The sequence below is a fragment of the Melozone crissalis genome, unplaced genomic scaffold, assembly GCF_028551555.1.
Source record: "Melozone crissalis strain CALT ecotype California unplaced genomic scaffold, PUWL_Pcris_2 ptg000019l_1, whole genome shotgun sequence".
In the NCBI taxonomy this organism is placed as follows: domain Eukaryota; kingdom Metazoa; phylum Chordata; class Aves; order Passeriformes; family Passerellidae; genus Melozone; species Melozone crissalis.
In genome coordinates this window covers 8,573,430-8,717,608 of record NW_026535797.1, presented here as the reverse complement: position 1 = coordinate 8,717,608, position 144,179 = coordinate 8,573,430, and the positions used below count along the sequence as shown (strand labels likewise).

Sequence of the window (144,179 nt, the reverse complement as noted above, 5' to 3'; positions counted from 1 at the left end):
GAGTAGATATCTCCACTTTTCCATTCCTCCCGATGGCAAAGAGGGTCCTTCCCACCCAGGGTGTGCCTACAGTGGCAGTGTCCCTGCTGGAGACACTCATCTTGCAGACAGACCTGCCCAGGCTGCAGCTCAGAGGAGATGGAGGAATTCCCTGGCCGCCCTCAACACCCTCAAAACCCAGCATTGCACAGACAGGGGAAGGTGGGGGCCTGCAGCAGGATGGTTTAATAAGTAAAAGGCAGGGAAAGTCACAGGTGAGGGTGTTGTGATGACAAGCTATGGAGTTAAGTGTGTCAGGGGTTAATCTAACTCAGGTACTGATGCAGGCATTTAGATAGTGGGTAACTCATGCTGTCATTAACCTGTCAACATTACAGCAGGAAGATTATATCTTCACAAGTGTGTATTGATCTGGAAAGGGACGTGTTAGGCATGACCAAGCTTTTTATATACTGTCTTTTACCACCTGCTTTCCCCCTGATCAAAGATGCTTGAGGTGTGTGGTCAGTGCAAACACAGCCATGCTTTCCTCTAGGCTGGAGAGATGTTTCTCTTTGTCCCCTTCCCATTGTCTTGGGCGCAATCTAAATGTCTTGTTACTTGCACAGCCCCTTCCTTTTCATGCTGGTGGAGCAGAGGAGGTTGGGTTGGTGTCTCTGTAGGTCACCACAGCCTTTTGCAGAAGAAATTGGCACTTGCTGTGTGCACTATGAGCAGCTGAGCTCTGAACTGGAAGCTGGATGTGTAACACAGGGCTTTACTGGAGCTGGTAAGTCTGTTCTCAGCAGGTGACTTACTGGCTCAAGGTGATGAAGTAGATCCCCAGCCTTTGGAGTAGAATTGGTTACTCCAGGCATTCAGGCATTGGGAAGAGTTTGCCAAGGTGTGCTGCCTGGAGATGCATTCCAACATCTGTTTTCTTTCACAACACACCAGAAAATGAAAGTTTATGGCCTTCATTTGGGAGAGGCTGAGCAACACACAGAGAGGACATGGGTTACAGCCAAGGGTTACAGCCATAAATATCTTAATATGCACCAAAAAGCTAAAATTGAGGACCATTGCAGTGGCAATTCCACCTAGGGTAAATGGTCATTTATAGGAAACAGCATTCCTCTGATGACAGAGCACATCCATTCCCAACAGTTCCCAAACTGAAAGATGGGAACTAGAGATGCTCCCCAAACCCATGGCAGAGTCGTGTGTGCAGTGCTTTTGGGTGACTGCCCAAGGACAGGACCATGTGGGAATCCACAGGAAGGTTGGGCAGCTGGCAGATATGCAATGACTGAAAGTGCAGGAATGAGCCACCCTTACCAGCAGGATTGCATTTCCGTTACTGAGTGGCATCAGGATTTCTCACAGCATAGTGGCATCAACTAAAATTGGGATTTTTCCCCACCTTACGTTATGTGGATTATCTAACACCCCAAAGAAAAGTTTTGCAGTGTGAAATCAACAAAATTCCCTAGCATTGGTGTAAAAATGCTGATATTGGCATTTCTTACATTGGGTAAGAGTCTACATTTCTGCGAGCTGTGCTGAGGAAACTTTGAAAGGCAGGTAAGTTTTCTTTCATTCTCCTGGTTGCCTTGCTTTGGGGATGGAGACAAGAAGTTGGTTGAGTTCAAATAAATGTTCCTTGTTCATTGCTTATGTGAGAAAACAAAGGTAACTGATAGTGCAGATATTCTCTGGGGGCTGTGCATGGCCTGTTGCCCTCCAGACCTGCTCCTGTCAGGGACAAGTCACGGAAAGTCAGAGGAAGCAGTTGTGCTTCCTTTCCCTGTACTCACCCCAAAGCACCGTGTGAGATGTGAGCAGCTTTTAAACACTTTCCTCTTTCATTTTCCTGCAAGTATCCACTCAGCACAACCTTGTGCTTCCAGGGTCTGAACTGGAGACACCTGGGGAAGCATGAGAGGCCAAAGAGTCTCCCAAGAACTGTTCTAATTTGGCAACAAAATGTTGACAGTGTTTAGACAAATCCTTGCTCAAAGCCTCCTGAGAAGAATCTATCTTCAACGCTGCAGTGGAAACTGGCAGCTCTTGGATAGGAGGCAGGTGGAAGTTCAATGGATGTGTGGCTGGTCCTGAATCCTCCTGCCTCAGACTGGGAGTCTCCAGCATCTGTTGGCAGCTGGGTTCTGGAGAGCTGATGGGTGTGTGCAGGGCACTGAGCACACAGCACACTGGTGCACACGCTGCTCAAGTGCTCTCAGAAGGTGCCTGCATGTTATTTATTCAAGCTGAACCACTGTTCTGGGCAGATGACAAAATGGCTCTTCCTCTCCCGTTAAACACATCCACAAATTAGGACTTAACATTGAGAACAGAGCAAAAATTTCCCTGACTCTTGTGCCTGCACATGACACCCCTGGAGAAAGCTCCCCAGGCTCCCAGGCACCCAGCCCTTTGAGAGGAGGCAGCACTGCCTCACTGAGGCTTGTGCAGTCACGGCTATTCCTTGTGCTATCCCATGGCTATTCCTTGTGCTATCCCGTGGCTATTCGTTGCGCCATTCCATGGCTATTCCTTGTGCTATCCCGTGGCTATTCCTTGTGCTATCCCATGGCTATTCCTTGTGCTATCCCGTGGCTATTCCTTGTGCTATCCCATGGCTATTCCTTGTGCTATCCCGTGGCTATTCGTTGTGCCATTCCATGGCTATTCCTTGCGCTATTCCATGGCTATTCCTTGTGCTATCCCATGGCTATACCTTGTGCTATTCCATGGCTATTCCTTGTGCTGCTCCATGGCTATTCCTTGTTTGTGCTATCCCATAGCTAGTCCTTGTGCTATCCCATGGCTATTCCTTGTGCTATTCCATGGCTATTCCTTGTGCTATCCCATGGCTATTCCTTGTTTGTGCTATTCCATGGCTAGTCCTTGTGCATGGGCCACACAATGATATAACACAAAAAAAAAACAAACCATAAATGGAGAGAGGAAGAGAAACGAGCATCCTTATCAAAACCACGCTAAAGGCAAGGCTCTTTGTGATGTGCTGTTCGAGAGCAGGCGGGCACTGAGCTGTTGTTACCAGCCTCCATCATCTGAGGGCACCCCAGCCTTTGATGTTGGCTGCGGGAGAGGGGAGAGGTGCAGCACCATCCCCGGTCCTGGCAGGGCTGCCTTTCCCTGAAATGTTCTCTTCCCTGCAGCCCTGCAGGTCAGTGCTGCTGGGATTTGCTTCCTCACTGATGGCAGCAGCACACGCTGGGCTCGCAGGTCACCAGCCTTATTGGAGTGTGGGGGATTGGAGGTGAATTGCCTAAAGGAGGGATGCACCGGCATGCCAACACTGCTATTGATTAATGCTAATTATGATTTAATTTAACCTCCAATTAGTTTTAATCAATTGTCACATTCTCCCTGAGTATGATTGCAAGGATGATGCACAGTAAGGAGGATAATTGTCTTTTCCTTTTTTGCCAAATGACTATTTTCTATCCCTTTCTTTTGCTTTTAATGGAGCTGGGTGAATAATTTATTTACCAAATTTTTTGTTGTTGCTGTTGCTGCTGCTGCTTCTTGTCCTGTAGAACTATCTGTAAGCACAGTTTGAGCCTGATGCCTGGTCCAGAATTTCTCATCACAGATTATTGGTCCTTGGTCTGTGCAACACAATTCAGCCATTTGATGCTGAAAAATCAAGGAGGGTGGTTTCACTTTAATCAGGCATGTGGTGGAGTATCATGGCCCTGGCCATACTGTTGCTGTCAGTCATAACTCTGGGGATCCAGTTTTGCTTGAATTTTCTATAACTGTTTCTTTAAAAAGTGGTCACAGGAGTGTTTCTGTACCCAGAGTGCTTCCCTTCAAAGGGGGAAAGCAGGGAGAAGGAGCAGTCACATCTGTTCATCTGGATCATCCTCTCCAGGGCTTGAATGCAGGCTCTAGCAATAAGAGAATGGCGACTCAACTTCTTCTCCCAAGAGGCCAGCTCCTCTCTGTTACAGCACCAGCCCTCTTAACATTCTCCTCTGTGGTCTTCCCACTGAAGCTGGAGAGACTGGTTTTGTCTGAATATCGCCATGACAGCCTGGCCTTTCCATGTTGCATTTGAATGGACGGTCGCAGAATATATATAATCAGAGGCACTTGTCTAATGCTAATAATAGCTCTGTCTGTCCAAGAGAATTACAAAAAAAGTATCAATTCATTAATCACCCCCACTGTTTTTGTGTACATTACTGATAAAACATCAAGCAGTGTTCCCTGAAGGTCAATAAACTGGGGCAGTTATCCAAAATTACCTTCTGAGATCTCTCTGAAAGCTAAGGGAAAAGTGAGCAGAGCACAGTCCCATCTATTCTTGCCGAGGATCAAAAGCAGCTCAACAATACCTCAGGGCATCAAAGACAGCTGATAGATCTAACAATAACATCTTGGAGCCCTGATATTCATCTGTAACCTGGGCTGCCCGTGCAGTGCAGTCTCTGTGCTCCTCTCTGTCTGTACCCAGACCGACGCGGGTCAGGGAAGGCTGGAACTGTCAGGCACTCGGGGAATTCGCTTCCCTTCACAACTTCCTCATTAACCATGCCCACACTTGAAGAATAAACACAACACAGCCCCATGGCCAGCATTCAGCAACAGCTTGTTTGGGCACCTTCTCTGCGCCTTCCAGAGATGTCCTGCACCCGCCCTGTCGCGGTTTCAGGCGGGGCAGTTTCTTCCCCCAGCCCTGCCACCAGGTATCTGCAGAGCTGATCAAAAGCTGTGGTGGACAATGTGGGTTCATTTCAGCTGGTGGGCAGGTCACGTCCCTGCCACCGGTGCCACTGCTCCTCTTTGAGCCTCTGCTGTGACCTGAAGTGAGGCAGTGGCGGTGTGGGAAGGTGGATGTGGCCCCTCTGCTCTCTGCTGGTGAGACTTTCCACATGGGCATTGGCCTCCAGGGCATTCCCTCCCTTCTCTTCCCTGCAGAAGGCTGGCAGAACCTCATTGCTGGAGTACCCAGAACCTCCCCTGCAATAGAAATCCAAAAGAACTCGGGTGCTTTGTAAGAACCATCCAGTTCATCCCAGGAGGATGATTTGACTTGTTAATTTTTAATTTAGTTAATTTTTTTAGTTAATTTTTTTAGTTTTAAACTTAGAAAATTAATTTGTTGATTTTTTTTAGTTTTATTTTAGAAAATAAAAGGTCAGTTTATGTGTACAGCTGAGCCCACCTTCCTCCTACCCAGCCCATTCTGTCCCCAATGGATCAAATTATATGGGCTCACATGTCCCAGGCAGATAGTTATGTCTTGGTTCAACGTTATTTTATTATAACCATTTAAGTTACAGGAGAACTTCAGTGAAAAATAAAACTATGGTAAAGCAAATCCATTGCTCCATCGAAACTAAAGCTGACCCCTTGCTCGTCCTTGTGCATGGGCTGGATAACAAACCCATTGTAAGATTAAAATGAAAAAAGAAGAAAAGCCAAAGCTTGTTTTGTTCGGATAAATATGGGACTTTCCATTTATTTTTCACAGAGCTTTGCCTGAGCAACAGAAGAAATGTGAGATATCTCACAATGTTCCCTTGGCATAACATGGGGCTTTCAGTCTCATTATTATTGCATTATATGTAGCACATCTGTTACTGGTCAGGAGCCAAACTATTTAATTCTATTAGATACATCTATACAGCTAAGTGATAATCTACACCAGGTTTATGGAACAAGCACTTAATTCTTGGCAGGGAGCAGCTCAAGACTTGATACAAGAGCAACAGAATATATGCAGTGTAGTTGTAGATCAGTGTCAGAAACTGGCCAGAAATCATTTCTGCATTCTTCAGCATGCAGGCATTCCAGTGTGGGAAACTATTCATTCAATTTATTGTTCTAACATCTGTAAGTTATTGGGTGAGGGGGGGGGGGGGGAGAGGGAGGAGAGGAAAATGCTCAGAGGGTAAAACGTTTACCTAACAAAATACTAACTCTTTCAGGGGGTTGCATGTCAGCACTCTGTAAATAATAGGAGCCTTTTAATGCACATATGGTAGTATTTACTTTGTGGAGAGGTAACACAGAATCCTGCCTTGCTCAGAAAGTTTTGTGCCCTGGTGCTGCTCAGGCATATAGTTTTTGCTGAACATATTTTGTCTCAATCCATCTTTTATATTGCTGAACACATCTACCAAAAGCAAAGTCACGTTGCATCACCTCTTGCTTGCTTGCAAGCCCCCCTGGAGCAGGCTGAACATCAGGATGTGGGCTTGAAAGAAAGAGCTCAACTCCCCAGCACTGCCTCCCTCGCAGGGCACAAGGCAGCTCCAGCATTTGCTGGCTGGCAATCTGGATCCTGGTGCTTTTTCCCTCCCCTCTCTGCAAGACCCTTCCAAACTTTGAGAGGAGGAAGCCCCAAGCCATGTGTCCTTCCCAGAAACAAGGAAACATGGTTTTAAACCCATTTTGGAGGGGGGGAGGAAGGGCACTGGGAGGTGATGACTTGCTCAGGGTTGCACAGGATGTCTGCAGCAGAGTGGAACAGGGGCCAACTCTGAACTGTCAACAGTTCCTCTACCTTTATCCACCAGGCCATCCTTCCTTCCTCTATGCTGAAGAGTTGAAACAATTCTGAAAAAAAATAATTAAAAAGGGAAAAGGAAAAAAAAAATACAAGAAAGAAGAAAAAGACAGAGTCTCCACCTGCAGACATTTCTGACCTTCCACTGACAGGGCTTTTCCCTTCCTTTCCTCCTTCCCCCCATCCATTTTTTGGTCTCTCAGTGGAATTACTTGGATCTATTTCTCAAGGAAGTGATGTCAGGAGACCTGGGTGTTCCAGGAATAGTTATTTCCATATGATTTGAGCAGGTTCTTACATACTGTGACACATACATTGTAATTTAAACAGACCTGGTTCTTTGGGTTGAAGGCCATCTATAAGAGTCTCCAGCTGGAGAGGAATTCATTTACTCGTGGCCTTTGGGGACCAGCAGCATCCTTAACTCTCTGCTGTCTCCTCCAATACCTGCTGCCTGAAATTTCCCTGAACTGTCTTATCCTGAGCCTGACCCTACCCAGATAAGAAGAACACCTATTGATTTCAGAGGTCCTGCTCTTCTGTGGGTGAACTGAGCACCATTGCACATTGCAGACAGCAGACTCGTAATTCCAGCAAAAACATTCCTGGTCATCACTGGTAGTACTTGAGTTCTTATGAGAAAAAAAACAGCCCTTGCACCTGAATTTGCAAGCTGAATCCAAGAGGATAAAAACAAGGCTCCGAATGAAGGGAAAAGGCTCTAATGCTGAACTGTATTTAGGCTGGGAGCTTTGGGGACAAGTGCTGCATTTATTTTTCCCATGGAGTTGTACAGCATCTAATACAGTCGGATTCTGGTTCAGGACAGATGTCTGACATGCAGCTATAGTGCCAAAATAATATCATTACATACCAGTAATAACATCATGGGGTAATAAATAGCAGTAAAACCTTGGAGGGAGGCCAAGTAGAAGGGTCTTCAAAGGCTGTGCTGCCCCCTGCTACTCTTGGTTCTGAACTGTACGTGGTGTTCAACCCTAAATGAAGTGGAGACGTGTCAAAGAAACAAGGCTCTTGCTTGGTGAGTGGTCACAGCACCGGGGGATGGGATGAGGAGGAAGAAAGGTCTGTGCCTTGCTGAGCCCCTACACCTTCCCCTCCTGCCCAGCACAATGGCCTTCTGACCATCCAGAGCACTGCCAGGTCTTGTCACTGGTTTGGGGACTTCCAGAGGTCATTTTAAAATCATATCATCATTTAGCATTGTATTTGCATTTCCCAAGTGCTGCTCATGTTCAGGGATGCCAAAAGCAAAGCCAGTGACTGGCTGAGGCTTATTAGGTCTCAAACACAGCCCTGACTGTCTTCTCCCTTTAGCAGAAGGCCTTGGGCAGGGCCAGCAAGGAGGAACAGGTCACTGCTGACAACAGCAATTTGTACCACATTTGTCAACACATCCACTTGTAAAAGTTAATTTACCAGCACGTGGGTCTCTGTCCATTAAGCAAATATCCCACAGCCCCACATGGCCTGGACTGAAGGAAGGAGTCACTGCTGGCTGAACCTCTGCCTTCCAGCCAGGTTCTTCCAGGGGAGCTTTGATCTCTGTGGAGCAGGGAGCAGAGCAGACACATCCTTCGTACTGACCAGCCTGCTCCCACCACTGCTTCTCTGGCTCACTGTGGGGAGGGATTTATAAGCACCGCACATCCTTTCTTGAAAATGGGGAAATCAAAAAGACCAAATTCAAATGGTAAGAAAAGTCAAATGTGGTTTTTACTCTTTATTTGCCATTGGCTTTGATAATAGCTCCAGAGTGCTCTACCTTGTGACATTGTCCCCTGGGGTTCCTGCTGCCCATGCTGAACATATGTGCTGATATCCAGAGGTTTAGGGCAGCAGCTCTGGCATCACACAAATTAGCATTAGCAGCAAAACTTGTATTCAAAATTGAATACAAGTCATTGCCAGCTACCCCAGCAGAATCATTGTGCTTTTCACAGCACCATTTCTCTCTTTCCTCCTCAGAGTACTTCGATTATACCAATGAAGCATCCTGCCATTATGCTGCAAGATGGCTTTTTGCAGTTAGCAACTTTAAACTTTTCAAAATAAAGGACTTTTTAGTTGGTTTGTTTTGGTTTTGGTTGTATGGTTTTTTCCCCCCCGGATTGTGGGTTGGTTTGGTTTTTGTCCCTTTCATGAAACCTGATGAGATGCTGGTAGCACAGGCATTGCTTACTAAAGTGGGGTGATTTCTGCAGGCTGGGAAAATCTTACATTTATTATACAAATAACACCCTCTATGCCCTTGAAGTCTGTTCACCCTTTTAAAACTACCCATGTGACGATACCAATTCCTGATGCTGGCTATCAAAGAAAGAGCTCTCAGCCATCTTCTGTGCAATCTTCCTTTTGCATGTTATTTGCATATACACTTGATAGGCAACTGAAACCCCTACCAAAAAATTATTTTTTCTACTATTTTCTTGCCATGGTCCAGAGCAGAGGACGAGGGACATGATCTCAGAACACCATTGCAGAAAGATGCGTAACAGGCATTTAATTTCAAGGGCTGCTCATCGTGGCTATTTTTTCTTGCTCTCTTCCCAGGGGAGAGAAAATGGAAAACCTCAATGGGAGTAGTTTGCAGTGCTTTGGATGACACCTGGAAAATGGGTGGGGGTTCTAAGGTACAGGTGTTTCACCTGGCAGAGCACACCGTGGTCCTGGAGCAAGAGTTGGAAGAAGCCTTGGCTTTGTGGCCGTCACAAATCCATCTCTGGAGAAGGGAGGTGTTTCTGTCATCCTCTGCTGTCAGCTGCAATCCACTGGGACCATTTTTGGGACTATAGCAAACCCCTGTAAGAAACATTCATCTGCCCATCTACAAATAACAGGATTCAGTTCCCCTCTATAAAATCAGCATGAGACTGTGTAGGAAGCACCAGGACAGGAAAAGCCTGGCAGAACAGCCCCTGGGGCTGGTGCAGATCTGCTGACAGTTCACACTGCTTGCTGCTAGTGATAGCTCATTGGTCATGGTGTTGGACAAGGTCTTGAGAGGTCTGACTTCGTTTTCTGGTTTTCCATAATATTTTTGTGCCCTAATTCCTCGCTTCTGAAAGCAAAGTTGGTAGGGGAATGCACATCCCTCTTGAATGTTGTGAGGGGTATGACCCTATAAATCCCACACAGTTATAGCCTCAGTCACACTGCACTGTTTTTAGAGCCTCCAAGTTCTCCACAGGCAGTGTAAAATAACCATTAAATCATCTGTAATGAAGCCAACTTAACTGTAATTCTATAAGGCATGGATTGAGGACATGTAACTAACAGATCTGGTTAGAAAATGTGGGAAACTTTTCAAGGGAGAATTAAAAATAACCTTTGCACTTATTTTTATCCAAATTTACTTGTTTGCTTTTAGTTAAATGAACTTTTTCTTCCTCCTTTAAGCAGCCTTAATTCTCTCATTCTTTTGTGTTATTTTTTCATTGTGAAGTGAAGGAAAGAAGGGGATGAAAGTCAATAGGGAAGAGTGAAAACCTGAAATCCTCAAACCTTGCTGGTTATTTTTTTGAGGTCACTGGGCTGGTTTTTTTGTTTGTCTCAAAAATGGATATTTATGTAAATGCCAGAAAAATCTGCTTCATCAAATGGGTTGTTTGTCACTGGAAAGTGTGGCTGAATTGAAGAGGGCCAGGCCTGATCTTCCTCACTACAGTTGGGGAACCTGAAGTGAAGCACCAGAATGATAACCCTGAGGCCATGTGATGGGGGTCAGTATGAGAAAAGATATTTAGACCAGAGGGATCCCTGGCTCGTCTCCCAGATCTGGGCCATCACTGCTCACAGGGCAGCTACACGAGGTCTTCTCCTCTCAGGTGTCTGTATTTGAGATGACCCCTGAGTTATTAGAAAGTCTTTTCTTTCCCAGCCCCACGACCAAAGAAGAAGAGATTCTTCGGTTTTGCTTTTCAAGGTTGTTTATATTTTCTTATCTATAACATTCATTCTCTGGCCTGCTGAGATCCGTCCATGTCGGTTCATGGACACCATTTGGGGTGGTGTGAGCTTTTTATACTAAGTAGTACATATACTTTATTTACAATACTTTTCCAATACCTACCACCTATGTTAGACAGTCTGTCTATACTCTAAACCAATCCAAAAGTGCCACCACCACAGCAGAAGATGGAGGACAAGAAGAAGAAAGACAGAGCATGCCCAGATTCCTCCATCTTGCTTCTTGAACTCCCATTCTAAAACCCCAAAATTCTACATTTCCACCCTGTAACAAATTAACTATCATTCCACTCAACTCTTGTAGCTTGTAACTCTTCACACTAAGTTGGTAATTTTTTCCATGGACTAAAATCGAAGGCACAGGTGTTTTTGACTCTGTGCCAAGGTCTCTGAGCTTCTTGCCAGGGTCTCAGATCACCCAGGGCAGCCAGAGGAATGTCCTGGGTCCTGACATTGGAGCAACACAACCACGCTGAGCACAAGGAAAGCCTGGAGGGCTTCCCTCCTCCCCCCCTCACAAAAAAGTGTCCCTACACCTCAAGATTCTTTTTGAGGCCCCTTCTGCAGCAGTGTGATGATGGAGCACTCCAGCATGGGTGTTGGTGATGGGTGCAGGAGGCAGAATGCTGGTGCTGGGGACAGGTGGCAGGTGTGGGGACAGGGAACAGGGCTGTGGGGCACAGCCAGAAACGTGGCAAAGCACTGCGCACACACCACTACAGATGCCTGAATTAATTGCCTGCTGTTTACAGCTTGGGTTTATTGCTCAGCTTTTAATTAACTGTTTCCGGATTTAATCTCACAAATGTTCTGTCTTGGTCCTTGTTTAATCCGGCAGCCTAATGGCAGGCTGATTTATGCAGATCAATACTGTTTACAAACATGAAAGCCGCCGGTGGCTGTTTGAACTTTCGGTGTGATGGCATTGGTTATCAATAGCTGAAGCAGCCTCAGCAGGTGGCCTGTCAATATGCAGCCAGTCAATATGCACGGAGCAGCCAAGATTAAAACTTTTTTTTTAGCAGAAGTGGGAGGGAGCTGCCTAAACTCCTCATCATATTCATATATGGAGGATTTACTACCCGCTCCTGCCCCTGCTTTCTTTTATTCGTTTGCAGCCATCTGAATGCAGTGCTAACGAGAATAATCAGGTTATTTCAGAACATAGGTGGTGGTGGGGGAAGTTACTGTTCCCACAATCTGTTTCAGACTCTCTTTCTCCCTGAGCTAGCTCACCTGCAAAGGTGTTTCCCCTCTATTAAAACTATTTTAAGTAGCAGCACAGGAGACCTGGCTTGGTCTTTGCACCTAGTTTGCTGTTGATTTAAATTGAAATTACTGAAGGTATTGGATTATTTTCAATTTACTCTATTGACCTCAATAGGCATGGAAGAACCATTCAGCAAATGCTTCCGTGAAAACAAAGAATGAAAACCCAGTGGCTGGGAAGTTTGGTGAGAGGATGTGTGGATAGAGCAGCTGTTGATGTGAACCTGCTTGAGCAGTCTTGTATCTCCTTGGACCTGTTCTTCTGCTTGTACCTTGGGCAGTTGTTGGAATAATGGTAAAGGGGGAAAAGGGTGTTTTCCTGCTGAGTTGCATTGGTTTGAATAGCACAGAGTTTGAGCCCCTAAAGGACTGATGCATGCTTATTTTATTGCTCTCATCTCTGTTAAAGTCAGTGGCCCTGTTTTTAACAGGCCAGGTTAATCATGTGCAAACCTCTGAAAAAGCAGAGCTGAAGTTAATCACTAGTCAGGGCTAGTTAAAGCTTTCCTTGGGAAGGTTTGTAGGCCTAAACATGGAACACAGAGCCTCAGCCTGAATTTATCTGATATAACCTTAACCTACCAAGGCAAATGAGATAAGGCTTGCCTGTGCCTTCCCTTTATTTGTGCAGTACTCTCAACACCAGCTGCATTCAGGGGCCAAGGCCCTGCTGTGCTGGGGTTGGTACAAGCAAAGCTAATTGCATGTTGGCTAAAAACACAGCTCTTACACAGTTGTTACACCTTTCATAAATACATTTCTAATAATCAGCAGACAATAGCACGGGCAAGCCAGAAGCATAACACAAAGCATAAGAATAAATTGCATTTAATTACAAGGAGAATCTAATTAAGCCTGATTTTCTTAGGCCACTGTTAGACTAGAAGTAACTTCATACACATTAATAGACTTGTTACAAATGTGACCCGTGGTATAATGACAATGACTACTCAGGGGTGGATTGTCAGATTGATGCACGGCATGACACGAACACCATCCCTTAATTTCAAAGGTGCAGAGTGGATCATTTTTATGCAGAGCACAAGGGCTCCGATCCCCTCGTTACCTTTGAGCCTTGGCTTTATGCTTTTGGCCATTTGCAGCATTTTCCAACATTTTCCAGTCTGTTTGTTCTAGCATTCATTGTCAATTAAGTAGCCAGGAACAAGACTCTCGGGGCAGCAGCCGCGGTGCTTGCGCTGGGGTCCTGTGGCTGCCTCAGATCGAACACCCTCCACAGCCTCCCAGGAGGGGGGCATTTTGTTCTCTGGGTTCAGAGGCAATGCCATGATGGTTTAATCCGGACTCTTCCCGGATGACTCACAAAAGGGGGAAAATAGGACATGGGGAAGTGGGAAACGTGGGGACATTGTGGGAACGCCGGGCTGGCCAGGCTCTGCAGAGCCAAGCTGGATTTCAAAGTGACGCACCCTTGTGTACAGGCGAGCTGGTTAGAAGCTGCTGATCTGTTCTCTAGCAACTTGTGGCACACCGCAGGCTTTGTGAGGCTGGCAAAGTCGGAGCAGCTAATCAATTCTGCTTTATTCTCCTCACCACAGACCTTCGCCTGCAAAGCACAGCGCCGGTTTTAATAGTGACATCTTGAGCGCCTTTCAGAGTCTGCTTGAAAGCAAATATAGGCCTTTTAATAGGTTATTTTAATGCATTAAACTATGGAGAGGAGGAAGAGAAGGGAGAAAAAAAAATCCCTGGCACATACATCTCTGCAAAAGTTTCAGAGTCTGGAAGAATCTGATCCAGAAACAAAAGCCCTTTGAATCTCTCCCCTTCCCTGTTCCCCCATGCCTGGCTCCCCCTCCCCTTCCTTCCTTCACTTCTCCCTCCTCCTGCTGAGCAGTAACAGTGCCAACTTATCAGATACTTTTAGCTGCCAGCTTCCCAGATACTTTCCTTTGAATGTGACCTGGCAGCAGCTCGCTGCAACTTTTGAACTGCTATGTATGTCATATGCTAAGAAGAAGAAGAAGAAGGAGCTGAAGTATAATGACTACTGGAATACGCGATTCAAGACAAAGTCAAAATGCTTTCAGTGGGGAGCGTGAGGCAATTTATTTTAACTCGTGAGGCAACTTTGCTATCCGACAGGTAGGGGGGTGGGGAGGCGAGCAGGATAATCGCCGTGTTTTATCTTCACCCGAGGGCTGCGAGTCCATTGCCAGCATCCACAAATTGCCCCTCCTGAGAGCCCCAAGGTGCCCGTGGGAGTCTGGGGTGAGGAGGGAGAGCAGAGTAAGGGCATGTGCCTGGCTGGGCAAGGAGGCACCTGGGGGCACCATCCATTTCCCCTGGGGAAAGGGGAAACTGAGGCAAGCTGACTCCTGCTGCTGCGACAAGGCTGCGCAGGGAATAGCGCCAGGGATCAAGCACCTGGGTTCCCATTTTCTGAGTCCCTCTGTTATTTGAAGGAAAAAGAATACCCAGAAATCTAAAATACACATGGAAATAGGCTAACAGCTAGGTTCCCCACGTCAGCACTGGCTCAGGAAAAGGCTGTTGTAGGAGCAATCATCATGTTCAATGATAATTACATCTTTTTTCCTTTTCTGAAGAAAAGCATGGATTTTGACATGTTGCTTTAAATCCGTTATAGAGGGAAGCATCTGATTAAAAACAAAGCAAATTCCATGAACAGCAATACCCTCATTTCAATCATGCAGAAGATATAGCTTTGATTTTTGAAACAAAATAAATTTTCTTTTGTCAAGGTGGGAAGGAACAGAGAAGTTTTCAAGGCTGAGACATGATGCAAAGTGATGCCATTTATGAAAAGATGTTTCAAGTGATTGGGCATTAGTTTTTCAACTTTTGCCTGGAAGGAAATGGTTGAATTACCAAGATTTTTTGTTTCAGAACAGAGTGGATGTGGTGTTCATGGTCTGTGGGGTATTCTGCACAGAGGAGAAGCCAGTTCCTGAACAGTTCTGGTGTTAATACTTTTAATACCCTCAATGCCAGGGATCTCAGTGCCTGTAGCTGCCAGTTGAGGCTGTTAATAAAGAAGGAGTGGGAATGCTGAGACTGGAGGAAGATGGTTCAAGATGCTCCCTCCAGCCCTAGGTTGTATTGCTCCAGGAAGCCCCCAAGTGCTCCGTGAGCCTCTGCTTAACCCTCACTGAAACAGGTAAACTAGTAATTATTTCCTATAAAGTTTATTAGTGTCCTTGGCACATTTCAGCAGACGCAGATTAAGACCACCTTGGCCCCAAGGAGTTTGCTGGTACACTGCCACCCTCACCGGGGCTTGGCAGGAGACTTAATACAATAATTTCACAAAGCGCTTTGAGATCAGGGGATGAAAGCTGCTACAGAAGTGCAAAATATAATGATTAATTGCCTTTTCTTGGTGGGAAGTTGCTATCATCTCTTCACTTTCTATGGCTGGCAAACCGGAGGGAGTATTTAACTTTTAAAAAAACCAACATCTTTACAAAGTAACAAATTAAGATGCAAATCTGGAGGGGTTTTTTCCCCTCTTCTTTTTTTTTTTTTCCCTCTCTCTCTCTTTTTCTTTTTGCTAATTGGCAGAAAATTAATGACTGTGTTTCTGACTGAGCAGATGCTCTCGTCAAAAAAGGCAGATTTGGAATTTCTCTAACCCTCCTTTTAAAAACACATCAAGAAGGCAGTAGCATGTGGCAGGTCAGAAATTAAGCTAAGGTAACTGTACAGATTGTAAAGAACACAAAGGAGGTTTTGTGTGTGCATGTGAGTGAGTGAGTGACTGAGTGGGGGGTGTTATTTCCCCCCCCCCCATCTCTCCCTTTTGTTTTAACTTCCTTGCATTGGATTTTATGGGGGTTTTTGTTTTTTTGTTGTTGTGGCATTTTTTTTTTAAACCCATATTCCACTGCAGCTCACAATTAGCAGCCAGGCCTCTGGGACCTAATTAACCAATTCAATTAACAAAAAAAGCATACAAGTCACCCTGACATTTGTCAGCCATTAGGAGGGATGTCAGGCTGGTAGGTTCTACCGACACATTAATGATGATTAGCTCATTTGCAGCTCACTTTTACCCCAGGTGTCCACCTGGAGAGACTGGCACGAAACACTCTGCAGACAGGGAGAGGAGCTGGGGCTGGGGAGAGCTTTACTGAAACTGTGGTGACCCTCAAAGGGAGTTTTGACCTTTTATTGAACGTATAATCAATAAGATTTTTGCCTCAGTTAAGAGAAGCTGCTGTCCCCTCATCTGGCTCCTGTGCTAGCTAACCTTCAGAGGAGTGCTTGCCCAAAGAGCCAGGGGACCAGTGCCTGCCCCAGGGGCTGAAAACCCTTGTTTTTCAACTCCTTCAGTGGGAGAGAAGTCTTTATAAACATTTTCCTTGTCGATAGCGCTGTTTGCTTGCTTACCACAGCAGGGCTCCTTCACTTGGCCGGGGCTGTTCCTTGGTTCAAGCCAAGCCCTTTGTTCTCAGGATTGATTAACTACAGTTCTCTATATAATATAGGCAGATATTTATATAGACGTCGCTTCCGTTCCTGCCTCTGATCTCCCTTAATTTAACTCCATTTCCCCAGCAGCATTGATTTAATAATAAGTGGCTGATTATTACGGAAATGAAACCGAGAGAAACGCCGGCAAAGATCACTTCCAGGATGGAGAGATGTTTCACCCTTTGGGGATTTTCCTTCTTTCTTCTCAGCACCTGAGTGCAACTTTCCTGCCTAGGGTTGCCTCTGGGTCACCTGAGGCTGCATCTGGCTCTTGCCATCCAGGGGTGAGACAGATGTGGCTCCCTTACCTGGATGGAGAAAAGGCGTTGCTGAGGTTTGCTTCTGAAGGGACATTCATGGGGCTGGCTAGGGTTTACAGGCAATTCCCTTGCCCTGTGGAGGCTGTGAGGGTATTTCAGGTGAGTGAAGAAGGGCACAGTTGTGGGAACACACCTCCAGCATTGTGCAGGAATCAGTGACCCCATGAGGGACACAGTGGGATGGTGCCAGCATCCTCCTTCATCCCACCCAGCCCTCCTGCCTTCACCATCCTTCTCCAACCCAGGCATCCAGTCCCAGCTGGGTGCTCATGGTGCTGTGTAACATAAAATGAGAACAAAACTACATGCACAGGAGTCGCCACAAGTATCACTGGGGGTTCTTGAAGCTTCCCTCTCATTCAGATCTGTCTGACAGTGCTTTTCCTGGAGGAGCAGAGCATATCAGTTTCTTTCTCCTTGCCTCTTCCTCCTGTCCATAGCACTGCTGGCCAGCCCTAGCCAAGAACAAACTACAAACTGCTATCAAGGAATATATTTCTTCCTTGATTTTGGCATTTTGCAAGTTTCTTGCCCTCAGGGTGAACTCCTCACGTGCAAAGGCAGTGACAGCAGAGTGTGGAACCCAGGCACACTATCTCCGAGCAGGGGAGAAAGCCCAGAGAGCAGTTCAAAGGCAATCAGGTGCTTTCCTTAATTTCAATTAAATCCTAACTGCCCCTTCACATCACCTAATCACTGAGGGGCTGATTCAGCTCCTTCTGCAAAACAGGACATGTATCAATAGCCAGAGCCAAACACTCCTTCCTGGAAATCTGCAGTGCACAATAGTAAATACAGAGAACCAGGACTATTCATGTGTTAACAATGCAGCGGCAGCAGCCCTTTATTGTCACACACATTGTTAAACCCACAAAGAGCAACTGGTAGGTTAAATCTATTTTAGCTGGGAAAGCTTGACAAAAATCCTTGCCACCAAGCATTTGATACTGATCACAGTGTCACATCAGGGAACAGCGAGCTCAAAAGAACAAGTCATTTTTTTTTTATTTCTGAACTTTAGAGGCAACGGCCTCTCCTCTTCGCTGGCTCCCCAGGTCTTAGTCCTCTTAGTAGGAGGTGGTCTTTTTTTTTTATTTTTATTTTTCTTCATGCCACTCAATGAGAGCAAATTCGCAGGGGTGGGGAGGGGTGGGGAGGGTGGAAAAAAGCAGGAAACATAGAATGCTGTATTGAGGCAGCACAGGTGGATGGGAATGTGAACAGAAGCCTCTTTCTCAAGGGAAATCAAATCCAAACCTCGGGATGGCAGCAAAGGGTGTGGCTTGCGAGGCAGCAGGACTGCTGGTGGCAAACAATCACGGCTTAAATCAGCTGTCTCATACAGAGACAGCCTACCTAGAGCATCTCTCTGAAATAAACACCTTGGTATGAGCACAAAAGGTTCGACTTGCATGGGTCTGTCTGAGCTGCAAACATTACTGTAACCTATTCATTTTTCCTAGGAATTTTCTAGGCAATGGGACCAGATTTCCCCCACTCCATAACACATTCCCATCTGAAATGATGCTAATTATCGCAGGCAGTGTCCACAAAGGTCTCTTAAAAAACAAAAAAAAAAAAAAAGAAAAAGAACATACAAACTCTGGGTCTGCAAAAAGGACAGAAATTTCTTATACAGCACCATTTGTCCCCATTGCAGGGATCACTGAATCCTGCCAGGAAGGTCTGGTGTGACAAGGGGACATTAGTGTTATCCAGCTGCTGGAGTCTGTCTGTTGCCTAGTGGAATATTCTTATTTAGATTTGGCAATGAGTGACTCCTTAAAAAGATAATTCAAAGCTTCCAAAGTAGGATTCCCACACTGATTTCATAACTCATGTGTTGGTTTTATAGGGGCATTGAAGATAGCTCTGTAATTGTGGATGCCTTTCTTATTAAGGTGTTCCTCTAAAATTTTACAAGTGGATTTTTAACATTCATAGAAATAACAACTCACGGGAGGATAAAGCCCAGGGCTCTCACCACAAAACACCATTTTTTATAACTCCCATGCCTCAGAGTAGCAGGATCACTAGAGGGATAAGAAATTGCATATGCTGTGTTTTCTGGGAAGTGTGTATCACATTGGTCCCTGAAAATCCTTCTGTGTATATATGGGTGAAGAGACGAGTCTGGATTCAGGGCTTTGGATGCAAAAGGAACTTGGAAAACGCCAATAGACAGGATTTTGAACTACCCACCAGAGGACATCGTGACTGGTGTGTCATGCAGGGAAGCCTGGGATTAAGGAATTTACCAGCTAAAACAAACTTCACATTTCAGAACACTCTAAAAGAATTTTTCAAGGAGAGGAAAAAAAAAAATCTGGTTCAAAACCAGGTCTGTATTAAACTCAGTGATCCCCATAAGCATCATCACTTCAGCCTGGGCAGCCAGGTGCCTTTCAGCTTCCCCAGGGACAAGGGTGAACTGCAACTGCACCCTGATCCCACTGTCAGAGGCTGATGTGGCTCCTGCACCAAGTTTCTTTGTCGTACTGCCACTCTGCTGAGAACCTTATGGCTCAATTTTATGGATGAATTTTATGCCATTGAAAGTCAGCCAGGCAGTGTGGAGAAGCTGTTTGCTCAGCCATAGCAGGAGTATCTGAAAACACTGACATCTTGTGACAGTTTGGAGTGAGATGACAGCAGAAAAGAGCTGGAGAGCTGGCAGGGTGTCCGTGCCTCTGCAAGGACTGGAGATCTTAAGGAGGCTTTTACATTTATTGCCATTTTTCACATTCCTTCTGCACCACAGCTCATTTGGAGGCCCTGCTGCTGCCAGTGTGGGCAGGTTCACATGGCATTGAAGGAGTTTCAGCCCTGAGTTTCTGTTCACCTTGCTGCGGTTACCCTTCAAACAGGTTTGACAGCCTGAATTTTGTGATAGCATCTGTAGCCCTGATGTGGGGACAGTCCCACCACCACCCTCTCCTGCAACCTACAGCCTCTCCTGTCTCCCACAGCCCCCTTCCCATGCAGTGATGGCTCCCAGGACTTTGTGGGCACGCCCTGCTCTGCCCCCCACACACCTGCACACCTACAGGACCCCCTGCCCAAATGCTGCATCAAGAATGCCAGCAGCCCCACTTCAATACAACATTTTGTGTCCCTGAAAACTGGCTTTGGCTTCTTTAAGACTACAGTGAGAAAACATCTGGCTGGTGCTGCCAGTGGTGCAGAAATGGGGCAGGGCTGTGGTGTGCGTTGCTGCATCCTTGCCCAAATTGTCATCATGGCTCAAAGGGCCAGCTGAGTGCTGCCCTCCAAACCAAACCAAACCAAATCAAACCAGAGAGAAATGTGCTGTCAGAGAAGCCACACCAAGTCCCTGGTCTGGACAAAGCCATCAGATTCTCCAAGGTTTCATCTTGTGTTCAGGTCTTTGGTTTAGATTGTTTATTTATGAAAAATAGGTATTTTTAGGCCTATTCCGTTAAACTGAGGTGGCCTTTTCCAGCCCAGACAGATTTTCCTTCCCCATGGGAGAAGGCAAGTCTCAATAGACCTGGTGACTGCCAACCTCAAATGTTTAAATTCCAGAATCAGGAGATTTGCCTTAAAATTATAAGATGAAAAAGGAATTGGAGGTGCTTCTTTACTTAGTTCTTTGCTTAGGTCTTTTAAGGGGTGAGTATCATGTTTTAAAACTTTGCTGGCAACCACTGTGAAAGATGTTTTATTTTTTAAAGAAATTGCAAGATTTCCATATATTCATATGACTCCTGGAGCTGGCAATTTAGGGAAAAATTATCAGGACTCAAGGTAAAACTGTGAAAGCTGGTATTGTTGGGACTCAAATTGAAAATTATTTTGTAACTTAGCTACAGAGTAGAAAAACAATAAAAATAATGTGGTTATAGGACATTATTTATTCCATGTCTAACAGCTATATAAATACTATTAAATGTAGGAATCTTGCCTAATTAGTTCAATTCCTTTTCATTTGCAGGAATATGTTATAAGGAGTATCAAATAAATAAATGTTGACAATTATGACAAACAACATAAAAGTCTTGCTGTGAAAATTTAAAGCAAAATTTGTTATAGTTTGAAAAGAAATAGCTGGTTGAGAAGCCAGTCAGCGCTTTCCAACTTCTTTTATTAAAGAGAAACTAGACTGTTTTTAAATTTCTTTCTTTGAAAGATCCCGAGGTGTTAGGAATAGTCTGCTAAGCAGAGTCCAGGTAAGGCTGATGAACTGCTTTAACCAGCTTCTGTTTCCAAAATTAAAGTTCTGTGGGCAGAAGAGGTCGTCAGGGTGGCTTGCTTTTTCCTTATTGAAGTCGTGTTTGGGCTTCACAGATTTTAAAGCCAGAAGGGACTATTATGATTCTCTTGCCTGACCTCCTGCATAACACAGACTGCAGAACCTCACCCAATAATTTTCGCATCAAACCCATAACTTCTGTTTGATCCAGAGCATATCTTTTACATCAAGACTGGATATCTTCTTAAAGACTTCAAAAGTGATGGGGAATCTACCAAGTTCCTAGATAAGATAGTTTGAATTTGTCTAACTTCAGCTTTCAATCACTGGATCTCATTATGCCTTTTTCTGCTAGATTAAAGACTCTTCTTCCATCAGAAACCTCTTCCCATGTAGGTACTTGAAGACCTGGAGAGGGTGATAAGAGAGGATGATATTTCTTGAATGGTTGAAGAGAATGTGTCACCTTAACAAAGATAAAAACTTATCTGTGGATATTCTTTATTTTCCCCCCAGTTTAGTGCTGGTAAAAGGTGAAACCAGTAGTCTGCTCTGGTGAGCAAAGATTACTGCCAAGCATAAGGGCTACAGCATCAAACTCTGACTGACTCATTGTAAGGTATATTATTGTTTGAAATATTATATATATATTGTTCAAAATAACTCTGACTGACTCATTGTAAGGTATATTATTGATTTGAAAATGTCTGTCAATTAAATTGCCCTTCCTTTTTCCAGGTAGAGACGTTATTATATAGTAGGATGCAGCATCTGCCCATATGATTGGAGACTGTGCTTTTAACAGGCATTTACAGTTTTAATTCACTCAGGAATGATCCATTTCACAATTTTTTTATCCTTTCCTTTTTAAACACAAGCACAAGAATAGCGTCACCTCAGGCTACGTCTGTTTTAAAAATGTTTACTACAGTCCCAGGAAAAAGTCTATTTTTTGTGTGTGTGAATCTACATGAAGGGCTAATTTTTGCTGTAGGCTAATTGTGAAGCTACATACACTTTAAAAAAAAATAAAAACAACCAACCAAACAGGCAAAAAAATACCCACAAACCGAAATGCAGCACCTCCATTCCCAAACAACTCCTTTCCTGCCCATCTAAAACAGTCTTATTGTTATAAAATAGGAGAGGACAAAGGAAGTACAAGAAAGAAATATTTGCATGGAGGTCAGTGGCTGCTGATTCTCTCAATGAACGACCTTTTCCTCTCTCTTCAGACCACTGACAAGAATCCCAGGGATTATTTGGCCTAGGAGTTTACAGGAGCACTACACTGTATATTGTTTATCCAAGGTGGATAGTGCCATAAAGTGAATTCAGCTGGAATGCTCCATACCTTTGTGTGAAGGAACAAAGGAGATTATTAATGAACAGTGGTGAACCACATGGTGCTGGATTCATGTTACAAACTCTGTCCTGCATCCTTTTTGACGAGACACAGCACCCACTTCCCCACACACTGCCTGACTCGAACAGAGCAACATTTCCAGCCCCGCACTGGAGCTCCCAAGCTCATATCTGGTGCCTTTCCAGGGCCAAGTCTTTCCAAAGGGAATGTCTAACTGTATATTATCAATGGCTTTCGGGTTAAGGAAAAATTGGGATTATTTTTTCCCCATTTCATTATGTAATTCTTGACAGTCTGAGGTGGAGCCAGGAGATCTGCAGGATCAAGTCCTCAAAGCAGAAGATGGATATGACCACAAGAATGATTTTTTTCCCAGAGAAATTATTTTCTTACATCTGAAAAAAGCCCAAACCCTTTTTTAACACCATGTTTCACTTTTTCCATTGTGCAAACATTAGGGATAAGGATGGAAATAGCTAATGGTATTTTTGGCCCAGCTCAGTGATGTTTTGGATAAAGATAAAATTCTGGGTGTTTCAGCAGAATTGGCTTTATCCACACCGTGAGGTGCTCCAGCCTCTCCTGTGGGTTTATCCACGTGCTGGTTGGGCAACAGAGGTCTGGCACTTGGCCAGTGTCATCCAAGGAGCTGAAAGGGCCTGAAGAAGCTGGGAGAGTTACGTGCATACAGACAGGTCTGTTTCATTAAAACAGGCAGGGCACACAGTTTACCTTCCGGAGCCAGCATCTGCCAATGCAAACTAAACTTTCCAGGGTTCAGTTGGGAATTAGCCCACAGAACCCAGCTTGAAAAGCAGTGCTGGATGTGGAACTAGCATATCCCTGTTCAGCCCCAGCCTGCAGGCCTGCAGCTGAAAAGATCACTGTCTTTGGTGACACCCAGCCACTCTTGAGCAAGGAATGCTAAACCAACAGTGGTAAATAAATTTTTTAAGTAAAGACTCTTTTAAAGGCCACTTGTTATCCCAAGACACCTCATCAGCTCCCCATGGAAATGGCAACCTGTCTCTCCACAGACAGGTGACAGCCTGGCAGCCCCGCTGCCATTCTCTGGCTCCCTGGGCTCCCCTGCCCATGCACAGAGCAGCCTGTGTGGATGAAAGCAGCTGCTCTGCAGGTGTCTGCCCCAGCAGAATCCAGCAGGCTGCTGGTGTTGGGTCAGGCACAGCCTGCCCTGCAGCCCTTGGGCACCCTGGCTCAGCCCCATGGCCTCCTCAGGGGTGGCTGGTGGCACTTTCCTTATCTTTCCCCTGCGGTCCCCATGCAGATCAACCCAAACCTGCCCCACTGCACCCCTGTGGGGGATTCACAGCTGCAGAGATGGGTGGAGAGGCAGCAATGAACAGCACTGGTTTAATTTGTTCCCACTGGCACAGTCGCACCTTGAGCACAGGTAGGGTGATGGCACTGGGGGAATGTTTTCCAAAAAACCCCCCTGTAAAGGGCTGGGCTCCTCACCATGTCCTGGTGTCCCCCTTGGAGGCACACAAAGCTGTTGCTCAGCTTGGTTTTCCTCTCACTGAAATGCAGTGAGCAGAAGTAGCAGCCCCCTTCACAGGCCTGCTGTGAGACCTCCTTAATGAATGTGCATGAAGGACGCAGGGATGATAAATGCAAAATAACAAATAAAGAAAACCATGGAGTCTCAGAGCTCTGCTAAAGGAAGTCAAGCATGTGATGAAAAGAGGTTTTAATAGATCCTGACCAAACCTCCCTGTGCTGCAGGCCCGTGAGCAAAATGCAGTTTGCCTCATGCCACGTGTGAGGAGACTTAGAAAGCCAATTAAAACTGTAAGTAAAGTCTGGAAATTTTAACTTCCTTTTTTTTTTCAGCGTGAGATTTTTAGGCTGTCTAATCCCAGGCACATCTGAGCTGTAAAGCACCTGTGCTGTGCTGTGGTTTGGTGATCTAGTGCTGATATCCTGGGCAGTAGCATAAAATATTCACAAAGACAAATGTGAACTGAAGCTGTACAAGCTCCCTCTACAAGCTGTGGGGACCTAAAAAAAAAAAACAAAGAAAAACAAATCACCCCAGAAAAACCCCCAAAAACCCAAAACAAAAACAACAACAAAAAACCCCTCAAAAAACAAAAAAGAAAAACGAAAAAATATTCCACCCAGTTAAAGGAAATGTAGCAAGGAATCAGAAGTGTCTCCATATACCTGAGTTAGTCTGTGTGCTTTAAAAGCCAAATTATCAGGGTTTTGTGAATCATGTTCTCTTGACAAGTCAGGTGAATTTTATTCCTTGCTTTCAGCTGCTCCAGTGAATTTTATGCAGCTCTCTAGAGAGGCTCAAACTTACAGCACTTCTTCCAAAAATGTCATCTTTTCTGACTTTGTTGCATCCCTCTCCTTGTCAAACTTCCACTGCTCCAGTCCCCAACTCTTTTAAATGGGCCTTTCCTGCTCATTTTTGTGCTCTAATGGCTGCACATAGCCAAAAGTTTTTCTTCCTGTCAGACCTGAAACACCCATGAAGTCAAACTTCTTCCCTTTGACAAAAGGAGAGGGGCATGGAGACTTGGAAATCTCCTGGAAGGAGAGAATAAACAGTCAGGATGGGTCTGGGAGAGGCTGGTACCATGGGTGTCCATGGGTTAAGGTGTTCCTCCTTCACAATGCCTCTGAGGGATGTGCCACGAGTTCCTAGAACATGTAAGGTTTGGACAACACTGGAAGAACAAGTAGTAGAGAAGAGAAAGTGTGGGATTTGGGGGATTTTTTGTTAGTTTTGATCCCATAATAGATAGGATTTGAGGCCCAAAGTAGAGGCTGAAGGAGCAGAAGCCCTTCCAGGCACTGCTGGATGTGTCTCCTTGACAAAGGCAGGCATTGCAGGGGCTCAGACTGCTCTGTCCAAAGCCACCCTTCAGGGCAGGTCTGTTCACCACTGCTCTCTCCTGGCTTCTCCAGAGAACCATGGCATTCTTTAATGCCACGAGGAATGCTGGGGACACCTGCCCCTGCTCCAGTGACCCTGCAGGGGCAGGAGGTGGTGGCTCCAGCCTGGGAGGACTCGGATGACCGACCCAGGAGCAAACATCCAGTATCCTGTTACTAACCCAACATCCAGCCAGACCCCCAACTCTCCCCTCATTTTATTTGTTTTTCCTTTAAAGGGCATTTGCTGCACCAGCTGCCAGAAGATCTCAATTGCATCATGTCAGCAGATCCATCTCAGGCTGGTGTTCCATTCCAGGGTAGGCTGGGCCCAACTCTTCCGTTGAACAATTAAATCCATGCGCGCCAAACTCGAACCAGGCTCTGCTGGAGGAGAACAATAAATATTGGTGACTTGAGGCAAGTCTGGCTTTTGTGACGTTTGATGACAACTGGTATCACTTACAAAAACTGCATCATAAAGAAAAAGCAATGAAATTGCATGTCATCAGGCATCACTAAATGTCAGAAGAAATATGTTTATCCTTTGTTTTCAGATCCAAATTCAGTTTTAACATTTAAATGAAATCTAGGGCCATTTTGATATTTATCAGGCACCGTTACAAAAAGTCCTGGGGTATTTTTGTTTGCTAACTTGCTCATTGCCAAGGGTGGTGTGTTGTTTATGTTCCTGTTCTTTCAAGCCAATTTATGCTCAGTAGAGCATCCTCTGAATTGAAACATCCCCTTCCTTTTTACCCCACCCACTTATTTTTGTCTGTTCTCATCCTCTGGAGGATTCATAGGCTGGCAGCTTGTTGAAAACCTCAGTGTAATCAATGGCAATACTGGGCCAGGAGTGAGATTCACAGAGGTCTGGTATTAGCAATAATCCATGGGTTTATTGAGATACTTGGAGATGTAAACACTTTGTCTCCAGTTTATTTGTAAGCTAAATAAAATTAGGACTGTCTGCACCATTGCACCACAGCTCTGTGGTTCAAACAAAACAAACCCTCCCTCTGGACATGAACCTCAAGATCCTATATATAACCACGGATGTTAAAATAAATGCTATTATTTAGCAACATTAGAATTTTCAGCTATTCTGGGCGCTTTAATATCTATTGCTATACACATTAAAAAAAACACAAACCAAACAAAAAACAAAAACAAAATAAGAAAAACCAACAAAAACACACAGAGAAACCTTAAAATGCATGTCTTAGCATTGAGGTCCTTTTGCTGGTCAAATTCTAAACATTCTTTCTTGTCTTTGCACGAAGTGGTAGATCACATGAGAAGCCTGGCCTGGGGTTCATTACTGTGTTTGTCAAGTTTCTCTTTTGATAATTGAAACAAATGTAAAAAGTTACAGTTCAGGGAGGAATAGGTAGAAGAAAGCAGAAATGGCACTCAGCAAGCATCTGGGAGGGTACAAATGTCATTTCTCTTTGAAACAGCACACAACAGCATTCAGCACCTTTTACAGCAACCTGCATCTCCATGGTGTCTGAAGCCAGCGAGCTCTTTGAGCAGAAGAGCTTTGCCATTGCTTTCATTGCTAACAATGTCCCCTGATGTCTAATGCAGGGGGAAAAAAATATGCTCAAGTTTTTTTGCCTCAGCCATGGCAGATGAATGTGCTCCCACCCTCCTGCAGCCCGTACACAAAAGGTGCTGTGGAAGGTGCTGAGTGCTGTTGTGCGCTGCCCCACGCGCATCTCCGGGGCAAACTGCGCACACAGCTTCAGGGTCTGCTCGCACATCAGCCACAACTTTACATCTCAGCACTTGGAATATTGGGTAAAGCCTGCCCTGTACCTTTATCATAAGTTAAACCCCCTGACGATTTTAGTATTTTTCATTTAGAAAGCTGCTAGGAGGGGTCGGGGGAGTTGCTTTTGACTCTGGGGGATCTAAACCCAATTAAACTATGCAAAAAGTACATTTCTGGAACAATTTTGCTGTAGAAGTTTCAGTCAAGTTTTGCTTGTTGAGTTTTTGGCTCATCCCTAAAGAGCCAAAAAAGGGGGAAATGTATTATTTTTTTTTGACTCCTGGATGGTGCACAGGCTGCCAGTTCATGCAAACTGAATAATCATTGCTGGGTGTTAGGTCTCAGATTTTTCAGATGATTTTAAAGCAAGGCAGGGGCAGCTGCAGTTGTTTTACACTGAGGAATTTCAAAGAATCATCATATGCTTTTTCTTGTAGTTGAAATGCTTAAAATATTCCTGTTCCTAAAGTAAGCTGAATTTACACACATTTATATGTATATATAAACAAACACATACTAAGGCTCTAAGTCTGCTGGGAAAAAAAAAAAGTAGCAGTTGAAGCAGGAATACATCTAAGTTATTCTGGGAGACTATGAAAGCATCAAAAAATAAATAAAACCTATAAAAAACCCCAAACCACACACAAAAAAAAAAAAAAAAAAAAAAGAAGAAGAAGAAAAGGAATAAAAGAAAATATAAAAATCAAGCATTCTTAAGGAGAGGAAGATATTTCATTGGCTTTGCTCATTTGCATGTCAATGCCACAATGCCATGCCAGCTTGGAGCTGCTTCATAGCAGCACTGGTGTCTGAGCCCAAGGGAACAATGTGAGAGGTCAGGGCAGCACATTTGTAGGTTCACTGATTTCTTTTCAGCGTGCTCAGGAAAACAAAACAGAAGTGGAGAGACAGGATCCGTATCCCACGTGGTGATTTGTCACTGACCTTTCAGCTCTCCAGCACAAGCATGGTGGCTGGTTTTCCTTTACACTGCACAACGTGGGGCAATGAAAAACCCTGGAATTCCACTGTGGGCTCTGCAGCATCTTCACAGTCAGCACAGCACCCGCCTAGGGATGCTCTGACTGTCAGCTTTTCTGTGCCTGAGCTGAAGGTCAGGGTGTCTTCAGCTGAAACAGGAGCAGTCAGATTCAATTATTACTGTCCACTTCTCTAAAGCCTTGTATCTCAATGTTCCAGGGCATTTTTTGGATGTTAAGGGATAAATTTGGCTCTGTTACACATACAGAGCTTTCTTAAAGGCTGTTGTATTTGTGTCTCTGATTTGGAACAATTAATGAAATTTCATACTATCACATCAGCAAGAGTTCTTAGGAGGAGCCTCCAGCTCCTGTGTGACATGGAAAGAAACTATACTGATATGTGGGGTAAGAATAGGAAAAATACTGAGTCTGAAGATGGGTATGGTAAGCAAGCCTGGTAAGAAACTGCTTCAGCAGTTCACAGGTGAAATATTCTTCTGAAATTCTGGCTGCACCTTATTGATATCACACAGGACTCCCTTATCTTTCCTTAGCACTTGCCACTGGTTCGTGATCTCAGCCCTGAATTTTGTGTTTCACACTTTCAGGTGGTTATGGCTCCCTTCAGGCTTGACTCTGGACTGCTGCCTTCATGAGATGGTTAAGAACTTAGAAGCTGCAGGTCCAGGACTCAATTTTCTCTGTGGAGCCAGCTCCAAGTTTTCTCACCATGCTTAAGATGACTGCTTAAACAAGTCCAGCTGTTGCCACATGATAAACACAAACAGCTACTCTGGATTAGACCTCCTGCTACAGCTACAACTGGTCTATTTTTTATTTTCTTAAATGCCTGGGAACTTCTTATGCCACCATGCTGTAGTACCAAAGCAAGAAAAAGAGACCTGTGGAGGAATCCAAAATCTCTAAACAAACTGAAAATAAATTCTGCAGCTGGAGGATACCAAGAGGAAATGGAAGAGCTGCCAATGCATGCAGCATTTTTCAGCCTATCATTATGTGCCAATTTTAGCTTGTCAACCATTACTGGCAGTGGCCAGAGAATGTGAGTGATTTTCATTAATTACCATTTCCCTGCCAAAGTAGATAACCAGAACTTTCTTCCACCTCATTGATGTGCAATTTGACTTTTCTTTTTTTCTCAGTTACAAAACTTCCAATTATCTCTGGAAACAGGAACTTTCACCAGGCCTTAAGCCTGCAGATTTTTTCCTGGATTGAAGTTGTGTCTCATTGATTTAAGTTCTGTTTTACACTTGCTTGCACCTTCTCAGACACTGAATGCTGATCAGCTTTTCTGTAGTTTCAGCTGTTTTTAGATGATGGTAAAACCTTCTCTTCTCTGCACTGGATTTTTTTTTTTTTTCAAAAGACAATAAAAAAACCCCAAAATTTCTTTGCTTTGTCTTGGCCATGGGATAGGTGCACAGAAAGCTGGTTTGAAAGGGAGCAAAAATATCCATTAGGGGAAGATCACATTGTGTTAATAATGAGGTGGAGTTTGTGAAAGTAAACCAGCTAGAAAGCTGGTGAAAGCTGAAATACTGGTGTTAATCTATCTCCTGTTTTGTCATCACCTGTACAAATGGTGAATTTTACCTTCCATGCTGTAGCCACAATTATCAAAGTGTATGTAAGCAAGGGCTACAAGGAGAGGCAAAGCTATTTGACTTTATATAAGGTAATTTCTCCCTTACTGCTTCTGTCTTGCTTGTATTTTTAGACTAGCAGGACCACAATGGTGTTGATCCTTTGTCATTGGCACGACTTTAATTATTTTGTTCATGAACTAGCAAGTGATTTTGAAGGCTACAGGGTTTTAGCTCAGATTTTGCTCCAGTATTCAGTGGTTAATTTTTTTCTCCCTGCATGGAATATTTAGTCATGGTTGAACAAATAACAGATGAGCAAGTTTGAGAAAAGTGAAAGCTAATTTAAACCATTGATTCAAGACTGCTGGTATATTCAGAACATTTTTTCTAATGTTTCTGTTAACAATTGTATCTACAGCACAAAAGGCAAAAATGCTGGAGTTTTCCATAGCAAAGTTCTCAGCCACTTCATCACTTTCTGTGAGGCCAAGTTAATAGTTTTCCTCTCTTTAAAGGATAACACCTGTTCTGCCCACAAACTTAAGGCTCACTTTCTGAAATAATCCCTGCAGTTCTGTCTTAGCCTCTGACTTAAAATACTCAATTCACTTTGTGTGTTAGCACAGAAGATCAGCCTGTGTTTCACACCTTTTCGCAACCTGCCACTGAAATCAGAAAAGTGTTTAGAACCAAACAGGTCTATCTCAATGGTGGGTAGAGAGTGTTTAGAGAAAAGGGTTTTGATGGGAAAAGAATGTTATTATCCAGCTTTCCATCAGTTATTCTAAACATACCTCGATTTTTCATAAGTTCTAGAGAGTACCAGTGGTCTAGTTTGATTTCTTATCCTGATCACCTGGGCACTAACATTTATGAAAAAATCTTTAAGATTTTTAGTAGAAATAAAATTTTTAAAAGTAGTAACTTTGGCATGTTTCTCTCATGTCTCCTTTATGATATTCAAGGCAGTTTTTCAGCTTTGATTTGGTTTACCTGCAGCTTTATCTTTCTAGTTTCTTATTAAATAAAATCTGATTCAGTCAGGAAGCATTTATATCCAAGTCATGACACCATGAAACATAAATGTAAGCTTCTGATTAAGTTCCTGCCTGAGGAGATGCCCAGACTGACCATTTTGTACCTGTTGAGATCCAAAATACTATTTCCATTCTCCTGTTTCTGAATGAGAATCTGACCACTCCTTCAGGTCATTTTTGTAGGCAGATTGAATCTTTGCTCTTATCCCTCCATCCTGAGGGACCTGAATCTTTGCTAATTCTACCAAAAGCACTTTGTTTTTTCTGTCCTTCAGGCTGTACCACAAAGAAAATGAGCTAGGCTTGATCTTTTAACTCACTGTCAACATTTCTGAAAATCTGTGAAGAACTCAGCTAATTGTGCTTATGTGTTTGCATACCCATGATCATGTTCAGCTGTTTAGCTGAACTCCAGGAGCAGTCAAGCCTCATTAACTAATCATATCTTTGGTGAAAAAATTGGGTCTGACATCTTCATGGACATAAATGCCCTCTAGTGACTGGAGATCACTGTAAAGAGCTGTGCTTTGGATACAGCCTCTGTATTCCTTGATAAATATCTTGTATGTCTGCCTTGAAGGATTACTTAGCTGGACTGTTGGCCACTTATGGTACTGGTCTGTTGTGGGAAAATTCATTGAAGTTTGGGGTTTTTTGAGAAAAACTCACTCTATTCTTTAACTCCATGCTTAGACTGAAGGTATTATATGTGAGAAACGCCTCACAAAAGCTGGGCATTGTGTTTGCTCAGCTTTTCCTTCTCTCCTCTTTTTCAGATAACATGAGCAGATGATAGCTGTCACATTCTCTGACAATCCTCAGTGCCTTGTTTTCCCCCAGTATGGAACAGCACATCTGCAACCAGTATTACTGGGTCTAACTGTGCTTCTAGCTGTGTTTTTCCACAACTGGAATAACTTAATTCTCCTTAATGAGCAGGAGAACTGGGAACAGGAGGCTTGGGACTGCTTGCTTCTGTTCCCAGCTCTTACTGTGAGAGAACTTGTACAAGTAAAGCTTTTTTTTTTTTTTTTTTTTTTTGTTTTAAAGCTCTTGGATCCCTAATTCCTGGTTTCTCCTTCTGTTAGCTGGGGTTCAGAGATCCAAGGAGCACTCTTGCAGAGAAAGTACAAGATGCCCAATGCCTTTGCTTTTTAGCAAGACAGTGCCAACCCCTCAGGAGAAGGCCCTACCACTGCTGCTCATTGGACGGATGGGTCTGCTCCCAGTCCAAGCTTTCACCAGTGGAGACAAAGCCCTTTGAAGCTGCACCTAACCAGAGCCTTGACTCTAGACCTCATCCAAGCTGTCATCAGACCAAGAGATGTCTCTCATCCACTTGACTGGGAGAAGTGGCCCACTGGCCCCAGATGTGACAGCCACGATTTCCACACTGGAGCCAGGCACCCTGGCCATGCCGTGCTGGCCATCCTCTACAGCCTCTGACCGCCCAGCTTGGACCTGCTGTGCCTCCTGCAAACCCCCTGGTGTGTTCTGAGGTGGATTCATGGAATTCCTCCTTCCCTGCTCCCAGCCCATCCTTATCCTGCAGTGTGTGCAGGCTGCTGCAGCCCCGCCGTGCCCATGCTGCGCTGCTGTGCTGCTCGGCATGCCAGCCCATCACTGCCAACCAGCTGCTGCTGCTGGGCTGCATGCACCCACCCTGCACGCTTTGGTTGGGGTTGTGTTCCTTTTAATGCTGATAATCCCCAAATCTTATGTAGGACGAATGCAGGACAGCTAAAGAATGGTTCTTTTTTTGGCGTGAGAGCCTTGCAAAGCTCTGCAGTCAGCATGTGAGTGCTGTCTGGGGAGCTGATCTTGGCTGTGTCTCAGGGTGTCTGGAGGTTTCACATTAGTCTGGGCTGATTTGTTTGGAGCTCTTTTTGCACTAGGGTGCTTGCAATATCTGCTATACAAACATATTCTGTGTGCTTTCATGCACGTGTGTTATTTTCCATGTTGCTCTTAAAAGGATTTGCCATTGCTATTCATACTCCTGTCCCTTTTGGGTGTCATTACCTTCTGCCATGATAATTAAACCAAAAAGGGGGAGCGGGAAAATAACCATACAAATAAAAACTACAGCCTAGTCATATTTGACAAAGGCATCAATGTAAAAACAGAGGTTTTCGATACCATGACTGCTTCCTTGTTATGCCTAGCTAAGGGAAAATGCAACTGATGTTGTGTTTTTTAGTGATTAAGTGGTTAATGATTTAATGAACTAAAAAAAATCTCATTTGTTGCATCCCTTGGACTCAGAAAAAACCTCAAAGAGCTGATTTTCTGTGTACCTCAGTCCAATATTGCTACCTGCTGGGATATGAACACAATCTCTAAATAAATTGCAAGTGGCCTTGGGCAAATGGAAGAGTTTCGCTTTGATCTTGCTAGAGAGAATGAACTCAAATGTTCAATCAATCAAATTCATAACTTCTAGCTACAATCGGCCTGACAACAGCCTATTATTTATTTTTAAAATCATATATTTCATTATTGCAAAACACACAGTCTCTCGTGGGGGGAAAAGCCTAAATTATTGATAAGCCTTGTATGTGACTGAGTTTGTTGGTTTTGACATGCTTGTCACTAACTATTGTCAGGAAGAATTTACTAAGATGTTTAGTCTGAAAAGTTGGCCAGGAATGTGTGTTGTGCCACATTTAAACTGGGTAGAGAAAACTTTAATAGCTGCTTTCTTCTTGAATTCCTAGTTGGTAAAGACAGCTGAAGGCAGACTGGGCTTTCTAGTGTGAAAACAATGCCTTAGAACAAGCACCCTTTGTTTTAATTGCTGCAAACCAGATGATTCAGGCTCTGAAATTATCCATGAGCTGGGGATATGAAACTTTTACTTGATTTGTGTATTTCTGGAAACAGCAATTCTCAGTCTGCAGAATATTTATGTGCACAGAAAAAGGAGAACAATTAACCCCACACCTCAAGAGTCTGTTTTCACTAGTGTTTGCCAAAAGCATCTGAGGAGTGGGTAAGGGAAGAGTGTATGAGGGAAGTCTGTAGGGAGAGTCATCCTATTTTACAAAAGCATTTATAGAGCTGTTGTAATGAGTGGTTTCTCCAGCCCAGCTGGAGTTTGTGTCTGTGCAAACACCTGGATTCAGCTCCCACATCCCACAGGGACCCCATGCCTGACCTGTCACTGTGTGCCTGGTACTGGGTAGGGCTTTGTAGGAGAGCCACCACCTCTTCACTCCCCACTGCTATTTATGTGACCCTTATGGGCCTTACATGTCTGTAAATAACTACCAACACTTCCTTCTTGCTGATGCAACTCTGGAGCAGATCAAGGGACGCCTCTGATCCATAATATAACCAAAAATCTGCAGAACTAGTTAAAATCTAAAGTGTCACACAGTCGTAGGTCTTGACAGAGAATTCTGAGGATAATTTTAATGGGACGGTGATCATATTACAAAATCAAAGTGATTGAAATAAAACTTGCTTTTCTTCTGAATTCTGGCTCTCTCTGCAGAGTCTAAATAAGTCATTTTATTTCAGCTTAGTATAACACTGATCTTTTTCTTTTTGGTTTTGGCATGGCTTGATTCAAAATGAAATATTTCAGGTCACCAAAAGAAGAAAAACTAACTGTTGTCATAATCCCCAGAGTGTTCTTTTAGTAAGATATTGAAATTATCATTTTAGTACTTCTGGCTGTTCTTGCTCCCAAACAACTTGTTCCATGAACTTTCGGATGATATTTCATCATTTTCTGTTGACTTCACAACAGTGGAGTATCCCATGGGTTACAAGTTCCATGAGAAGGTAGTGGAAAAGCTGAGCAGGAGGACTGATTGAACCAAACTTTAACAATCTGAAAGCTGTGAATCTCACCCAAGGCTTTCCAGGGTGCCTCTGCAGACCCTGCAAAGAGGGGCCCTTCCAGGGGATGGTTTGCCTTGTGCTTGAGCATGGACAACCATTCTCCACATTACTTTTATAAGTTCTATTTGCATTTTTGACAGCTTTCCTTGTTTCCTTGTTTTAGCTGCTGCCACTGTTTCATGGTTTGTCAGAAGCACCAGTGCAAAAAATCTCCAAACCTTTCCAGGTGCCTCTGTTCAGATGTGTCAGAAACAGCACCAGAGGAGCAACAGGCAGCTCCAATAAATCGTGGGGGCTTTGGGAGCTTCCCTTCCTGGTGCCTGCTTAGCAGCTCTGAGCATGAACTCACACCATTTGCCTGCTCTGTGTCACATATGGCAGCCCTATTTGCACCCAGGCTTGGGTCCAGGCTGTGGATGCCTTTTGAGCCCCACACCAATTCACACTTGTTGCAAAGCCTGGAAAATTAAGCCTTTCTTTAGGCTTTACTCCCGTGGCATCATTGCACCATGTAATTATAGAGACTGTAATGTTATTTTATTATGAAGGTTTAGCAAGATGAGCAGTTTGGGACACACTTAATGCCTAACATACAGTTCAGCTTGGCTTTGATTTCCGTTATGAGATTTATTATCACAGGGAATACACACTTCACTTAACTCTGCTGTGTGCCTGTCTAAGCTGCTACAGCAGACTTTTTAAAACTAGAAAGATTCATTTGTTCTTTTTAATGTCTGGGACTAAACTTTTGCATGGAAGGAATGTGTTGCCTAAATATAATGTGATCCTTCCAGGTATATAGTGGGATAGAATAATTTGCTTTATATCTGTTTTTGTCTGAGAAGTATTTCAAAGATCTTTCCTGCCCAGGTTTCCATAGGGCTCTAAGCGACTGTTGTCTGTTTTCAGAAGTTCACAGGTCTATCAAAATGTACAAATCGTATCTCTTCCCTCTTAGCACACACAGAGGCTCAGATGATTGTGGGGAGACAGTGCCAGCGTTGTGTACTTTGCCAGATGCTTGGCTGCTGTGATAATGAGGGTTATTAAGGGAACAGGGATATTAGCTTCTGCAATCCATGATAGTGGGGGACTGTGCCTGATGACTCAGAAAGCCTCCTCAGCTGCTGTGTTCTTGTGTTTAAGGAAGGTGGTGTTTGTTACCTGCCAAGCAGCCTCTGATTTACAATCTCAAAGCACTGTGAAGTGTCAACACCAAATTAATTTCTTTGTGTGTCGGTTGTGATCTCAGACAGTCCCTTCTGATACGTGGTGGTTATGGAAGAGTGGCAAATTCAACTCTGAGGTTGTTTTGGTTTTTTGGCTCAAGTGAACATCAGAGGAAATCCTTCCCTTTTTACTCAACTGTGCTATTGAGAAGAGCGGAGCAATGGCTCAGCTATGCAGCTGGAGTCAGTTGGAAGTGTTTTCAAAGGAAAAACAGCACTTGAAAACTGGATTGTCCTGTGATTTCTCTTAACCAGGTACATTTTGCTGTTAACTATAATAATGTAATCCCAAGCAAGCCACACACCATCTGTTTATCAACTTATCCACTTGGAAATGAGCACGCAGCAGGCAATTCTGCTGCTGTAGGTGGCTCAGCCATGGCACCTCTGGGGACAATAATTATCAATCACTTCTGTCTGAATTAAGATACCCTCTGCACCAGCTCACAACAAGAGCAGATGTTGGAAGTTAAGCACACATGCCTGCACAGGGGACCAGTGGAACAGGTTTGTCACACAGGACAGGATCCTGTTGCCATTTTGTGTGTCAGAAATTATTCATTGACTTCAGCAGCCACAGAGTTTCGGCCATGGCTTGGAGTGCACGTAGCAAGGGTTTGTTTATGAGGAGTTTTGATAGCACAGCAACACCTACTGCCTCCAGGTTTGGGGCATGAGACAGCTGGACATTTTTCTAGGGAACCTGTGCGTGGTGCTGCCTCAGCCTGCGTTGGTTTTCTTTCCCAGTCCCGTAATTCATCACAGCATTTCATGACTTTGAAACCTGGAGTTCAAGGACACCTTTTTGCCCAGGTGTATAAAGCAATGATGTGCTTTATACATACACCATTTGTGGGCACTTCTGAAGGAACCAAAAGTGACCTCTGATTGTTTGCTTCTGGATTTTGCATGTGAGGCTCTCCATTTGCATAGTGGCCTGTTAATATACCAAAAATAAAAACCTTTTCTACAGAAAGTAGAAACCATATAGACAACCTGATGCTTTCTCCAAGTGAAAAGTGGAAGTAAACAAATCAGGCAGCATAGGATGGTTCAGTTCCTTGCCCTTGCTGTGAAAAACTTTCTAATTTCCTCAGGTTCTTGGGATGCTGCTCACCTGCATCACATGCTTTATCAACATTTAATTATAGGCAATTATCTGTTTCCTCAAAGACATAATTATTGAGGCATTTAATATCCACCCTTAGCCTGGCCACAATAAACTAGAGAAATAGAGCTTTATGCCTAAAGAGAAGCTGATTTATTCTAGCAGTGTAGTTGTAATGGGACTCTGTGAAATAACAAAGGGACAAAAATGAAGCAAGAGGATGATAATCATTACACACAGGCTGGAAGAATCAAGTACCAGGCTTGGATGGCAGCTGGCCCAGGCTGGCATGAAGCAGAGGGAGATTGAGGGTGCCCGGGTTCCCAGCAGAGCTCCATCCACCCTGCTCTGACTGCATGGGCAGTGCTGAGCTCCAGACTCCACCTGCTCAGAGCATTTCCAGCTCTTGTCCTTGTCCTGGTTTTTGATACAGACAAGAATTCAGGTGTGATATCTCAAGCTGGTCCATGAAGCTCCCCAGGAAATCTCACTGTGCAGCACCATTGCTGATGCTGGTGGGCTTCCCCCTGTTAAATGGAACACCCTGGGTTTTGCCATGCTGTGGTGTTGTTTGGAGGTGTCCTGCTCCCAGGGAGAGCAGCCTCTGGGCACAGAACCACTCATCAATGTCCATCCTGATCCTGGCACTCAGCTTACTGTCTATCCACCAGCTTTAGATTCACTGTATTTGTGGGGGGCTTGATTTCAGTGCAAAAGATTTGACTCCATGACTGACTTTCCTAGAATGACGCTGACAATGGTTGATGGCCAATTTCTGTTGGTCTCATTGTGTTATTTTAGTTGAACTTCTTAAACCATAAAGTGCTTATATTCCCATTTTTATCCCCGTAGTAGCACAAACTGCAACTCATCTTCTGGATATAAGATGTGGTTATCTCTAAATGCATGGGAGAGAGTAGATTATGCAAATATGCTTATTACTCTGCTATGATGCTTTTGGTGGTTTGTTTGTGCTTTTTTTGTCTTTGGTTTATTTTTAATTCGAGCTCATTAACACTTGAGGCAACGTGCATTTTCCCTGCAATCTGAAGACAAAATCACAGGAAAAAAGATTGTTGCCACCTCTATTATGCCTGGGCTGAGACATTAAAAACAAAGATGCTGCACATTGTTGACCAAGCCTCTCTTAAATCTCCCCAGCTCCCCCTATGTCAGTCCTTGTTTTCTCATGAGCTGAAAGTATCAACCAGGAGCAAACATACAATGTTTTTGTAGTTGTTTCTTTAGAAATTGGGCAGTTCTGCTACACCTTAATTGCATATGTGGCAGATCCTGTCATAAGTCGTTCCGACAAAAAGGCCAGGGAATGTTAATATTTTTGTTTACAGTATGTTAAACAGATGTTTTTTTCAGTGTAGAGATAAGACTACATTAAATATGATTTTATAAATAGAGGCTCTCACAGCTCAGCTCCTCTCGGGACTGCTCTGATTTACTTGCTGGATGATTATAATGGGTTTTTAATTACACCTGTTAGCCAAGGTGTATATCAGAACGAAATTACAAAGCACCTTACAGTCAAGATTTTTCCAGTGTACAATGGGCTGAAAAACACTTTTTGTCCATAAGGACAAAGAAATTATTTTTCACATTATCAAAATTACAGAAGCTTTCTGGGCAAACATAGTGATAACACAGTAGATTAAGAAAGACAAACTTTTTCTTTATTTTTCTTATTTGTTTATTTTGGAAGGTGCTTAGTAATTACTCCCAGCAAGTTTAACTCCTTATGAGCAGCTAGCTAAGCCTCTGGTGGTTTTCGTACTTGGTGAAGTTTGCAGCAGGTTATTTTGTCTTGATTTTTTTTTCTAATTTTTTTTTTTCATAAGAATGAAGAAGGCCAACTGTGGCATTAAAAAAAAAAAACAAACAAATACCCTACAAACAAAAAAAATCCTACCCAAAACGAAAAGACTTTTGTTTAGAAGAGTGAGGACAAATGATTTTCATCCTTAAAAGAAAAATATTTTGAATAGTTCAATGTTTAGTGAGTCATCTGCAGCTGTCACTTAGGCTGAGAGGTACCTCTAGCTGCCATGAGGAGTTTGACAGCTGGAATCACAAAGGAGTGGCTATTTTGGTCATTTATGAATGCTCAGTGAAGTTACAGGAGCACGATAATTCCATATAAACAATGACTGAGGTAATATTTAGAACAGGCTCGCTTAGTGCAGGCTCTCAAATACATTATTTCAAACATAAATGTCAGGCTGATCCAGGTCCTGCTGAGGGCAGAGGAAATAGACCCAGTTTCAAAGTTTTGGTTATGATGATGACCACATCCAATATCTTTTGAATTTACCTGAAACACTGGGTGAAGTTTCTGAAAGCACTGATGTGAATTAAGCTGCCAGCTGCAGAAGTTGATTGAAACATTTTTGGACATTTCATCGGTGTTCAGGTGTGCTTTTAGCCAGGAGTTGTTGTGTGTTGTTGTGCATTTCTTTTTAGCAGGAGTTGTTGTGTGTTTCCTTCCATTGAAGCACACAATGGCTTGAACCTCAGAAGATCTGGGAAGGCCAGAAGGGATGTGCTTTGCAGGGCTGCCCCTTCTGGGTCTGTGCACAGGGGGAGGTTGATGGATTTGCTGGGATACCCAATTGTTTATGCCTTAACCCAGCAAAAGGTGACTGGCCAACATGCATCTTTGTTTTAGAGCATGGCATCCGTTGAATTCCAGACTTGCACAAGGAGAGCCCACCAGTGGTGTCTCAGGGACATCCAGATGTGTTTGAAAAAGCCCTGTGTGCAATGAGGGATTTGAGTGTTGGATGATTATAAGATGCCTGTTGTTTATCCTTTTTTAAAATAATTTTTTCCAGTATCAAGGAAGTCACCATGCACCTCCCATATTTGTTTTTCACCTTCTGGGTGTGCCAGCATGCAGGGACACTGCTGGTCCTGGGAATGGCACAAGCTGTGGTGCCTGGCAGCCCAGTGCACAGCTCCAAGAACTGTTTAAAGAGTGTGAAATGGAGTTCAGCTAACCTGTCTTGACTCGTGATGTGTGTCAGGAAGAGCCATTTCACTGTGCAAGTGAGTCTTTTGCTCTGTCTTTCAGAATAATTGTTTTGACTTATTGGTGGTTTTAGGGAACTGATTACAATAACTATGTAGGTCTGAACTTCTCTGAAAAGCACAAGAGCAGGTGCTTCCATAGTTTGTCTCTTAAATGCAGAAGGCTGCTCAGAAAATATGCTTGTCTCAGAGTGTAAAAAAGACATTTTTTGGTTGTTACAACCTGGGTAATGCTGACCCCAACTGTTTGCCCCTTTAGCAGCTCAGCACTGCCTAGTGAAAATAATAAGAAATTTCTTTTTCCCACGTGTTTTGAGAAGGGGAGGGGTTGCTTCTTTATAAAGTGTTGGGAAACTAAAAACTCTTCTGTAAAGAAAAAAGGGTGGATGTGCAAGGAAGGACTGGTGAAATAGTCACCTGCAGATATCATTGCTGAAAAGCTGTGCAGTCCAAGGACATTAGTCAGGCATAGGAAAGGAAAAAGTGCAAAAAGCAAAGCTGATTGCCATATTTACCCTGCCTTGGTGAACTTACCCACAGGGCAGCCTTCCCTGCTGGGTTTATTGCCCATAAATGTGCACATGTACTGAGGAGGCAGCATCTCTATTCTTGCCTCATATATCTTTCAGAGAGAATGAACTTGCTGTGTTTCTGAAGGTATTGCTTGATGGCCAAGGGGTAAATGGACCACTTGAGATAAGCCATATTTGAAGGAGCCTCTAGGCATGTTGTTCATGAACTTTAATTTTTCCCTGAGTGGAACTGGAAGACAATAAGCTGAATGTTGAAAGGTGGTGATGGAAAAGTAACACAAAAAGAAGAGGTAGGAGGAAATGCAGCACATAACAAAGTAAGAAGAGATGAGTATATGGGAAAATGGAAGAAATGGAAATGAAGAAAGACATTAGTGAGGCAGCTGGTACTAAGTGATTGGTCCTAAGATGAACCTCCAGAGAAGATTTTATTAGCTCATTTTATTATTCTCAGGCAGAGAGAAATTGACTGTAGTATGTTGGCTTGGACTCTGTTTTCGGACACTGTTTTCAGCCAATACAAGTGTTAATGCTGGTTTGAATGAAGCATTTTAGGGTATCATAGAGAAAAATGGAATATGATCCCCCTAGGCTCTGATCTGATGGTGAACAGTAGTGTTGTCCATTGTGCTGATTCCAGTTCCAGTGAAATTCAGAGGGTTCACTCATACAGGGTGTCATCAAACTTCAGAGGAGCTCCTGTTAGCACCAGGTCAAAGGCTGACAAAAAAAGAGGCTAACTATACTTCCTTCTCTTTTGGAAATGCCAAAATAGTGGCTGAATGTTGTTTTGGTTTAGATGTGGCACATTTGAGCTGGCGTGGTTGCAAATGTCAGTCTAATTGATTTGGGGAGTAATAGTTATTATTATACACAGGTCCTGGTAGGACCATGAGCACAGGGTATAGAAGGCCAGATCTGGCATGAATTTTCTACACAAAAATCTCTTCTGTTCCATTTAACCAAGCAGTTCTTTTGCTTGTTAAGTGTCTGCCATTTCTTGCTGGATGTTGACAGTCAGGACTCTTCCCAAATGCTCTCCTCATTGCTCTGCTGGCTTTGGCCAGGGTGGGGTGGCTGGCACAGCCCCTCCTAAGTGAGCACAGCAGGACTGCCAGTTTCTGACTTTTCTTGTTTTCACAGGGGAAGCAACAGTGCAATAACTGTATAACTTCCCTGATGTTGCTGACTTGAAACGAACCCAGGTAGCATGTTTATCACAGATCACAGCTCTCTTTCAGAAATCAAATTACCTTTGATCTCCAAATCCTCCATTTATTATCATTCAAGACCAGAAAGCCTGATTCATAAAAATGAAGGTAGAACCATGTTGAAGAAGCTGGGTCTGACCTCTGTTGTTCTTCCTTTCCTGAGGTGTTGGAGCCCACATGAGGGGACTCACATGCTTTGAGGCCCCCAAACGACAGAAGAGTGCACTGGCAGTAAAAAAAGACACACTGTAGGGTTGTGGCAACTGGAGCACACAGCGTTATAACAAGTAGCTCTCCAGTTGCTGTCAGCCTTGACAAGCACCCCATTGAAATGCAGAGGCCTCCTCCTTGCACCCAATGCAGCAAATGGTTCAGCCAGAGTATGTTCCTCTGGCTCTAATGAGAAAGAGGAGAGAGGATGAGCTTTTGATAATACCTAATCATCTCGGCTGGTCTGTGCCTCAGGGTAGGGCAGTATCATGCAGGTGCTCTGTGCATCATCCTTTAATGAAATTTAATATTTGGCCTGTCCTACCCACAGCCCAGCCAGGAAGATGCTGTGGTATCTGAGGATTTGTTCCCTATTTTATGACTTTGCGGCAGTAAGTAAGTGGGAATGACCTCAACCTTGACAGAAGATGTAATTTTATAAACATTTACCTACAGGTGGATATTAATAAATATTTCTTGCATTCCAATATCCTTCCACTTAAACATTATTAGTAAAATCTCCCTTCTTCCTTTAATCACCGGAGCTAGACATTTCTGAGCTTTTGAAAAGAGACAAACACGCAACAAATCACGCTTGACTAATTTTGTTAAATTCTACAGAAAAGCAAATGTGAAGTCAAGTCTCTAGAGGTCGAGTCTTTGGCAAGAGGAATTTATAAGCGGAGTACTATTTGTTCTCTGATTATTTGCTCCGCTGACAGTAGATGAAGAAAAGACGAAGCAGAAGATTTGTGCTAATTTAGAAAAATGTTTGAAAATGTTTGCCTTGCAAATCCAAATATATTAGCTAAATGTTATTGAATAATAATGAGAATGGGCGTTTATTGACTGAAGGACTTTGGAACTATGCAAAATTAATTTGTATTTATTTAACACTGCCTTTCAATGGATCTTTGTTCATGTTTCTGCAGCTTGGATTTCCTTGCAAGAGCTGATCTCTTTTTATAGCACTTCTTTATTTTAGTAACCAGCCTAAGTGCCTTGGTTCCCTAACAAAGCTTGAAGAAGAAACGAAGTAAATATACAAAGCAAGGGCTTGCTTCTCAGAGGTGCTATTGTTTGTACAATGGTAAAGAGCCGGCATCTCTGCTGAGGCCTGGGCCACCTCTTGCTGGATGTGTAGTAACCCCAAATCTTCCCAGACAAATGGCTGAAAGAAAAGAGCTCTGTTATCTTTGACTTGCAGGCAGAGAGCTGAAGTGGGGAGCAAGCAGGAGACCCATCCCAGTCCCTGGTAGCAGTGATCTGGGCTTCCCCAAGCCACAACCCCTTACCCCAAGCACCATTCCCTCCTCTCATCCTCAACTAAACTCTCCACCTGATGCCTTTTTCTTACACAAAGAGAAATGTTTCATCAGATTAAAATGAAGAAGGATGAGAGTCGTGGGTAAGGAGATCTGAGAAGGACTTACTAGCAAAGAGCAGCTGTTAAAAGTGAAAAATCAAGATCATGCCAATCTTTCATACAAAGATGACTTTGTCCAGCCCATGCCCACAAACACCATGTGGGAGGTGAAATTAGTTGAATGCATTCTCTTCCTCAATCTTCCAGCACCCTGGGTGCCTCCCTGGTGTTTATGCATCCCCTTCTGCTGTTCCCTGAAGCACAGCAGCACTCAGTCCTGTGTGGTCAGCTCTCTGCTGAATGCCATTCCCCCGTGGAGCATGGCCAGGTGTTGGTTGACAGACTGGGGCTGCAAAGACCCCCATCTTTCCTGCTGCACCCCATATAAAGGGCAGCTGGGCTCATTTCATCCCTGTACATCCTTTGTGGTGCAGCCCCAGGAGCCTGTTTAATCCTTCTTCCTCACTGAGATGGGACTCAGCAACCCCTAAATCCTTTCTGGTGTCTTCCCCAACTGCTCCATCGAGGGCACACTACAGCTTTCTGCTGCTCCAGGGGGCTGGTGGCCCAGACTCAGCATATCTTTATGTCTCTGTGGAGCACAGAGGGTTGGTTATTCAATCTCCTCTCATAACAGCCATTCACATGTCAAAGATTTTGCCCTCTCTGCCTTTTTCTTTAGTTCTAGACTAACCAAACCCATGGGGCTTTTGTCTCTGGTGTGGGTGGGGATTCTCAGAGCTCAAGTGCTTCCACATGCCACCTCTCCATCACTACAGAGCCCATGCCCCATGTGTGCCCTTCCTGTATCTCCCAAAGAGGCTAGGATCCCCCCGCCCTTCCCATTTTGGAAATGCCACCAAGGATTTGTGGAGAGGCCAGTGATAATGTTACACAGTTTGGAAAAACAGTGAATAAACAGCATTTTTCAATAGGAACAAAAGCAGAATGTGGTGTTCCTTTTCTCTGTGGGTGTGGAAGTGTTAAAGGCTGTTAAACTCTGCTGAGGACGAGGTAAAAGGAGTCCCCAGCACGTCTGTAGCAGTTGCACCGATGCCTGCAGGTACATGTGTTATCTGTAGCAACACAATACTTCTGCAGAGGGCTTTGGGAAGTGTGAGAATGAAACAGACTCTTTTTAATCTCATTTATTTCCTCAGGCCATCTGGATTTAGTAAACACTCAAGACGACTGACAGGAAAAAGTTGAACCTTAGCACTAACAGGTTCATATGTGCATTAAAAGCCAGGACTTTCTGCACTCCAAGCATTGGCTGGATCATTGGCTTGCTATGAAGCCTTAATAGCTTTTCTGCAGTTTATATGTCTTAAAGTAGGCCCAGCTCTGACTCCTTCCCTCATGGGGTGTTGGGAATGTTTATTACTTATTGCTGAGAGTGGACAGCATTACTGAAAAAGCTCTCCATCTTATCCAAGGCTCATTAAACCCTTGCAAATTTGGCTTGTGCAAAGTCATTCTCAGGAGTTACCTGTTGATGTTGCTTTACACCTTGTGTGAGAATGGCAGAGCTGAGCCTTTCAAATGGTTTCCAAATGAATCTGCTCTCAATGTGGTCAAGAGAATCTTAAACTGGCTTCAGTGGAAGCATGGGATGTGGTCCAAAGTAAAAGAATCGGCGCTCTGGGAGTTTGAATGAAAACTAGTAACTAATAAATGAAAAGTACTTTTGTTTATCCATGCTGGCAGGCAGCCTGTCTGTAGTGGGAACACCAGTGCCCAAGTATGTTCTTTATCCCTTTGGATTTATACGATGCTAAAATGGGAGCCTGGCCAAGGCAGGAGGTGCCCCTGCCACAAAAAGCAAGCTTAGCTCTGAGAGCCATTTATGAAATCTGTGTGAAACAGAGCTCCCAACTCCATGAAATCTCCCTCTTTGCCTGCTCCTGTTTGTGTCTGTCTAGCACAGACTTCCATTAAAGAGGCTGCTACGTCGCTGACCTCGGTGCAATGCTGAGTATGGTGGGAGTATTTGGATGTAAATTGTGCAAAACATCAGCTAGAGGCCTGAATGCTTTTTGGTCTCATAGTCCTTAAAGTTCCTTCACTGGGAGGATTCTCAGATGGTTGACTCAGCTTGGCTCTTTTACTGCCTTGAAGTAGCACTAGGTGTCCAACCCACCAACTTATGTGTGACCCTGTACCTACCCCTCTACTTGCTGGTGTCAGAAAGGGGATGAGTAAACCATAGGTTCACTTGTGCTCTCTGGGGTTTAAAAGTAAACTTGTAAACCTTGATTTATTTTGATGTGAAGGCAGCAGAAAGAAAGTTGAAGTGGTATTTTTCCTATATTGTCACCTATCTGATGCTTATCTATCGTCTTGTGTAGTTTTATTGAAATTTGTTATGGTAAGTGTTATGAGAAGGGAGATTTTCCTATTTGTGGTTCCTGATCCAGAAAACTGAGGATGCAAATATTCTACTTAGACTTCAACGTGTATTTTAACATTAGGAGTGTATTAAGATTAGGAGAAAGAGCTATTTAATGCCTTTTCTTGGGGTTTACACTCAAGATACTGGGTTAAATGATAAAATTGGGTGTAATTATTGTATGAATGAAAAGCTGCTGGAGGGAGTTTTGAGGAATCATTCACCTGAGCGACACCTTAAATATGTTCCTGATTTTTGTGCCTGAGCACACTAATTACAAAACCCCCCACAGCTGAAACTTGTGTAGGACATTTTATTCAAGCCAGGCATATATTAATAGCTGCTACAGCATGATACAATGCAATGATGAAACAATCTTTAGCTGCAGCATCATGGAGGGGCTTTTTAAATTGCAGACAAAAAGCTCCCACCTATTGCAAGGCATCTTGGCCAGCTGCTTCATGTCTTCCACTGGAGGTGGTTTCATGCAGGCTGGTGAATCTGAACCCTGGTTTGACACCACCTCAGTCTGAGGTTGAGCCATTTGAATTTCACGGGTATGCAAAGTGATTGGGATGGAAGGTGTGGGGGGAAGAGGCTTTCAGCTAGTTAGAGCCTTACACTGCTCTTGGTATGATGCCTCCTGATGGGAAGCAGTCTAATAAAGCTTCCATTTTCAAGTTGAGATAAAAGCATTACCTATCCAATAGATCTGTGTGTAGAGACTAATGCCTCTGCGCTTTGTTTTCACGTATTATATGTACAACTGGCATTAATTGTTACATTTTCCTTATGTTTTTCCAGTATGTTTTTAATCTCTGCAGGCTGTATTGATTTTTTTCCTGTGTTGCTTCTACACTTGCCACCAGGACCTCCTTGTAGATAAGGTGTTTCAATTCAGCGTGTGATATTTCTTGGGAAAACACTCTAAAACACTTTTTTTTCTTTTTAAATGTGTTTTTTTTCTTCTCTCCCCCCTTTTGCGATGTATTAAAAGGAAGATGTTGGAAAAGAATTCAGAGCACAAAGCAGGGACTTGGAATGCCCTTTCTCTTTCAGCAAACCCTTTTATTCTACTGTGAGGAATGAAACGCTCCTGTTACAGCAAACACAGACTTGTGTTTTACAGCAAAAGCTGTTTAAAAGGTTATACACAGACTGTACACAGAGTTGAGCTTGGTAACAAGAGCATTTCTGTGTTGCTAATATTGAGAAGAGAGCACTTATTCTGAAGTCACAGTTGTTACTGAAGGAACCTTCCTTTTAGTGCTTCTGTCATCTCTTTAATTCAGAGCTGAGGGGGTTCTGGTTGGAGAGCTAGGAGTTAAGGCAACATATTAGGATGTCACAGAATTTGGCTTGGGGGCTACAAAAAGGGTGTCCTTGCTCCTCTTGCTTGATGGATGATGATGGGGCATAAAGTTTGACGTGGGGTGGGTAAATCTGATGGTCCCAGATAGAGGAATCACAATATTTTGTAGGTTGTTATGTTTGTGATGCATTCTTTAAAAAAAATTAATTAAAATTCATCATTACCTCAGCGCATACAAACAGCAGACGTGAAACAGTCTGAAAATACTGTGGAGGTGGACTCAGCTGCCATCTCCAGGCAAACAGAGCTGCCAGAGATGGCTTGTGGTGAATTGTGATCACCAGTGCTGTGCAGATGTGATTTACGTCCCTGTCACGCATCTCCCACCCTCCCAGCATCCCAGGCAATCCGAGTGGCTCTGCCAGGAGGCAGCTTTTCCCTCAGGCAGGCTGCCCTCAGCTGCCCAGTCACAAACTGAGTTGTTGGAGCTTGGTACGAGCACAATCCACCTCGGCACAGCACATCTAAAACCATGTGTCCCAAAGTCCAGCCAGAGGCACCCTGTGAAGGCCCCACCCTGCTTTCTCAGCCAGCTGCTGTGGCAGCCCTGCTCCAGGGGAATGGGAATCCCATCTTTCAGTGACAAGTCCTGGGCCATCCAAATCACTGCTGAGCCCTCCTCAGTTATAAATGCAGTGGTTTCATTTGTCTGGGGAGGCAGAACCTTGTTCTGCCCCATGCACTCCCCTAGACACATGGTTGCTGCCCTCTCTCTTTCCGGGTGTGGACTGTGTGAGCCTGCTGCCCTGTCTGCTGCCTGGACAGCATCCTGCTGGTTTCTGGATATGTTATAAACAGGCTAACCCACATTTAGCAGTTAGGAAACTGTGCTTGGAGCATCATGCTGTGCACTTCCGACAGCCTGTATGATGTGCAAGCCAGCAGCCTTGTCTGCCTCAGCCATGCATCATTATCTGGGCCCTTCAGATCCACTGCTGCTCATTAGGTCTCTTTCTTTAGCACAACAGGGTCCACATGTGCACCCCCAGAATGTCAGGGACCCTCCTGGCTGATGCTGCCAGGGTGATCACACACACACACAAAACCAGGGCTCACCAGAGATGATTTTGGTGGACCACTGGAGCTAGTTCAGCTCCAGTCTGATGCTGCTCTGGGGAGTGGAGGACAGGGAAATGCAGGCTACTCTTGTTACCAGGTGCAGTAAAGACTCAAACCTGTTTCTCTCCTATTTATTTATGCCCTGTGTTTGGGTGTGTTTGGCTGCTTATGGGCCCCCCACAAAGTGTGCTGGGAGTGACTGCACTGCATCCACTGCTTTTGCCAGCACTTATTTGGTGATCTCACTGTTCTGGCTCAGTTCTCAGTGCAAGACAGAGCAGAAGAAACTCCCCTTCAAAGCTCAGGGTTCAAAATCAGACCAGTATCTCCCACAGCACTTTATTGCCTGGGGAGCCTATCCCAGATGTGCCTCCTCTACCATCAGCCTGAGATGCTCCAGCATCCAGCCTCCCACAAGCAGGAGAGGGAGAGGAGTTGAACTTCCCACCAAGCACCAAGACAAGGGAAAGAGCAGCAGCCTGAGCCTCTCCCAGCGATGCTCCTTCTTTCATGCACAGTGAAAGAAATTGCCACGAGTAGGTCAAAGAGCTGTGCTCTGTTGTCATGGGCTGTACCTCGGGCAAAACACAGCTGAAGGAAAAATCAGACACCTTCCAACCCAGTCAGCTTGGATCCTAAGCAGAGTGAGCAATGTTAGAGCAGAACTGCATTTCCATCTGATGTCCCTAAATACAAGTGATCAATTTAGAAAATAATTTAATAATAAAAAATTCAGCCACCTTAATCAGAAATAAGCCCTGATTCAACACAGATGTACAAAAAAAGTGTTTTGAATTTTTAAGTCTACACCCCAACCCCAGAGAGCTAAACACTGAATCGTCACCGCTCTGAAATGCATGTTGGCTCCTGGAAAGTTCTCCAAAAGGTGAAATGTGCTGTGGTTTGTTTTGCTTCCAGACTGATCTAACTAACTGTTCGAACTTTCAAAGAAACTGTGTAGGAGTCTGACATTTAAAAGAGTGGGGAAGAAGAAAAAAAAAAAGAAGGTGGGGGAGGAAGTTGAATTTGAAAATACATTTTTCTGCCCCCCTCCCCGAAGGAGAGAGTGTCTGGAGCACTGCAGGGTTGGCTGTTACCCCTCTGCTGTATGCAGAATTTCCATGCATGCATACACATGCAGATATATAATAGAACCATATAGAATATATACTATGATATATGCAATAGAATGTAGAATATAAGCTTATATATGAATACATGAGCTTATATAAGAATATATGAATATAGAATATAAGCTATGATATATGCAAGTGTTTTCCCCATCTGTTTAAGCATTTCTTCTATATTTTGAGACACATCGTGGATGCGAATCAGTTGTTTGAAAGCACAATAAAAAATTTGCCAGAGCCTATGAAAAGGTGTCCCTAGGAACAAGCTTTCTGAAATTTAGCACAAGAGAGGAAAACCTGCTTTTTCCTCAGGAAATCATCACCAGGCAATACATATTCTTAGAGAAAGTTGGTTTTATTTTGCCTTTCCATACTGGCATAGACACACTCACATAAATTATCTGGATTTAGATAAAAACTCCAGAGGTCTGAATGTTGGCATACAAATGGCAAAGTTCCCTGTAATGTTGTTGAGCAGGTGACCATGGGTTGCTCAGCACAGCTTCACTCCCAGGGCCCTTGCAGCTCCCAATGGAAGGTGCAGGTCCACACTGAGTGCCACAATGATGCTGTTATGGCTGGCAAGAATTCAGCTCTCAGAAACTGCAATAAATGCCTCGTTCAGGAGGAATCTGGTGGATGTTGCTGAGGCTCGTGGCTGTGAGGTGTGGAAACAAACCATTAGGTTAAGTCCTCTCCCTTGTCAGCACTGGATGTGGGCTGCTGTCCTCCAAAACTGGACTCACACTAATTCTTCTCACTTATGTCATGCTTCCCATTGAAGTAAAATCAAACTCCAACGCTGTTCCTTTCTCTGAGCTTCGCTCTGCCTCCTGTCTCTTTTGTTCCCAACAGAGGTTGGGAATGCAGGCTGCTCAGGATCGCAGCTTTCAGCACCAAGGCTTAAACTGAAAATAGTGCCTTACTGGTGAGGTGAGAGACAAAAAATATCAAATAGAGGTTAGAAAATGCATTTTCAGTGGCTTCAATAAAAAAATTCAATCCTCAGAGGGTATTAACGGATACAACTATCTGCAGAATTTTTTAAAACTAAGTTAATATTTGGATTTATTGGAGAAATACAAATCAAGATCTCTTTTCCTTAAATAATTTCAATTTTAACATTTTTCTTTCATACAAGAAACCTGTAAATCTCCTAGTTTTATTTTTCCTTTTTTTCCCTCACAGTAAGATGAGCTAAGAATGCTCAACAAAAATTGAAAAAGAAACTTAACATACATGAAGTAAAATAACAAATGTGTAAAACCAGGACAGTTACAGGCTCTCTTTTCATTCCTTTTTTGATTTTTGGTTGTCTTCTGGAAATTTTGGGGGTATATTTTGCTAAAATTATTTCACGACTTACATCTTGCATATTCCAGTTATATTTTAAAATATTTAATATTATCTTAGTGGCATATTTTCTGTTATCAAGAATGACAGTCATTCACTTCTGCATGTTTTTAATGCTGGGGTTTCTTACATCTGGTTTATAGCTAACAAAAAGTGTGAACTGATTTGCACCAAATTCCCTCATAACAGCAAGAGTTTATAATAAAAAATGATTGTGAAAGTGAGGGAAGCATTAAATATAATGGCAGAACAATCCTTTTGATCACTCAGAATAGGATAAGCATGAAATGCAGCTATAATATGAATGATAATCTGAAGGAGGAAGTAGCAGCTGAAAGACTGAAAGAATTTCAATTAAAACATACTAAGCTTAACTGATGGTGCAGATAAAGCCCAGAGATACAGCAATGACGGGCACTCCGTACATGCCAGTGCAGATTCCCCGAGCACACCGAACAGTTCAATTAAAAATGAATTTCGATACAATTGCTATTTTACCCTGACAAACAACCGCAACAGAAAGCCTCATTTCACCTTCCGAGCTCCCGGCGCACAAAGCGTTTCCCTGTCGGGTATTTAGGGCATTTACCCGCCCCGGTTTTGTTCCAGAGCCGGTAAGGGGCCCTCGGAACGCGCCGCAACGAGCGCATCCCCGCGCTGCTCCTTTGTTCTGGAATTTTATCCCGAGCTGTCACGGGAGGGAAGGCGGCGGCACAGCCGGAGCCGCGCTCGGCGCAGGAGTGCTCCGTCCGTCCATCCATCCACCCATCCATCCATCCATCCATCCATCCATCCATCCATCCCTTCGGCTGTGTGTCACTGCCCTCTCGTGGCTCCCGCGTCGCGGGGACACGGGGGACAGCCGGCCCCAAGAGGGGACACGGGGACAGCCGGCCGCACGCGGGGACACGGGGGACAGCCGGCCCCACGCGGGGACAGCCGGCCCCACGCGGGGACACGGGCACAGCCGGCCCCACGCGGGGACACGGGGGACAGCCGGCCCCAAGAGGGGACACGGGGACAGCCGGCCGCACGCGGGGACACGGGCACAGCCGGCCCCACGCGGGGACACGGGGGACAGCCGGCCCCAAGAGGGGACACGGGGACAGCCGGCCTCATGCGGGGACACGGGGACAGCCGGCCCCAAGAGGGGACACGGGGACAGCCGGCTCCACGCGGGGACACGGGGACAGCCGGCCCCACGCGGGGACACGGGGAAAGCCGGCCCCAAGAGGGGACACGGGGACAGCCGGCCCCAAGAGGGGACACGGGGACAGCCGGCTCCACGCGGGGACACGGGGACAGCCGGCTCCACGCGGGGACACTGCCACCGCGCATGGCTCCGCACCCCACCGCGCCTTTGGGCTGTTCCTGCACCCTCCGGCAGCCCTGGGGACACCGTCGTCACCCCCGCAGGTCCGTGTGGCGCGGGTGACACCCTGCGGAGCGGGGACAATCCCGGCCGGGGAGCGGCGCAGCCCCAGCCCGCAGCCGGCGGGATGAGCGGCGCTGACCCCGCTCCGGTCCCTCGCCGCGGTGCCTCACGCTCCTGCCGCCTACCCGCGCATCAAAGGATGCTGCAGCCCTGCCTGCATGGGGCTCCTGCAACAGTCAGGGGTTATGGGCTGTGTGATGGCTACTTCAATACCTAATCGAGCATTTCAAAGTTCCCCTGTGATCTATACATACGTGGCATCTAAAACATCTTTCATGTCTGTTTTGTTCTCATAATATTTTGGTTTTTCCCCCACCAGCAGCTTCTTCGTGCCCCTTGCTCTGCCCCCAAACCGAGCAGTGCCTCTCTCAAGCTGCAACACTCGGCTCAGGAGCAGCCAGGTCATGGGCAGCTGCCCAGGGAGCATCCCACACACTTCACAACTTTCTCTCAGAAATTAAGTTTCTTCTTTTCTCCTAGTCCCAAGTGTGCTGCCAGTCACACTGATTTGTACCAAACTGTGCAGTACACGTGCTCTGATACAGAAAATTGTGCCTAATTCTGAATCTCAGTCACTTATCTAAGACTGCTGAGGAGTCAAGCTGTGACCATTACATTCAGATCACTTATGACATAACTTGATTTAAACACGTATCTCAAGAAGCATAAACCTGTGTCTTCTGACTTTACTACAGTTCTAGATGATGGTAAAAGTCAAAACCACCACTGTAATTACCCATCTATTTCTCATTGTGTTTTCTGTAGTGCCCATCACTGTAAAACCTAGGATATGATGTTTGAAAGTTAAATAAATGATGTGGAACTTAGATCTTTGTTTCAGCCAGGCAATTTTTACAGCATCAGAGCTTGAGTGCAGACTAAGCCTTGTCTGTGCACCATGTCTTTTATTGCTTCCTTGCTTGTACAGTGCAGCTTGGGGATTTTAAGGCAGAGGAGGGTGTATGAATTGCACAGCTCTGTACCACAGATGGAACAGATCCCTGATGTAATTCTGCTGAAGTAGGAGAGCTGTAAATGAGAAGGGGTTTTGCTCAATGTTTAGTATATCCATTTCACCAAGCAGTGCTCTGCCCAGCCCCTGAAGCCTCGTGCTGAGAAAGACACAGCTGGTGGGAGAGCACTTGTAGGTTTTAAAAAAATTTAACTGAGCAAGAGTCATATTTCCTTCTTCTATTTTTTGTGTCTCTGCAAGACTATGTAGACATCATTTTTTATTTTCAGGGACATAGCAAATCAAAGCCATAGCAGATCTGAGTTTTTCCTCTGATGCCCTCCAAAGGTGTGGGAGTCTTCCACTAAGATGTTGTTGAATCACTGGTTTTATCTTCTGCTGATGCTGAACTGATGTTCCAAGTGTAGGGAAGTTTCTTATAAAGATGTTTTTCCAAAATAAAAACAAAATAAAAAAGGAGGAGAAGAGGCACCATGACTCTATGTTTCTGTGGGGTTCTTACTGGTTGGAAATTATGTGTCAGTGGAATTGAGGCAGCTCATGGAGGTAGCTGCTACTTCTGCCTACTTTCCCAACTTTTCCAGCCATGTTAAGAAGAAATGTATCTGGTCTTGGAAAAGGGTGGAGGGAAGCAGATGGATCACAGGAGCCAGCAAAACTTCTACTGGGACCATCCAACACATCTGGTCAGGCAGCTCTGCTACATTATTAACATAAAAGTGTGCACACACAGTTCTCAGTCTTGTATTTTGTGAATCATTGAATGGTACCTTTCAATACAAACTAGGATACCTCATTTTCAGTCTTCAGTATTTCAAGTGCCTCTAGCATTGAGTATAAAGGTGTGGAGAGAGGAGTTACTCGTCTGCTTTGTGACTAAAATCCCGAAGGACCAAGGGCTAAGGGATATTGAGCACCCATTTCAGTCGGTGTTCCCATTGTGGACCACAGAAAGCTGCAGCTGCTGCCATAGAGATGTCAGGTGCGTGTCCAGTGGTGGGAAAAACTGAGGGACTTTGTGTCTGCAGCCCCTTGCTGTGACTGTGAGTTGAAATGCAGCTCCCTTTGCACAGAAAAGGCAGTGAGAGGGACTTTCTTTATTTGCCTAGACTGGGGTAAATTCTGTGTTGCCACAATTTTGCTTTTCTGTGATTCCTGTCGTACTGAACCCTATCTTGCTGCTCACTGACATTTTCTTGAATACAACTGTTACAGTCAGAACAAAAGGTGAATACTCAGAGATGTTTTTGGAAGCTGGTTGCAAAGGCCAGGTTAATGGTTACTTGTGTGCTAACACAGACTCTGACCCAAATGGTGCAGCCAGAGCAGTGCAGAGCACGGCTGTCATCTGCTCACACAGCACAGGATGGCACAGCACAGAGACGACCTGGAGTAGTGCTGTCTCCTCACTGCCTCATCTCTCATTAGCAGCAGCCTCTACAGCCAGAGATGCTTCTTTGGAAACTTAAAAAGTGAGCGTGAATGCTGTTCAAAAGCCTGCTTGTTAGAAGACTAGAAATGAGTGGCAGCCTGAGCCAGAGAGATATAGAAGACTTTAAATGCATATATATGAATCATATATGCCAGCCTATAAGCCAGGGTGTATAGAAACTGACCTTTCTCTTTCATCACTGCAGAGTAAACAAACTGCAGAATTTGCTCCATCCCTGTGTACTTGTCCCCTCTGTGCTGTCTGTCCCAATGTCACACGCTGCAGCTGCATTTGGCAGCTTGACTCCCTCCTCCCTCTACTCCTTCTGTCCTCTGTCAGCCAGCACAGCAGGGTACCCATTCCTCTATCCTCCCTGTTTCTTCACCAAAAATATGATCCAATTCATCCAGGTGCAGGGGTGAGTCCTGATCAGTTGGGCAGGGGCAGGGTAGATCAAAAGGCGTAGGAACACCTTGTAGGAGAGCTGCCAAGGCAGTCCCAGTTTTACTGGGACAGACAGTACATCTGTCTCAGATACAGAGGTTTAGGTGGCTGGATGCTTATCTGGAAAGGCAGAGATCCTGCTCTTGGTGGAAGAAAAAAAGTTATGGCCAAGGAGAGAGAGAAAAATGTAAAGGTCTACCATTAAAAAAGGCACATGAATGGAGCACTTAGTCCTGCTCTAATTCATGTTCAGGTATCAAGATTTGAGGTCACACTCAATGTCAATACATTTTCACAGTCTTTTTGAGGATATATCTGCTCCAGCTTGAAGAAATTCCTCAGGAATTTCTTGACCAAATTTCAAATGATTTTCCATTTGGATTCCCCAATGTTGGGGCAATTTCAGATTCAGCTGGAAAGAGTGCTGGGGCATGTTGTCTAGACTGTGCTTTTGCCAAGCAATATTGGACAAGGCCCTTAATGTCCCCTTCCATCATGGCATTTATGATTCCATGATTTTGTGATTTGTTAGCTAAATTGCACAAAAAGTTAATGTTCTTAAGGCTGAAGATCTACATTTAGTTTTTCCTTGAGGTAAGCAATCTCCACCCGAAAATATATGGTTTTCACTCACAGAAGCAAACAAACATTCTACATGAAACTGATGCATAAAATAAGCAAAGAAAGCACCCTCCTGTGAGTACAGCAGCCTGCTAGAAGTCCTGAGTAAGCAGCATTAAAAATCTATTACTTCATGGAGGCTGGAAATGGTTTCCTTAATATTTTTAGCCCAGTTGATAGTTTTGCTAACCTCTCTCCCTTTAGAACATTTTTCATGTAAATATTTTTCAACAGTAAGTATAGAGAAGCAGAGTGGTGAAGTAGCAGGGAAATGTAAGAGGAGCACATGAAACTGGCAGTGCAGGAGCTGAGACCTGTGAAACACCAACTCTGCAGCCTGATCTCCACCTGCTCTCTAGTGGATGCCTGCACAGGGAAACTTCAAAATTCCCCTGCCTACAAATAAACCTGATCTCCTCTGGGCTGCACACACATGCTCCATACACACTGCCAGAACAGCCCACCTCAGTGCATCCAGCTGGAGCCCTGGCCTCCCAACACAGCACTCTGACCCCTAAACATGAATAAGAGGAGCCCACGTGTTGCAGACAGGCTCCTCAGTGGTGCCTCTGAGCACCAGATCCATGGTGCCTCTTGTGCCCAACTCCAAAAGACCCAGGTGCCACTCAGGATAACTGGCTTCATTTCAGTGTAACACTGGGATCTAGTCATGAAATAGGAGTGTGAGCTCTTTGTTTGTTCTTGACTGCTGATTTCAGGCATTGACTGAGGAATAACCATCCCAGAAGATGACAGGCAGTTATTTAATCAGCCTTTTTCTCGTTGCTCCAAAAGAGATTTTTTTCCTATAAGTTTCCAGATAAAGGTGAAACCATGGCCACTGAGAATTACAGATCACAGAAAGGTCAGGCTGCAGGAACACTCCCACCTGCATGCCCTGAATCCTACACAAAGTATTTCCTGAGCCTAAAAAGCAGGAAGAATGGTAAAGACTCACTGTAATGGAAATTCTGAACATGCACTAAACCACCAGGCATTAAGGGAGGTTTAGGTGATGGGGCTGGGGAAAAGCATTATCTGTGAGGAAGTGATGTCATAACTGGAGAAACCATCCCTTTCCTTTGTGCTGAGGAGCAGCCTTGCAGGAGATCAGTGCTGGAAGGGGCTGTGCCAGGAGGCTGCAATGCCTCTGCTGTGAAACATCTCTGAGATCCTGCTAGAGAACATTCCAGCTAGGACAAGAGACAGACTGATGAAAATCACGTGAAGTTGTGTGATATTTGCTGTTTTCTGGCAGATGGGGTTGCTGGATGATTCAGCTATGTGCAAACCTCTGTCTCCTCCCTGCTGTAACATCAAATTACCTTCACTTCTCCTCTCTCCCTTCCTGTGCTGCTTATTTGGATGGAGGTTGATGACCTGGCATCCTTTATTCATGAAAGGAGCCCTGTAATATATGTACATTTGTTCTATGTTCATGGGGTTAATTTATTTTTGGCAGAAAGTGCAGAGAAGCTGCCCTGAAGATAGAAATCCTGTATTTTCCTCCCCAGAAACAGTGTTGCCCATGCTGCAGTGGTTGTCCTGCAGAATTTCTCCTGCCTCATCTTGAACTCCACAGAGAATTTCAGCTGCTTGTACAGTCCTTGGCCTTGCTGAGATCAGGATAACAGCACCAGCCTGTTATGCTAGCCTGGTAGGTTTTACAGCTTCCCCCTACCTCCTCCAGGCTATAAATTAGATTGGGGGAACCAATTTTTTTTCCCTGGGGAACCTCTGAGAATCACAGCTGGTGACTGATGTCATCCCCTTCTCACTACCCAGCTGTAACTCATGGGCACATGATTTGTTGTCTTCAGCAATTAAATGGTGCTTTAAAAACTGGTTGTCTATCCCTCTTATAACAGGAGGTGTCTCTTTAATTGTGAAACTTAACACCATCAGAAAACTCCTGTTTGTCCCACATGAGCTATTATGGAAGTTTTGAGAAAGAAGCTGCATTTGTCACTGGGGAATAATAACTCTTATTTATAGAGTAGCCCATGCATGAAATCCTCTGGGCAACTAACAAAATACAGTCTGGCTTTAAAAAAAAACAACAAGTAAAGTCTGAAAAAATATCTCCATGTAGTCCAATAAATGCCAAGAGGGGTGAAACAGTTTCTTAATGTTTTTAGACCAAACATGGTCAGCAGTAAATGAGTGTCAAATGGATTTTTAACAGACATTTTCTGGAGTTGCTTGGCTATCCTCTTCCAGACAGTTGGTAGCAGTGTGGGATGATCAGAAAACGAAGAGAGAATACAGCTGAAGAGGTGATGATGTCTTGACCTTCAGCTCATCAGAGCACCCCTTCCACCTCTCAGCAACTTTCATCTAAAACTACTGGAAAAAACTTATACAGGGATGGCTCTGCTGAGCACCAAGTGACATTAATTTTACCCTCAGATGTGGCAAATTAGGAGAAAAGGCCACCTATTTAAAATATTTCCGGGTGAAGTCTTGAGATCCTATCCCAAGGGAGGAAAGTTGGGGTTTTCCCTTCAGTTCATGTGAGCAGGGCAGGGCCCATTCTCTGAAGGGGCTGAAGTCATGATGGGATCTGAGGATCTGCTGGTCCACCCTTGAGGATCTGCTGGTCCCCAGTGTCAGGGGTGGGTGTCACTGAGCCTTACACAGAGAGAGCACTGGGGAAAAAGTGTGCGAAAGGACAATAAGTGTGAGAAAGGACAATAACATCCAATATTCCTTTTTATCCCTGGCTGGAATACATGTGAAGATCCAGATCTGGGGACCAGAGCCAGAGGTGCTCTCCATGTCAAAGTTCTCATCTCTACTTGATTTTTAAGGAGAATAAGAATGAATTCAGGATGCTATCAAAAACCAGATGGTAATTTATGCAGGTACAATGCATCTCTTAATATCTTCCTTCCAACCACATTTCCTGTATGTTGCAGCTTTTATTTTAATTATTGCATTCCAAATGACTTGCCTTTCAGTCAGCAAGACCGAAAGATCTTGAAAGACCCCAGAAGTAATTTATGAGCAATTATCTGATTTTCATTTTTAGCAGCCTGTACTGTTTCAGTTTCTGTCACCTTGGAATATTCTTCTCTGCAGTGTAGATAATTTAACTAATAGGAGGGACACCCATTTAAAAGGGGGCTTTCTAATGACAGGCCCTGCTGAGCCTGCTGACACTGGTGCTGGTAGTTGGAATTATTATGGTGATTCTCAGCATTTTCATTAATCTCTTCTGCATTCTCTGGGGTTTTTGAGTTGAAATTTGCCAGGCAAGGTCTTAGCAAAGTAACAACTTTTATTCTCTTTCCTTAGGGCCTTTTTTTCCTATTGTGGGAATCTATTAAATAAGTTAAAAGTAGTTCACAAAACTACAAATGAAGATGGTGACAACAGGCTGAAGGCATATATAGGGAGAGCAATGCCTGTCTGCTGGAGCAGTGAATTCCCCCTTTCTCAGACTCTTGTCCTGGGTGGAGGAGGGTGATGGAGTGGCAGGAATGAAATGCATGCAAAGGGCCCTGTGAGGGCTGTCAGATGGGTGTCCCCCACCTGGCAGGACACGCACAGTTGGATGCAGAACACTCACCTTCCCTCTCTGCTTGTCCTCCAGCAAGTTTTGGGGGGTGAGGCAAGGTTATCAGTGGGGCAGCGCAGTCACATCCATTGTTCATGCTCTCTGTCCACCAAGTGGCCACTAAGTGCAGGAAATTGTCTGGTCTGACAGTGTTGACCAGCCCTGTGAGGACAGGGAGCTCATGGAAGAGCTGGTGAGACCAAAGCTCTTGAATTCCTGAAGCACAAGGGCTCCAAAGGGTTCCCCCCTGGACAGAGAGCCCCACAAAGGTGGTGGAACCCTCATATCTCTTGTCATCACGTCACCAGCTGGGCAGAGGGTGCCCACAGCTCTTACAAACCAAGTTAACCAAAGATGCCCTGGCAAAATGAGCATTTACTCATGCTGGTCACTGACAGAAATAATCTGTTTTCATCCTCCTTGTGTTAAATTTGCTTATTGAGACTCCTGGTGATTCAGAAGACAAGAAAATCCCACTTTTTGCCTGTACAGCACTGACTGCAGGAGGTCCCATTTTTGTGTGGAGCATTTGGGCGCTACCACAATCCAAATCACAAATAACATTTTTGTGTTTATCTTGTCTTCCCTTTGATCTTTCCCACACTGTGATTGCTGATAGATTCAGCTAGCTTAGAAGCAAATATTTGTTGCAGCTATGCTCTTCCATAAATAGAAATTGTATACTTTTAATTTTATTTTTTTAAAGTGTGTATCTGGAAGCAAAAGGGAAGGAAATCACAAGCATTTAGAAGGGCACAGGATGTAGGCATGTGTCCCATGTCTGCACTAGTGCCAAGCTGAGCACAAATACCACTGCTGTTCTCAGCAAACATCAGAGCCTTTAGACATTTAAACATTCAGCATGCAGAGGAAGAAAAGGCATGGCAGCTACAGCTAACTGGGAGGTTTTGTTTTATTTCTCTCTCTTTTCCTCTTGAACGCACTTAGAGGGGATGGCTCAGAGGATTCAAACTTCCTTGCTTGCTTGTAGGGGAAAAAAAAATCATCCCTGCTTTGGGAACCCAACTTCTCTACCCAAGTAGGAAGTCACAGATGTAACACATCAGTAGGTAAGAGGAATGCTCACCTTGCCCCCACCCTGGCACATCAGAAGTGAAACCTAGGTCAAATCTTTTCATGTGTTGCTCATAGTTTCTTTAAAATAGTGTTTCCACTGATGCACACCAACGTGATGAAGATTTTTTCATGTATTATTAATGCATTTCTTTGTACCATGTTCCAAAAAAAAAAAAAAAAGTTTTGATTTATTCTACACCTTAAACCCAATGTGACAAACTAGTGAGATGGCAGCAGGCTGCCTCTTTCTTTCTCCAAGATTTGAAAACTGAACTTAAAAGTCTGGAATTATACTCAGATGCATTCCACTCTTGTAATATTAACATTTTTTTTATTACCTGAACTATTTTCCCTGTCTCCCTTGACTCCCACAGCAGGGACTCTCATATTATTTCCTGCAGTGTTCCACCCCCACTTTCAGAGACCTGGATTTGAGGAGCTGCCCTACCGTTTATCAAAGCTTTTCCCTTGGTCATCAGAGAGAGTCTTGTCTGGTTTGGGCTCTATGAAATTGTCTGCTTCTACTTTTTTCCTTGCTTTTTCTTCCTCTTCTTTGTATCGAGTTATCTGTTCACAGCTGAGTAATCTCAGTAGAACTGCGGGGATGGAGATCTTCTTGCCTCACGTCAAAGATACAGAACCTTTTTCAGCTGAGCCAGGCATTGGCAATACAGACAGGTATTTATAAGTGCTCACACAAAGTAGGCATGAGGTGTCCTCTGTGGCAATTCCTGTGCAATATTGTATTGATCATATATACCTCTGACCTCCTCTCCTGCCCTCTAACCCTGCAGTTCACCTCCAGCAAGACTAACTGCTTTCTGTCTTCTTTACTGCTCAGTGCCTCTCAAGCAGCAACCATCTTTCAGGGAAAAACAAAAGAAAAGAAAATAAAACTCAAACAACACTCTCAAATCAGAAAAAAAAAAACGTCTTTGTTTCTTTTCTTCAAGATGTAGGATTTTCTCCCAAACCAGGGCTGTAAAATATATAATATCCATTCCTAGCTGAGCTGATATATTTAAATCTCAGTGGATTGTAAAACACATTAAATCATCACTATATTTATCCCACATAGATTTGGAAAACATTTGTTTGACAAAAGAGAAAAAAAATATTAAGATTTAGGTAGGTTGTCAGATAATAGATTAAAAATTGCCAGTATTGTTGTACAGAGAAAAATCACAGATAATTTCTCAGTGAAACCAATGCTACTAAATTTATAGACGGTGTCCATCATCAGTAAATATTTTAAGGATATGATATTAGTTTAAGTGATCCAACTGCAGAGTGGTGTGATATGACTCTAAGCAAACATTTTTGTTAAACTTGCTTGGGGGCTAAATTCTTTGTGAGCTTCCAGCTCTCCTGTTGGTGATCTTTTCTTCACAAAGCAAAGCCCCTTCCCTGCCTGTGCTTTACTTCTGAAGCTCTTTAAAACCATTTCTCCCTGCAAGCCTTTCTGTGGTGCAGGGATGGATTTCACACAGGTGGAAATTTTCGGTTGTCCCTAATCTCTGTCCATTTGTGTGACAGTCCCCTGTGTGGGAGCTTCTCAGAATAGAAATGAGTCTCTCCTTCCTGAGAGCTTGGAAATCATCTAGCCCAAATCAGCACCTGTGATAAAGATGCTGACACCAGTGTTGCAGATGGCTATTATTTATTTATGTTCTTGTAACAGGGTAATGGAGTGACTTCACCTAATATTAATAGAAATATCTTTTGACAGCAACTATATATATATAAGAGTACACATAATGGGAACACTACAAACTTCACTAATTAGGTCCTCTAATATTTTCCTGAACAGAAATCAAAATCTCCTTTATCTCTTTGTTTTTCAGCTATTTGGGAAAAGAAAATATTTTTTCCCCCAAATATAATTGTCACATTTACTTTAAAAAAAAAAAAGAGGAAAAGACCCCTCTTCTGCTGTGTTTTTATGTTGCAGCCCTTTCCGAGCCTGGGCCCTTGTGGGGAAGCTAACCACTTTCTGTGGCTACTCGAGGTCACAACTGCAATCACAAAACACTGATGTTTGCTTGAGATCCTGAGATACAGGCAAAAGCAAATTTGGAATGCTAAGTGGAATGCAAGGAGACAAAATCTCATTCTAAGAGCAACACTCGATCTGCTAACCTGACACTGAAAAGGAAACTCATGTGAGCTGTATATACCAAACCAAGATTTACCAGCATGGCTCTCTTACCAGAGAGTTGAAGGAAAGTGTTTTGCTCATGGTTACAGAATACAAAATCTGCAAGGTATTAGAGTACATTTTGTAAACATAAAAAGTGGACAAATCTATAGAATAATTAATACATACTTTTCCCCCCCTTCTTTTTTCTGACAGCATAACTCTGCCCATACTGTGCTGAAAAAAAGGGTTTTCACAGATTTGTGATGTTAACTGTTGAATCTATATTTATGAGTTTCCATGATGTTTCTGTAATAATAAGATTATTAACATCCCTTTTACTTAGTATGAGGCACCAAGGCAATCAATGCATGAAGCTCACCTGCCTGTAACAGTGGCTGGTTCATTAGCCAGGGACTGCTGTAAAGACTGGGATGAACATTATGGAATCTGCATTTATTTTTAGCAGGGACTCGATATTCTGTGCAAATCCAGCATGAGAAAGGGGAGTGGATTTCTCCTTGGCAAAGAATCCTTTCCAGAATGGCCTCATTCAAACACTTTATATCTATTCTTTCTAGTCCTACAGCCTAAGGTGCTGGTGAAAAAGAATGAAAAGCACAGAGAGGGTTTTTTGGTGAAACTGATCCTCTGTTTTGAGTGATGTCCGTGGAGTGTGGTTCTACCAACAGCTCTGCCCATTGAATGCTTTGTCTGGTTCCCATTTTTGGCAATTAGCTCACCAGAACATCATGTTGGGTTCTTTCAAAAGCCTCACATAATCTTCAGACTTACCTTGCTCGTGTTGAATTCTGCTCTGTCTTTAGTATCTCCTTTCCTTTCAAGTGAGACCAGGTTAGATGGGGAGGCAGCTCCCAAATCCTGGATCTCACACCCTTTTGAGAATCCCCCAACCTTGGTGGCACCCAGATCCCTTGGTGGGCATTGTGTGATCTCACCATCAATGTGTGGTCACAAGGGCCCTGATTCAGCACTGGAATCCCACCCAGTCACTGTGTGGGGCAGCCCCACACCAATGGCACAGTGCTGAAATCGTCGCTTTGACAGAAACAGGTTGTGAACATTTTCAGTTCTTAAGCTTTAATTAATCAGATTGGAAGTCCACTTGATCAACTGAGGAGCTTGCAACAGCGTGTGAAAGTGACAGCTATGGAAAATGCCATTATTAGGAGCATTTCCATAGTGTCTGTGGCTCTCCATCAGCAGGCAGACATCCCAAAGCAATGCACACAGTATTTTCAAATTAATATAAAGTGTATATGAGCGGCCTTTGTAAGTTTGCTGTATATTCAGGGGAAGCTCAAACTGAGGCTCTGACCTGAATTTGGAATTGAGTGCTCCTTTCAGTTAAGTAAAAGCTCATTTTTCATGACTAGAATCCATTTATTAGGTGAACCAAAAACCCCATAAGCAGACAGTTTTAGGATTTCAAAGTGCCTTCATACAGGTTCTAGGAAACAACTTGCAAAACATGCAGGAATTTATACAGAGATGTTTAATAAATCAAAGAGACACTTACAACAATGAACATCACTCAGTTTAGGTGATTAGTTCTTTACAGTCATTAGGATTGGAGACCAGAGTGTGTGGACTAGTCTCTTTTTATAGATGATTGATGGGATGAGAGAGATCAGAAACAATATTGTAGACAACAGATGAACAGAGAATATTAAAAAAGCAATGGGGGGAGGATTGAAGCCCTGCTGAAAGATTAAAGAATAGAAAGAAGTACAAATGAGCAAATCAATTATTGTGTGAAGATTTCTAGGATGCTGTTTAATTCATATTGGCCTGTTCTATATTTAGTTTCCTCACAGTTTCTTTTTTTATTGATGTTTCTTTTAGTTCCCTCTCTGGAATCTGATTCTAAGATGCATCATTGAATCATCCTTTGAGGGGAAATGTTACAAAATGAGACCCAATCTAGCAAACATTTTCTGAGATGAGCTGTCTTGCCTTAACTAAGCAAAATTCAATGGTGCTGTTTCAGAGTATGAAAATCACTCAAAGAAAAAAGTTTGGAAATATGGGCCATGGAGGGGGGTACATTTTTTTTGGGAGGGAAGGGCAGAGAAGGAAAGGGAAGGGGTAACTTCAGGCATACTTTTTCCTTCCTCTAGAATTTAGTAGAGTAGCCAGTATATGGGGCAGGATCCTGGAAGGATGGACCCCAAATGTCCAGAGTAAAGTGGATTTATGTGCAGCATCTGTCTGTCAGATCCCCTTGCTGGATGCAATGCCAGGAGCTGGGCAGCTCCCCCATGGGAACGTCTGTTCAGGACCAGCTTCAGGGGACAGGGAAAATGGGGTTTCCAGCTTCTTCTCCTGCCTGAAACCTTCATTTCCAAAGTATCCTGTACATGGTGTGAAAGATCCTTCCCTCAAGGAGGGTGTTTGCTGTGGTTTTTTGGGGTCCCACTCACGTGCACAAATGAGGATGTCAGAGAGGAGAAACATTTGTGCTAGGGAGGCACCATGGAAAAGAGAAAAGTGAAAATAAACACAGGTTTTAAAAATTATATACTGTTATAACAGACCACAGACTTTAAAATAATGTAACCATATCGCTTTGCTGTCTTCAACATGTCACTAAAGAGCTGAGATCAGGTTGTTCAGGAATCAGTTCCACTTTGGAGCACATTTGCATTAGTTTTAACAATAAATTATTCAGTTTTTCAATGCCTGGCTTAGGAATTATAACATCACTGTAATTACTTTTAATGTAAACACTGATACATGCTGCCACCCATACCAGCACCTCCACATTCCAAATTTGCAGTGAAAGCTTAGGGGCCATCTAAACCTACTGTATGAGAAGGGCTGCTTTACACACAAAACACAAACTTTTTCTCAGAAGGTTCTGTTTAACAACAGCCAAAAGAATTCACTGATATCCTTCTTGTGAAGTATTTCATAGGAACATAGTGACTCTTGACTCTTTTCTTCTTGCTGGAAGACTATGATGCTTTACAGGGAGATTGTCAATCAGGATGTTCATGTTATTACCAAGGGTTAGGAAAGGAGGAACTTGACAGCTCCTATCATGAAACATTCTCATGGTAGGTTCATATAAAAATTTCTCAACCTTAAAAATGCTGAACTTTTGAGCCTTTGAGGAGTCTGGAGTGAGAAAACCACAGTGACTTTCCAGTGAGCTGATACAGCTGTTGGCTGTTGACAAGAGAAGGCTCACTGGACACTGTCTGCATTTCCCTTTATGAACTCCAAACTGATTTTTCATGGTGCTGGGTCTGTCCATTCCCAGTTTTTCCCTTTGAAGTTTGTGCTGGTGGTGTGGGCACAGAGACCCACTGGGCTGCAAACACCTTGCTTCCATCACTTCCACCAGGTCTGGCTCTTCGTACCTTGCATCACTGTATCTTTAAAGCCAGCAAGGTTTGATTGCAATGGGAACAGAAATTGGAGATTGGAAAAGGTAAAAAAAAAAGATATTTGGTAGCTGCTTGGCCAAAAAAAGGCTGGTTAAAGAGGACCAGAGGGAAGAAGGCAAACTGTGCTGAATGCAGTGAACTAGGGGGAAGAACAAGTTGAAACTTTCAGAGTAAGGTAAAGATAAATTAAGTGGAAACAGGACACAAAATCCCTTAGGATCTGCTCACAATTCCAGTGACCAACTTACACATTACTACCCCTGTGGTTATTGATCTGCTGCTCACATTTGCATTGCTGCTCAAGAGACAACTTTATCATCTGAGACAGTCTGATGAAAGCCATGATCAGTTTTATTTGTGGTTGCCACTGCTATATGAAGAAAAGTGCAAACTATACTGTGTTGTTTCTGTTACAAGTTTCAGAATCTTAAATTACAAAAAAAAACCCCAACTTATTTGACTCCAACTATGTTAAAAATGAGCTTGAATGCTGACTCGGTGTCTGCAGAAAAAATAGCTTTTCAGAAAGAAAATACAGGTCAAGTATAGATCTGAGATGAGGGAACAAAAAGAGAAATTGTAACCTGGGGAATCTGAGCTTGAAATTAATCAACATCTTTATGCTCAACCAAATTGGCCCTGCTTATCACACCAGGCTGGCCAAGTTGAACATGAAGCCAAGATAAGTACTACATAAGGCTACTCATGTCACACCTCCACAAGGAGAACAAGAAGCTAAGGCAGGGTCTGCCACCATGTACAGTCTTCCAGCTGGCCATTCAGAGGAATATTTCTGTCTATATGCACTAATGACCATTAGACAAGATATGAAAATTTAAAATCTGATTTATATACTTCTTTAGTGTGCTGCAGAAAGAAATAGAAACATTTTAGGAGAATGAAATATTTGTATAGCTCTTACTGAAAATTCTTTGGCTCTGTCAGAACTGCATAGCTGTGCTCATGACATTTGTGCATCTTTGCACCTGAAGTTACTTTTCTCGGTTATTTCAGTCATTCAGACAATTCATTGAACAACATATTTAATTATTCTGCTGAAGGATTCATGGATATTTAGTATGTGTATTACTGTATGAACCTGTTGGATTCCTTTCCTAAAAAAATGATGACTTGATGAAAACTTTGAGAGTCCTTTTTAAAGTAATAACACTACAGCAAATGGGAAGAAAAAGAATTTTTAAAATTGCAGTTATCATTTAATCATGTATTTTGGAGGTGTGCCTTGGGGGTTTTTTTAAGCTCAGGTGTTTTCTAATTTGTGATTGCCTCTAATGCATGCAAAATGGCATGGGGGTCATATTTTATCACATCTTTACTTGTATGAGTTCCCTCAGATTAATGTTCCTGCTCTCCCCTTTGTCTGGAGAATCACCAATAGGGCCTATGGAGGAGGTGTTTGGTAACTGGAGCAGAGAGACTATATTAACTCTACCTTTGCAGTCTAAAAATATCTCTGTTTTAGGATGGTTGGAGAGAATTTGGCCCTTGGGATTTATAGCCTAGGCAGGTTAAGTGAGTGCTGTTCACATTAAATGCAGACTTTGAGGTAGGCCATCGCATCTTTCCTAAAATGATGTTACCCTACGGTCAGATTTTTGTTTGTTTTTAATACTCTGTAAATTTACTACAGGGGCTTTGATGCATGTTTTTCAGCTTGAAAGCAAAACTGTCTTCCTTCATCCACCACTTTACAATTTTAATGCTTTTAGCAGGCAGCTCCAAGACACAGAAATGGGCTCAGAAAGCAGCACAGCTAACAAGAATATCTGGAGCTCTTCTAGGGAATATTTAAAAGAGAACCCAAGAGGCCAGAAGAGGACAGAAAATGTTTTAGCTGGGCACCTGTCAATCTTTGAGCACATGGACAAAGCTCCACCATGGCAGGTTGTTCTTCAAGGTGGTGTTTATGCACCTTCAGAGGAAGAGTTTGGTACCAAATCAATGCCAAATAGAGGCTGCTGGTCCTGGTGTGCATCCCTGGGGTGGGATTGCCTCTCTCTCCAACCAGCTCAGCTTTTTGCAGCAGCTTTGACCAAGCATAAAGCCTTTAATGGGTTACTTCTGGCTTACAGCAGGATGGACAAGGGAAGAGCCCTCTTACACATCCAACAGAACTTTCTGCTGCCTGCACTCATTCTGTTTTTTGCTTGTTTGATTGTCTTGAAATTTTTAACTGTGCTTTTGATCTGAACCCAAGAATTGAAACCATCACTGGGAATGTGCTGCTAGAGAGAATTATGAAGCAATATGCAACCACAACACTTTAAATGTTGATTTAAGGGATGTCTAGACCTCACGCTGGCTTTCTGCACCAAGATGAATTTCTCATAGAGAATACCCCTCCTCCACTTCCCAGATTTTATATTAAAAGTCAATTCCCTATACTCTCTCTCAACTCTAGTCCTTCTGTGGAAAGAGGAATAATAGGGCTTCTGCTTTCTTATTTTCATTTGCAGTTTGGAAAGGGCTTGTATTTAATGGAAGTGGAGGGAACACTAAAGAGGAAGCATGAACATGTGTAGGGCTTTTGAGTTACTAGGTTAATTAAAGAAAACCGCAAAACAGTAGCAGTGTAAAAGACCAAAGTCAAAGCATCCATATTCCATGGCATTGCTGTTGACTCTGAAGAAAGATGTTCTTACCCTTGAGGAGTGTGGCTTGTGCTCCTGTGGGCTGATGCCAGCAAGAATTTCTAGAACTTGTGCTTTTGTTAGATTCACATAGTAGATGTTTTCATCTTGCTTTTATCTTTGGAATTTTCTTTCTTCTCTCACAGCTGTGGTGATTTGTTTATTTTGGTGTTAATAACTAGATCTGCAGTTAGTGTGTCTAACAGCATAATAATCCACATGCACCAGACACACAGAGGTAGATTCAGCACAGAATATTCATTTGTGTTGGAGGATGGAGAGCAGTTCTCAGCCAGGAAGGGTTTGAAATACTTTCCATGATCAGAATTCAAGTGATATGTACAGTGGCAGAAAAATATCCAAGAGTAATATTTTTCAGTGGAAATTCCCATTTTAAGGGGAAAAGAAGAAGGACAAAGTAATGTTTCTGCTGTTTATGCTGGCAACCAAAGTTGCTCAAGCATTATAGACTATAATATTCAGTAGTAATTCCAAATAAATCATTTGAGACTGCAGTCTTTTATGCTGGTTATTTTTTCCTTCTTTTATACTAGACATCACAGCTAGGACAGGGTATGTCTTTTGCCTGGAGCTGCTCATTAACACAGGAAAAAATAGTGAGCCAGAAGAGTTTATTATCTAAGCAGACAGGACATAGTGAAAGTAGAGAAGTTACTAGCCACACTCTTATGATGCGAATGAGGGAGTATTTAGAGAAATTATTTGTTCAAGGCGATATCAACAGTGATGCAGAAAAGCCCCAGCCCACCATAGTCCTGATCCTGTACTTCAAACTTTTGTTCTCATCTATTTATTCTCAATTTAAAAGGATTTGATGGTTTTTATCTTTTTTTTCCCTCCATGTTTATTGTTGGAAGACATCTAAATTGTCAGAGAGAAATGCTTCATGTCTGATGTGCAAGCCATGATCACTAGGATGGGCTTGGAGATGGAATAGTCAATTCCCCCAAGAAAAAAGAACACCTGTACCTGAGTCCTGCACCACCCTTGAAGCCTTTTGCCATGCACAGCAATACACTTTATGCATTCCCATGCTCAGAGGGGGTGGCCATATCCTGATGGACAAGGAAAGCAAGACGTGCATGTGGGCTCACAACTTTGAAGTGTCAGAATGGTTCCAAAGCCTCTTTTCAGTTTCTTGAGCTCCCTACTGAAAATATTTCTGTATATAGGAAAGTGAAAGAAGGATTTCCACTTGTTTAAACTTATTGTATGAACTTCAGTACATCTCCTAAAACCAGAAGGAGTTGCAGGGAGGTTTGCCTTCCCATTGGGTCTGACATGAGGACCACTTTGGCACTGTCAGGGGGCAGAATAAAAATGGATCCACTGAACATTCTCACTGGTCAAAATCCTCCTGGAAACACAGAGAGAGCAGCAACCCTGTGTCTTGCACCTTATTGTGTAGATTTATGTGGTATTAAAGGACCATGAGCATTGTGCTAGCCCTCTGCACATGGAGAATTTCACTCAGCAGCTTGAGAAGGTCAATTAAGTATTAAATAGCACCCAGGATAACAGGGTAAGATCACTAAGTGCCATGCAACATTTTTTTACATATCATGAGCTGTGCACAAGGGCATATCTAAATAAAATGCATAGGAAATAGCATCACACAAATATGATCTACATTTTTTCTTGATCAAAGAGGCTGAGGAAAAAAATAATTAAAAAGTAAAAGCCTTATGCAATGAGATTTAAAAGAAAACTTCGGGGGCTGATAAGACGCATCTGGCACAACTTCAAAGTCCATCAAAGTACATATAATCAATGTTTGTCAATAGCAGTTTTGCATCCTTTAATTTATCTTTCATGGATATAAAGCATGATGCTATTAGGATCCAGTCCATACCTTAATTCTGTTTGAGATTTGATGAATCAGGGCTCTATTAAAATTCAGTGCAAATCAGCTTACTCAAGGACACATTACATAAAGTCATGTGTTATCTAACTCCTTTTATCTTGCTGTCTTTCTAACTAGTTAAAGAATCTGGAATTTCATAAACTTCTATTTGTGGCTGGCCACCAACATACTGACTCAAACACATTGCTTGTAGGCACCTGCTTAAGGTATGCACATGTGGCATAGTCAGGATACCAAATTTCTTTGTGTATTCTTTTGGTGTATGAAATCTCCTTTAGGAATGTTCATGCTCCAGAGCAAGGAATCATCAGAAACAAAGTTCTCTGGCATCCAAATTTCAGCACCTGCCACTGTAATCAAGCACTCACAACTGTTTCTTTCACCACAAAATCACATTCAGGATGGGAAATTTTTAAGCCCTTGGGATTTCACTGTTCTCTTCCTTATATTTCAACATGTGAACACTATTTTTATCACTTTCTTCCTTTTCAAGTTCTAAACTGTCATGGGGAAAGAATGGTCACTTCATTTGTTTTTGTGACATGCAGTGCAAACAATATCTGATCAGCAAAAGTTTGTCCGCATTTCTGCTACAGGGGGTTGTTAATTCTTGCAGAAATTCTCTGATTTCCTGAGTTGCTACTGTTGTTACAAATGCTTCAGCCTCAGGAGAATAAAGGTTACTCAAGAATTTAGATTTTTTTAATTAAAAAAAAATCCTGGTTCTCACATTAGTGGAATAAAGCTTGAGGACATGAACTCTGATTCACATCTGAAATTTAGAAAATAATCAAATAACACACTTTGATGCTCTTAAAAATCATATATTATGTAACAAGATCTCAATGTTTTTCAGGTGAGAGAGAAGTATGATTCATACTTTTTTCCAATTTAAAATAATAGATGAAAGATAATTCTAATACAAGGTAAATGCTTGTTTTTATTGTTAATTTAAACTGTTCCCGTCCTTGTTACTTACTGATTTGAAACATTTGCCAGTGGTCAATACAGTGATTATCTGGACAGGATGCAATTATTTGATCAGGGCAATCTGTTGAACATTAAACAATATTTGAAGCACGGTTAATTATTTGCACTGAATTAGTTTGTCCTCAAAAGACTGTGACTCGTCTGAAAAATCATAAGCAAGAAGAAAAAGCTAATTTCAAGAAAAAAACAAGGATGGCTAACAGTGCTTTGACACTTCAGGTTCTTCCACTAGTTATTCTCCTAGGGACCACATGTTTGGGCGTGAGTATGTTTTTATTCTCCTTTTCTTTCTGTGTGGTAGCTCTGCTGTATCTGCATTTCAGGCCACTGAGGTGACCAAGTTAATGCATCATAAGAGGGGAGCCCCATGGGTTTTTTTGAAGCAGACATCTAACAGTGTCAAGGAATGGCTCTCCTGAGTTCACCAAGTGGCCACACCACTCCGAGTGGTCTGCGGTGGGGAGCATGGTCCCTCTCCTGTCCTGGGCACTAAGAAATGCTCCAAAACCCTGGACTGCAACATGGGCAACTCATCTTAAAATCATAGAATGTTTTGGGTAAGAAGGCACCTTAAAGATCATCTTGTTCCAACCTCCTTGCCATGGACAGGGACATCTTCCTCTAGAGCAGGTTGCTCAGAGCTCCATCCTGCCCTTGGGTATTTCCATGGATGGGGCATCCACCATCTCCCTGGGCAACCTGTGCCACTGACTCACCTCCCTCACTGTAAGAACTTTCTTCCTTATTTCAGGTCTTCATTCTGGAGGGCCTAAATGCCTGGTTAAACACGTCAGGTAGGCCCTGCCTTGGCAGTTTTGCAAACTCTTCTGTAAAAGGTAGAATTTCCCTCAGCCATATGTTTTGAATGACTGAGTTATCGTTGCTGCTAACGTAGGAGGAAGGTTAATGGCAAAATATTCAACACAGCTAGGGGTGACCAGAGCTCTGCTCTGGCAGAGCTTGATATTCTTTCCTACATCTATTCATCTCCTCTTTAAAGAAGACTGGAAGAATGACTTGTAATCAAAGGAAAGTTAAAAGTCAGTTTTAAAAAAATTTCTTTTGTTCTTCCAAGCAATCAAGTAGATTTTCTCATGAAGGAATCTGAGGTTCTTTAAAACATCTGCTTTCTTTGTGGCTTTTCCTATGTGTGCAGGTTCATATTTACTGAAATACTTTGCAAAAATTCAGATGTTGATGTGTTTAAATTTAATTCTTTGGGGAAAATATATAGTGAGGCTGTTTAGTGGGGCATAGATATTTTTAAGAAGTCTGGAATTTGAGATCAGTGATTTTCACAACTCAGTAGAGTAATTAATAATTAGTGTATTACCAGGACCCATGCGTCACTTGGTCCAGTATGAATGTAGGATCTTACTGAGGGGATCAGCTCTAGGGTACTTAAATGCCAGTTTTACAGACTTTGTGGAAACCCCATCTAGTACCAATGAGCCCATCGTGAATTTGGCAGTGGTTATTCATGCTCAGTTAGGAAGATATGGGGCCAGTCTTAGACAACATGAAGTTTTGCCCAGATTTTTTCTAATGAGTCCTGAGTGTTAGATTGAGTCAATGCTTTGACAGTTCGAATCTGACTTTGCTTTAAAAATCGCTATGGAAAATGTAGAGTATATCTCCCCCTGCCCCTGAAAATTCATTAACGTTGCTAAAATGCAAAAGCAATTCTGCTGTCACTGAAAAGCAGCACGACAGAATATTCAGCAGGCTAGTTTTTAATAAAACATGCTTTTTCTTCATAATTAATATAACAAGGTTTTCTGGCTTAGCACTTGGCATGGATCCCAGAAAAAAAAAAAAAGAGGGACTGAGTTGCCATGATGTGACCATTGCATGACAAACAAGTTATGAGAGGATATTTTTGTCTTAATGATTTATCCTGAAGAAAAAGTTTCACTGAAATAGCTTGAATGAAAAGATAATAGATAGATGCACTTTTCTGAAACCACCCTTAAATTCATATTTTCATCCTTTTCTAGAACTAACTATCATTTTTATTTTAATCTGGTTTTAGAAGTAATAAGATGATTAACAAATATTATTGGTGAAATATAGCAGAAGTCAAACATGGGTTTAAGCAGTAGTCCATGCTGAGTCAGCCAGAATAGAACAAGAAAATACTTGGACATGCATGGATCTGACAGGTTTGGAGCAGAATCCGAAAACAAAAATTTTCATTCCGTTCTTTATACTACCTGAAAAGAAACTGGTTCCATCTGCATGAATGCGTACTATTTCCATAAAAGGCATAAAGCTGCATGGTGAGCACTGAATTTCATCCTTTACTTTAGCATCTGTGTTGCAACTGCACCAAAGATTGTCTTCAGACATGGCAGGTCTTCTTGGGTTGGGTTTTTTACCCCTGCTTTTCATTCCACTTCTGCTCAGCAAGATACTGTAGTAGAAATGTGCCTGCCATCAAGGTACTGTGTTGTTAAGTATTCCTTAATTAGTTTATTAATTCAAAGAGAAAGCCAAAGAACTCTGCTGCAACCGAGTGTATCCTCAGTTATCCAGACTTGTACTGAAGCAACTTTTCTGGAAAGCACTCAGATTTGAATGCCATGCTTAAATGTTGTGCTGAGTTGGGCTAGAGAAATCTGGAACAGGACAATAGGAAGTTGGATCCCACAACACTCCAGTGACAGCTCTTCCCTCACACCAGTGCTCTAAAGTGATTCAGCACATGTTTGCAAGAAAAAAAACCTATTTTTAAATCTACAGGTTTTCAGATCAGGCCTTTTCCTTGTATCAGATATCCCTGCAAATTCACCATCCCTGGAAGCAGGGAGGAAGCCTTGCAAGGGTCAGAGTAGCAGAGGTGGCTCTTCATTGAATATTTTGGGACTTCAAAAAATTGATGTCCACTTAGTTGTGATGGAAAGTGTTTTGAAATCACAAGCCTTGCCCAATCCAATAACCAAGTGCACTTAGTAGTGGAAAGGGAAGGATAAAAGTATCACATTAAGATCAAACAATTGTAAAAAAGAAACCCTTATCACAAGGGCCTTTGGAGAGCTCTTGGCCCACAGAAAGAGGATGCTGTTGCCAGCAGTGCAGATCTTTCCTTGCTTCAGGTGCTTGGAGACCAACATTTTAGGGCGTTCCAAAGTCAAGTCTGTCTGACATCTTTTTCTGACCCCCAAGGGATCCATTCCTGTTGTAAACTCCCACTGCTGCTTCCCTCACCCTCACTGCAGGGCTGCACCACGCACACAGGGCTTCACTCTCTGCTGTGCTGATCACTGTGAAGAGAAGCTATTGCTGCCAAGCCCTCCTGGATTTGTGGCCCATCAGGTGTAATGCCCTTCTGCAGTGCTCTCCTAAATTTGCCTGATGCAGCAGGAAAGCAACAAAGCCCTGGGAGCGCCCCCAGCTAATTTTGCACGGTGCTCTCAGAGAGGCAAGCGTTCCTCGCTGACCCCCCAAGGCAATCAGCTTATGCCCTGCAGCGTGCAGGTTGATATCCCGTGTAACTAAAGGGACTTAATGACTTTGCATAAGCTTTAAGTCTAGCAGTATAACCTGCATTCCCCGGACTGGCTGCAGGAGTGTTTGATAGCACAGGCACTCCGATAGTGTGACTAGCTGGCTGCTGCAGCCCCCTGAAACACATTTTGTAGCTTCCCTGTGCTGTGGCATCCGAGGCTGACCCCATTTTTCACCTGGGAGCAGGAGTGCACTTCAATCACCAGTGAGCTTTGAAAACATCCAGCTGCTACCAGGCCACCACTCACAGAGCAAAGATTAATTTGGAAACTTTGATCTCTTGGAAAACGGGAGCAGGTAACTCCTGAGCAGAGGACCAAGCTGGTTTCAGCGGTGCCTCTGAAGGGCCTTGCTTTTTTTTTGGATCCCTGTGGGTTTTGTATGAGTAGCTACCATGGGAAACGTTCATCACTAAATAATCAGCAAAATAAAGATTTTAAGTGTGAATTTCTCTGGGTACTCTGGGATTGGTTGATAAGGAACACACCATTTAGTCTGATGTACAAATTATAGTACACTGTGGAGGCAGGAGATGTCTTGTTAGAAGTGAAGAACTCAGAGGTTTTGGTGGAATCCTTTCAGAGAATGGTTTCCCAGGCTAAAAACACAACATGTGTTGCATGTGTGCTCCAGATGAAAATATGGCCTGCTTTCATTATCCTGCAGCCATGGCCTTGGCTGAGAAATACAATGTCATTGCTGGAAAAGCCACTTTCCCTTGAAGTTCAAAGACTGTCACTACCCAAGATGGTTGCAGGCAAAAATCTGGCCGATTGTAAGAGCATCAGAACTGTCGATTCCCTCCTCCTTTGGCAAGCAGCCCAGACAAAGGTTCCTACTGAGAGCTGTCAGCAGGATCAAGGGGTTCACTACGAGAAGGCAGTAGCTGTGTCTGCCCTCGTGGCTCCTTCATGGCTTGTGTCACTTGTGGATGGAAGTTGATCAAATATCCATCTTCATTCTCCAGTTCAACTCCATCCCACCTCCTTCTTGGCTGCAAAGCTGTGACTACACAGATGAACAAATGAAAGCATAATCTTTGTTTTTCTGTCATAGAGGCCAGTTCATGACAAGTTGCAGGAGAATTTGCAGGCCTTAATGCAATTGAGTGAATAAGCCAATTTCTACCAATGCAGTTTCATACTGGAATTCCTGTAGTGCTTCGTTGCAGTGTCTGTGTATGTATAGAGCTAATTTTTGTCTCTCTTGCTACTCTGTCATGCAAGCTTGAGCGATTTCACTGTTTTCTCTGGAAGTCTATTTTGCACACATGTAAACTCACAGCATAACCCTCGGTTGTTACCTTTTTGCTCTCCTTTTCCACCTGCTTTTGTGTTTTAGTGATTCATTTTTAGTGCAATAAGAGGTAGCAATGTACCCAAGACACAATAAACAGTTCAATTGCAGAATGGCCCTGGCAGCCATAAATAACTTCCCTTGAATTTGGGGCCAAATCTTCCTGGGTTTGTTCAGAAAGAATTGCTAGAGATTAACTGGACATTTTTGTCTGAGAAAGAGCCATAGGATTCCATCCTGAGATAAAGAAAGCTCATGGTTCTGTCATTCCTATTTGAATCTATTACATTTCATTGGTCTCCCTTTCTTTAGGAGTTGAAATGGAAACATTGCATGTATCATGTATGTGCAATGTAATTAGTACAAAATCTATTTAACAAAACTTTGACGTTTCTTTTTGAAGAAATGAACTTTTAGTGAAGTGCTAATCTTTACAGTGACAAAATACAACAAAGGCCAGGTGAAATTAGGATATTTTGAATTTCACGATTTTTTTCTAGGAGACCTATAAACGTAGTTGGCTCCATAGTCAGCAGTGCACTGTGCCTATGTAAAATGTCCTTTCTTTTTTTTTTTCTTTTTACTGTTTGGGGGTTTTTGGGGTTTTTTGGTTTTGTTTTTTTTTTTTTTTCGGTAGGGTTTCTTTTTTATGAGCCTGAAGTAGTAAAATTTAAAATTGCTCTCTGCAAATTCTTCCAGCTCTGTCCCTCATCACTGCAGAACTGCTATGAACAGAATCCAGTGATTTTATTCCCTCTGAGAGAGCACACGAAGTATCGGTGTTGAGCTGCAGCAAGGAGACCGTTTGGTGAAACCAGCCCACGGTCCAATTTCTTCTCCCCCCGCCCCCCTTCCTTTTGTTCAAATCCTGCTCCTCCTTGGGCTCAGTGTTGCACCTCGTCGGAAGGACAAGATCCTCCTCTGCTGGCCACGAGCAATACGGCACTGCAGGCAGGAGGCCCTGCCTGCTCTGCCCCTGCCTGCTTCCCTCCTGCAGCCCCCTCCTGAACCCCCACCCTGTGCACCCCTTCTTCTTCTGTATCCATCTCTAACATCCTGCATCCCCATCCTGCATCCCCCATCCTGCATCCCACATCCTGCATCCCCCATCCTGAATCCCACATCCTCTCCTGGAGGGGATGAAGGGGAGAGCTCCAGCACACAGGAGGGAAGGAGTGAGCTCTTCCTCCTCCTCTGCTGCACACCACCATGGCAAGCTTCAGGCCATGAGTCAAAAAGTGAAAATTTGGCCCTCTCCTGGCTAGCAGGGGTGAAATTGCTTCAAAACCAGTGTGGGCTGGTGAGTGGTCCAGGGGACCCCAGGACAGAGGAGAGAACTCTCCGTGCTGAGAAGTCAGCTCTGCCAGAGGTTTTGTCCCCTGTGGCTCTGCTGCTGCAGCTTGTGACAGGCACACGAGGAGGGAGAGCTGCAGCACAAAAGGAGATGCAGGAGGAAGTAAATATTGTATTTGACTCCTGGACTCTATGCTGAGTGCTCCAGAAGCCTTTGTTCCCAGTAATATTTATATTGTGGCAGCAGAGTGCTTTCATCCAAAAGCAGGAATCAAAATCTGAGACTCAGTCACCAGCCACCAGGCCGTTGCCTGCTCTGAAGGGTGATAGCGTAAACCTGCACATTGATGAGGGCACCACTTTATTGTGAGAAAGAGTTTAGGGTACCTGCCTTTCTGTAGTCAGCTCTACCCATGTTTAGACAGAGCAGCAGATGAATACCCTAGGAAAGAAAGTAGTGTAGCACAATGCTGCATCATCTCTCATCTTTCCTATTTCCTCGGGGTATGAGCATTGTGAAAGTGATCTCCACCCTATAGCTGGGGAAACTGAGGCACAGAACAGCCTGGTGCACCTCACTTAGCCTGGGCTGAAACCCTCCAGCATTTCCTGGAATGCCAAGGGCTGCCCCCAGTGCAGGGACAAGCTCACTCAGTCAAACCTTTCAGAGCCAAACCCTTTCCAACCCCATAAGGCAAACATGACAGCAGGGCAGCACAGAGAGCTGGAGAGTGAGATGAAATGTTTCTTGCATCATCCTGCTCCCAGTGCTGCTTCCTTGTTCTTTGTTTCATCTGTTCCTCCAAAAGAGAAGAATACACTTGCAGAGTTTGTTTTGGTCTGTGTTTATGGATGAATGCTATCACTAATTGTAAATGGAGCAATTAGACCTTTGCTTTATGTGGTCTCCATTGGGTTCTGGCAAAGGATCTAACGAATGCTGTACCTGCCCTCAAAAAACATATACACCAAGGACAGAGCTTTTACAGCCTTCTCATTTACCATCATCTCTACACTCATTCAGGAGGGGCAATTGTGTGAGGATGTGTGTCCTTCCAGCTGCAAAGGATTTAGTTCTGTATGTGTGTGGCTCACTCAAATGCACCTGGGAAGGGGCTCTGCTGAGGGGTTCAGGGGACATTGCTCTCATTAAAGTCAGTGGGGAAGGGGAGAATGGGAGTTTCTGTTCTCCCTGGCTCAAACACAAGAGGGATGCAAAGGTGCCTGAAGCAAAAGTTCATTTATATATTCCAGAAAACATTCACAAATGTGAATTCTGAGCTTTTTATTTTGTTCTGTTTCTTATTCATTGCTTCTGATTAATTTGTTCTTAGTCTTAACCAGCATTATCTGAGAATGTCTTTCTTCAATGTATAATGCGCAAGTAAACAGGGCATATATTTACAACTAATTGTATCTGTAGCAATATATAGTTGCACATAATAGTTGCAAGTGTATGCTGTCTTTGCTATGTGTGTTAAATTGTTTGGAAATGCATTTTACTCCCTAAAATTATGTGAGGGATGAAGAATAGCACTTCAAATCTCCTTCACACCCACTGTTAGGATGTGTATCCTCACTGCAGGCAGGTAATCCTGTCCTCAGTTGGGATTTAGAGCAAGAGGAAAAGCAAACGGAAATTGTCACACCGCTGGGGATGCGTCCTGGTGTAAAGTCAGTGCCTTTCCTTTCAGACAAACCTCACTCACACTCTTCAAAGGCTAAGAGCTGTTTTCCTTCTTCTACTGTTCCCTTTTGTTGCTTGCCCTTGATCATGAGCCAAACAGGAAAGGCTGGAGCCCCACGTTGGAGGTGGGACACACGGCATTTCCTCCTGGAGAGTGCCAGAAATATTCTCCTACATCCAAAGATTGTTAACAGCCTTCCAGCTCGGGGGTCCAGGTCCCACTGGGTGCACCAGGTGTAAGGTCCTGGGCCGTGCTGCACTGCCCAGCATCCACTCTGCCATGCCCAGGCACCTCCCAGCCTCCAGCTTTGGCAGCCAGCTGGAGTGTGGCCTCTGTCAGCATCTCAGAGAAGTTGGACAAATAATCAGTGTGCCACCACCTCATAAGCAAAGAGAAAACTTAACCCATTCAGATCATGTTTGCCCCAAATCAGACCAGCCCAGCAGCTTAAGTGGTATTCTTGGAAAAGCCAGACCTCTCTCGTGGGTTATTGACATTTTGTTACCCTTTAGGAAGAGCTCTAAAAATCTAGGTCAGTTAGCTCCAAAGTGTGGGGGGGAACAGCCTTATCTGGATGTCCAACATTAGGGGCAAACAGAACTTTGTACTGTAAGCAAAGCTCTGTGCTGGCTTCTGTTTTAACCAGAAAATGACTCTCTGATCTTTATTATCTCATGCAGGCTATCCATTCTTCCCTCTGGGCCAACACAATGGAAGGTAAGTGGTTTCAGTTTCATCATTTCAACTTCTGCCTGCCACAAAACTGAGAGGCTGGCAACCTGGTTCATCAAGACCCTTTCCTAGTGCCCAGTGCTGAATTATTTTAACTTCATGGAGAGCCTTGCTGTGCTTAAAATATGGTCTGTGATCAAGTAGAAAGTCTGTTTGACTTTGGACAAGTAATATGGTGAGTGCTTTCAGACCTCCACGTGTGCTGCAGGAGACAAGAGTGCAACATGTCCCAGCCAGGAGTGTGTCTGACACACTGCAAACAAAAACAGAGGTACAGCAGCGGTACCAACATACAGCTGATCCCCAGGGTTCTCCAGGACCACACCTGCAATTCTCAATTCTGTCCCAAACCATGACTTTTCTGCCACTCTCTGCCTTCCTGTGCTTTGGGGACCAGTAGGTGACAGTGGCCCATGGTCTGGAGGAGAGGTCATGGTGCTGGGCTGCAAACCTCACAGAAGGATGAACAGAGACCATAGTTGGGGATCAAAACTGGAGGTCAAATAAATGAAGGCTGACTTTCCCCTGCAGCGCAACTAACTGTGGAACTTATCTCTGCAAGGCTTTGCCCCAAGTGCTAGAAGATTCAGAAACAAGCCCATGCAAGTAAAAATCGTTAAAGGCTGTGTAGCATTAAGATGTTGATAAGGGAAAAGCTGTGATGAATATTGTGTGAGGATGTGTAGGATGTGTGAGGATTTGTCTATCCTTTCACAGTCTACATGGTCCATGTAGAAGATTATGTTTTTATTGATAAGTTTAGTATTTTTGCAGGTAAACCCTGCTCTTTCTTCTGTTGATTTCAATGGCTGAGTTTATAATGCATATCTAATTAAATATTGCAATAATTTTGTGGATTTTCCTGCATAAAATACAGTGGATTTTAGCATGCACTCATTATTCTTCTGCATTCCTGTTCATTCCAGTGGCATTTGGGCTTTCAGGTCAAACCAGAAATCTTATCTCTCATACAGCAGTGCCCAAATCAATGTTGATGTTTTGTGTGTAGAAAACAAATTTCCAAATCATTTTTATGTCTGAGCTCAGTATTTGGGCTCTGCAAATATTTGACCACAGTCATGCACTTGATTCAGGGTTACACAGCCTTGTGCAAACTGGTTGATCTGCCTTTTGATGGTAGCTTTAACAATTTCTTAACTCATTCCCTGCCTTATGGTGTATGGTCCTTACATCTGTCCCCCCACTGTTCCCACAATCTTCTTCTCCCCATCCCCCTTAAAGTTTCCACTCCTTCAGCCATCACGATTCCCCTTCACCTGCATCCATCCCTCTGAGGAAAAAAGTGCTGCAAAACTGCTTTTAAGTAACAGCCACAAAACTATTTGAAAGGCTTTCTGGCTTTGTTGTTAGCTGGTCTCCCTTCTTTCTGAAGCTGCAGCTACTCCCAGCCACAGCCCGCTTGGAAGGGAGGAAATACTGTGAGGTCTCATCTCTGCAGAAGTAAATGGGGAATATCTCATTATTTAAAATACAGTCAGGATTTCAGCCTCATAAAAATAACACTGCAATAATCTCAGAGCTGGGGACAAAAAGTATTTAGGGGGGTGGTAGGAAAACTCATCCTGCTTAAATTAGGCCAGATTTCAGTCAGTCTCCAGAGGTTCAGAGAGCTTGAATAAATGCTGGGTACTTTCTGGCACTCTTGATGTGTGTTGGCAATAGGCTTTAACTCTGCACATCACTCATCTTGACAACTGCAGTCCAACAAAGTTACCTCGCAATTCAGGTCACCCGATGGCATCCTAATGCATCACTTTCCCACTTGGAACATTAGTCATCACTTGATCCAGGGAAGGTTTTGAAACCAGTGTGACTGTCGGCGTTGGGGTATCTGTTCTCTCCGTAACAGAGAGCCCGTGTCAGCTAATGAACAAGGGGATATTGATCAGAAATCCATCGCTTGATTGACAGCTCTTGGCAATGTGAAAAACTGCAGATGAAAGCTTGCACAGTTTAAAAGATCACCCAGACCTCAAAGCTGATTTGAAGCTTTAAAAGTCAATCTCTGTCTATCAATTATGGGGGGATTTTTTGTACTACACAGAGGAAAGTTATTCTTTGAAAATTTGCATGCAGGATGTCTAATTTAATTTCATGTAATAGTCACATTTCAGTGACAAATGTCAGATCACTGCTTTTTTAAGCATGTTAAGGTTTTCCAGCACTTACAAAGAACGAACACTCTGATTTAGTAATATGTTTAAATCAACCAGTGTATCAGACTTTGTGCTTTAATTATGTGCTCAGATAAAAAAAAGTGTTGTTTTTGCTTTACTAAACCTATGGCTTGTTATGAATAATTTAAAAATTTGGAATGGGAGCACTTCTTAAATAAGAGATGTGGAAGCCAAATAGTTATTTAGTGTCAAAACAGTGATAAATAAGAAGACATCTCTTAGTTTGATATCATATGCCCCAGTGAGGGTTTTCTGGTCTTTGTTTTTCACTGCTTCATGCAGCTGGAGCAGCTGGGAGATGGGAAATATCACTCATGTGACCTGTAGGAGCTATGTCTGTTTCTCAGTTTCATGAAGAGGGATAGAGGGATAGCAATGGGGAAAGCAGGGACACTGGTCATTTCTCAGATCTGTTGCACTCTTACATCACCTTGGCTGGTCTCCTAGGTAGTAACCTCAGCTTCCTGACTCCGGTATCCCCATGGGGGACAGGGTACCCAAAAGGCTTTGCTTATGTCTTCTGAGCCCTTTCCACATGCACCCTGAACTCCATTCCTTGGCCATTAAATTTCTTGAAATGGTAATTGCCAGCCCTTGAGGGGATTGCCCAAGGTTGCCTGTTTTACCTCGGCCCTGCCTACCTGAAGCCGCCCTCTTCAAGGGCAGCTGGGTGCCAAATTCAGCAGGTGTGCTATAGCCTGTCCCAAAACTGCCCCATCAGTGCACATGGGGGATTGTGCCCCCAAACCTTGTGAATTACATCTTGGCCATCTTGTTTACAGAACAGCTGAATTTAAAAATCATTCATAACCTGTCAAGTAATTACATAAGTATTCTTAATAAATGATTAATCTGTTGCTGAGAAATCATGCCAAACGAAAGTCAAATGACAGTAGTGTCATTTCTTAACAACACACACAGAGCAGTTGGCTTAAAAACCAGGGTAGATGATTCTGCAATGGCTTAGCTCTTTGTCCTCATTCAGGGCACTAATTTTTCCTCTGTTGACTCAGAAGAGTCCTCTGTAAAGCATGGTGGCATGTTTGCACTGTGCCTTTCACAGCCGTTGCTCCCCTGTTCATCCTTCATAACTTTAAGCAGGTATATTTTTCCATAAAAAAGGATACCCCATCCTTCAGACAGCATCTGTGGAATAAAAACCAGAATGCCCCTCTAAGATTCTGAAAATAAACAGGGGATACAAAATCAGACTACTTCAGACAGTTCCCTCAACCTCAAGTCGTTTGCAAAATCTCCTCTCCAACAAAGTGAACTTGGAGGCTGCATTTCAGGCAAAACTTCCTTTTTGTTTTTCTTCCTTAACTACTTCACATTAATTTTAATTTTTTTCAGTGTAGACAATGTCCTTATCTTTCAGCAAGATCCTTCTGTTCCTCAGCAAGGCGTACACTTCTGCAACACTTGCACATAGTCGAGACTTGGCTCCTGTGGAAATAATGAGCTGAGGAAAAGGAGTCTTGACTTGACATAGCAATAAATGAGGTGAAACTTTCCTCTATTTTTTTTTTTTTTGTGAGAAACGAGAGTTGGCATGTAGGAAAAAAAAAAAAAAGAGAAGAAAAAAAGACGGTTCTATTTTAATATGAAATATAAAACACCCATTGTACAAACGTGGAATTTCTTTCTTTTTTTTCAGAAGCAAAGAAAGAATAAAGATAAAGGCTGCAAGTGAATGAATGAGGAGAGAAAACTAAGATAATGCAGTCGATAATCAGTTCAAGGCAGAGCATTATCCATGGGGCCATCGGTCCGGCCCTAGGGGAGAGCTTTTTAAAATGTCTCTGTACGTAGCTTAGCTTTGCTCATTACCATAGCTTGTCTTTGAAACACTGGAGTGGCTTCCACTGGCAAGAGCTGTACCTGTGGCAAGAGCCGCCAGTCCACTTTAATCACACACCCCCTGTGTGGTTGGCAGAGCCGCGCTCCCCGCGGGCTCCATGAGGGCTCCGGCCCCTGTAGGCCGCGGCTGCCGAGGCACGGATGGGCTCCTCAGCCAGCACATGGCTGCAGTGCCAGGCCCTCACTGTCAAAGGCTGCTTTGTGGGTGAGAAGTCACAAACTCATGCAAGTGGATGACTCTGTCCCCCCAATTGCTCTCAGGATGGGACTCTGTGTCCCCCCACACAGCAGGGCCTCCATGCTGGGGAAGGCCCTGCCTCATTCTCTGCAGCAGCGGTGATGGTCAGCAAAGCAGCTGGACAAAGAAAATCCCTTCTTCTTATAGGAGCCTGAATCTCTTTTTGTGCTGGTACCAGCCGCATTGGCAGTCCTGGTTGTGGTACCACACTCCTTACGCCTTTGCCTGGAGACCCTGGCCTGCATTCCCTCTGGGGCATCCTGGCTGTCACCACAGGAGCCAGCTGGGCAGCCAGAGCCCCAGTGCCCCTCAGGAGCATCCTCGAGGACAACACTGGGGCCAGCTGTGCTCAGGTGAGCTCTGCCTATGCCAAGGAAGAGCTGAACAGCATCTTTGGTCCTCAAGATGGTTACTAAACCCACTGACATCCCAAATCAGCTGAAAGGGAAAAGTACTGTCCATCTCAGGAATAACTTCTTTCACAACTTGTCTCCTTCCAATTTTAATTACTGCTCCAGTTTTAATCCTCTGTTCTTTCACTCTCTTCTCACCCCTCCCTGCAGATGAGACTGAGGACTATGAGAACTACGAGAACTACTACTATACAGAAGCAAATCAGGACACCAACCTCCAGCAGGAGCTCTCGGAGGAATTTAGCTGGATGGAGACATCTTTAGGCGACTTCAGTTACAGGAGAGGTACCTGTCAGGGGTGGGCAGGAAGGCAAAGAAGGGGTAAAATCTCAACCCTGTGCTTGAAGCATGAGTGTGGCAGGCCTGGCTGCCAGCCTGCTCTCAAAATGCCTGCATCAAAGGGATGAGTTAGGAGAATTGTTTGCAATGTTCTTCTTTGTATTTCCCTTGTAAGGATCCTGTGTTTTATCTCCAGGTTTCACAGGGTGGATTCTGATCATGCAGAACATTTCTGATTGCTACTACAAAAAAGCACAGGCTTATTTGTCTATAGACACTGTAAGATGTAATTGCTGTTTTCATGGGATATATGTTCTGTATTTATGCTAGGAACCAAATGTAGAGCAGGTTTTTTCTTTTTTTTTTTTTTCTTCTTTTATCAGTTGCAGAGGTTTTATTTCATTTTCATTTTTTGTTTTGCTAAACTTCAGGAGAACAGGAAAGGATGCTAGAGATTGCTCAAGGGACTCAAAAGGGGAGGCAGGGAAGTTGCCTGTAACACTCTCCCAGTTATCCCCTGGTACAAAGCAGCAGAGCTGACTTTGGGCTGTCTCCAGTACCAATTGCTCCTGGCAGCCTGAACTGCAGTGGAGATGTTATGCACAATGTAAGGAGCAGCACATGAGTGACTTTAGCATGTGCCAGCTCCCTTTAGGCAAGAGCCACCCAGAGGTTTGGTAGAGTCTAATGGTAGTGGATGGCTTTTCCAGAGGAGATTTAATGCTATGTTCCGAACAGGACATTGCCAAATCCACATCACTCCAGACTCAGTCCATGAAGGCAGACTCAGTCCAGAGACAATGCCAGAGAGACAAATCTATCTCTGATCAAAGGAAGGGACTTGCCCCATTACAACTCTGTAATAGGGGAGTAGAGGATCTCCAGACCCAAAGCTATGAGCCACTGCAGCTTGGAATAAATTCTGCAGCAACTCATACCACTCCTGTGGGTGCTGAGTTGATGCACAAGCACAGCACTTGTTGCAGAGGATGCTGTGCCCAGGAAGACAGACTCTGACAACGACAAAATGCAAGAAGAAAAAGCAGGTGATGAAGGTTGAGATGCTGAAAGATCTCCATCCTTACCTCTACAGACTCATGCTACTCCAGCCCCTGCAAGAATGGTGGTACGTGTGAAGCCAAGGGAAGTGACTTCAGCTGTCACTGCCCCAAGCCATATGGTGGGACTACATGTGAAAAAGGTAATGGCTCTTTTGCTAACCTAAACTCCTCATTTTGGCAAATAATTCTACTGTTGAAACTTTATAAACCCGCTGTTTGCTGAGCTGAGTGCTCTGACAGCCCAGAGCAGTCATGTCCACAGTTCTTAGGACCTCATCCAGGCCAAAGTTTGTCTAAAGAGCATCCAGTGAAATAAACTTCAGGAGTGCAGAGAGTGCTCCTCTATGCCCTGCAAGGTGGGAAGTGGGGAGCTGCCCACTGGTACCACAGATTTTTTGCCATAGATGCTGTGAACAAGAAGGGAGACCCAGAGTCCACATCTGCCAAATAAAAGCTTCCTTACAGCATCAAGGGAAGGCACCTTCTTGTGATCCCTGTAAGGGCACAGCTCCTGTGCACACACAAATGCTGATGATGTACTTTATGTGTGTTTTCCACAGTGGAGGACATGTGTCTGGAGAAGAACTGCCACTTTGGTGACTGCCTGATTACATTAACCCCACCCTATTTTAAGTGCAGCTGCAAGCCTCCCTACAAGAGACCCTCCTGCCGGCGTGGTGAGCACTCAGCTGGGCACGAATTGTGGTGGGGACAGCACCATGGCCAGTCTGCAGTGGGAAATCACTCACTGCAGAGGGGGATCCTGCCCTAGAAATGCTGCTGCTCCCATCCATCACTGGCCAGTGATGAGTTATGCTTGTTTTGCAGGGTGGTGGTTCAGTCATTGGTAAAACCCCCAGAGATATGTGTTTTACAAGATCTTATGAGAACTCAAAGCCAACAGGCTGAGTGGGAGCTCTTCCCAGCTTCCACTGGGCATGTGAGTGTCTGTGTAGTGTTCAGCACATTGACAAGGCTGTTCTGTGTTTTCCACATTGACAGCATCCAAACAGTGCAGCCCAAACCCTTGCAAAAATGGAGGCAGCTGCATACGGAACAGATACAGATCAAAATTCACCTGCAAGTGCCCTGAACCTTTCAGAGGGAGATTCTGCGAGATCGGTATGTCACAGCCCCTCAGGGGGATGGGTGAACCTCCAGGGAGCAGGGCCTGCTTCCCCCTGCAGCCAGACCATCTGATGCTATTCCTGTAGCATCCTGTGGTGACTTCCTGTCACTGCTCCAAGAGCCTGACTGCACCGGGGCACTGGGGACCTTGGAGAGAGGGTTAGAGGAAGAGGCTGACTTCTGCTGCTACTGCTGGCAGAGGGACTTGAAAGAGTTCCCATCTTGGTGTTTTCTAAGTGTGCTTTGGCAAGGTCCCACTGGTACATAGTGAGGTCCAGAGGTCCTCAGAGGTTACACATCATAAAGAGAAGAAATGTCAGGATTTCCTTAAACATTCAAAATCTGATGTAGTGAAGATGTCTCCCCAGTTGCCTGTGACTCCCCAGGCCGAGGGGACTGCTTCTGATGAGTGACATTTAAAGTCAGTCAAGGTAGAAGATGGACAGATGTTGGGACATTATTCTAATTTCTGGCCTGTGCACAATAAGGAACATAATTACTTGGTCCAGTAGATACTTCTGATCCTTCATATAATGAATGTAGGACAAGGAAGGGAAGGAAGAGGAACCACTTTGAGCAAGGAACAACACAAAAGTCATTTTCACAAGTTCATTTCAGTCATTGTCTTTCTACAGGACCAAATGATTGTTATGAAGAGGACTCCTCTACTTATAGAGGTAGAGTGAACCAAGCAGAAAATGGCAGGACCTGCCTGCACTGGAATTCCCACCATCTCTTGGACCATCCTTTTAATGCCTTTATGGAGGATGCTGACACACATGGCATTGGTGAACACAACTTCTGCAGGTAATATTTTGAAGAAGCAGCTCTAGAGGTCTGTATCAAAGAGATCCTTGAGGACAAACTGCTCATGAATTTGAGAAACTAATGGTGTTAAAATCTTGCATCTTTTTAGAAACTACCTGCCCATAAAATACCAGAATGTTAGAGATACCTTCTCTAATCATGCTGATATGAGGCTTATATGAGGCTTCCAGAGGCTGCCCTCTTTGTTTTGAACCAGTCCCACATTTTTCTTATGGCTAAGATAGGGAGTAGACATGGCAATAGTAATATGGCAGTACTGTATGTCTTGCTCAGACATCTTCTTTGTCAATCTTATGAAATATTATCTTTTGTTGATCTCCCATATGGGAACATGAAGCTTCTCCCTTAGAATCCTCAGCTCCTTCACTAGTTTCATGGAGATTTCCCCATTCCTGCTGGCTGATTCTCTCAACTGTTCCCTTCAGGAATCCTGATGAGGATGAAAAACCCTGGTGCTACATCAGGAAAAATAATGAAGTGGATTGGGAATACTGTGATGTTTCACTCTGTGCAGGTAAAGAATTAGAATCAAGTGATTTGGTAGCACATAGGTGGTCTAGAGCAGTAGGGGACTCCCTGCTGCTTAACTCTTCCAGTCTGATATTAACTCTGCATTATACATCTGCTGTCTCTTCCAATGCAGCTGAAGAGACCCCAACAGAACCCCCTACAGACCCCCCTGAAGTATTCCAAACATGTGGACAACCAGAAGTTCGTAGGACCCTCAAGAAGATCTATGGTGGATCCAAGGCTACACCTGGAAAACATCCCTGGATGGCATCTCTGCAGATACAGACTCCAGATGGGAATAAACATTTCTGTGGTGGAGTGCTAATTAAATCATGCTGGGTTCTTACTGCTGCACACTGCCTTGAGTAAGTGCATGTCCTATCATTAGGGTAGACAAATGTATAAAAATCAGGATGGCTAGTAAAGGCAGCTTGGTATCAAAATTATTTGCAATCAAATTAATTGCTGGGAGTCAAATTGAAAGAAAAACATATATGTGGACAGAAAAAAAAATAATACATGCATAAAAATGTTTATATACTTGAAAATGGTGCTTGCTGAAATAACAAATTTAGCCACCACTTAAATAAAATGAGCTGAAAAAAGTTGTGTGACAGGAAAAAAGGAGGAAAGTAGGAAGATTTTGCAATGTGTAAAAGAAGAACTCTATGCAAACCTCAGGAGATATTTGGATGCTATAAGCAACATCACCTATTACATCAGAATTAAGTTCTTCAAAACAGTCAAAATATGTGTGTGGCTTTAATTTTTTTCTGTGTCAGCTAGCTTAGAATACTACATTTCCTCCAACATTTGTATTGAATCAGTTGGAAACCACCACCCTAGGAAACAATTTCAACAAATTTGTTTGAATTGAAATTATTTGGAAATAATTTCAACAAATATAATTTTAAATATACTCAGACTGGCAAGCAACTCTACTGCCATGGCTACACGAGCTGCCCCTTGTCATCACTGCCACAGTAATAGACTGCGTGCATACTGCTACTCTGCCCTAAAAGGCAAAGAAAATCAGCTTAATTACAGCTGATTGCAGGTTAAAATCACTTTATTTCATGACTGCAACAAATTAAGAGAACACGCATTTTCCAATATCACTATTTTCCTATCTAAGCCTTCCTATAATGATTTTAGGAAATCTTCTGGCCAAGCTTTACAACAGAAAGAAATATCTTGAGTTCCTGTTACTGAAAGTGCACCTCCACTGATAAAAAATGTCTGTACATAAATGACTTTTTTTTTCTCCAGAAACCTAGAAACAAAGATCCAAGTAGCCCTTGGTAAACAAAACCTCAAGAAGAAAGAGGATCATGAGCAAATATTTGATGCAGTGGAAGTAATTGTACATGGCAAATACAGAGAGGAGACGGGTCATGCCCTATACAATGATATTGGTAAATCCTTTATTTGATACTCACACGGCTCACCTCCAACCTTTGTTGTTTGAAGTGTCTCTCTCCCACCAAAGTGAATGTAAAATTCTCATTGATGCTATGCTCTGCAAATAATCAGGCCAAATTTTGACTTAGACCCTTTTGAATCTTGGGATGTAAATTGTGATGGGCAGGCAGAAGTCACTGCTCAGGAGGAGCCAAACAATGGGAGCAGGTCCAGCATAGGGGGGCAAATGTGATCTTGGGTTTATGCAGCTTGGCATGGTAACAACTGCTAACAATAGTTAGGTATCAAAATTAGCTCCAAATATTTTTGTTATTGTTTATCTCCTCTCCAGCTCTGCTTAAACTGCAGCCTGTTGATGGTTACTGTGCAGTGGAAACAAAGTATGTGAAAATAGCATGTCTCCCAGACTTCTTCCTTCCTGCTGGGACTTCCTGCTTCATTGCTGGATGGGGTGACACAGAGACAGGTACTTGTGGGCTAACTGGATTTTGGTGGGTACTCCAGTGGCAAGGTGGGCTGCTACTTCCAGTAGCAATGTCCAGACACAAATGAGGATCTAGACACTAGTGAAACCAAGACATGGAATTAAAAAATAAATTCAGCTAAACCATGCCACGCAAATTACTCATTAGCAGAAATCTCTAACTGCTAAATCAACCAAACCTGTTAGAGTTCTGATAAGAGGCCAGATGCATTTTTTAGCCTGCCATCCAACTCTCGATGTCATGGTTTTATCTGAAGCCAGGTACAGAAGCAAGGAAGTATCAAGAGAGGCTATCATATAGCTTGTGTGTTTCAAGACAGCACCAAGAAAGACAGGAATTTTCACATGGTTTTCCAGCCCACTGGGTCAGATAAAGCTTTTTGGAAGCAGCATCTGGACCCTCGGATGTACTGAAAAATAAAAAAAAAATCCAAGCTTTTCAAGTTCAACCAGCTCTATCCAAAAACCTTTCTTGCCCATGGTAAATTCTAAGGGGAGAAATTTTTATGCTTAAAAAATTATAATGGCAATTTTCTGGAAGATGCATTTTCTCATGTTCTGATTGATGTGTTGCTGTGAAGCAGCAGAAGGAAAACCTGTCACTGAGGCTGCAGTAGGTGTTCTAGTGCTTAGTGACTGAAACAGCCTAATACAATCCATGGGACTGAACTCTCCCTTCACATAACCCCCATTGAAGTGCACAAGAGACAAGTGTGTTCATCTGATCAGAATGCACCAACAGAATTTAATGGACTTTTTTTAAAGCTCCAAATAAAGTCTCTCTTAAAAGGGTAAGGGGGATTTTATGGCTTTTCCCCCCAACAAAGAATATCAAGTACCCTGTACGTGTTCAAACTAAATGGCTCCTTCTATGAGCAGAGCTATTATTAGCATTTCAGGAAATCACTGCAGAAATGGAATATTTCCTGAAACTCAAGCAGAACCAAACTTATAAAGCACCTTTAATTATCTACAGATGTAGTACTTTGAAACTAAGGCTATTGCCTTTAGATGTCAAGTTATGTCTTTAGATTCACTGTAATTAATCATTGCCCTTAAATATTGTATGATTTTCAGTTTTCATCTGTTTCATTAGCTTGCATGTTAAAGCATCTAATAGAACCAGTCTGAGAAGCGCTGAGCAGCTCAAAGTCCCACGGGGACCTCTGGGAGCTGCAGACAACCAGCACCTTGGAAAAGCAGGATTACACAGAGAGAGCTGATTGGAACCAAATTCTGAATACCTGACTTAACTTTAATTTAGACAACAACTCTGTCCTGAGTGAAACTTCAGGCTCCAGCTCATTGGAAACACATTATTACAGCCAGATAGCTCTTTCCTTCCCAGGCTAGAACATGCATCATCCCCCCTTCTCTTCTCCCATCCTGTTTCTTTGCCCAGCAAGCTTGTATTTTGAATAAAAGACAAATTTTGAATATGACAGGAATGAGAAGAAAGTGACTCCATTTTTTTGGTGCACATCCCATAGGTGACCCATCCAATCAGCTGTTAGATGCCAATGTCAGGTTGATTTCACAGAGGAAATGCAATGAACCCAACTTACATCAAGACAAACTGGATGACAGCATGTTTTGTGCAGGACGTCTTCGGAAACCCGGAATCGATTCTTGTCAGGTGTGTGGCTTTTTCTGTATTTAAACACTAATTTTTTTGTGTAAAGAGTCAGGCTGCGCAGAACTTTGGGAATGTGCTGCATATGTACCTGTTCTCACATCAGTGTATTTCAACAGCCTTTCTGCAATACACTTTGAGCTGTACATCCTTACAGCTAATATTGCCAGTGTCACCTACAGGCAGATCTATGGAATCAAGAAACTTCTGAGGCAGTTTGTCATAATAACATGAAAACTTGCTCTTTTTGTTTTTCCTCAGTTTTGTTATGGCCTCTACCTTGACTGCCAATTCTAATCTGATTTTCACTATCAGAGCTAAGATTGCAAGGAGTCAGTATTGATGTTCCTTTTTATTACAGCTAACACAAATGTGAAACAAGTTCATACTTATACCATTGAAAGGTAGGAAACAGTTTGGACAACACTTCCTAAGGTGAAAATTACCACTGTAAAGCATATTTTGCAATAGAAATCAGAAACAAAACAAAAAAAAAATGCCAGTAAGCAACTCAGGCTATTTTGAGGAGTGTGAGACAGCTTGAGTTTTCATTAATGCCAGGGATCCCATCTTTATCTTTCTGAGTTCAGGCTCTGAATTCCTGGTACTTTCACGCCTGGGAAATTTCATGTGACCTTGTCAGATTTATGTCACAGACTGGAAAAAAATTAAAACTTACAGCCAAAAAGTCTGGTATCATTTGACCTTGTCACAGAACTGCAAGTCCACTTAGGGGCTAAGCAGCATCTGATGGTACATCTGTCAGAAAAAAACCATCATTACAGCTTCAAAGTCTTGTGATGAGAGAAGCATTCTGATTTTGGTTACTATTTTGCTTCATGCTTTGAACATGTGTGCTTTCCTTCCTCAGGGAGACTCTGGAGGTCCACTGACTTGTGTAGCAAATGGCTCCTACTACGTATATGGCCTTGTGAGCTGGGGAGAGGGATGTGGGTTAAAAAACAAGCCAGGAGTTTATACCCAGGTGACAAAATTCGCCAGTTGGATTAACGCTGTAATTCAGTATTCATCAAGGTCACGTCAGTAGGAGAGATCTTTGGAATGACAAATGGTAAGTAAGATTGAGAGTTTTACTGGTTTTATTCATTCCCTAAATGCCTCATCTTTGACAAAAAATATGGCTGATATTTTCCCATGGCCTACATGGGGCATCCTACATCACCATCTTGAAAATAGCCTTAAGAGTGTTAGCTAGAATGTCAGTGACAGTTGTGGGCTTTGAAATAAGCCCGCATTTTTTGACTGAACAGATCAGAAAGTAAAGCTACTCCAGTTCTTCCCCAAACAATGAAAGGCCCTGATATTTTCTAGATCTGCTTTTCAAGCTGTGAAAATTCTCCCAGCTCAGCTGCTGCCAGACATTTCCTCTTCCCCTCGTGCTCCTGTCTAAGGTGTGTTTTTTCTGCACTCATTGGACCCTGACACCTCAAAGCTATCGGTGTGTGCTCTTAAAGCCAGTACCATTTTTCACACACATAAGAATCACCATGGGGCTGAATTTGCAAGATTGCAGCCATTGGAATTTCCTGAGGAGAGAGGATCAGTCAGGACAATTATTTTTAAAAGCATTTTGTGGGTAAATAACAACAAATTTTATTAGTGATGCATTTCATATTGATAAACCAAACAAACTTTCAGTACTAGAACTACCCACTTTATTCCTGACTAGAGAATAATGACATGCTATGCTCCAGATCTACAATGGTTTTTATATCCTTAACCAGTGAGAGCTAGTAGTACTAAATGCTACTAAAAAATCTGTCTAAAGTCATTGGATAATTTGAGAGTTCTCATAAGGTGTACATGTCAGATTTTGTAACTTTTGCCCAATGATTCTGCACAGAAATTTGAAAAACAGGGATTGGTATTAAATGAGGATATAAAGAACAGACTTGTTTGTGAAGAGTCAATTTCTTAAAATAGTGATGTCAGTCTCACTTGAATTCCAGGGTTTACAACCTTCTCTAAGCAGCTACCTAATCTGTCAATAGCTGCAAAGAGTAATTCTGAATTTGTACTGCTGCAAAGAGTAATTCTGATTTTTTACTTTGGAAGATGTGAAAAAAAACTGAAGAACTGATTGTGACCTGAATACAGCCTGATAGTCTAGAACAGATTCCCTGAGCCTGCTAGAAGACCTGCCTTTGGCAAAGTCAGTGATAACTTTCCTCCCACTGGCCTTTGACTCATTCATCTCTTAAACCATCTGAATTGTGCTTTTGTACTCCCTTAGGTCAATGGTGCCAATATTCCAGGAACATAAAAATCTCCAAAAATTACAAACATGGAATAAGAGTCACCTGATTTATTAGTTATAAATTATTTAGTATTCTACCATCCATGATACAAAGCTGAGCCTGCCAGTCATCTAGTACTAATTTCATTTACAGCTTTAAATAAATAGCAGAATCTGTAATACATTCAGTGAGAAATCACAAAGTATCCACACAAAAATAAAAAGATCAGTTATAAATTGCAATGTTTTGGTTACCTCTTAAAACAAAAATTCTTAAATGCCTTCTGTTGTGTTTCACATAAACCTGAAAAAGCTACAGGATTTGCAGGACAAGATGAAAATCTATTTATGTTATGTCATGTTTGTTTACTTCTGATAAAGCTGCATTTGCCTTCTCTTGACTTGCAGAATTTCTGAAGCATCAGGATTGACTCCAGCTTGCTGAGATCCTTCTGTCCCCAACTGGTCCTGTAAAATCACAATCCAAAAAATTGTGAAACCAGCCAGTGGAAAGGGGAGGGCTTAAACTATTATTCTATGACAGTATTTTCATATTAAAAATTACACAACTGGCAAAAAAATGAGGAAAATCTAAATCACTGTTCTGCAGAGAGCGAATTTCTGCTGTGGAGAAGTGCAAAAAATGGACCTGTTCATGTAAGTTAGATACCTCACATACCAAAGGACAAAATGTGCTCAAGTCCTGGTTTCTGTTTTGAAATAAGAAGCAAACCAGCAAACACCTGAGTTCCACATGGACTGCACACCTGTAGGTTTCCCTGGGACCATCAGGTCATTACCATACCTTTGACTTATGAAGATACTGCTACTACTCTCAGTAACAGTAGCTCCCACTGCCTCCATTACTCAACCATAGTTTTCACTTATTTCCTGAGTTACTTTTCAGATGGGAATGTAAATCATGGGTATGTACTGTTTCTCTTGGTCTGGATTTCTTACCAAAGTTAATAATTAAACGATCAAAATATTTGAAGTGCAGTGCTTCTCTTTTCTTGTAGCTGAATAGTTCCTAATTGTAAGGGCTATGAGATTCCTGTATGGATTTCTGCTCTCTTGTACTGGGACACTGCAGACTGGGAGTCATCCCTGTGACAGAAGGAAAGCCTGGAAGATTCCTGCTTGTAATATCTTTAACCTTGGGCTGGACAGAGGCAGAGGAGGCTGGAGCATTGCCTCTTTGCACAAAGCCTCCCACAGCACATATTATCTGTCAGGAGCCTACACTCAGCCTGTCAATACGGCTGCCAGTGGAGATTACATGGCAACACTGAATTACATGGCAACATGTGGTTCCTGATGAAATTAGGAAAAGAGAATGGGAGTCACATGGGGAGTCTCTTCTACCTCTGCTTCTGCTTTTCTCAGTGGTACTAGGACACTTGGAGATCTTACATCATCCACAAGTTGGGGAAAACACATCCTGACACGACACTGCTGAACTCCCTTCAATGGTTCCTTCAAATTAAAGTGTACACTAAAGCACAAAGCTTCATGAAAGAAGTGCACATATCCTGTTCAGGTAATAGGGAGAGCTGTAGACTCCAGGGAGCATTCAAAAGTGTTAGATAGGATGTGTGCAGGTAAGGAGCAGAGCTGTGGGGATTTGTGACAAGATGGTTTGCTCTACTTACAGCTCCAGGTCTGTACTGAGTAGAAGGCTGCAGCAATCCCATTTCCCGAAGGTATGCCAGCTCAGCAGCTCTTCTTGCCATTTCAACTTTGTGGGAGCCTGGGGGAGTCCAGCCAATGCCTCTGAGCCAGTTCAAGTCAGACTTGTATTTTATCTGAGAGAATGAAACATGCACCAGGATGTATTATTTTGTAGAGCTCTAACCAAATCACATGCCCTGGGTATTCAAGACAGAGCATATAAAGGAGCAGCAGGGTCAATAATAAACAAATTATTCATTTTTAGCAAGCAGACTGTGGTTCTTTCGAGGTGATCTTGTTGGCAGGTAAGGTTTGCAAAGGAGATTGCACAGAGAGCCCCCAGCCCAGGGAAGGACCATGTCACTCAGCCACACTTACATCACTCTGCAGCTTGTAGGCCTGCTTTGCGTGTTTCACATTTAGCTGCTCAGGGTCACAAGTGTATTGGTGCAAGGGCTGCCTGTAATTAACATTGCTTGCAAGCTGCTGGCTTCTCTTGGCATGGAGGAATCCTGGCTGGTTGAGGTGACTCTGGAACTGTGCCATGTTTAGGGCACAATCACTCCTGTACTGGAGGTCGCTCTGGAGTTTCCCTACTCTGAGGACATGTCTGATTTTGGGATCATCATTTGCACTGAGGAATCCAATCTGCTGGCCTCTGTCTCTCAGGAAGGCTTCTCTGTATTTGTACTGCAGGAAGTACAGAGGAAAATCACATTTTCACATTCAAATTACCTTCAAATTCTATTATGAAATAACTTATCCTCCTCTGCCTATCAATCATGTTTCCTGTAGTGCACAAAGACTGAGGGTTTGTTTGATATCAAACCACATCTCCTAATCTAACAAGACACTTTAGAAGAATTACTTTTGTGCTCATTTTTAAAGGAGTGGAAAGACTTAGGGGGCCCAAAATGCTCATCTCTCAAAAGTAATCAGAGATCCTCCTACTGTTGCACTCTTGGGTACACACAATACAGAGCTCAACCAATGAAGCTCCTCCATCTTTAGCTTTCTTGCCAGCTGTGGTCTTCTGTGTTCAAAGATAACCCACTTTATCCTAGACCATGCTTTAACTCTTCACAGCCTAGTATCTATATTATTTGATTAAATCATAATATGTCTTCTTCCCAAGAAAAGCTCTTGGCACATAAGAACAGCCTGGTATTGGACATTATTAATGGTAGACTTTAGTTGGAAATCTTTGCACTTAACCAGCACTTTGTTTCATTGGATCACCAATTTTCCATACCAGAATAATGTTCATTCATGTCAGACTTCACCCATTTTTGCAGGATGGGGTGGCTTGGGAAGAGGGTTGGGAAGTGTTTGAAACAGAACAATTCTTACATCACTAGCAATCTCTCTTGAAGCCTTTGCTGTCTGGAATGGGATGGCGTCAATCCTAAAATCATAGCCAGATGCCCTTGTCTGTTCCCAAGATGTTTTATACAATTTCTGTGTTGAAAAGAAAAGAACAAAAAAGTCATTTCCCCCTGCAGTTTCTTAAATGCAGTCCCATAACTGCAATAATAAATGTTTTATCCTACTGGGCTTATTTGTATCAAGAGTCATCAGTACTATCTCCAAGGTTTTGATCCAGTTCTATAGCACTTCAACTTCTTTTCTATTCACCATAATGATAAAATGCCTCATCTGAAAAGTGCCACCAGGGTTTCCTTTTGTACTTGAATGTGGTTGTTTTTGATGTGATTTAATTTCTATTAGAAACTGTGATGCATCAGTCACATCAATATTGCATTGATATTGCCCTTATTCTCTCTTTTGATGCATCCACTCACAGTGTCTTGGGTTTCCTGGCATCCTAATTTCAATACCAGTTATTTCAAGCTTTTCAAATGATCCTCCTCTCTATCCCCAGCCACATGTGGCTTCATTAACTCATGTGGAATAACAGCCGGTTCTAATGTGACTTTGAGGCTGTGAATCACATTTACATCCTGAAGAGAAGTTGCTCTAGATTTGGTTCTTCTTCCATTAGTAGCTTTCTTAAAATAGCTTCCAGTCTGCAGGTCCTACTACCCAGCCATGGTATCTTAGCTGATACTTTCAGCTGTCCCCTTCTGATTTTATTCATTTGCTTTCTGTAAGTCTTTGATTCATCCCTCCTGGGGTTTGTGACCATAGGAAAAGGAGCACAAAATCCACTCCACATTTTAAGACAATCTTCTGTTTCACTGGTGGCTGTACTGCTAGGTGGTAATAAATTTAAAAGTAAATTTAGATGCCAGAAATCCTGCAAGACAGCCAGGGCAGAAGCAATATAAGCATCACTGCACACCCTGCTAACAGGGATGACCTTTCATTTGTGTGCAACCCTTGCACATATTATTTGACTTTTTACATTTTCCTCTATTGCTTCAAAATGTAATTTCTACTTGTTTCTTTCACCTATCTCAAAGCTCCTAACAAACTAAAGTCATTCTGACCCTACAGGTAAAGACAACAGCTAGTCAGGGAACAGGACATTAGGAATAGACTGAGTTCCTCTGTATGAGACAATGTGGAAACAAATTCTCTTTAAACTAATTCCCCTCACTGATTCAGTTACATCCAGATTGATGACAACTCCACCTAAAGGATCATTTCAACACAGTGTTGCAGCTTCAGAAAGGTAGAATACATAGTCTAGGAAAGAGGATTCTCCCTCCTCCCTCACCCAAAAAAAACCAGAAAAGATTTGAATTTGTAACTAATCATATCTATAATGAAGGTTTGAAATCCTTAATAATACCTTACTGCCCTAGAAAATTAAATGAATGCTCAAAAGAAAAATTAGCAGACTTTACCCAACTCCCCCAGCCCAAACCTAGCAACATGTTGGCTGTTCGCTGCCTCTGGCTTATTTTAGTTCTGGTCAGGCTCAGAGAACTTGGCTTCTACATACATGAAGGTTTTTATTTCCAGACAAGTTTACCAAGCCAGCTCCCCAGAGGAGAAGGTTTACTTACATCACTGATGTACAGTGCATTCTGGCGGGCTCGGATGAAATCCGGATGATCGGGAGGCAGGGTGTACCTGTGCCTGTCTTCAGAACCTCCAGCCTTGTACAGCCTCTGTGGGGCCAAAAGTCATTGAATGCAGGTCATACTGGAAGCAATGTCAAGAGCAATTCTTTCATCCATTATGATACAGCAAAATTAAGGTCACTTATACATTAGAATGAAACCTACGTCATTGCACTGAAGGTAGCTGTTTTTGGCATGAATCAAACTTGGAGAGTCAGTCACAGCAGTGAACTTCAGATTTTCTGGCTTCTGACGGTACTTTATCTGAGAGGGGCAAGAGGCAACAAAAACAAACAAAGGAAAAAAAACAGGAGATGTTTCTGTTAATGATATATGACAATTCCAGGAGTGTGTTAACTGGGGTAAAACATAAAAGACACTTTCCTGAGGCTGCTGTTCTGCTTTAGTCTCAGTTGCTCTTTCAGCTAGGGACTGGGGATGCCTTTGTATCAGGCACAGGACTTTTTTGTGAGTGTGTCTATGTGAGTGTGTGCACAAAAGACTTCCCACTAAAATTAACATGCAAAAAGCTTTTGAACACTACACTTTTGACAGCTCATAATTTTTCTCCATTAATGCATGATACTGAGCAGGCAAATGCCCCTTCATTGTGGTTGTCAGTGCTGTATCTTTCTACACAACTTCCATAACAACCTGCTTAGAATTTCATAATGGGGTTTCCTGCATTTATTTATTCCTACATGTTTTGCCTACACTCTTGTGTTTCATTTGGAATGGAAAATATTCAGCAGGTGTCACACAGTGGACTTGCGTCTCCCATACTGCTTCTTGGTAACTTACACCTTGTATAAACAGGCTCCCACATCAAAAGGAAATGATAAGCTACATTCGTAAGTGTCATGTAACGAGGAGCCTTGATGGTAAACAATTCCTACAGACTTGCTATCCCATGAAAGATTTATCAGTTACCTCACTGATGAGCTCTCCAGCCTTCTTTACACTTTCTATCTGCGGAGATCTCAGAGCCATCCAACCAACTCCTTTCATGAAGTTCAGGTCTGATTTATAGCGATGCTGTTGAAAATGAAAATCGTTAACTATCAGTTTTGTATCTGCAGCTATTAAGGTTTTTTAAAAAACTCCCTGGTTCATATTCACGTTTGGAGGTATTTCATTTGCCATGCACATATCAGATCGTAAAGCCAAACTGTTTGCATTTGTTCATTCCACCAGGAATTAAATAATGTATCATATGCAAGTTACAAGAGAAGGCCCCACGAGTGAATTAGTATGACTCAAAGCAGTAAGTAATAACCTGTTTGTACTGGGCGTAAAAGAATCTCTTTTGAAATAATTTTATGAGGTGAGTACAAGTCAGGAATACTAATTATTTTATCTGGTTCATGGTTCCTCGTTAACCCCATTTCTAGGAGGACACATTACTCTTTCTTTACTTACATTAAAGGCTTGCTTTTAGCTCCTAATCTATTAAAGAAAATCAGGCAGACCCAATAAAAAGTGAAAGTCAGCAAAGTGCCCACAATCCCAACAATCCTGACTTCACTTCAGAGTCATGGTGTCTCACTGTGTGACTTTAATCCAATCATCCAACCTTCATTTTCGTTCTCCCCTATATGTACAAAGGACATGACAATCAACTAACTCATGTGTGCTGTACATTGCTCTACTAGGCAGTGAGGGTATCAGGCAAAACCATCATCACCATTTGTTTGGATTCCTGATTTGGTGTTCCAAAGGTGAGAGACAAGTGGTGAGGTTCTCCCTCACATCCTATCCAGTCCCTCATCCTATCTTGTCCCTCTCTAGGCAGGATCAGGAGCAGCCTGAGCTGCTGGTACATCCTACTACTGAGGCTGGCAGTGTCCAAAAGAAAGATTTTACCTCACTCTGCAGCATGTGGGCTCTTTTGGCCCACTTCATCTTCATGTCTTCGGGAAGTGCCGTAAATTCATGGAGTCTCTTTCTGTAGTCTTGATCACTTGCTAAGGCTTGGGCTTTCCTGGCATGGACAAGATTGACCATGTCCATGGGCAGATGAAACTGGGACCACACATCTTGGGATCCCTTCTTATACTCTTGTTCACTCTGTAATTTGGCAGCGTGCAAGCAGTGCAGCAATCTGGCATCATCCAGAACACTTCTGGCACCAATGCATTTTCCTCTCTCCATCACAAAATTGTGTTTATATTGGTACTAAAAATTTAGAAAAAGGGGAAAAGAGAAAATGTGCCAAATTTAGACCAGCTATTCAAAATAAATAACTTAAGATAAATTACTAAAACATCTATGTTTTCTGTAATACCAGTCAAGGTATGTAGCAGTAGAAAGCAATTGTTTGAATATCTCATTGCTCTCAAATTTAAATACCACAGGAGCTGCAACATTAAAGTTAAGTGCATCTCATTGCATTTTTTGAATATGCCCAAAACATTGATCATGTTTAACCTCAAATCGTGTACTTTTATTATCTCTCTAAGAATTCTATTCCCATCAGAATAGGGAATGAGAATGTGAGAGAAACAAACAAAAGACAGAAGAAAAAGAAATCTATACAAAAGCAAAACACCATGCACTCTGTAGCCTTCAGATTTGCAAATGCCACCCAGCTATTTTAAAGAGTAAATTCAGTTTTCCTGGAAAGAATAAGAACCAGCAACCCCTCATTCTCATCTTAGCTGGGACTATGACTCTCCCTGTGATCTTGCATTTATCCTCTCTGTGAAATAATGATGATGATGATAATGCTTATTTATACAGCATCAACAGGGTGCTTAGAACTTTAAAGGGAAGGCCTGGGCCCTGAAGAGTTCATAATGTAGTTGAAATGGGATAATAACACTTATCTACCACACAAGAGAGTTGTGGGGATTAAATTACAGCATCTAATGTTTATAAAGTGCTTCCAAGATGAAGGGCCAAATTCAGATCTGTTGTAAGTGGATGTAATTCTATTACAGACTTGTACCCTCTAGAGCAGATCTGAAGCTGTAACCAAAAGCACTCTGCAAAATATGGTTAAGTACATATTATAAATTACAATTAGAAATGGTTGCTTCATTAAAGAAATAGGTGTGAAATATATTCATATTTTATCACATAAGAGATAAATATGCAACTAAGTACTACATAAAATGAAGACTTTTTCCATCTTCCTAGAATTTATTAAATATCTTGTGAAGAAGGGATGAACTTAGGCTTTCTGAGAAATGGGTACCACCATGTCTGAGTGTTTTGCATACAACAATCTAAATTATAGGATGTTTATAAGGATAAGATGACTCGTTTCTTCTATTTTAGAAGTTAAGGGGATACATATTTACAGGAATTTGCACTGATTTTTACTTCTTAACCAGACAGGGAACTCCTAATTTTTGGAGATTCAAAGAACCCTCAGCTTTTTCTGACTTCATTTCGATTTGGAAATACTAAACAGTTCCAAAAGTCAGCTCAAAACAGAATGCACAGAGTTAGTGGGTACTTTATGATATGAGGAGCCAACTACCTGAAAAAGGGCAGAATCCCTTTTCTTTCTGTTTGCAAATACTTTAATTCATTTGCTATTTCCTACTGGAAGATGTTTAACCTGGCTTGGTTCCCGATTAGCAGCAATTCTTCCTCATCTTTTTTTTCCTAATTCACACAAAGAATCTCATTCATAAGTAATATATTCTGTCTCACACTTGTCTCACATGGTTATGGAGTTGCTTTAATTCAGTAAAATCTGCTTTAGACATTGTTTTACATGAAGTTAACAGAAATTAGGCAAGAAGGGAGGTTGAATCATTCAACTCACATCACTGGCAATTTCTCTGGAGGCCCTGGCAGTCTGGAACGGGAGTGCTTCCATTGTCAGCTTGTAGCCTTGAGCACGTAGATTATGCCAAGATTCTCTGTATTTTGCCTAAAGTAGGAAAGGCACATGTAGACTGCTGCTTTACTTTTAAATGCACAAAGGAACAAACAAAGGAACCATCTTTCATTTGTTATTCTGTGTTACAGTCTCATTCTTTATAATCAAAGGAATTTTTTTTAAATTATCTTTGGGAAATCCTACTAACTCAGACAAAACATGTCTTGTTCTTTATGTAGATTTAATTTACTCACAACTGTATATATGCTAATGAAGACTTAATTTGATTATAATCAAATCAAGGAAAGCATAAATAGAATAGACCTCAAATTTCCTCTACTTATTCATCTTCCTTGCCACTGCACAATTCATCCTGCATCTGAAATAAGTTGTAAGAATAAGAAACACAGAACAAATTCTTACATCACTGAGGTTGGCTGCATTTATTCTTGCCCGTGTAAACTCTGGCAGACCCAGTGTTGGTGTGTAGTGATGCCGACTGTCCTCTCCTGCTGCTTTATACAGGCGCTAGAAAAGAGATCAAAGAGAAAACTGAAATTAATTTTCTCTCTCATTTCAATAAAACAACAGCAGTACTTAAGTTGTTAATGATTGTGACAACTGTAGTCAGCCATCATTGAAAATAGCTGAGGATATCATTGAAACTGTGAAGTTTTTTTCTGGGCATAAAGATGTGGGGCTTTTGCTGGGCATAAAGGATATTTACACTAATTTTTATAAATATATGATGATGCCAAACCACTACATTCTCAGCCTTGCATTGTTATATTCCCAGCAAGGCAAAAGTAGACATAAGAATGTCAAGGGCAACGTGAATGTGTGTGAAATAAAAAGGCAAATATTTCTGGTAGACTGGGCATATTTTCTAGCTTGAATTTTTTTCTTCAAGTTATTATATATGATTTTGATAATTTTTCTATAGGTTTGGGGGTTTTTTTCAGAATTTAGACCAGTGATTCTTCTCTAAAAAAGAAAAGGCTCTTTGAGAAGCCTCCAAAGTGGATCATACTATGCAAATGAGTTCCCTCTAGAACACCCCACAGTCCTGATTTTTGAGTCTCTGTTTCATGCAAAAAACTTGATCATGGAACTCTGTTGTTTGGATATTATGTGAGATTTTTGAAAGAGATTGAATTGAAAATGGTATTAAATGCTTGGGGGGAAAAAAAGCAACCTAACTCTGAAAAAGCACAAACCAGTGATGCTTTCACCTTTTTTTGATGCATTTTGCTTTCAGAACAGGGTTGTCTCTTTTGCAGTTCTCCATCCCCAGCTTGCTGCATTTTGAAAAGCATATTTTCTGATTCACGTTAGGAGAGCCTACCTCATTAGCAATCATATTGCTGAATTTTGCATGAAGGAGGCCAGGAGAGTCTGTCACCGATGTGTACTTGAAGGAATGTGGCTGCTGACGATATTTACTCTGAGTTCACACACAAAGAAAAATGAGCAGAATAAGTAAATTGCCTTGTCAGATAAGGGATTTTTTCCAATTCTAGTGGAATTTCACTTCTTCTTGTGCTTAAAACTCTAGTTTGTCTATTGATCCTTAGACTAATTTACCTTTTGCTATTCTGAGTTAGGTGCATTCAAATTTCACAGGGAACATGAAAAGTAAATAAGGAATAAGACATGAAAGAAAAGTGTTGCCATGCTGAATATGCTGAAAACAGTAACGAGATTATTTCATCCCTTGGTGTCATTAATCCAGGGTAGTGGAATTAAAGCAAAGGCAATCCAGTCCAGAGAGAGAAGAAGCTGCACAAACCTACTGGATTTTTTGTGAAAAGGTTTCACCTGGCCTGTGGTCTGATGCCAGAATTGTGAACTAAACGACTACAAGATCACTGCAAGCAGGAACTTGTTCCTTAGAACACAATTCCTACTTTTCTTCATTTCACATCTATGTGAATATAGGCAAAAATGCAGGATTTAAAACTATGAGAGACTGTACGAAGAGAACATGACAGATGAAATAAAAGTCCAGTTACAGAGAAAGAAAAACGACAACACACAAAAGCAGCAGGTGAATAAGAAAACTGACTGTAAAACAGGTGCAGAGATGAGGACCCTGTAATATTCTGGGCACTGCACAGCTCATTCTAATTTTGGAGAAATAATACAAGGTATTTATTACAGATTGGCACAGCTTTACTTTTAGTTGAAAAAGCCCATTTAAATTCCTAAATAAATAACATAAAATAAATACCTCCTGGGTCTGAAACACAGGAGAAAAGACTTGCAAAATAAGTTAGCAAAGTTTGCAAAGCCTCAAACTCCATCAGGTTCACCCATCTGCAGTTAGGACACGAGCGGAATGATCAAACGCAAGGGGAGGGAGTCTGGCATTATCCACTGAGTCACTTTGCCAGCCCAGTCTAATAGAAAGACATCTGGCAAACTCTTGTTCGTAGTGGAGAAATCAAACCCCTCTTTTGTTACCTCGCTGATGAGTTCAGAAGCTTTCTTCTTCCCTTCAATCTCCAGGGCCCCTGGGGTAATACATCCAACGCCTCGCATAAAGTTCATGTCAGAGCGATATAAATTCTAAGGAAAACCAAGCAGAAGTAATTACGAGTTTGCATTTGAGATGCCCTATATTTATTCACCCAAAAATATGCAATAACTCCATTGAAATTAGTATCTACCACAGAGAGTTTGTACACATTGCCCTAAGATCTTGTGTTTATAAGTGTGTCTGTGTGAATACAGCCCTGGCAGATCTACAGCACAGATGCAGGATTCTGAGGACTACTGAGCCTCATGAACACCAAATGCTACTCGAACTTCTGTCTTCCATTTCTAACCTTGAAAAAACTTTTTTCAGGTACATGAATTTTCTTTATATATAATACATAAATCACAGGTAGATATTATTGATTTATAAATTTACATAAAATAAGACCAGTTTATAAAATCATAGGAAAATATGGGTTTTTTTCTTTCTCTTTTAAGTAAGAGAAACTGCAGACAAACTAGCCTTGATTTCTAACAGTTCTGAATGGTCATAATATAAGCAAGGAACACTAAGGAAAAATAGCACTGAACCACTGCATACACATAATTAAAATATTTTCCAGACCACCAAACCTAGCACCAACTTCCTGTAAATATTAATATTTCAAAAGTTACCAATGGGTTCCTGATAAATACATTATAACAATATTATTTCATTTCATAATGAGATGGATGAGGAGTAGGATGGATAGAAACCTGCCTCAGAATCTCTGATTATGTGTTTTTCACCCAAATTAGGATTACACTTGTTTGGACACATCCTGTCATCCCTAAGTCTGTTTGCTGATATGTTAAGGTGATATATAGTAGCATTTTGTGACCAGGTAGGTTTTTAAGATACAGCCCCTCCTGAGGTCTGCAGGGGCAATGTGATCTATGAAAAGCCCTTTGTTCAAGGCTCTGCCTACAGATTAGTAAGGCATTATTTAGTTAATTTTACTCAAGACTATGTAGGGAGTTAAGCTCATCCTTAGAATTTCAATGGATGTGTCTTGGGCCAGAGCTTATAAGCATCCTACAAATTCAATCTTTCTTGTGAAAGTACGCATGAAATTTCACCCAGATCCAAATCAAGTTGTAAATACCAGTTGGTAAAGGGTTTGCATTGTTAGAAAGACCTTAAAAAGGGTATTTTTACCAACTGCCCAATCATCCTCACTTGCAAACCCTTCTCTACCCAATCGTCAAAGACTACTTTATCTCTAGTTTCTACTAGACTTTATTCTTTCTACTATTCTATTCAACCATTCTTTCTTTATTCTTTCTACTACTTTATCTCTAGTTTCTCTAGTTTCTACTAGACTTTATTCTCTAGTTTCCACTAGATACTCTAATAGTATCTCTACTACACGTTGTTCCACTGCGCAGTAAGACAAACGCCTCATTCCTCCACATAATCGAGGGGGAACAGCCATTGTTTATCCCTCAGCTCTGCCCAAACACTTGCTGCCAGCTGTCACGACCTGGAGCAGAGCTGTTTTGCCCCAGAACCAGCAGGAAACACCGCAGTGACACGCTGCAGTCACCTCACTCTGCAGCCTGTAGGCGTTCTGGGCGCAGCGCAGCCTCACGTCGTCGGCCAGAGCCGTGTACTGGTGGAGCAGCTGCCGGTACTCCTGCTCGCTGACCAGCGACTGCGCCCTCCTGGCGTGCACCAGGGGCATCATATCCAGAGGCAGGTGGAACTGAGACTTCGTGTCCTCAAAACCTTGCTTGTATTTCACCTATCAAGCGAGAAAGAGATCACATAGATATCACAGCAACGTAATTAAAATTCAGGTTTTGATCAGGAGAGACGTTCCTCGTATTTCTTCCATTTTGCAGTATAAATTATTCTTTTTAAAACAAGTTCCCTAACTTGTTTAACCATACTGTGAAAGATCAATAATTTTAATTAGACTATGTGGCAGACTATACTTCATCAAAAAGTAGCCATCTATATTATATTAAGCTGAGATTATTTATTTGTTAAAACTTGATACATTGAATCTATAAAATTAGGCAAACTGGCAAGAGAAATCCTAATTTACTGCATTTTTGAAAAGTACCACAAGAAGAGGCAGCTACTGCCTGAGTAAAACATGCAAGCAGGTTATTTGTTGATTTGGCCAGTTTAGTTTCATAATTCTAGACTAATATTTAGTGCTGGGTTGGTTTTTTTTTTACTTCTTGTCTCTGTCCAAGAGAAGAAGGGTGCAGAAATCTTCAAAGAACTTTTTTCACATGACATTTCCCAATCAGATTATGCAAATTTGAGATGTTCAGGCTGTTCACCAGGATAATGAATATCCAGAGTTACTGGAGTCATCAAATGACTTAGAGTAACCTGACAGAAGGATGAATTCTTCAAACACTTTCTACTAGCTGTTTGTCTAAGCCTGCCATCAGTACAAGACCAGCACTTCTGAGAACCATGAACACACTCCCATATATTTCACTGCTTTCTGGATCAAACCAGTCTTCAAAATGCACTGAAGAGTTACAATTCTTATAAGCAAACAACAAATTATGTCATTCTTAGCACATCTCAAGACCAAATGGGAACCATTCCCCAACCAAAAAAGTCCAGCTTGAAATTCCATAAACTCATTCATCCTTTGGTCTTCCAGAAAAACGATAAATTGAAAATCAACACTGAATAACTAATTTCATTTACATCTGTACAAAGACCAGTGCTAATTCTCGATTAGACTTGCTTCTGAGTGATGCTTTCACAGAGTAAAATATTCTGTGATAGGCAGTGGGGGTATGAAGCAGAGGAGTGTGAAGCTGGAACACAGGCTTCTTTTACTGTCAAATTAATGTTACTCTAAATAACGTAGAAGAATGGCAAGAATATCACAATTATATTAATATATCTGGAAAGTGGGATAGAAAGCCCTAAGTTTTAAATAACTAGGCTATTATACAGCCAGTCCACAGCTAAGTGCATCTTCTTTGAGGAACTACTTCCAGTTAGGAAACCAATTCAAGAATGCCCCCATCCTCTTCCTTGTACTTACATCACTCTGCAGAGATGTTGCATGGACTGAATGAGCAATATGAATGTCACCATCCAGGCCACATGAGCCAGCCATCTGCCCTTTCATTTTCTGAAAGGCCTCCTTATATTTGTGCTAAAAAGGAAGCAGGAAGAGAAATGTGGGTAGGAGTAAAGAGAAATATTAGTCCAGCTGTTAATATCTGAATAAAAGGGCTTTCATAAGATAGCCAATTCTGACAATATTCAGTACGATAGTAAATCTGAATGAAGCTTTAGTGGGCTCTAGGAAGACCTCACCCAACTGCAATCCCTGTGACTGTGCAGTCTCTGCAGCAGGTAAACTGCACAGCTTTGCTTTCACAAACCTGCCTTTGCTTATTTACCAACAACACCTCACTGCAGCTGCACCTCCAAAAGCAACACTAACTAGTCTGAGGCCAGATGTCCCCCGGATGCAGAGCTGGCTGGACATGCTGTTCCCATGAAAAGTCACTCAGCAGGGCAGATGCAGTCTGGAGTGACTGGCATGTCCTACTGGACAGCATCAGCAGCAGGTTCACATACATCACTTATGATTTCACCCGAAGCCTTTGCTGCCTGGAAGGGGATGGCATCCAGTTTCAGCTGGTAGCCACCATCTCTCATCCTTCTCCAGGACTCCTTGTAACGAGTCTAGGAAATACAGAACAGAAATAAAGAAGAGTTGCTGTTCAGAGGGTTGACATTGCAGCATTATTGAGACCCTAGAAATGCTACCAGATGAGTTTCATTCTATTCTAATGCAGAGGGCAAACACAAATGAAACCATCAAAGCACAACAGGAATTATTGCAAGACAAATGTCCATTAGCAAATACTATCTATTTGATCATTCTTAATCTTTCTAATGTAGGTGAAGTTGAATAAGAAGTTTGATTTCTCACATTACTTCAGAAGCATTTAGAACATACCATAGAATGACCATATATGGGGGAAATGAAAGAAATCTAGTATGATTTCCTATTTAGGAGAAACAGTGAAGCACTATCAACATTTCCACTTTCCTTTAAAATATTAAAGGTCAGGTTTATACCTCACTGATATTCATAGCATTTAATTTGGCCTGCAGGATTTCAGGAAGATCTGTTGTTGGTGTATACTGGTGCTTTACACTCTCTCCATGCTCCTTGTACAGCCTCTGCAAACAGAGATGAATTTCAGTAGCAAGTACTCTCTACAAGTTCAATCATTAGTTCAAACAAAAACATTAACAATTAAGTTTATGGAAAGCAAACACTACAGAAAAGCAGCAGAGGCATTAATAAATACAGGTAATTGTATCAGTCAAAATGGATTCAAAAGCCTTTGGGATCTGATACACTTATCAGCTAGAGTATGCTAGAGAGGAGCTCCTTGAAGTTTTGAGTTTGTAAATCAATGTATATGAAAATTCAGATATTTGAATATTAATTTGATAAAACTTCCAACATATGTGGGTGGGGAGAAGATAAATAAACAGTAGTTTTTAAAGGTATGCAGCAATGAGTAGCCCACTAACACTTTGAAATTCCACAGAAATACAGGGAGTTGAGGATCCCCAAACACCTCTCCAAAGGTGTTCAATTTTAGCAGATAAATTGGATGGTAATTATTTGTGCAATTACTCCAAATTTATCTCCAGAGTCAGTTGCAAAGGGGGGCTGAATAGTCAATGGGAAGAGATTGCAACACCTCAGAGTGTGATTTATCCCATCACAGAAGAGGTGTCTGTGTGTGCCACTCGCACCAACCCTTGGAGGAAGAGCACAGAGCTGGCCCAGGACCAGACAACTTTCAGATGTCTTCAGACAGGTAAGAGGAGTTCCATGCGATTAAGTGGAACTGGAACTTCCCCTACAATGGCTTTGCAGAGTTCTCCTTCTCCTATTACTTTTCCTTACTAGCCTAGTTTTCTTCTTTCATTGACACCACAACTTTCAGATGGGTACAGACAGACACTTTTCTTTCCTTGGCCTTAGATCTGACCCATGTCTGCAGCACCTGACTTGCCTTTTGCAGGCTATTATTTCTCCAGGAGAGTTTGAGACCCTCTAGATTAGAATGGACTCCTCCATTTCACCTGTCTGACACTTTTTTAGCAGCTGGGCCCCCTTGTATTGCAGCTCTCTAAGAGGAAAACTAATGAGAGCTCCATGTGTGAAGAAGTAGAGCACCAGACTGATTTTGACTGTGGCTCAGTGAAACAAAATTACTTATATTTATCCTACTTGAGATGTAAGCCTTTTGGATCTTATTAATTAAACCAAAGGCACAGACACCAAAAGTATTACAATAGCATGTGTTTTACACAAAGTCTTTCATCTTCTCCTTCACTTTAAAAATATCTATTTTCAAAATAAAACATCCTCTCATGTTTGAAACTTGTCTTTTTTGAGTGACTTTTGCTTATTATTCACTTCTGTATTATCCCAGTTAAGTCTACAATATTTTTAAATCGCTCTTCTATTAAAAATAAACATGTTTAAACACCAAACAGCCTCAATTCTTCCCTTTTAGGTTTCCCCTCCTGGATTTCTCTCTCAGCAGGATGACAGCTTGAAATAATTTATTTTTCCTTCCTTGTCATGCTGCCTTACGTTTTGTTTCCAAAGAATACGCAGAAACTGAAATTTGAAAGATCTGTCTGAAAAGGGGAAAGAACCCCAGACATGTTCTTCCTTAATGAATATCAGAAGGCCAAAATTCTTTAAAGGTCAAAGGTCAGTCTTACTCCTGAATTTTACTTCTAAAGATAAGTAGGACAGAAAGTGCTTTCTGTATGAAAATCCCATTCACTTCTGGGGGATCTCTTCCCAATCTAAGTTAGAAGCATGCTCTTTGTGGGATGCACCACACCAGAATACAGAAGTTTCATGGTTCCAAAGGATAATCTCAGAGAAAGAAAGAGAGAGAAAGCCAGTGCTTCAATCAGGTCGTTCAAAGAGGATACCACTCTTATAATCATAATGTATATACATTATAACTTACATCCACAGCCTGGTTATAACTAATTCTAGCCTGGATCATCTCAGGAGTGTCTTTAATACTGGTAAACTTCAAAGCATATGGATGCTGACGGTACTTCTTCTGTTGAGCAGAAAAAGATCAAAGCTGTGAATTTTGTGCTGCTCTTTCATGCTATTTGAAAGAGAAAAATCATAGGTTGCTGGAGATTAGAGTGAATTTGTGAACATAATTATTATTCCTCTTTCCTCATCTTTATGTCCTAGGTACTTTCAGATTAATATTTGTTTCAATTCAACAATAACCTTTTGCCAATTAATATTAATCCTTAAATATAAGAAAAATATTTCAAAATCAGGTTCTGCTTGCCTAAATACTCCAGAACTCAGGATTTTAAAATCTTTTCTACATTACTTCAAATAGAGTATGACCAATTGTGTTTTTCATTTCCAGTTCCTTTAGCAAGGAATGATAGACAATTGTAGTGTTTTAATAATGGCAAGTATTTAACTTATTGGTTAGGGGTTTAGGTTACCTCCTTAAACCTGCAGCAAATCTGTGCAGTGGGTGACACAGTACCTAATTGTTATGGCATATCTTCTAGATAATGACATTAATTTCGCTTGCTGTTAGAGACTCATAGTAGTTTCTGAGAGCTTCTTGGTCTTGTCATATATACATAATTAAGGTGTAGGCAGTTCAGTGGAAAAATGACAGTTTTTCCATTTGGACAGGTCACTAAAAGCTACCCTTCCTGCAGGAGTTGTCTTAAATCCATCAATCCATACCTTTATCACTTCTCCAAATACCACATACTAAATTTTCCAAATGCATGAGATAAACTCATGGCTTGTCATTTGCCTTTAAACTGAGCTGTGGCCCACACAAGTTTATTTGAAGCAACATCTTGACCCTTCGAAGACTAAAAATACCAATGTAGAACACACAAACACTTTAATGCATTATAAACTTATAAGTAATGTTTCGGTTTCCAAAAGTAATATCCTAAAACTGAGCAATCTTCCTGAGTTTAACAGGGAACAAAAGTGGTTTATGCCTTGTCTTAATCAAATTTGGAGACAAAGCAGAGTTGACCAGAACATCTCTGCAAAAAATTGCTAGAGAGGCAATTGTTTTTGATCAGGATTAGGACTGGTCACTATATGTATGAAAGGACAAGGCTCATAGCAACCTAACATTACTTAGTACTCACAAAAAGGTTGAGATGAGCAGCCTAGTGAGTCAAATTTCTATTCAGCAGTTTTCACTACTGAAACACCCAAATGGAATTCACAGTTACTATTCCAGCTGGCATTGCTGTAGCAACTTTTATAAAGCTACCTTGCTAGACACTAGCTGAGGATCTCATTTATTGTGCCTAAAAAATCATCCTTCTTCACAATGGATGATTACATGGGGGGGGAAAATAGTGTTAGCAATCAGCCAGTTGTGAAAGGATGACTATTTTTCTGAGACACCACAGACTGAATGGACACATGATTCCTGCATTACAGTTATTGAAAAATCACAGGACTCAATCTCTTACAACAACAGATTTGGCCAGCAGGACTACCTCTGAAATGTCAGAAACAGAATACTATGAACCTTTTAACAATTTCCACCAGAACTTCATTTGAAGGCCTCATTGGACAGGCACAAAATATTCTGGAGTCTGACTTCTCCTGTAAGTGATATTGGTTATAGGGAGAAATAAGGATGAAAACTACTTAGGCTGATAGATAACTGCAGACAGAGATATCTATATGAATTTCAATGAATATATATGAAAAACGAGCAAGAAGGAAACGTGTATCTGTTACAAAAGGAGGTTCTGGGTCCAATGGCTCCATCTTTTCATCATCTCTCCTGTTTTGGTTCATTAAAAAGGTAGGCTAGTGGGTAGCAATTGAGCACTGTTTGATTGCCATTATTATTCATAATATCATTTGTCACCTACTTTGTTTTTGCAAAGGCTATATGGACTCCTACTGGCATGTGTTTGGTATCTGGTTTCCCTCTAATTACCAGTCCTATCCCTGGTTTTGAGGGCTTTCATGTGGTATGCCTTTTTCTTTCCCCTTTGAGTGGAAATTATTTTAATTTTATACAGACATTTTGCACGCATTATGCAGCAAATTCTGTTACATGCTGTCATGAAATCTCACCTCACTAATGAGTTCTCCTGCCTTCTTAGCCTGTTCCACATTTAATGACCCAGTGGCTATCCATCCAGCTCCTTTCATCCAGTTCAGATCTGCTCTGTATCGGTTCTGACAAAGAAAAGAAAATGTCCTATTGTTGGTGTTCACACACTTAAAATGCCATTAAAGGATTCAGACATCTCCAGAACAACAATGAAGTCAAATTAGCACCTGCTTTTGTTTTATTCACTATTGCACAGTTGCAAGGAAAGCAAAAAAAAAAAACAGAATGAAATAGAAGTATAAGGACTCACCAGCACTTGTGCAATATGCCTTGCAAGGTAATTTTCAAAAGTGGTCTACACTTTACTGTTGTTTGCAATTTTTACTCTAACTACAGTTTTATTGCATATGGAGCACTCTTTAAAAGATCATCTGTGACTTGCAATAAAAAGAAAATGACACTTAGCATTTCCCAAAGCATACCCTTTTGTTTTACTGGAGAGAAAGCATTTTGGGTTGTTTGCTTTTCCACATGTCTTTAAGGAAAAAGAGTACAGCAGCAATTCTCACTTTCCTCACAAAATCTCTCCTACCAACAGTACTGCATTTCAAATGTAAGTCAGGTTTCTCAAGGATGTCACAAAGGTTTCAGCAGTCGTACCTCAACAAGGCCTTACACATTTCTGTCTCAGACTCCCTGAAAAGTTCTGACTTACAACCTTAGAATGGAAAGTTTAACTTAACTGTTTACAGTATCAGACAGATCATCTGATGGTTACATGTGGTCTCCATATGGAATTTTATCACCAATTTTATCACCATACATTATTTAACCTCCCTGCACATTAGGAAACAAAAATAAATGTACACCATATAGGAATCCTAGAGTTTTATTGGCATTTGAAGTAGGCTTTGAAGAACCCATGCTCATAAACAGAGTTATAACCCTCCTCAGAAACATTGCATAATTAAGTACACCTCTTGAGGAAATAAGTGGTTAATATTTATTGTTAATATTCACTGTTGAATAGCTGAAAAACTAGGTGCATAAAGGTGTCATGGCATTACAAGCATAAATGTCTGAATAAAGCCAGCCCTAAGTGGGCTGGGAATGGACAGGATGAGAGAAGGTTGAAAGAGGGGAAGGTTTGGACTTACATCACTTTGCAATCCATAGGCCCACTTGGCCCAAGCCACTTTCCTGTCAGTAGGCAGGGCTGTGTACTGGTGGAGAGAGGTCTTGTATCCTATATCTGTGGCCAGATTCTGAGCCTTTTTGGCATGAACAAGGTTAACCATATCCATGGGTATCTGGAACTGGCTCTTGGTGCCCTCAAAGGCCTTCTTGTACTCCAGATCACTCTGCAGCTTTGACATCTGCAGGGAGTGAGCCATCTGCGAATCTTCCTCCACAGCTCTTACTCCAATGAGCTTACCCTTCATCTTCTCATAACCCTCCTTATATTTAACCTGTGAAGAACAAAACAGACCAAGAGTTAATGATTTAGCCTGCCAAACTGACAGCTCTGCTGGGAGTAAAGCAATAGTCTGCCATTGGTGTGGCATGCTGCAACCTCAATACAAAGATCATTTGCAAACAAGAACTGGAATGCCTTAGAAATTAGTGTCTATAAAGAATAAGCCTCTTTTTTTTTGATAATAATATGTTCACAAAAGCTTGTAAGAAATATTTTCTTTTTGGTTCTCTCTAGGAAAAACAACATTCTTCACGCATGGAGGTCAGAAGGTTCTTTCAGGAATTTTCTAGCCAGGCAGAGATGTATTAAGTTATGATGTTTCACAGGAGATTTCCACTTCATTTTGAGTTCTAAAATTCACCCTCAGGTCAAAATGAGAATAGGAAAACACAGTCAGCATGGGGGGAAAAGCTCTGAATTGCTCAGAGCAACCCTTCTGACTAATTACAGAATGCCAATCACCCAGACAACTCCTGCATCGCTCCTTAGCATGAATCGAGTGAGGGTGGCTCTGGGCACTGAGACATATGTGACACATCCCCAACACTAGCAGCAACCTGGACTGTCACCTGTCCTGAGAAAAAGGAGGCTGATGGAGACCATACTCACATCACTTGCCAGATCCCTCTTTGCCTTAGCTGTCAAGAATGACAAAGCATCCAAACGAAGCACAAATCCTTTTTCCTTCTGCTTCTCCCAGCTACTCCTGTAGAGTTTCTAAAGAGATGACAACAGCACAGTTTCTTTATTATTTTCAATCCTTTCTATTTCTTCTATAGTCACAGTGAAAGCTCTCAAGTAATGAGTCCCTCCTGCACTCCATGCCCAGAAACAGTATGGCTACAGATCAGAGCCTGGCGTCCTCCCTTAAAAATCCTGTAACTGTGGATGCTGTGGTTACTGAAACCCCAATATCTCACTGGTTCCAGTGAAACTGTCAGTGTGCCACTTGCCTGGAAGCGTGTGAAAAATGCACAGCTCCAAACTCTAGAAGTGGCAAGTCCTCAGAACAGCAGATTTGACCACTATTTATTAGGAGCATGGAATAAAATTTCAAGATTTTATATCTAAAACATGAGGACCTTCTCTGAGAAAGAACATAACTTTTACATACATAACTATTCACAGGAGTGAGGGAATCACACAGTACCTCACTGATATTGGCAGCATTTGCTTTGGCCAGCATGAAGACAGGGTCATCTTTGCTGATGGTATACTGATGAAGAAACTGCTCTTTCCCTGACCTGTAGGCAACCTGAACACAGAAAGCAGAGTCAACAAGCAGTACTTCACATTTAATGTTGAAAGAATAGTGGTTAAAACATTCCAAATATCCAAAGATTTGTAAGGGTTAACTTATTTGGGGAAGTTATTCTTTAGCATCTTGAACTTTTATGTTAAATATGGAGTTAAAAACAAAGTCAGGTTGACTAAACTACTCATGGTTAAATTTCAAGGAAGCTGTAAAACAGCACATATATTAGGATACTTTATTTCCCAAAGTTAGCTGCTTATCTAGCTATAAAGCTGACAGCAATTCATACTCTATACAAAATGCATGCAAGAACGTATTTCACCCAGTGTTAAACTGCAGCAACTTCTTGTTAATAGGACACAGAAACAGAGAATTCTAGGCATGAAATGAAGAACACTAGCAATTGAATATGCAGAGAACATTTGTGACCTAAATGTAATTGCTGACACAATACTCCAGTGAGGACTAACATTATAACTTTGAATGAAAACATCAAGGACCTTTTATGTTTTGAGTAGAAATCATCCCCATTTTATATCCCAGGGCTACAACAGCAGAGAAATGAACTGCTCTGTTTTAGCCCATGAAGTTCTTGGAGGAGCTGGTGAAAACTACGAAAATATGTCCCATTCACAAAGTGTTACATTTCTTACATCCCACAGAAACAGAAGCCCCTACTATAAAGCACAAAATCTATGGTTACTATTTTGTTTTCAGCACACAAGAGACAAGCACACAAGAGATTCCCAATGGTGCTTGATTTTTGTTGCTGTTGTTCTAGTTCAAAGAATTCAAGGAGAGAATTAATCAAATAAACAAATAAAACCCCTTAGAATTAATCTGAAGGAACTTTATATATTGAAAGGCTTTACGACTGGGGGCTCTCTTACCATCACACTAGTGTACATGTGTCAGGAATGACCACATTGTGCCTAAGCTGCTTGCAAAGAGACAAATTCAGTCAAGGACTCACATCACTTTGAAGTTCCTGGCTTTTCTTGGCGTGCTTGATCTGAGAACTGTCAGCCACACTGGTGAACTTCAGAGCATCAGCCTTCTGCCTGTACTTTTTCTGCAGCAAATTAAAGCAAGTTACACAAAATTTTCTACAGTACTTGCCCTCCCCTAAAAATGTATCACTTTTAAAAAATACATGAATGATAGAGCCAGAAGTGCCCTGTAAATTCCCAAGAGAGTTTTAGCACAGGAATCAATAAGATAAGCTTCCAAGTACTACCCACTGCAGGTATTTTGAGGTGAGGAGGGCAGTGCACAAGTGTGTGCCAAATGCACTGCTGCTGACACTGCAGGCATGGATATCTTTGGTGCCAGATGTGCTGACTACATCTCTTACAGGACCTGGGCTGCACACCAACCAGTGAGTGGTGTTCAACCTGGGCATCATTTAAGTCAGGACCCAAGAGAGCTGATAAGGCACACAGTTCATGTTACTATCTCATTTCCTTACAAGAGACTTCTCAAGCACATACATGGGTGGTTAAAATCACTGAACATATGTTACTGAGATATTTTTAAATTATTAAGATGATAATTAAAGTGATCAGTTTCAGAGTCCTGAAAGTAACTTGAATTCAAAATCTTGCTCTTTTCAAAGCAGAGCTAGGCATAGACATTGCAGTCAAGCCTTTCAGGGATGAACAGCTATGAGATGCCTCCACAAGGCTCAAGTCTCAGAAATGGGAAAAAATACTGTTCTTTATTCATCCTCTGGTGCCAGTACTTGTATAAAATCCATTTGAATGGACAAATGTGCATAGAAACTAATATTTTTAGTTTGGTAAATAAGGCTGTCCATAGTTTCATTCCATTTTGCATTTTGTTTTACATCTGAAACATACTGAAGTGAATGGAAAACTTTAATTGACTTCATAAGGCTTTAGAACAGGCCTGTTTTAAATTGATGTCTTTGCCTCAACCTTTTGCACCACTCATTTGAGAGTGAGCTAAGCATCCTTTCTTTCCTTGAGATAGTACAAGGAAATGTAGGACTCTGTTTCAAGACCACATTGTGACAGGGGAGACCAAGCAAAGAAGTTATATTCTCTAATTGAATTCTTTTTCTACCAGTTCAGTCATGAAGTGGGGCATTCCACCTAGAAAGGGTGTAAATGCAGTTTTTTTCTTTATCTGGCATTTCAGGAGAGAAATTCTTCTGTTTGAACTGATGGGTGAACAGATCAGTTTGCACTGTGTCTCTGCCAGGGGAACACAAAATAGAAGTTAAAAAAGCATGCAGCACTTCAAAGAGGTGCTCATCGCTTTATTTTAGAAACCTGGAAGGGAGGGCGGCAGATTAAAAACAGCATGTTTTGTCACCTTGCATGGAACACAAGGTAGTGACATCCTGCAAAGAAATGACAAAACACCAGGCTTTGTATGGCAGTAGAGATCTCTAAAATAATATCCACCAGGCTCCAGTTCAGGTGACTGGCAGCCTCTCGTGGCCTTGCGCAGTGCTGGAAGGAAAAGGCAGATCATTATGGATTAAATATTTGTGGAAGTAATTACTACCACAGCACGCCCCAGAAGCAGGTGTCAGTAGCAAGACACCAGATCTGAAGTTGCTGCTCTTCTTTTGTTTCTAAGATGTATTTTTTACCCTTGTAGGAGTAGTGAGAGGATGTCAGAGACCCAAGGTGTCAGAGTGTGATCGCCAGTAACTAACTGGCTTCTGCTCCTCCTTCCAGAACTGAGTGGGATTTTATCCCTCTTGTCAAACTTCCCCTAATTTATTCTTCTTTCTGTTCTCTAGTTTTCCCAGCACTAGTGAGGCTGCTCAACCATAGCTAAGAAGCTGGGGAAGTTTACTTCCATAAGGTTAATGGCAGTGCAAAGCCATGAGTTAATAAAGCAAAAGCAATGAAAAGCAGGAAAAGCTGAAGCTGCCAGAGAAATCACAGCCCCTACTTGCCAAGGAGCAAGGAAATTTTCAACTATGGATAACAAATATCTAATTTCTCAATACTGCTCCTTAAAGCTTTTTTGTACTTCATGCAGCAAAGGAAACTCAATGGAAATTTAATGCTGATCTGCAACATGGACAGGAGAATGAAAAGAGGTGGAACCACAAATACAGGGATGTCTACTTCACAGATTAGTTTGATAATTATATAAAGGGAAAATGTCATTTTAATCTCTAACCCAGGATCTTTTAAACTAAATTATGCCCATCAGTTTTTCCACTTCTCAGATATTTCTTGTTAGGAATCCTGTACTTATTCCATGTAATGTAACGGAATAAGTGCATATGAACCTTTGAACAAACAACAGCCAGAAGCCTGAGAACTTTGCTTACCTCACTGACTAAATCTCCTGCCTTTTTGGCTTGTTGGATATTAAGGCTTCCTTCTGTGATACATCCAGCTCCTTTCATCCATGTTAGATCTGCCCTATATTGGAGCTGCAGAGGAAAATCACATTTATTGGCACAGAGAACGTGAGAATAATGTTTGCAAGTGAACAAGTGCACCCGTTTCAGTTTCAAAATTGCAAAAACATTTTTAAAAGCCACAGTACCAAATCAGACAATGTTCATAAGAAAGAATTAAATTCAAATGGCAAAGGTTATAATCTCTCATGCTGTTTTTAACAGTTAAGCTGGCTGTACATCATCTTACATCACTCTGGAGGTCATAGGCCTTCTTTGCCCACTTGGTCTTCATATCTTCTGGCAGCACAGTGTACTCATGGAGTCTTGTTCTGTAATCCAAGTCACTGGCCAGTGCCTGAGCCTTCTTGGCATGCCTCAGGTTTATCATGTCCATGGGCAGATGGAAATGGGCCTTGCTCTCCTCAAAACCTTTTTTGTAGGCAATCTAGACACAGGAGTGAAAATAGATTGTCTGTATCAGATATTACAAAGCTGTCTCAAGTCCCCTCTCTTCTCTGGTCTTTATGCAGATTAGGCAAAAAAACCCCAAACACATGTAGAACTCAGGTCCTAGGAGGGACAAAACAGATGCCAGGGTAAATTTTCTAAATTCTAGAGACATTTTCTCCATTATGGTAAATCTTACTTTTAAGCATACCATTACAAACTTGAAAGTTCTGTGTAGAAGTGTTTATACTGAGGTTTTAATATGATGATATTTTATTCATATTGAGGTTTTAACTGGATGTTATTTTCCTGCCTCAAAATAAGGGTGTCATTGCCCAAAATCCCCTGCTGTGCAATCATTGCAGATTAACAGATGATGAAGGAAACCAATTTTGTTAAATGCTTGCAAGAATTTCTTACAGTGAGAGAGTAACAGTAGTAGATTGCACAGTGTTGCTGAAAGTTTCATAATTATGAAAAACACCTTCTGAGTAAGAAATAATTTACCTCACTACTCATCTTGGCCACCTTCAGAGAGTGCAAAAGTCTTGAATCTTTGGTTTCCGTTGCTTTTCCTTTTGTTTTTTCATATTCTTCTTTATATTTAATCTGTCAAAAAAAACCAGCATAAATTACCCATGAAGTAAGCAATACGTTTTTCACTGGTGATTTGGATGTTCAAAATTTAGAAGAGCTTTGTCTGATTCTCTCATTGTCACTTAAAATTTCCCAGATTTTCTCAGAAATTCCAAAGATTTAAGATCAGTCTCATTTATGAGATCTTTAACCTCATTCTTTGAGGCTCAGCCCTCTGAGGTGAATATGCTTATAAACTTTAATTCTCCTGATTAGCTAAATTATCTGGCTCTTAGAGGCAAAAATAAGAAATAAATCCAAGCAAGGAATTCAAGACTTAATTTTTTATGAGGTGGCAGTTTAGAATCCCCACTACTGATGAACATTTTTCAGCTGCAGAAAAAGTATCTCTCTTTTCTCCCTCTCCACGGGTTAAAAATCTTGATATAAGTTGTTTAGAAAGCTTTTGTTTAGCTTTTTTTTATATATACATGTGTTTATGTTAAGGAAGCAGACTAAAGAAATATGCATTCCCTTTGTAGTAGATGATAATACTATTTTTGAGGTTATAAACAATTCAAAACACTGAATTTCACTATGGGTGTATTATGTAAATTTTGCTTCACTCTTTACACACAATTTAAAAAAAATAATTTTTGGATAATGAAATTTCCCATCAGAATCTGAGAAAGTTTCCAACTGCTCATTAGCCATTGAGAAAGATGGACAGCCAAATGCAGGATTTAAAAATCCAGATGAAATGAGCTATGCTTTATTTGTCTGTGCTATAGCTACTTATAGATAAAGAATAAAGAATAAGAAAAACTTAAAGAATAATTCCCAGGTAACTAAATGTAACATACATCACTGGCAAGATCCCTGGAAGCTTTGGCAGCAAGCAAAGGCAGAGAATCCAGTTTCATTTCAAAGCCCTGGCCCTTGCTCTTCTCCCAGCCTTCTTTGTACTTAACCTGAGAAAGGAAAGACAGCAACCTATCACTAACACAAACACACAGGATTTTCAAACAAACATGGAAATGACTCAGAGAAAAACAGAAGCATAAATATGTTCAGTCCAAAAACTAGGACCTTCTTAAGTCACAGTTCATTGTCATTTTGAGCTAATTAATTGTCTAGGATTGAGTCAAAATTTTATTCTTGGAGTTCACAGGCACTTAGTGTCCCAGAACATCCAGCAATAATTCTCAATTTCAGACAGATATGGAGGAGGGAGAGTATTTCAAAATTGCCTCTGGTTATGTCTACCTATGACAACAATATAGATGTATAGGAGCTGATCCATAGGCAGAACAGCTAGTGCTGAGAACCTGACAACCTTCCACTCACTTCAGGATTTTTCTTTCCCATCCCCAAACTATAACCAGTCAAGCCCCACACACAGAATTTGAAGGTGCAGTTCTTTACATGAGAGAGCATTCAAAAGGAACCCAGCTGGTGTGCCCTGAGACCACCCCACAGGTGAAGCAGAGGTCAGAGCAGCATCCCTCATAACAATCTGATTTTCTTCACAAGCACACTCATGAGCCACACTATCTCACAAACACCAGGAAATGCATGAGAATCACATCCTTAACTTCTGAAAGTTGGTGGAATAAATAATAGTTTTTTAAGTAATAGTTTTTAAAGCTCTTTTTCAGGATTCCACTTGAAATTCCATTAAAGCAAGATCAAGCATACCTTCATCCATACTCTGTGTGCACCTAATGAAGGTAAAAGGTTTTCAGGAAGCCCCAGTTTCTGGATTTGGCTTTTTGCATGTTTATATTTATCCTGATCTTTATCAAGCCCAGCAGTGAGCTTGATCCAAGTTGGCTGAAGTCACTATTTCTTTCCACTGACTTCAGTGGACTTTCAATTACTAGAACTGTGAAAATGTTGGTTCTTCATACAAATTTCACCTCAGAAGCAGTTAATTTTGTGGAGTGAATACTGATTTACTGATTTAAAGAAATTCAGATAATCAGAAAATATATTGGAAAAAAGTCTAGAGGTTTCACTGCCCTTGAAATTGGATCTCTGTCTATTCTGGAAACCATATTTAATGTTGTTTAGTACAAAGCCAAATGCTTCCAGAAAGTGTGTCATCATCTTTAAATGAATTTCAGTCTATTAAGAGCATCATGAATGCCAGTATTTCCCCAAGGCTTGACTTACCTCACTGTATAATTCAGCATTGGCTTTGGCTTTCACTAACAGTGGCACATCCTGAGGTAGAGTGTAATTTGATTTTGTCTTCTCATACTGGGCTCGGTAGTTCACCTGTGTATGTTGAAAAGGTCAACAAGAAACTCAGTTATTTTTAACTTAACAAAAATATAACAATCTGACTGAATGATTGCTGTTAAATTTTAGGTTATTGGTGCCATAAATTATAAATACACTCATAGGTGTTTGTAACACAAGTATGAAGGCAATAAGGTTAACTTTTACTTAAGCAGTAGGAAGTGGAAATTTATTCTATAAATAAAAGAGCCACTGATTATCTTGAAGTACAAAAGATATAATTTAAAACCTTGTCTTAATAAATACACAGAAAATAATTTCCTAAAAAAGCACACTTATACAAATCTTAAAAGTAGAAAAAAATATTAGATCTACTGGTATGCTTGCCACATCTTTGAAAGTGATTTAATTCAATATGTATTCTTGGTTTGGCTATGAATATGCTGAAGAACTATCAAGAATAAAACACATAAGGCTACAAATGCTACTAAATTAAATTATCTCATCATTCTAATAAACAAAAGTGGCTAATGATGGATAACTTACATCACTGAGCTGCTGTGCATTTATTTTGGCTTGAGCAATTTGTGGAGTGCTGGCCACAGAGCTGTACTTCAGCTTGTCTATACTTTGCCTGTAGTTTACCTAATTTAAAATAAAATTTTAAAAAAGATTTAGTAAAGGAAGAAATGTTCAGATTGGAAAATGAGAGATTGAATAGATGAAGTTTTGCTAACTAATACTCTGTATAAAATACTACTTAAACAATAATAAAACTCATTTTCTTAACCATCATTTAGTCCATTTTTGTCTTTAGCAGACAAGAATTATTGTAACTGCCTATGAAGAGCTCTGTCCAGTGTACCACTGGGTAGAGCAAATGAATTCTCTTATACTTGGTCCTTACTGAGTTTTAATGCAATAAATTAATCACAGAAATTCCCTGTGTGGTCAGAGTTTTGTGTGGATGTTCAGAAAAGAAAAATACATACTTATATACAAAAACAGTCATTTTAATGTCAGCCAACAAGAGGACTGAAGCCCATTAAATTACTAACACATTAATATGGTAGCAACAACAATAAGTTTTAAAAGAAATATGTTAAAGTCCCAAATTATGCATGATAAAAAAATCACATGATGCTTCCTTTCAAACCTGTTGCTGCAAAAGAACTCATTGTTATACTACAAAACACAATTATTATTCTTTGTAGGCCCTCATTAATATTCACTGTAGCTAATCACCAGTTTGCAAACATTGCAAATCACATTGTTTAAAACTAGTTTCTTAAGAACACTTCTTTGCAGTAAAGTGGAGCATATTTCTGGAGACTTTGAGTTACTGAAACTATTTCAATGCAAACCTTCTTATCTCCCGTATCCTCACATAAACTTCCTCATTCTGCCAGAATGATAAAAGCTAGGAAAAAAGGCCTGAATTATCTCACAGGTCCAAAGTGATTAAGGTACTTAAAACAGTGCATTTGCTTCCTCAGAGACAGAGAGAATTTTAATTCCATGGAAAGGGATCATTTCTTTTAACTGAAACTGAGTATTTATTGCTACTTGTGATTGCTTAGTGTATGAGAGAGGTGTATTCCTAAAAGAGTTGAGAGTGAGCATGTTGGTTATTTGGGAGTGCACAAGCCCTGGGAATAATGCAAAATCCCAGATCAGGACTGGTGAAACTGTCTGTCTGTGAAATTATGTGTTTCAAACCCTGATGCTGATTATCAATTGTGGAGCCACTGGAATTGCTGAGATGTTTTTTTACATTTTGGACATGAATTTATGCTTACCTTGAACTCTTTAAGAACAGAGCTCTCTCACACTGTAAGCAATCAAACACTGAATTTTACTGTTTTCAGCTTTTACAAAGGCAAAGCTGAAATTACTGCTGTAGAGGCAAGAGTTCATCTTAGAGTTGAAGTGCACCCAACACTTCCCCAAAAACATCAGGGCTCCCAATTCTAGCTCTTCATGCTACCATCCTTGTCTGGGAAGAGGTTTTTATGCCCAGAAAAATCTCACATAATGTTAATGACCTCTCTAAGGCATAATGCTCCTGGATTTTTGCAATTTCAGTGTAAAGACAGGGTGCACCTGCCCTAGGAGGTCAGAAATGCCCTGCAGAGCTGCTGCTCTCCTCTGCTGAGTTTCTAAGCAATGCCTGGAGTCTGTGCTCCTGTGTGAGGCACAGGGTGAGTTTGTAGAGGAGATCAGTGAAGCTTTTAATGCCTGTGAGCAGTGAGGGTATCATCCTTTCCCTTCCCTTTCCCTTCCCACAGCCAGGGGCACAGGGGCTCCTCTCTCAGGAGCTGGAAGGTTCTGCGACCAACCCATTCCCCTCCAAAGGGGAACACCAATCCCAGGGAATTCACAAAGGATTCACAATTCTGTTTCAGTCTCCCTGTGCTCTTTCAGTGCTTGATGCTGCTGCTGAAGATGCCCCAGGGTGGTGAGACTTGTGCAGCACAGAGCTGGGATAGGGCAGAAGTCACAGATTGCACATCACTCCACAATCTGTGCTGAGCTGACCCAGCAACAGGACAGGGCAGCACTTTCTACTGCTCTGAGACCTCCTGACACTGCACTTTTTTGGTTTAACCTTGTTAGCAGTGTTTGCTCCTGTCATTAAATCATCATTTGACACATGCAATCTATCACAATCTCTCCTACAGACAGATGATGAGCTATGCAAGTCACAGGGGGGGAAAAAAACCCAAAAACAAAAACATAAAATTATTTACATCTTTCAAAGGGACCAACTTTCTTGTTGTCTGGTACGAAGGAGTGAGAGTAGCTGGGTAATTGTAGTCAACACCATCATGTTTGTAATCAGACTTATAGGCTATCTGAAACACAAGGAGAACAAAAAAAAAATCATTCTTTTTTTTTTCAGCTGTCATTTGTTTGAATAATTATCAGTCAAGAGGAAAAGGGAAACAATAATATTAATATTAAATGCAAGAAACAAAGTAAGTTCAATGTCATGAGTGACAAAGAAAATGAAATTATTTGCATAGTTTAGCCACTAATTGATTCTTTTTCAGCTTCTCAATTAATCCAATGCCAACAGTGGGAGCATTAACTTAACTTCCACCTATGACACATCTCTTTTATCTTTCTGCTTAGTTCTCAAGCTTCTTACAGATTTGTAAATAATGTACTTGAAGGAATGGTATGTAATGAAATAGCTTCTTGACTAACCCAGTAAATTAAATTGGAATCCAGAAATCTTCATTAAAGACTGTTTTTTCCAGCAAAGGTCTGACCCTGGGGGTGGTGGCAAACAACCTTCAGCATCCTACTGATGTCAAAGAAAACTGAAGGATCTCAGTATGTTGCCAGATCACTGAAATTTCTTATTTTAACTTCTTCCACACAGTGAGCCATAAAACAGTGCAAAAGGGTTTCCAGAATTTCCCCTCTTCTCAACACATCTGTCCATCAGATCCCCAGTACTGTATGATCTAAAGTTTTCTATCAACTTAATTCTGGAAAAACTGAAAGACAAGGAGGCCACAAGCACACAAGTGTGATTAAAAGGGACTCACATTGCTTGCCAAGCTGCCAACCTTCATGGCATGGAGCATCCTCTTGTCCATGCCAACACCCACATAGTGACCTTTCATCTCATTCTGGTAGGTTTCTTTGTACTTAAGCTGTACCAAAAATAAAAAAAAAAAAAAGAAGATAAAAATACTCTGAGAAAATATATTCAGCTTTTCCAGTGAAGAGTTTCAGATTTTAAGAGTTTCCATATTTTACAGCAGGGAGACAATTTTTACAGCTCTGGTCTACTAGTGCTGCTCCAATACAGGTACTCATTAGTCCACAGCAGACTTGGTATTTAAAAAAAAAGAAAAGCTAAAACTCTCAGTGAGTTTCTTTTACTACCAGATATCATTTACTTGCTCTTCATATCACCTAAATGCCACATAAAGAAGATGCATCTGTGTTTCATTAGGAACAAATGCTAGAACAAAGTCCCAGGGAGACAATATTTGTACATTAAGAAAGAAAAAAAATTGGGTTCTTTTGGTGCATCTTTCACCAATCCCAGAGTGGGGCATTTGACAAGAATAATTGATCATTCAGCCACCCCAACTGTATGGCAAAATATTTACTCCTCTGGGATTTTAGAGAATGGTAAGAGGCAGTATGAAACAAAATTTTATTTCATGAGAAACCAGAGCTATAACTATTAACACTGATTATTTTCACACAGTAATTATGTTTTTCTCTGGCACTTCACTCTGGTGAAGTATCTTCTGTCTTGCTGTCCAGTCAGGAAATGAACATGCACTATAAAATAAGTAATAATTATGACAGACCAGAGAAACAACTCTGCTACTTCTCTAGATCAGCAGTACCTGGTAAGTGGCCTTTCTTCCAAATACCATAATAATTCTTTTCATAATCTTAAATGAAATGAGCCCCAGCTATACATGAGGACACATTAGGATAAGTGTTGTACAAAAACGATCTAAAATGAGTTATAATCACACTTCCAGCACACATTTATATGAAACACACACTCCCAGATGACCTGTGATTCCAGCAGCTACTATGGCAAGCAAGCCACACACCAGGTACTGAAAACTTACATCACTGGTGAATTTTGAGATCTTGCTCATATTCTTGAATTGTGGAGTGTCACAGTAGTTCATGCTGTAGCCTTTGTTGTTTCCAAGATCCTTCTTGTACTCCACCTTAGTGACAAAAATGCACAATGGGAAGCTATGGTAAAACCTTAATCTGCTCTATCAAGTTCCTTCACACACTTTTTATTAGGCAGACCCACTGTTCTGAGATTTTGACACATGGTGTTCATCAGATGGCATATGATGAAAATTAATGTGAAGAGAATATTCATATACTCAGTTCTCATTTTATAGGCAAAAGAAATGCAATTTCATCCTCTGCAAACTATACAAGACAGTGACAGGAGGGGAAACTATTAACAAAAACAATGATATACAAAGAAATTCTAAGGTGAGCATGCAGCAAATGAACATGTACAAAAGTGCCATGTACCAAATTCCAGCAAGACCTCAGCAAGAGCTTTTGTACTCATACAGTTCATTCCTGTTTAAGGAACTGAGCCTGTAACAGCTGCAGTGAAAGACTGAGAGATGAGAGGAACTCAGCTTGCTTGGCTGAGGAAATCAAAGGCAGAAAGAAGAAAATGATGTATTTGTAAACCTCTCAGAAAAGTAACCATGCAGGGAGAAGAACTTTTTAAACTAAAGGGCAACGCTAGCACAAAACACAGTGGTAATAAAGTGGACAGGAATAAATGTAGGCTAGAAATTGGAATAGGAGGATTATACAGTGTTGTGTTGAAGCAGCAGGAGCCAGGAATCATTGGCCCAGGAGGCCCCTTCCAGCCCTACTTCCAGGGGTTTTTCATTATTGAAGGTTTTATACTTTGACATCTCAAGAGTATAAGTTTTTAAAGTGCCATAGGGAAGTTCTAGAAACTCGCATTTATTAATAGTTTTATAGCTGATATGACACTATAAATAAATTAATAATTCAGAATCTACTGAGAATTCTCTTGCAATCTTCCCTTATCAAGCAGAAAAAGAATCAATTATCAGTGACTTACAGTCTTTCACAGGATGGAAGAAAACAGAAATCTGCATAACCAGAATGGTTTAAATTTTGTCTCTGTTCTTATTTTTTTATTATTAGAATATCCTCTGAGACACTCTAAGGTACACACCAAATTAATCCTAAAGCTTTATATATTAATGTCATATTAAATGCACAATTCAGGTTTGGGGTGGGTTTTTTTCAGATTTCAATTTTTGACATGGTCAGAACTAAAATCACTCTCCTGGGGTTAATTTCCCACAGTTTCATAGAGATGATTGGAAGGGCCAGAAGGCTGCACCTAAAGATCTGTTCTTGAGCTTTTCTCTCCAGTTGCTGTGCTACACACAGATGCTTTTTTTATGTACAATGCAGGAAGAACAACAGCTTTATTTTTTTTAACTTACACTCCTTACTCATCAAACACTGATGTTTGTATGAGCTGCTCCCAAACTTGTAAGAGATCGATTCAAGCCCTTACCTCACTGACAAGCTTGTTAACACTTTGGGCTTGTTTAAGGACCAAGTTGTCTTCAGCTGTTAGGGAGTGAAAGTGAGCTGCACCTTTCATGTTGGAGAGATCTTTCTTGTATTTTATCTGAAAAGAAGTAGGGAGAATTATAAAATAAATGTGCATCTTTTCATCCTTACTATTTAGACTGGCTTCATGAGTCAGGGTAATATCTTCCCCGTGTATGCTTTGATAAGTAAATGGAATTGCCATGCTGAAACACTGTATTTACTACCTTGAATAACCCAAATATAACCCCATAGCCCTGCACAGTCCCTCTCAAGACATTTTACTAGATAGCATTTTTCATAAATTTTTGACATAGACTGAACAGCAGCGGTTGCTGTTCATAGCTTGAAGAGATTACTAGCAGATTCTTGGCTGGAGCTTGTGTGCTCTTCTATTAATGAAGTTAATCCTCAGTACTTAATTTTAGTCAGAGGATTACAGATAGTCATCAAGCAGTCTGCAAACTTTTCCTTCTGTAGAAACCAGCTTTTTTAAAAAGCGCTATCTTTTTGTACTTTCAGTGTGTTCAAGGGAATAATATTTCTCTACGAAATCAAGATTGAAATAAGGGATTTCTAAATTAAATTTAGACATCAGGTTTTTGACATAAATTGGACTTGGATGGGTGAAGAGAGGTAGAAGTTGGCCTTTTATAAATTATTTCACATGAACAGAAATGCAAAGTGGTTTGGGTTTTTTTTTTATTTTCCAAGTCTGCACACATTTCCTCAGGCTGTAAAACTACAAGGAAAGTTACTAAGTACTGTAGTGTGCAAATGTTACTTCCATGAAGCAATCCTCCTCTTCACTCCATGTTTTATAAATTAATGAGGAAACTACTGACCATTAGCATTTTCAAAACCTATCAAACTGTGATCTTTATCTGGAAAGGTTAAATATTCAATGTTTTAACAGGAGATCACTGAGTTTGTCCCCAAACTGGGATGGGTCACAGAGGATTTTTGGTGTTTTATATTCTCCCAGTGATAAGCTCAGGTAACAGAACACGACTGATCCTTTCACTCCAGTTTACTGCTCGAGTCTAGCCAACACTAACACAAGCTGAAAGGCTCCACCATCTGCTCTCTGCCCACAGGACAGACTGAGCTCATCAGCCCAGGCAGCCCCAGCGGGGACAGGTGCCCACACTACAAAAGTTGTCACTCACAGGAGCCCTTCAGAGCAGCCACAGGGTACTGACCTACAGACTGACCCATTTTTTTGTCTCTGCCAGAAATGTTACCCCTAAATAGGGCTGAGGCCCTCTAATGGATGGGCTGGATGCAGCAATCACACACCACCACCTCTTTGCCAACTCTTCAGTTTGCCACCCAAAACCAAAAACCACATCCCAGAAATAAGCTCACTTTTGTGAAGCGACAGTGTCACACTCTCTGCTTCTTTTCCTCCACATGGCTTGCTTTGTGCTGGAGGCATGATACATCAAAATATCAAAACCAGTACGGTTCATTCATCCTCCATTTATTCACTACTGGGAATACCACAGTAGTCCACAGGATGATTAAGGCAGTTGAAGGTTTCATTAATAATACAGGTGCAGATTTGCCAGGAGGGTTAACCTAACAGTAGGGATCCCCATTAGTTGCTACATCCATCTCCTCCCTCATGCAAGCTGGAGCTGTGCCCCCTTCTATTAATGGATATTATTAATCCCCTGAGCCATCCAGTTCCCAGCAATGCAGCAAAATGTCACTTTTGTTTACTTCTCAAGTGCAGTTTTAGCATCCTCCTCCCAGGCACTGCTCTGACAAACTGCTGTTTTTAATTGTTTATGAATTGTATTGATTCAGGTTCCATACTTACATCACTTGCCAATTCATTTGCTTTCTTGGCGTTTTGATAAGCTGGAGTGATCATAGCAGGAAAGCTTCCTTTCCCTCTGCGTTCCTCAAACTCATCCATATATCCCTGAAGAAAATTCAGATGTTTACTCATCACACGTGAGCAGGTGGGGCCATGGGTTATCTTACAAAGCCCCACAGCCCTTGTTAGTAGGAAGGTTCATGGCTTCAATGACTTTTTTTTTTAATGAAAAATGACCAAAATATAACAATAAATTGACCTGTTAAATTACCTATGCCTCTGAAGGCAAGGTAATTCCAAGAGAAATTTAGGTAGCTATTAGCTGTGGTAAAGATAGCATACAAGTGTACAATGACACACACCATTCTGCTCTCACCTCATTTCCCACAGAGATGATATCTGCTTGCCTCTCTGTTTGTCAATACATGTTTTCCTGGAATTTTATAAAAATAGCTAATGGCTTGGTTAGCCAGGCTAATTTAAACTTCAAACTTTACACTTTAATGGCTTAAAGTTAACAAGTTTAACATAGGATCAGCCTTTCTTTGTGGTGTTACAGGAGCTGTTTCATCTTTCCATGGCCATCTTTCACATCATAATTGACCAAAAATAATAGTTCACCAGTGCTGTGATGTATTTTGAAGAGGGATTAATAAATGAAGCAGAGATACCTAGATATCAAAATGCCAAACTCTTTAGTGAACAAAATCACAAAATTCCATTTGTCTGATTAACAAAAACCCCAATTGCTGTGGAAGTAACATCCTTAAACCCATCTATAGATAAGTTTATGTGTAAATATCTGACAACTTGAAAGCCATTTAGATAGTTTAACAGCAAAATACTGGAGATTTTTTTTTTAATGTAATGGACAATAATAATCTCAAAGCCTTCTATGGCAAGATCTGGGGAGAATATGGAGTACAAACAAGAATACAAACAAGTGAGATAAAGTGTAATGTGTCTTCTCTGCAATATTTTGTAAATCTTTTGTAGTAAAGAGGCAGTTTGAGTGAAAATAGAATGTGCCATGAATAGGATACATGCCAAGAATGCCATGGAGAGCACAGATAGGAATGGCTACAAATATCTGGGATAACTCTTTTGTGTGTTCTCAGTGCAAAACCATCCATTTTAGGTCATTTTGGGCACCATCAATGCTTTAAAATAGATCATGCCACATGTTTGTGGACATTATGATGCACAGTGGTGAACAATAGTTACAATGGCATTAAATTATTCTATAAACAGGCACTGAAAAGAAAAAATATAATGGAATAATCAGCTGAGTTAGCTTCTTAAAATACCATTAATGAGTTTGAATTCTCCAGACCAACCTGTCTTTCGCTTCTAACTTTCTTAAATACATTTTAATATAATTTCTAACATTGTGCATATATTTAAACTATTCATATATTCAACTATTTTAGCCACTCTTAAGGTTTTTAAACATGAACAAAAAGATGTTCAGCACAAGAATTTTACAGTAAGATTCATTAAAGTGTCTCATGTTATATATATAAATATGCATGTACATATATACATATATCTATATCTATCTGTCTGATGCACACTCAATTCATTGTTAATGATCTCAACAGTTAGAAATCTAATCTCTTTACCCATGTTAAGTCACAATTTACTCAGAAAATTCCATTAATTTCAGTGACTCTGTGTTATTTTACTAACAATATCAGTATCCAATCTATAAAGATTAAAACTCAAATCGAATTTAAAGTCCATGACTGAAGTTTCAAAGACACTTTCAAAGAAAGAAAACTTAAATTAATTCTAAAACAGAATCATTCTAATGCTTGAAAATGTAATTAGTGCTTTTTCAAATTCATTTTATTTGTTTATTCCTATTAAAACTTGTAGCAGTTCAAAAGACAGAAGTAATTGAAGGCTCCACTGCTACAATTCTAAACTCATATTCTTCAAGGATAGTTTGCTTTCCACAGAATACTAAATGTAAATTTCAACAGAAGAAGTGAAGAAATGTAAAATACCAAAGGTTTTAGGAAAATACAGCCCCTATCCCTTCATTTCTCCAAAGTGTATGGACCTACTGAGGAGCAGAACAAAAACCCCTGAGATTAACCATATAGTTTTCTTTATACATAAACACCACTATTCAATTCCTTTCAAATTCTATTTAGCTCCATTCAGTTCTATATAGCTGTGCTATTCCCCCAATCTAATTGGAATTTGGGTGCATTTTGGGCAACCACAAAACCAATTGTATTCCCTTAAAAATGAAACATAAGCAAAACGAATGCCACCAAGCAAAACAGAACTGAAGCCTATCTGGTTCCACAAATGCTTGTCAGGTTTATAATTCCTCTTTTGTAGAGGAGGTGAAATCTAAGAGATTGTGTATCTAAGAGATTCAGTGCTGTTCACACATATTCAGAGCTGCAAAGCTCCTAAGATTTGTGAAAATACCCACAGGGAAAAGGCACCTAACTGTCTGCCAGCTTTCTACCATTTCACAACCCTTTAGCTTTTCTCCTGACTGAATTTCCTTATTCATGGAATGGGAATATTTCCTCGAGTAAGCACATTTCAGTGTGATACATAACAACACCACAACAGAAATGCAGAGTGCACACAGATAAATGTACACAGATAAAATTTGCCAAGGTCAGTTTTTAGCAATGGCCCTACCATTAGGGTCATGCAGTGACAGTGCAGCCACCTTGCAGTCACATCTTCAGGTGCCAGTGACAGATACATTACATTTTAGGAGCACGGTGCTGTTTGTACACCATCCTTTCCCTTGAAACCTTGTTTTCTCACACAGGAAAACAAAGTGAAAAGAGGTGTCACCAGGTTCTGAAGCCTTGAGCAACCAGCTGCAGTAATGATCAACACCAGCATGACTATCCCTTGGATGTTCCATACCTGTCCATACTGATCTGCATTTTCTCTTGCAACAGCAACACCTGTTCCAGCTGTGTGGCTGGCTTTTCCCTTGATCTCTTTTTCATATCTTTGATGATACTTCACCTAACAGGAGAAAAAGGAAACAAATAATCCAGGTGAATTTAGTCTGGTTCACAGATGCTGCTCAATAAATAACAGCCAATGGCATGCACATGTTGTCAATAAAGGATTGTCAAAATTCCCATTGCCACCAACCTGCACAAGACAAACGTGCCACTTGAAGGTATAAAAACAGAACTAGTGGTGCATTAATAATGCACTAGGAATACAGGACTTGCCATTTCAACCCAGACCATTGGGTCAATGTGTTCAGCACCACCTGCTTGACAGCGGCTAATCCCTGATGCTCCAGCAGTTTAAAAAAATAGAACTGATTGTAATGCAAATTCATGGTTACCACAGAGCACTTTTTACTACAGGGTCACCTGAACCCCATCAGTAAATGGCTTTGCTTCTGAAAGATGCTTTATCCCCAGTGATAAAGGAAATTTTAGGCAATCAACCTTCAAGTTTAGACCAAGATTTGCTCTACATTTACTGAAGTCAAAATAATGCCTGTAACCTGATGCTGCCCTTTAATCACCATGTGTGTTTGCTGACAAAAGTGAAGGGTTTTCCACAGATCAAAGGCAAATAAAAACATGTAATTGTTTTAGAGTCAGTTGCTTTTACCTTCAAAATTATGGATCTCTTATTTTCCTCAATGACTCTTAACAATGTTTTAAATTCACTTCCTTTGAGTTATATGTTCTTCCATATGATACCTTCTCCAACAAAAAGAGCTTTTCTTTTAGTTTCCAATAACAAAGCACAGTTAACTGTACATTTTGAAGGAACACTGATATCTTTTTATGGTGCTTATTAAAGAGTTCAGGGGTGTTGGGGTTTTGTTATGTTTGGAAAGGAAAAGAAAGCCAGTGAAGATCAGTATGCCATGCTCATGGAATTTCTGCCAGCAAATGTTTTAATTCAAAATTTGTGTGACAGTTTAATGTTTTCTTTCTCAAAAGAGACTTTTCTTTGGACACTTACATCACTGGCTAATTCATTTGCTCTCTTGGCTATTTGATAAGCTGGAGTGATCATAGCAGGAAAGCTGCCTTTTCCCTTCTGTTCTTCAAAGTCTTCTGTGTATTTCAACTGTAAAAAATCAAGACAGTTCAGGAGCAATTAGAGCAAATATGTCTTGATTAATCAATCCTTAAAGTTGCAAAGTCAGGTGCTCCATGGCTGTCACCTGCCAAAAGGAGATGAACCATGAAGTCTGAATCTTTGCAATTTGGTCTTTAACTACACAATCACACATCTTCTGCAAGGCCCCTTTGTCTTGTTCAGGGTGTAGGATGAAGAGATTCATTTAAAGAAAATATTTAAAGTCTCTGCAAGACACCTTCTCTATTTACATTAGAGTCAGGCAGCTTCTTTCTTTAATTTTCATGGCAGCCAGTTGCTGGGTATGGACCAGACTGGTGCCCCAGCTTCTGTTCTGACAGCCTAAAACGGCCTCAAATTGAATGTGGTCTTTGCAACTGAAAGTACTAAATGCTTAATGGTGAAATGAGTCTGCCTTTAAAATATTAATTTAAAATTTTTCTTTGTGTTCATATTTGCAAGTAATTTATAAATACCCTAGGAACCACTTGCAGAGTCAAAACCAGATCAATCTATTTTGTTTTACTTACATCACTTGCAAGATGTGCTCCAGCCTTTGCATGAAGTATATCTGGAGTGTCTACAACAGAGGTGAACTTTGAAACTCTCTCCTCATGCCCACGCTTATATTCCACCTGAAGAGGAAAACAGATATATCCATATTACACCAAATAAGCAGCAAAAGTACATTTCCTATCAGAAGGCTTCAAGAGAAAATGAGCAACAGCAGTCATGACACTCTCCACTCTCCACAGTCAAGCTATCCATATATTTAAGGTCCAATTTCCTCAAAGTGAACACCAAAACCAGACAGAAATGGACACAGATATTCAAATTTTCACTTGATTTATGTGAGCCATACATTTGATTAAAATACCATGAGAATAGTCATTAATGTCCCAAGATCATACTGCAATGACAATGTAGATAGTGTCTGCAGAAAACAATACAATATTTAAAATCATTTTTATAGGATTTATTTTCACTTATCTTTTTCATGAGAATTGTTCTTAAATAAATAAGCAATTTTCTGTGCATAAATTTAAAGTAGCTTTTATGTGAATTAATTTCAATCTTACAGCTGTTTGCTTTCACAGAATTCACTGAATGGCTAGGTTGGAAGAGACCTTAGAGATCATCGAGTCCAACTTAATTTCAAGTAATAAAATGAAAAATGTCAAATGTAAATAATTTGATGAATACAGCCCCAAATGTAAATAATTTGATGAATACAGCCCTAAAGGTAATGAATTAAATGAACATTTCAGTGCAAGTCACAATCTTTTTCAGGATGTGATAAATTATGCAAAAGTTGCTACATTTTCCAGGAAATATCTACATTGTCACTTATTCTATATGATTGTCTTCCCAGGCCAAGTACTTTATTAACCTTGTTTTCTGCATCATGTTAACATTTTCTCACTTTGTAACAGTATAACAAATACTCACCACCGAATCTAACATCTCAAGTGAATGGCCTGAACCCAGGATTCTCCAAATTCAGAAGTGTAAAATACAATTTAAAACCCTTGTGACTTACATCACTGCTTAGCTGGCTGGCTCTCTTGGCAACCTGGTAACCTGGAGTGATCATAGCAGGGAAGCTGCCTTTGCCTCTTCGTGGCTCAAACTCTTCTGTATATTGAAACTAGAGGATTAATTTGTTTATTAGAGAAGAATACCCTGTAGTTTAATACAATTCTTCTTTCATGCCTGTTTCCTAAAGGTATGTATCACTTTATTCAAAAGAAAACAAATTAAAGAACTTCCACTTTCTAAGTTGTTAGTTACAGCTACTTCCTACACACAACAGAAAACATTTCTCATTTGTATCAATTGTCCACTGTTAATTTCCTATGCTGATTAGGTCACCAACCCATTGTATGGACACAGTCATAATTTAGAAGTGATTTCCATCAGTCATAGAAATTCAGTCAGTGAAAAGTCTGGTCTGTGGAAAATACAACACATTTTCCATCACGAGTCCTGCTCTAGTGAGAGAGAGAGCACTGCCTCCTAGACCAGATCACCTCAGTTTGGTCAGCAGCTGAAGGGTTTCTGAGTTATATAAATATATAAATGTGTGATGGCAATAGAACTGTTATGGGACTTTAATCCCTCACATGGCTAAGCATTGTTAGTGACAGAAATAAACACATCAATCTCTCCTGTGGCAACATCTTGACAGACAGACCCTCCAGATACCCCTCCTGAAAAGCCTGGAGGTGACTTCTTACCAAAGGCTGACTTTCATGTATTTGTAAGTCTTCAGAATAGGATAGAACATAAAAATAAAGCCAAACACCAGTCCACTTACATCACTCAGAGCCTTCTGTGCCTGTGTTATCTTGACCATCTCAGGATCTGGGATTGTTCCTGGGTACCACGATTTTCCCTCCTCATAGGCAGCATAGTAAGCATTCTACAAAACAGGAACTAAGTAACTACCTATCTTCACTCTGGTTTTGGCACTCAAACAGATGATCTAACAGGAAAAAAAAAAAAGGAAGCACACAGAGCAGTGGAAGTGAAATTGTGCAGCACAAGGCCTACATTCCACATCCCTTCAGAGTGCCAAGGCAGAACTTGTACAGCAAGAACTGACATCAAGATGACAGGATCCAGGATCCTGGAGTGAAACTCAAATAACACCCCCTGGGAATCAGATCTCCTGCTGTGAAGCTCCAGTGCCAGTAGAGAGAAGACACACAGACTGTGGCTGTACATGCAGCAGCCCCAAGAGCCGACTACACTCTTCCTTCCTCACCTTCTCATTATTCTATCCTAAGCTATAGTTGAGCTATTTTGTCTTGAAAAGCCAAATGAAAAGCAAAGGCTATTTTTTTAGCATTGAAATGTCGTGGTTAAACCCCTGACAATCAGGGCCAATCCTTGGTGTCCTGCAGGCTGCTGGCTGGGAGACTCGAGGGATATTTCTTACCTGGGTAGCCAATTGTTGGGCTTTATAGACACTTTCAATTTCTCTGGACCTTACATCCCATTGAAAGACTGATTTGATTTGTTCACTCTCTTCTCGATATTTTATCTAAAAAGAAAAGATAATGACTCATTTTAGTAGTTTGTCAGTGCATACTAACACACCCCCTTTGAAGAAGAATAAGAGAGGCAAGGTGATGATTGCATTTAGCCCCAATGCCAAAACTCTGTTTTCTAGTCCACCCCAGCTTCTCCCTAAGATTTCTGCCAGTATAGGAGCTGCACATCTGTAAATGAGCAGCATATTACACCTGAGACCTGGCATGACATTCTGAAAGAATAATTTAATCTTTAGATAATCCTTTTGGGGGAAATAATCTGTTAGAATTGAAATCCCTAAGAAATTTAAAGCAGGATGTGTCAATGCATTACATGAAAAAACTATTACCAAGTAAGCAATATTAAAATACTCTCCTATTTCCCTGCACAGCGTCCACAAAGTGTCATATCTTAAATGTGCATATGTAAATGACTACTATACTTAGTCCTGGGTCATTATGTTCTTACTGCTACTTTTATCATGTTAGCATGTAGAAGAAATCCAACTGAAATCACAGATCTGTTATACAACTCACTCTCTACCCAGAGTAGAGAATTTAAACTGACTGGACAGAAATGTTACTGAGCACATGTACCATTATTCCCATTTATAAATTAAGGACAAAGGAGCAGAGAGCTGAATGACTTGCCTGATAACACAGAAATTCTGTATAGAGAAACCTAATTGTTATCTCTGCATTCCAGTTGATGTCTCAAGACTTATGTGAGAACATCATATTGGGATTGAAACAAACATTCTATTTTCTGCATCATCCGAAATAAACTTCGATATAAAAAGAACAAACTTCCACAGTAGCAAGAGAAACCTTTTCCCAGGTTATCGTTTTTTATACATTTACTAACAAAACATTTTCCTGCTCTCAATTTTTTACAGAAGTACTCCCTTTAAGCAGGTACTGCAGATTCAGCTTCTTTACTACCCTTAGCAGTATTCTCTCTGGAACAGAACCTCATTATGTGATTGAAAAGGACAGAAGGTGTTTAAGGTGTGTAAAACAAGGGAAAGTGATCTTTGAGCTATAATTTCTCTGGCTTGTGTACTCACATGCACTGGAAGTATCAGTCTCATATCACTGCCTAAACCAGAAATAGAACCTGCAGTAATCCCAAACTCATTCCTGAGCAGATCTGTCACACACAGTTTAAAGTAAGTATGACAGTCATTGCTGAAATAGTTACAGCCCATGATACTGCAAAAACTGAGGCATAAGAATGCTGTACAAAATGATAAATGATAGTGTCTGACAAAGGCTATTCATGTGCATCAAGGTTTCACAGCTAATACAGGACATCAGAATGAATTCAGCATACCATAATCCAAGAAATAAAACTTTCTTTGTTAATTTTAGTGATGGCTAATCACATCAAAACACATTGCTTTGCCTGTGAAATACATTCACAAGTAATGTTATTTTAGGATATAGAAAGACACGGCATTCAAGAAAACAGCATTAGGCAGAGGAGTGAGGTAGCCATTGATTATTGGGCATTCCTGTATTTTTTATTTCACCAGACCCCTCACAGTGCAGGTTTGTGGATGATGTTTCTGGAAGGAATCAATGCAGGGGTGGCGCTGGGAATGCCCACAGGCTGGAGCATTCCAGCTGCATGGGGCAGGGCAGAGCCCACAGGGAGGATGCTCCTCCATCCCCAAAAACACCTCCAGCAAAACCCTGACAAGGTCGCCAGACCTGCTGCTTTACCACCTCAGGTTCAGCAGAAATACTCAACAAAATATTAATGGGAACTTCTGCGTGCATGCCACCTGGTTATAATTTATTTGTTGTTTCATGGCACTTTCTGATAAGATCACAAAGCAAGTAGGTTGTTCTTGCTCCCAGAGGTTGTGAAACCCAGCTTAGTCACCAAGTTTGCACAGCTCTGGGCAGTTTAGGTGAACTGTGCTTCCGTACAGATTATCAGATATACAGGTGAGCAGCTCCAATCAGTTTTTCCTTCTGAGAGAAGAAGGAAATCCAGATCTAAGATTGCTTTCACATGAGTAATCACATTGAAAAAATTATGACTGAAACCCAGCTGAGGTTTGAATCATACACAGGAAGGTGAGTAAAAAGCACGTATTTATACTTATAAAACAAGAGATGTTATCAAAATGTTATCAAAATGTAGAACAAACACATTTGACCCTCAAGCTTCTTACCTCACTTGCCACTTCTGACAGTTTTTTTGCATTCATATTTATTGGTGTTTCAAACACACTTGTGAATGCATTGTTCTTTGGATTGTGCCTAGAAAAGGGAAAGTGTAAAAGGATATTAGGAATGTACCAGACAGCCCACCAGAAAGGTTCTCTTTGAGCACTGAAAACCACAATATCAGCCTCCACCCCTCTATACACATCTCTTCCCCCACTCACACAGAGATCTTAAATTACATTCAAGTTATTACTGTAAGGAGTAGGTGCCTAGAGCAAAATTAATTTTAATGATCATCATATCAATGCTGTGATTCTAATAACAAAAGAGAATAATAGAATAAAAAACAACTGCCATCTCTCCTTTTTCTGCTGACAAATTTGACAGGAATTGATCATTATAAAATAAAAACTTCCTAGAACAAACCAACTCCAAAATCTGCATTTTATACATTTTCCTTATGATTAGCTCAACCTTGTTAACTCTTAACCACTGATTTCGAAAGCACTGAATTTTGTGGTTGGTTTTATTTTCTTCCCACAATAGTGAAAGGGAACTTAATTTGGTGTCTTTTAGCACACTGGCCAAATGAGGAAGCTTTATGCATGGTAAAAAGAGTTTCCCACCATTTGTGATTCACGTAAATCCAAAGATATGCATGAAATCACCAACAATACCTAATTTCACATCACACACAGTACAGACTGAGTCCAAATGGTGATCTTCCATTATATTAAAACGAATGGCCAAATTAAACCTTTGCTTAAAAAAATAAAATGGAAGAAAAAAAAAAAAAAGGAAATACACTTACGCTTGACAGTAAGGCTTTTTCTCATGGCTAACAAAGTTGTTTACAGTTAACATCATCTGGCATACTTCACAGTGAAAACAGGCTTTATGCCATGTCTGGACACACCACAAAAGAGAAACCAAACAGACATGATTTGTATTTCATTATTATTATTCTGCTAAGTTTAAAATCTCACTATTGATCCTTACCCTTCATTTAATGAATCTGACTATTTTTTTCTTCAAATATATACATGTTATTAATTCATTTCAGTTCTGAACCCAGTTATGAGCAAAGAACTTTTGGAACCGAGAGATCTGCACGGTGTTAGAAGTGCCAATCTGTACATTTATTATAGTCCAAAAATGATAAAGAAAGAGAACTGACCTGATCTATACAGTTAATCTTCTCAGCAGGGTAAACCCCATAGCCACATCTAGCACACGGCTGCACATTCATCTTGAAATCCACAGAGTGAAAAATATATAGGTTTATACAAAAGGTTCAAAGAGTATGAAAGTGACTTTTTGGCCTGTGCAAAGCACACTCTAGACACTCCAGTCAAGGCCTTTTGCTGTGGTCAATGGCTCCCATTAAAGCTCTGAATTGAAGTCTGTTGCTCCCTTTGCTGACCTTCTGTTTCAAAGTCAGCTGCAGGCTGGCTTTTAAAGCTGCCAGTTAGTAAGAGTGGTTATTTTGGCAACTGTGTCAGTGCAGAAGGGAGGGCAGCAATATCTTTCTCTAAATAGAAGAATGAACTCACAGAAACGAATCACATCCATGTGAATGTTAGAGCCTGATCATTTTGTATTTCAGTTTTGCAGTCATAGGCCCAGGATGAAGAGAAAAGTGCACACAGCAGCAGCATTTACCATTAGTTCCTCCTCACCCTGATAAACAAGTGACCTCATGGGGGAGCATTTTGTGTTTAGGAGCAGCCTCAGAGCAGAAGGAGGTACCACGAAAGATGGAGGCCAGAGATGGGTTGAAGCTCCCTGGCCCTTGGGTGGATGTAGAAAAAGTTCACTGCCAATGTCCCAGACAAGTCATTAATGTTTTCCCTTGGTGTCAGCTCAGTTTCACCTTGTATATTATGTCAGCACACTCTTTTCTCATATCTTCCTGTTTCACTCACCTGTCACTCCATCTCCAGGTGTAGCAGGATGCACTGTGAAGCAGACAGAGCCTCTTATCTCAAAGAGCTCTAAACATGATGGGTACAAATCCAAACTTCTATCTCCTACAGGAAAAACTTCAGAAAGGAACCATTTACTTTTTAATAGAATGAACAAAGCATCTATTTAACAGCGTTCACCAAGAGTAGACTGTAATAGATCAGAATATAAAAATTCCTTCACCAAAAAATGATAAGGAATGTCTGATATTAGGATTGAAGCAAGCTATTAGGGTTGTGAAGTCTGCTCTGAACAAAAGAAGCTATTAAATTCTACCAGCTACAAATGGTCAGGATTTAAGATTTACATCTTACCTAATCATAATGCCTCCAGCTGCAGGGCTCCATAACCCTGGGAGACAGCTAAGAGTTATCTCAATCTGAGTAAAAGTCTACTTAGTCATCTCTGCATCTGCCCCACTGCCTACAGCAGTCCTGGGACATTGCTAAGCACTTCCCTTTTCTATAAATTGCAAACAATTCCATCAAAATAGTTTCTGTCTAAACCTTCTGGGTATGCTTAGAGAGCCTCCTATTCATCTCTCTATTGAGAGATGCAGTTCTGCCTAACTTATTATTGCTACTTTTACTGAATGCTGACAATGTACTGGCACAATGTCCTGTCAGCAACTGGTGTGCTGAAAATAGAGTCTCTAATCTAAAGAGCAGTGGCACTAAGTCCTGAAAACACTTAAGGCCTTTCAAAGTAACTAATATCAGTATATAAACAGATGCATTTTCATTTTTTAAAAATGTCCCCAGAACATAATTTCTTATACTAAAATAACTGCTGTGTTACCTTATGTTATTCTCTTTGAGATCAAGAGAGATTTATGTCGACAATAATATTACATCACAATAATATTTATCTCACTCACTCCCATGAACCAAAGTAATTTGGAAGGCTTCCAGTTCCCTTCTCACACAGCTTTGCATCTTGTCCCAGATTGTCATTCTGTTTATGCAAGTGACCTGTATTAGGGTCACAGTGGCCAGGCTGTCTCCTCCTCACTTAGCACTTGGCACAATACCAGTTGTCACCTCTTTGTGTTCCACTCCAAGAGTCATCACACTGTGTATTTTCTAGACAGTCCCAGAGGTCTCCATGCTGTCTGAAGCCCATTTGGAGCCCTTGTCTCCCACTTTAGCAAGAATAAGGGTGCATGACCTGCTCCTGGCCCTGCATTGCTTAAGACCCTCCTGAAATGAGCTCAGAGAAGTGGTGAAAACAGGACACCCATGAACCACACCAAACTGTGAAGACTTGGCAATTACAGAACAAATAATTAATCCAGGAGTCACCTGGACACTGATCACCTGGAGAGGACTCCAGCATGGATGATCATGCTGTCTCTATGCACTGTGTACCCACAGAGCACACAGCCATCCCCAAAGGCAATGAGACTGTGTGCTCCTTCCAAGAGGAAGGAACAAATAAGGCCCTTTATTTCACAGATAAATCCTACTTCATTTCAAGACATACAAAGCCCATTTTTCTCTTTTCACAGTGACAGATACTACCAGCTTGTCTGGAAGTCAGTAAATGCATTTTCCAAGTTCTCCTGCTTCTCCCAAGTCACAGCATGTTCAAGAGAAGTATGGTAACACACAGCTACTGTCTTTCCCAGCCACACTACTTCTCTCACATCCATTGTGCACCAGTTCTGCTGGAGTCTCTTCAAGATTTTCCCATTCCTGAGGACCCCAAAGCTGTCTTGTTCTTCACCACCCGGGATTAAAGCCAAGTTGCTAACAAAAAAGGGAGTTTATTAAAAAGTAAACATTGAATGGTCTCATTACAAAGTACACGCTGCATTTTGATCATGCAAGGAATTAAATCACAAAACCAGTGCAAGTTTGTTATCTTGACAAATCTTAGCAAGACATTTTCTCTTCAGTTAAAAGCTCATTGTGGCTTTTTTCCTCCTTTAGTAAGGCCTCATAAAGGCTTTTTGATATCAATGAAAATCTTGAAAGGCTTTACTTAACAGTAGAACCTTAATCAATGTGGTTTAAAAGTACTGTGGTTACACATAAAGTACAAGGAGACAGTACCTTGAAAGTGCAAATTAGTGGGAAGAAACATTGTTACCTCTCCAGCCTCCTTAAATTCATTGAATTAACTGTGCAGAGAACTTGAAGCATGTCTGCATCCTCAATCTGATTGTAAAAAAGCACATATTAGTCACACAAAGTAACCTCTCAAGAGACATTCAAGTCAGGGTCACCTCCTCTGTCATTCCTGAATTGAAGCTGTGCCCTTCCAACCACATGAAGGACAGGAAGCCAAACATCACAAATTATGACAACCCCATCTTCCGTCTGTTTGCAAAAATATCCCAGAGATGCTGGTTTACTACAAAAAATGGGAGTTTTATCCACTGGTAAAAGCTGCCTGTAAAATTTCAAGCACTCAACCAGCCTTGTCTATGTTCCCCTTCTCTGAATGCTGTGGTTAATTACTTACCTGGGCTCAGGGCCTTTTGCCTCATACAGTCTCTCCATGCTAATCAAATTTAGCATGGTGGGAAATACAGCTTGGAAAAACATTGAAAGAGAACTGGAAAAGATTTATCAACTCCAAAATCTCACAAGACTTGAATAAAAGCTTCTAAAGAACCTTCCAAACTTATACAGCT

The 144,179-nt window shown here is 41.7% G+C and overlaps 2 protein-coding genes across 2 annotated transcripts; one reads left to right on the top strand and one right to left on the bottom strand.

The window, feature by feature from the left end:
- Nucleotides 1-79,391: 79,391 nt before the first annotated feature.
- On the top strand, nucleotides 79,392-94,208 carry HABP2 (hyaluronan binding protein 2). The gene is made up of 13 exons (XM_054276988.1): nucleotides 79,392-79,425; nucleotides 84,300-84,434; nucleotides 85,522-85,629; nucleotides 86,050-86,166; nucleotides 86,492-86,611; nucleotides 87,253-87,424; nucleotides 87,871-87,959; nucleotides 88,089-88,320; nucleotides 89,225-89,370; nucleotides 89,709-89,843; nucleotides 91,352-91,497; nucleotides 92,366-92,566; nucleotides 94,160-94,208. Exons 1-12 carry the CDS (start codon nucleotides 79,419-79,421, stop codon nucleotides 92,540-92,542), a joined length of 1,584 nt encoding a protein of 527 aa, XP_054132963.1. The 5' UTR covers nucleotides 79,392-79,418; the 3' UTR covers nucleotides 92,543-92,566; nucleotides 94,160-94,208.
- On the bottom strand, nucleotides 94,118-140,825 carry NRAP (nebulin related anchoring protein). Its single transcript, XM_054276987.1, has 42 exons — nucleotides 140,754-140,825; nucleotides 140,388-140,482; nucleotides 139,582-139,669; nucleotides 137,305-137,409; nucleotides 136,681-136,785; nucleotides 135,904-136,011; nucleotides 134,894-134,998; nucleotides 134,244-134,351; nucleotides 133,170-133,274; nucleotides 130,266-130,370; nucleotides 128,403-128,519; nucleotides 126,931-127,035; nucleotides 125,878-125,985; nucleotides 125,071-125,175; nucleotides 122,867-122,965; nucleotides 122,252-122,356; nucleotides 120,940-121,047; nucleotides 120,008-120,109; nucleotides 119,301-119,498; nucleotides 118,979-119,083; nucleotides 116,636-116,734; nucleotides 115,558-115,662; nucleotides 115,017-115,124; nucleotides 114,088-114,399; nucleotides 112,951-113,055; nucleotides 110,810-110,908; nucleotides 108,876-108,980; nucleotides 108,369-108,476; nucleotides 107,824-107,937; nucleotides 106,348-106,545; nucleotides 104,747-104,851; nucleotides 103,629-103,727; nucleotides 102,707-102,811; nucleotides 102,227-102,334; nucleotides 100,315-100,626; nucleotides 99,382-99,486; nucleotides 98,617-98,715; nucleotides 98,395-98,499; nucleotides 96,773-96,880; nucleotides 95,801-96,112; nucleotides 95,404-95,556; nucleotides 94,118-94,219 (listed from the first exon to the last, which is right to left on the bottom strand). Exons 1-42 carry the CDS (start codon nucleotides 140,823-140,825, stop codon nucleotides 94,118-94,120), a joined length of 5,214 nt encoding a protein of 1,737 aa, XP_054132962.1.
- Between the last annotated feature and the right edge of the window lie 3,354 nt (nucleotides 140,826-144,179).

What these genes read in the sequence shown, in the direction of transcription:
- HABP2 (XM_054276988.1), top strand. An exon ending in GGTGAACACAACTTCTGCAG is followed by an intron (nt 87,425 to 87,870) that starts GTAATATTTTGA and finishes TGTTCCCTTCAG; the next exon opens with GAATCCTGATGAGGATGAAA. An exon ending in TGATGTTTCACTCTGTGCAG is followed by an intron (nt 87,960 to 88,088) that starts GTAAAGAATTAG and finishes CTTCCAATGCAG; the next exon opens with CTGAAGAGACCCCAACAGAA.
- NRAP (XM_054276987.1), bottom strand. Translation starts at nt 140,825, where the DNA reads ATGAATGTGCAGCCGTGTGCTAGATGTGGCTATGGGGTTTACCCTGCT. An exon ending in GTTATAACCAGGCTGTGGAT is followed by an intron (nt 108,981 to 110,809) that starts GTAAGTTATAAT and finishes CTCTGTTTGCAG; the next exon opens with AGGCTGTACAAGGAGCATGG. An exon ending in CGGGTGAAATCATAAGTGAT is followed by an intron (nt 107,938 to 108,368) that starts GTATGTGAACCT and finishes CTTCCTTTTTAG; the next exon opens with CACAAATATAAGGAGGCCTT.